At 34.9% G+C, this 144,179-nt stretch overlaps 6 protein-coding genes and 2 long non-coding RNA genes across 29 annotated transcripts; 4 read left to right on the top strand and 4 right to left on the bottom strand.

Moving 5' to 3' along the window:
• The first annotated feature begins 214 nt into the window (after window positions 1–214).
• Window positions 215–1,025, top strand: LOC138911454 (uncharacterized). The gene is made up of 3 exons (XR_011417072.1): window positions 215–371; window positions 472–550; window positions 604–1,025. It is a non-coding gene; the product is annotated as an uncharacterized lncRNA (long non-coding RNA).
• A 1,708-nt stretch (window positions 1,026–2,733) lies between these two features.
• On the top strand, window positions 2,734–4,177 carry Arl4 (ADP ribosylation factor-like 4). Of its 2 annotated transcripts, none has more exons than XM_002059639.4 (5): window positions 2,734–2,859; window positions 2,919–3,038; window positions 3,092–3,189; window positions 3,356–3,458; window positions 3,530–4,177. In XM_002059639.4, exons 1-5 carry the CDS (start codon window positions 2,806–2,808, stop codon window positions 4,076–4,078), a joined length of 924 nt encoding a protein of 307 aa, XP_002059675.1. In that variant the 5' UTR covers window positions 2,734–2,805; the 3' UTR covers window positions 4,079–4,177. The 2 variants fall into 2 exon arrangements, with proteins under 2 accessions (XP_002059675.1, XP_032289064.1); XM_032433173.2 differs by having other exon boundaries at window positions 3,507–3,690.
• Window positions 4,178–5,135: 958 nt separating this feature from the next.
• LOC6636184 (glutamate receptor ionotropic, kainate 2) lies at window positions 5,136–12,504 on the bottom strand. 4 transcript variants are annotated; one of them, XM_032433174.2, is made up of 9 exons: window positions 12,300–12,478; window positions 12,036–12,239; window positions 11,765–11,968; window positions 8,808–8,912; window positions 8,264–8,521; window positions 7,633–8,133; window positions 6,104–6,301; window positions 5,522–5,912; window positions 5,136–5,456 (listed from the first exon to the last, which is right to left on the bottom strand). In XM_032433174.2, exons 1-9 carry the CDS (start codon window positions 12,435–12,437, stop codon window positions 5,176–5,178), a joined length of 2,280 nt encoding a protein of 759 aa, XP_032289065.1. In that variant the 5' UTR covers window positions 12,438–12,478; the 3' UTR covers window positions 5,136–5,175. The 4 variants fall into 4 exon arrangements, 3 of the variants coding, with proteins under 3 accessions (XP_032289065.1, XP_032289066.1, XP_032289067.1); XM_032433175.2 differs by lacking the exon at window positions 8,264–8,521 and having other exon boundaries at window positions 12,300–12,477; XM_032433176.2 differs by lacking the exon at window positions 7,633–8,133 and having other exon boundaries at window positions 12,300–12,475.
• Window positions 12,505–13,531: 1,027 nt separating this feature from the next.
• Window positions 13,532–15,799, bottom strand: pho (pleiohomeotic). 2 transcript variants are annotated; one of them, XM_032434164.2, is made up of 5 exons: window positions 15,375–15,799; window positions 15,143–15,314; window positions 14,720–14,870; window positions 13,939–14,660; window positions 13,532–13,856 (listed from the first exon to the last, which is right to left on the bottom strand). In XM_032434164.2, the coding sequence occupies exons 2-5, from the start codon at window positions 15,255–15,257 to the stop codon at window positions 13,552–13,554; spliced, it is 1,293 nt and encodes a 430-aa protein (XP_032290055.1). In that variant the 5' UTR covers window positions 15,258–15,314; window positions 15,375–15,799; the 3' UTR covers window positions 13,532–13,551. The 2 variants fall into 2 exon arrangements, with proteins under 2 accessions (XP_032290055.1, XP_032290057.1); XM_032434166.2 differs by having other exon boundaries at window positions 13,532–13,853; window positions 15,143–15,798.
• An 866-nt stretch (window positions 15,800–16,665) lies between these two features.
• On the top strand, window positions 16,666–17,720 carry RpS3A (ribosomal protein S3A). Its single transcript, XM_002059635.4, has 2 exons — window positions 16,666–17,035; window positions 17,160–17,720. Exons 1-2 carry the CDS (start codon window positions 16,695–16,697, stop codon window positions 17,623–17,625), a joined length of 807 nt encoding a protein of 268 aa, XP_002059671.1. The 5' UTR covers window positions 16,666–16,694; the 3' UTR covers window positions 17,626–17,720.
• Window positions 17,721–24,203: 6,483 nt separating this feature from the next.
• On the top strand, window positions 24,204–95,731 carry pan (transcription factor pangolin). Of its 11 annotated transcripts, none has more exons than XM_015168660.3 (13): window positions 24,206–24,453; window positions 24,923–25,105; window positions 30,998–31,382; window positions 34,429–34,477; window positions 41,517–41,614; window positions 53,911–54,022; window positions 68,639–68,726; window positions 70,289–70,369; window positions 70,436–70,585; window positions 77,020–77,212; window positions 77,574–77,739; window positions 81,514–81,583; window positions 91,244–95,731. In XM_015168660.3, exons 3-13 carry the CDS (start codon window positions 31,218–31,220, stop codon window positions 92,499–92,501), a joined length of 2,430 nt encoding a protein of 809 aa, XP_015024146.1. In that variant the 5' UTR covers window positions 24,206–24,453; window positions 24,923–25,105; window positions 30,998–31,217; the 3' UTR covers window positions 92,502–95,731. The 11 variants fall into 11 exon arrangements, 9 of the variants coding, with proteins under 9 accessions (XP_070066832.1, XP_015024146.1, XP_070066831.1 ...); XM_070210730.1 differs by having other exon boundaries at window positions 24,206–25,105; window positions 30,998–31,126; window positions 31,193–31,382; XM_070210731.1 differs by lacking the exon at window positions 77,574–77,739 and adding an exon at window positions 79,487–79,646 and having other exon boundaries at window positions 24,204–25,105.
• On the bottom strand, window positions 77,044–77,510 carry LOC116650481 (uncharacterized). Its single transcript, XR_011417080.1, has 3 exons — window positions 77,493–77,510; window positions 77,249–77,435; window positions 77,044–77,170 (listed from the first exon to the last, which is right to left on the bottom strand). It is a non-coding gene; the product is annotated as an uncharacterized lncRNA (long non-coding RNA).
• Window positions 95,732–105,296: 9,565 nt separating the features above from the next.
• Cadps (calcium-dependent secretion activator 1) lies at window positions 105,297–131,906 on the bottom strand. Of its 7 annotated transcripts, none has more exons than XM_015168484.3 (25): window positions 131,500–131,906; window positions 130,075–130,444; window positions 124,895–125,015; window positions 124,434–124,601; window positions 123,703–123,878; window positions 123,400–123,631; window positions 121,775–122,025; window positions 121,645–121,659; window positions 120,833–121,063; window positions 120,624–120,768; window positions 120,454–120,560; window positions 120,200–120,375; window positions 119,886–120,092; window positions 118,649–118,785; window positions 118,393–118,580; window positions 118,037–118,326; window positions 117,858–117,970; window positions 116,240–116,485; window positions 113,251–113,407; window positions 112,947–113,088; window positions 111,566–111,736; window positions 108,936–109,245; window positions 108,437–108,817; window positions 107,042–107,181; window positions 105,297–106,980 (listed from the first exon to the last, which is right to left on the bottom strand). In XM_015168484.3, exons 2-25 carry the CDS (start codon window positions 130,401–130,403, stop codon window positions 106,776–106,778), a joined length of 4,638 nt encoding a protein of 1,545 aa, XP_015023970.1. In that variant the 5' UTR covers window positions 130,404–130,444; window positions 131,500–131,906; the 3' UTR covers window positions 105,297–106,775. The 7 variants fall into 7 exon arrangements, with proteins under 7 accessions (XP_015023970.1, XP_015023972.1, XP_015023974.1 ...); XM_015168486.3 differs by having other exon boundaries at window positions 131,417–131,905; XM_015168488.3 differs by lacking the exon at window positions 121,645–121,659 and having other exon boundaries at window positions 131,417–131,906.
• Between the last annotated feature and the right edge of the window lie 12,273 nt (window positions 131,907–144,179).

Raw genomic sequence — 144,179 nt, 5'->3', positions numbered from 1 at the left:
AACGGACAGACGGACATGGCTATATCGACCTGGCTGTTGATACTGATCAAAAATATATATCTATTATGGGGTCGAATATGTCTCCTTATACCTGGCGTATGCATATTAAAATCATATCTCTATCAATTTTATTGGCGCCACACTTTTGATTTAAAAGTGGAACGTTTTGTGTTGCAGTGTTGCAAATCATCGGAAACTCACAAAAAATGCACAAGTCACTTTGTATGTCAAGCGGAGCTGACTAAATACAGAACGAGGATCTTCCTGATCGCACAACCATGTCGAAAGGGAAAGTAGGTCAACCATAAGTAGATTTTTAGGAATCTTTGATCCGGGCGCCAAATGAAGCGATGCTGGAGCAAAAGAAACAGGTAAGCCAAATGAAAATAATTGAATTAAAAACAAAAATTCTTCAGCGTACTCCGTCTCGTTGCGTCGCCATCCCTGACACTACTGGTCCATTTTGCGCAGCCGCAACCATGTCGAAGACTCCCAAGGATGTGACACGTCTGCAAGCCACCAAGCAGGCTGTCAAACAGAAAATAGAGATGTGAGTTCCCCAAGAATTTTGGAGTGTCAATTCTTGATATTTGCCGAACGTAGCCTTTTGTAGCCCCAAACGCTGGCCCAGAAAGGCGAAGAAAACGGAGCCCACAGCTGTACAACTTTGTCTGGTCGAAGGAAAAGACAATAGTCCCAAACTTATTAAAATGAATGCAGGTTAGGTAAGGGTCATGCCCAAGAAGGAACGAAAACGGATTGAAATATTTACAACATCAGTCGAGCCCTGCATTCCCCTACCTAACTATTCCAGCATCAGCCAAAGCCCGTCACGGTTATAAAGAGATGCCTGCCACCCCAAAAAGTCTTAAAAAGTCGGTGTCTGCACGCACCCCAGCTACGGAGGCTGTATTGGGCTTAAATACACATTGATTGGAAAAGTTATAAATAAGCAAAATTAATATTAGTAATCATTTATTTATATTTTTTCTTTTGTTGTGTTTTTGTTTACTTCAGCAATGGTTATTTGTTATGTAATGTTTTTCTATTTTATACCCTGAACCCATTAAAAATGGGTATAAGGGTATATTGTATTTGTGCAAAACCCAAATGTATGTAACAGGCAGAATGAAGCATCTCCGACCCCATAAAGTACATATATTCTTGATCAGCTCCAATAGCCGAGTCGATCTAGCCATGTCCGTCTGTCTGTCCGTCTGCCCGTACGTATGAACGCAAGGATCTCAGAACCTATTAGAGACTAGAGACTTGAAATTTTAGATGTAGGTGCCTAGTGCCCGCGCAGATCTTGTTGGCTTCCGATAATCGATAACTTACTCCGTTTCCAAGCAATCGATACAAATCGGTATCGATATCATGTTTTTTGGGCAATTTTGGTAAATAATAAGAGCTAGAGTCCCCAAACTTGACATATAGCTACTAAAATAGAATATATATATGCATTTGATGTCGGAAGAAGACGGTTCAGAGAATCTCCTAGTCGGGCGCTCCCGACTAGAACCTCTTACTTGTTTTATATAGTAAAAGATCGAAATGATGCTTATCTTAACATATTTAAATAAATCATTTGTGTTTTTCAACTACAAATCACAATTTATTAACGATTGTGCACTTAAAATTTAATTGTTTATTATTAATTAATGGTAACATACAATTTAATTAAATTTAGTATTCACATTATTTTTCATATATTTTCATTTAATTTAATGCGAATATTCAATTACTAATAAAATGTTCCCCTCAAATGTGTGTACAGATATGTTTAAAAAAAAATAAATTTATATTTAAAAAAAACTAGTTTATAATAAAAATTCAGATATTTTAGTTTTGGGCATTGTCGCTGATTTGGTGCAGCGGCTGTTGCTTAGCAGAATTTTGAAGCACAGGTCATTGTCATGTCCTCTTCTGCATTATGCTGCTACCCTGTTTAACTGATTGGGACCGGGTGGATAGTCATTACCCACTTGCCTGGTAATTTCTTTTGCGATAAATAATTATACCCTGAACCCATTGAATGTCGGTAAAATACAGAATGAAGCATCTCCGATCGCTACATCTCTAGACTATGAAACCACCCAAGCAATCTTGCCACCAACATATTGGACAAAAGCTCAACGAGACGGCTCAAAAGAAAACACCAACTTGATCTCCCCCAAAGAGTTGATGTCTAACTTCAAACCTGCTACTGCTCCGCCTACACTAAGCAGACAAAGATACACGTAATACTTAACTTCCAATGTTTTACCGAAATAATTATTGCCTTAAAAGCTGATTTAAAATAAAAGAAATAGTAATTAATTAAAAAAAAGTTATGTTTTTAAGTTTAAAAATTTTCTGAATAATAAATAAATAATAAAAATAATTTTATTTTTGCATTGAATATTCTGTTACAGCTTATTAACAATTAGTTAGCTATTCTATTTTCCATATTTTATTTTCTATATATTTAAATTTAAATTTAATTTTTTTTTAATTATTCCTACAAGTGTTGTATTGATGCTTTTGCCATTTTTGTTCTGTTATAAATATAGAAAATAAAATGAATGCAGACAGTAAATAATTTAATATTGTACAATTATGCCTTTAAATTTATATGGTTACGTGCTTATAAACATAAATAAATGCATTTTAAAATGACCGATACTTTTTCGATAGCAAGTACCAAAATTCGACGCTAAGTCACCGCCGCTAACTTGACTTACGTATTAAGCCTTTAAATACGATATATCGATAGAGTGTCAGCACCCCTGAACAAAACTGTGGCAATGTAAGAACACAAAAAAAATGGGGGCAACGATGGTGAAAAATGGAAATTTATTGGATGCCTTGCCTTCACAGGTAGCCCATACAGCATGTTTAATGTTTTCATTTATAACCAATGACAATAATTATTGCAGGGAACACTACACGTTGTAATGCTCGGCTTGGATTCTGCTGGCAAAACAACAGTACTGTACAGACTTAAGTTCGATCAGTATTTAAACACAGTACCCACTATTGGATTTAATTGTGAGAAGGTACATAATTCAAAGAGTTGCAAAAGAATGAAGTCATTAATTTGTTCTTATAGGTTCAGGGAACTTTAGGAAAGGCAAGGGGTGTTCAATTTCTCGTTTGGGATGTGGGTGGACAAGAAAAACTTCGGCCGCTCTGGCGAAGCTATACTCGGTACGTAAAACAGAAGTTTTCTAACAACATACACATAGATACATATATATACGTATCTATGTATACATGCATACAAAACTACATTTGAAAGACCGCAAATATATATAAGATAATATTTTGATGTATTGGCCAAATCAATTGATAAACAAAATTGTATATTCAATAGGTGCACAGATGGAATTCTATTTGTTGTGGATTCGGTCGATACGGATCGCATGGAAGAGGCAAAAATGGAGTTAATGCGTACAGCCAAATGTCCAGACAATCAGGTATGTATATTTGATTGAAAAGAAAGCGCACGACCTAAATGATTTAAGACCTCTTCTAAATTTGATTTCAGGGGGTCCCTGTGCTTATTTTAGCCAACAAACAAGATCTACCAAACGCATGTTGTCCCAAGGACCTTGAAAAGCTCTTAGGATTACATGAGCTACACAATCCAACATCGAATATATCGAGTTCCAGCTCAACATCAACAGGAAACATTGTCGGTTTTTCCACTTCAAACCAAAGTTATTCTAATCCGGGCCCAGCAACCCAGATGGCACCTGATGCGGACAAGTGTAATGAAAGACACGTATCGTCCACAAAGGTCACATATCCACAATCGCAAAATTCCCAATTGCACGCGGAGTCCAAGAGTAAAGACTCCAGTTTGCCAAACGAGGCTAAGAGCAACGCACCACATACAACATCACCAACAAAGAACAGCTCCCAGTTTACAGTAAAGCATAATAACATAAACGCATCCACGCAACTAAAGGGCTGGTACATACAGCCCGCTTGTGCTATTACTGGAGAAGGGCTACAAGAGGGATTGGATGCTTTATACGACATGATATTGAAGAGGCGCAAAATTAGCAAGTCTTGTAAAAAGAATAAACGGTAATATTGTTTTTAATATAGAATTTTAGAAATTAAAGTCTGCTTAGCACAATTAACAAAATGTACACGCACTAAAACAATAAATATCGCATATGTACAAATATCCGTAATCTAGATTTTCCGCAGAATAGCAAGCGGCCTCTAGTCGCAGGCTCTAAAAACCCAATTGTGTGTGTGCATACCACTCACAAGGCTATGCCATATGTATATACCAAAGATAACATAATTAATAACATGAAAGAATTGCAGGCTTGGTGATGATTCGAGCAGCGAAGGCAGTCGCCAGCCTACAGCAAAGCTGATCTGCATCGTTTTGTTTGCGAATATTTTGAACGAAAATGTCTAACATGTGAGATACGTTACCTTAGAACAAAGTGCTAAATTTGATTTGCAAATATAATATCAAATATTTGATATGACATAGGACACCCTATTCAATAACTATATTTGCGCAATGGCCCACTGTAATTAGGTTTATTCTGGAGATGTTGTAGCTGTTTGATTCCAAATTATATTTAAATGCTTGGTTTACTGAGTTAGGTCGGAAAACAAGTAAATTGTAAGCAAGCAAATATTAAAATAATCAATTTAAATAATTCGTAGGAGTGACTTAAAATAGATCTATTTATCTAAAATACATCACACGTACCAAAAATTTGTTTCTTATACTGGTTCTTGATATTTTTGAAAAATCAATTTTTTACTAAATTTTTCCCTACTTTCAATTTAAGTTTTATCAACTTACGACAAAATAAAATCAAAATAATTAATAATACAATTTATAATGATTGCCCTCGACTTACCGGTTTGCTACCGACCCAAACTCAGCACACAAATATTCAAATATTCAGTTGGAATTTAATACATGATAATACCCATTCCATGAGTATCGAGACTCCTGGATAGTTTATTGAAAGACTAGAGTCTTATTCGCTTCGCAACAAGTGTGTTTTTATTTTTGAAAGTTGGTACAAAAATAATAGATGTCTGTAAAGCAGATACATATGCATGTACATGCACATATATGAGCATCATTTACTTAATTTTAAAAGCCTTAACCGTTCTTTGAAGTTTTTTGATGTTTTATTTTCGGAATCTGAATCAATTAAAATAGTTATAATGAACGCCCAAGTTTGGCATTGTAACATTAGTTGGTACGTAAGTGGACCCGGGAGCACATTTAATGCAATCACGTTTAAGTGCAGGTCTCTGCTTTGACTTGGAGCCCTGGCAGTGCATGGCGAAACGCAGCTCCTCGGCCATTTCTGAACACAAGGATTGATTGTCTGTGTGCAGATTTTTCTTTGAATTCCAACAAAATTCAAAAATGGCCACAACCACCGCAAGCGCAAGTCCACAAAGTAGAACAACAAATACACCACCTGAAATAAGTAGATTAAGGGTAAGGGTACATCTTTTAACTCGGAAAGCGATTTGTCCTTCTTACCAATATTTTCCACACCCAACGCATTTGCTTTGGATTCTTTGCTTTTGTCATCTCTGTTGCACACATCGCCCGTATTTTTCCACCATTTGTCGTAGAGTATCTGAATAATGCCCTTCTCTTGCAATTCCAATATCGCTAAAGAAATTTTGTCCCTCCAAGGAGATCCTTTAGGTGTTGCAATACCATAACCCTTAGAATCCAACAGGCCGCCAATCTGTGTCAAATTACAATCCCTCTGAACGGCATAGTCCAACATTGTCGATTCCATTAGAAAAGCATAATTGCCTTCCATTACGCGCTTTATTCCATCTTCGTAGCTTTTCACAAACACAGATGCTTTTCGATTTTCCATGTAGCGCCACATTTTCTGATATATCCCAATTTTTGAGTCCTGAAATATTCGATGCATATGCAAGGAATAAATTAAAATAAAAAGCGCAAGTGCTCTACTCGGTAGTACCTGAACCTTCTTCTATCAATACTAAATATAGAAATTATTTCAGGTATCATCACAGGTCGGTTATTAATTTTACTATGCGCCTTATCTTATCTATTATATGTATTTTTTCCTCAAATATTCACCCTAAAAAATGTCATTGTTGATCCGCCTTCCAAAGTGCCGTATGAGATTTCAGTTTGATCTGCCAAATCCGCTGCACTTTCAATGGGGGTTATCATACGTTCGACTGTTAAAAAGGCAGCCAAATTGGCTGTGTATGATGAGATTATAATAAGACAAAAGAAAAACCAGCAGCCGCCAACAATCCGGGTAGATGTTGCCTGGGAAATAAATAAAAAAGGAATATTAATATATATGTCTAACATAAGAGCTAGAAACATTTTAATATTGTGCCATCCAATTTCCCCTGGCCTTATCTTTTATATTTCCTCCTTCTTATCAATAAACGTGCCGTTGAGCTAGCTTTAATGTACCTCTATGTATAAAACTGTCTGTCCTTACAGTCTGTCTGATTTATTGACCTGAACTTACCTATGTAATGGAGGTACACTCTAATGGAGGACTTTAATAAACTTGTTGTTTACCATCCGATCAGCCTCAAAGCCTTAAGGACTTAGAACGGATTTTCGAATTTCATTTCATTTCTAAGGATCCTGATAAAAATTAATTTCAGTCTTGCCGCACACCTTTCGCAAAATCTATGGTCTTTGGCGGGAAATGCCAATCAATGATTTTTTAGGTGCAATTTTAAGTTTTGTCCCATCAGCCTTAAGATTACGTGTGAGCACGTGTTTTAGCTAGTCTGGAAATTCCACACTGAACATTACATTATTTTTGTGAATAAATATTTGATACCTGTTTTACGTTTTTCGCAAAAGTTTATTTGCAAAGATCTTTAAAAAAAACTTTATATTATCCATATTCGACCCGCGAACGTGGAAACTTTTTGAAAATTTACAATTTTTTCTTTAGCATGTGACTCATTTCAAATAACTCTTGAAGGATAATTTGCAATTGAGTTAAAGTGCAAAGAATGAACATAAAATGAAAAAAGTAGAAATGAACAGTATATTTTTCGGTTTCAGGATTTCCCCATCGGCCTAAAAAGACAAAAGACGTTGATGCCACCTATTAATTCATTTAAAAATATCAATATAAAATATAACTGTCGACGTGGAGTTCCACGCTAAGAACTTGGACAATATATATATTGCATATTTCCCAGCCTGCCCGTGTCAAATTTTGTTCCTATCAATTTAGATTAGAACATGTTCACCCAGTTCTTCCTGTACTATCTTGAACTTGGAACTGAGAATGCCTAAAAGTGTGCAACGAGTCCGAAATTATTTTCCACAAACAAATCCTTGACCCCTATTTTCCAAAGTGTAAAACAGCCCCTTAATTAAATTTGAATAAAATTCTTTTAAATTGAGTTTAAGGCCAATCGGATGGTAAGCTGAAAGTTACATACAAACGTTTTTCACGGTTTTTGCACACATGCGGTAGAATTTCCCGAAACCCCATCTAAACGGGCACCCTCATCACATAAGGAACCCTAGATTTTATCACCAATCAGTCAGTCCGTCCATCAGGAAAAACTGTTTTATATGTAGAGAATACCTATTTTTTGTTATATAGCAGATATCCGTACCCTTGGATACAAGTCGGCCCCTTGCTGCATTAGAGCACCAATTGCAAACCAAAAGCTATTTTTCAGTGTAAAGTCATTTTGTACGCTCTCTAACTCCAAGGGGTCATCATCATCTTCCTCATCATCATCCTGAAGAACAGTGGGCTTTATAAAATAGTCGACAGTAGCCGCATTATCATGATTATTAGCTGTGTGTTCATCATTTAGCTTTAAATTATTAATGTGCTCTTTGCAGCACTTGGTATCTGGATCCCGATCATTATCGAAAGATTTGAGTTCCAATTGATCGTAGTCATTGTTAGCTTTTCGAATTTTTCGTAACATATGGTCGCATGCCATGGAACAGGCTGGTTTCGAACGAACCCATTCCATTGGTGATAATCGTGCTACTATCCAGATACAGAATGATACAAGAATGTAGCCGAATGCTATGTAAAACCATATTTCGATGGCGAGTGGGTTCATAAAAGAGAAAAACTTCGTTTGAGCTCGATCTGATATCTGAAAGACAATAAAACTTAAGAAATACAAAGGCTCAGTGCTTATCGAATACTCAAAAACCACGGGGAAATAGGCACACAATATCTAGTAAATTGTCAGTAAATGCGAATAAGCTTAATTCCAAACATACCTTCGGATTCAGACCGGATCCTTGTCGCAAAAATGTGCCCGTTATAAACCAGAAACTGTTGGATATCGAAAACTGATTCTCAACGATATCAGTTTCCTTATAGCACGGATGCGGGTTCTTCCACTCATACGGAGAGAAGCGAGCCATCACAAATAACGCGAAGGATACTAAGATATAAGCAGCTAGCACATACAGCCAGATTTCAATTGCCAATGGGTTCATAAAGGAAAACAGTCGTGTGGGCTGACTTGTCGGCACCTAAAGGATTTATGATTAAGCTTTTTCAAAATTACAGCTGAACATTTAGTTAATTAACATACAACAAATGCATCTAAAAGAAGTCTATCCTAGCTACATACATGCAAGTAAGTAGAGCACGTAATTTTTTTTAAAAATAATTTTGACAGTATTACATGGTTCACTGTCTGACATATGCGAGTCACAAGAGTACCAAAAGTAAGATTAAGTAATTGGATTTTCGAAAGTGTACACTTATTATCTTGTGTGCATTTGAACTACCTTTAGGAGGGTAATAACATTTTACCTTGAAAAGAATGCCAATTCCGAGATTCATAAATGGTTTGGTGAAGTCTATAACACTTTCTCGTGCATAGTTAATAGTCATTGACGCGACAGCTAAATCTGCACGCTGAAATATAATAAAAAGAATTCATTTATTGGCTTGCATAAAAACAAAATATTTAAGAAAAATATATCTGTATATATAAACCTGTGTGTCCTGACCAACTCTGACTGTTTGGTGATCAACGCACAGCCCAAACCTTAAGAGCTTGGAAGCTGAAATTTTCGCTGAAGTTACCTTATGTGATGAAGGTTTTGAATAAATTCAACTCACGATAAACGACCTCAATATTTTTTTAAAGATCTATGTTTAATTTCATTTATTACGAATCATTCTTCAAGATCTTGTTCATATTTATTTTCTACGATATTAGGATCATCTCTTAAATCTCTTGGATAGAAAATGTGAGTCAAAGGTTTAATAAAGGAAAGTATAAGATTCCCATTCACCACCGTTGACTGCAACATTTGATTCTTCATTCTTCTTCAGTTTAAGATTCAAGTTCTTGTAAAGTTATTCCAAATTACATTTATTTTCACATGATATGTTCCCAATGATTGTTCTGGAGTTCAAGCCAAAAAAGCGAAACCAGCCTGTCACCCTTCCAGTCCCTTCAATACTGGGTACCGTTTCTGCCCCAAAAAACGAGATTCGTCTTCCTACCAAATATTTATTCATTATCAGAATATCAGCGGTCTCATTTCCAAGCTTAAAAATCTTTTCATGGCCAGCACTATATAGCATTTTCAGAAACATGGTTTAATTAAATCATATCTGATTTTGAGGTTTTTTCGCAAAGAAATGATTGGCGACTCAGGTGGTGGGGTAAAGCCACTCTCCAGTCATATCTTTTCTGTTTTAGTACGCCTACTGACGCTAAGATTGTCTCAGTGAAGATGTCATTTCCTTCAGGGAATATCTATATAACATGCTCTTATGTCTCTCATTCTTCTGATATTCAACTTTATATGAAACATATTACTTGTATAAAAGTAGTTTCTTTACACGTGCATGATAATGACCTATTTATGGTGTTGGGAGACTTTAATTGGTCGAGCATCTCTTGGTCATTATTCAATGCCGAGAATTATCTAGTGCCCTCAGCACAGCACGATTTTAAAGACTATAAATTCTTCTGCATGCTTGATCTATCGTTGTTTCAAATCAATTCAATTTCTAAGCATTTGAATAGAACACTTAACCTTGTATTTCTTACCTTATTGCTAATGTGTCTAGGTCCCTTCCTTTATCTCTTCCTGAGGTTGTATATTATCATACTTTAGAGGTTGCAATGTTCAATTGTAATCCTCTCATCTCGTGCTCAACAGCCAATAAGCCCAGAAGTTGCTTTCGCAAAGAAAATTATTTATTGCTGAATCAGCTTATTTATGCAACCGATTGGTCTTTCTTATACGACGCGGTTGATATGAATACTACTATTAGTTTTTTTTCAAAAATCTATAAGTCCCTGATATGTGTATCCCCCAAGTCAATTCCACCCTGGTTCACTCCCAGATTTTAAATCCTAAAAAATATAAAATCTAAATATTTTTTAAAGTTTAATAAGCTTGGTTCGAGTACCGACCTGGCTAAATATTCCATAGCTAAGTTGAACTCTTTCTTCTGAATTCTCCATGCTATGAGAATTATCTAACTCGTTGCAAAGAGAAATTTTCCAAAAATCCGAGACAGTTTTACAATTTTGTACACTTAAAGAGTTAATTTTTAATTCAAGTTTGCCATAGTCTTTTTTCTCTCGGGATGGATAAAGCAATGACTCTGATTCTGATATCCCCTTTGCTAACTTTTTCCAATAAACATACTCTTCCGTCTATTCCAATAATAACTCTTACCCTTATGCTATTACTTCCTTTCTCCTTTTAGCTATAAATTCTTTGAAATCTTCTTACTCTCCTGGGCTTGACATTATTCCTAGTTGTCTACTCAAGGAGTGTAGTTCTTCCCTTCTTAATCCATTGCTAAAGCTTTTTAATCTATCCCTTGAAACTTGTATCTTTCCATCACTTTGGAAAGAATCTTATATAATTTCTCTCTACATATAATTTCTCCTTACAAAATTACAGGGGCATTGCACAACTGTCCGCTATTCGTAAATTATTTGAAACAAGTGAGAGGTTCTAGTCGGGAGCTCCCGACTAGGGGATACCCTGAACCGTCTTCTTTTAACATCAAATGCATATATATATTCTATTTTAGAAGGTATTTGTCAAGTTTGGTGACTCTAGTTCTTATTATTTACCAAAATTGCGATTATCGGAAACAAACTCGATCTGCGCATCTGAACACCTACATCTAAAATTTCAAGTCTCTAGCTCTTATAGGTTCTAAGATCCTTGCGTTCATACATACGGACGGACGGACAGACAGACGGATGGCTAGATCGACTCGTCTATTGGTGCTGATCAAGAATATATATACTTTATGGGGTCGGAGATGCTTCCTTCTGCCTGTTACATACATTTGGATTTTGCACAAATACAATATACCCTCATACCCATTTTTAATGGGTTCAGGTTATAAAAAACGAGAAAGAAGATCCTCGGCACGCCGAAGATCTAATACCCTTGCTGACCCAACCTTTTCATAATGCTTATAGTGCTTTGCCCGTATCTAAGAAGCGAAAGGAAAATTGTTAATGCCGAGTTTGGGCAAGATATCTTAAAAAACCTATTGTTTTTTCATACAATTTAATTTTCGACCGATCGTTCCTATGGCAACTATATATATATATATACGTAGCTGAGATTCTTGACCAAACTCAGCATTTATTAGTTTTACTATGCTCCTCATCTATAAGCAAAATCCTATTAAGATCGGATATATATATATATAGCAAAGATTCTTGACCAAACTCATTATATATATATAAATGCTGTAAAACAAATGTATATACTCGCCCTTTCCATTAACTCTTGCACAATTCCATTCCAAGAATTCGTTTCCGGTATGTAAACACCATACATATTATCAGGAACCAATTCAATTTTATATTGGAAGCCAACTTGTTGTGCTATGGCCTTCAGTAGGTCTATGCAAAAGCCCTCAAATTTAGCATTTCCAGTAAGATTTGCGTCTTCCTTAACCATAACATACGGACGTTCCTGGTGGGCCCAAACAAAGTATAAAAAAGATTATAATTAAAAAATAAATATGAATAAGTGGACGAACCTCTCTAGTCATTACGACCAGAGTTATATTTGCAATGTTGGAGTCGTAAAATGCAGTAGGATCAGAAATGTTAACACCCACATCCGGTTGCCAATAGCCGACTTTTTGTATTATTTCCTGTTTCAGTTTTAGTATATCTATTTTAAATTTGTTTCTTCGACCCTCAATAAAATTAACCCTTCCAGTCAAGCCATCAACTGCAGCCTATAACAATAAAAACAATATAATTTAAGATTATCAAAATTATAATTAACATTTTCTCACCGAATTAATATAATTATATAGCGAGAGTCCGTCGCTCCATACTCGGTCAGAGTTACATGACAGATTCCTGAACGTTAAAGTGTGACTACTATCCAAATGTTTTAGCCCATATGCAAATGCATATACCGAATCGAACATGAGAGCAGACTCTGTCTGAAATAGATATAAGTTTTGTTAATTTATTTAATCACAGATTGGTATAACCCGTCCTTCCCGGGTCTAAGTTCTTTCCACCAAACCTTAGACATACATTTTTCACCCATTTTCTGAATGGCTTCATCATCAAACCTTTAAATGTCTGCTTAATCTATTTAAGTTCGGTTTTTGATAATATTGCTTTTACTTAGACTTGTCTAAAACTTATATCACAGACTCTACAAAATCGAATCGTAGTGTCTCGCAATGAAGGGGGGAGTAATCATCGCCTTGGGAAATTCTACCCGCAAGTGTAGAGAATTGGATTCAAAATCATTGTGAAATTTTAACAGTTATAAGTTTCACACTTTTTGCAAAAAACAAATTCTTGGATGGAAAATGTTGTATGAGCGCAGTTTTAAGTTTTACCCAATCAGTTTCAAAAATGTTGTATCTGTTTGGAAGTTATAGGCGCAAATTTGAATTCTAATAAATATATATAGACTTTACCATTTGATTTGCTTCAAAACTACATTTAAAAGATCTTTATAAAAATTGATTTAAGAGTTATAGTTGGGAGCTCCCGACTAGGGAATACCCTGACCCCTCTTATTCCAACACCAAATGCATTTATTGCATTGATGTTTTCGCTAGCTGCCGATCCAATTGCGCAGTTACATATAACTTTGGTTTTTTCATAACCGATCTTAATGAAATTTTCTTCAGTATATCTTATTGTACCATAAAATATTTGTGTATTCTTATAAAAATATAAGTTGGGTTATTAACTTGATTTATAGCTCTAGGGTGTTAGTGGGGGGTGGCGATAGATATAACATTTATTTATTTTTTTTTATTAATGGTCGACAAAACGAGTCTTCCTCATTATTCAATAAATTATATAATAGAACTATATGCTAAGGTAAAGAATACAATTTTCTAAAAAGCATCACCGACCGATGGAGGTGTTTTATTAGCCAGTTCGGCCAGCTGTGCTCCTTCTCACAACTAATTTTATCTGTGACGCTGTTAGAGCCTACATCTAAGCAGAAGGTTGTAAGTATAAAAAAAAACATGTTCTCAAGTAAAATTTCGATATTAAGAAAGGTTTTGAATTTTACCTCAAATTAAAGTCTAGCGAAAATCGTTTCCCGCAGCCTTCAAAAGTACATTGAAATGGCTTTTCGCCCGTGTGTACCAGCTGATGCCTCTTTAGTTTAGAGCTTTCTACAAATGCCTTTCCACATTCTGCACAGACGTGAACACGGGGACCGTGTGTATGCAAGTGCTTACGCATTGCGGACGAGTCCCGAAAGTATTTATGACATCCTTTATGAGGGCAAGCAATCTTTTTATCGTTGGCAAACTGCGAAGGATCGGATGCATCAGTACCATTTGCCACAATGTCAGTTGATGGCGCTGCTATAAATAAATCAAGATTATCGTATTACACGAGTGATTTCATCAAGAGCCTAGATACCAAAACATTGTTTAATAGCGCTACCTTGACGAACCACACTAAAGGGTACCGATCCTGTGGCAGCTACCTCGTTCATTATATCACAATCAATGTCATTTGGCACTAATGATTGATTCTCCGTAGTCAGAAGCGATTCTTCGTTAATAAGCCGACATCCTTGCGACACAACTGTAAATGTCGATGTATGCGTCTCGCAATTTAAACTTCTTTTAGAGTTGCTGTTGGCCTTATCCATTGAGCCAGTTGACCCAGATAATGGAACAATCAAATGAGGCTGAAGTTGAAGGAATTGTTCTTGCTGTTGCTGGAAAAACAACTGTTGCTGATGTAATACTGTGTCATTTTTCTTAACCTGTTCTGGGCTCAATGTCTTGTTTGATGCAGCGTTTTGAAGGGCATTTTCATTTCCATTCAAATAGTCGACGTCCTCTGCATTTTGATCAGAACTGGAATACTCATCGTCCGATGTCCCAGAAGCCCACATAGTTACACTAAACTCCCCCTCCATTGTTTTGATTTGAACTAATTTTTGCTCCCATCGTCTGGACTTTCCATTTGCCGTCATCAATGAAATGTTTTTTCTCTCCATAGCTTCCGAATCATTAGAAGGCTCTTTAGCGCTGTCGTGCTGACGCAACTGCTGCATGCAATTCACCAGGTCTTGTGTAACGTCTTTTTCAGATTCCTCGATAAATTGATTTGTCGTTTGCAGTTCCAAGTTGTTGGCGTTCATGTTTTGAGCTTGCCTGCAAAAGTTTTTGATTAAGTTTTAAAATAAAAGCGGAGTTTCTAAGCTTGTACTTACATTTTAGTTGATAGGCAAATATTTTTTGCCGTCTTCAGCAATGATTTGCCATCAATGTTTATGTTATTATGTGCTTCCACCTGTGCATATGAGTCATTCTGTGAAACAAGCACCATCCTGGCGCTCTGACCAATGTCCTCTGAGCTTAAGACTGACAAAACGCATAATGCAATTATATAAGCCATTTTTATTTGCAATTAATAACCGTGTCCCTTTGTAACATAATTATTAAAAACGTCTGCACGCTGGAGCTTATATATATATATATATATATATATATATATATATATATATCAATGAAATATATATATATATATATATATATATATATATATATATATATATATATATTTATATATAAATATATTGTAACTTTGCCCCTCGTGACATTGTCTATTCAACTATAGATTTATATATACTTACTGTTACTTATATTTTGCACATTTAGAGTGCGAAGCTCATCGGACTTGGGAATTCCTTCCTCATCGTTTTGAACTAATATCCCATAATGTTCATAGGCAAAGTTATTTGGATCCATTACTGTTTTAGTTATTGTACATTGCAGGTTATGCCAAAATATGCTACATACAAAGTTCTGTTTGTTTAAATGTATGCAAATTATTCACATATGTTATGAAGAGGATTATGAAGTTACTTTTTAGGAAACTTTCCGAGAGTTCTGTTGGACTTAGACGCACAGCTAGATTTCAATTAATTTCACGCTTACACTATAATTTCCTAATAAATTTGTACACTTGATTTGCCGTTACATATACATATGTAGTTATTTATTTTGAGATCAAGAGTTAAGCGTAGAATCCATCCATAGGCTATGAAATGGAGTTTTTATGAAGCCCGATGTCCGATGCCAGAGCCGCATCCGTATAACATTAAAGACGTGTGAGCAATGTTCTTTTCTTTTGGAACGGATGCTTAAATTCTATTTTGTGTGCTAGCACTAAATAAAACAAAATGTCGTAAATATTGTTTATGAGAAAAACAAATAGAAGCTTCTTTGATTACAAAAATAATTTAAAAGGAACTAAGCAGAACAAAAATGGATGCGATGAATAACTGACGATGTGACCAAGTGTTGCAAGCAGTAAAATACCAAATTTCATGCAATAAACCGTCTATACACTGCAGACTTAACGAATGACGATGGAAAATACATCGTTTCATTTTATTATAGTAATTAATATATTTTTAATTTATTATTTTGATTTATTTTATTTTAATTTTTATTTGAAAATAAAAAATAAACGATATACATCCATTGACAATATTTATATATATTATAATAATGTTCTTATCGAGTGTTCTAGTTGTTATTCATATGAGTTTATTTAACTACAAATTTTCTAACAAAAAGAAAAAACTTTGAAAAACTTTATGTTGCGCGATATTTGTTTATTATATTTGCTTGTTTGGCTACGCGTAATGCGACTGTAAGCGATGTTTTTGTATTCTCCTCAGCATCATTATAATTTTTTATTATATTATTTTATTATTATTATTTAACATTTAAGCCATTTTTTAACTGTCAAAATTTATAGCATCTACCCGCGGCTTTTCCGCTGTGAACTTATTAAGTCACTTATCCACAACAGAAAATATTTAAGAGAATTTTTCATATTTAATATTCAGTATCTTTGCTTAAGTACATAAATAATATACTTAGATATATTGGTTATGCGAAAGCAAGCTATGTGCCATTCAGCTTCAAACTGGTTTAATTAACGAAACAGCAGTTATAAATTATATAATTCTAATTTATCATATATAAAAACATGTTTTGGTGCTAGCTGTTTATTATTTTAAGCATCCCGTATTAGTATTCTTGCATTTATCGAAAATCGTTTCGATTAAGGCAGCCCTGCGGCAGTTTTCAGGCATTTATCAACACTGCTTACAGTTTCCTTCTTTTGACAGCTTACTCAACGTGATTCGACCTTTTCCGGTTTAGGCGTTTACGATGGCGGTCGGCAAAAATAAGGGTCTCTCGAAAGGCGGCAAAAAAGGTGGCAAAAAGAAGGTGGTCGATCCATTCTCCCGCAAGGATTGGTACGATGTTAAAGCACCGAACATGTTTCAAACCAGGCAGATTGGCAAGACCCTCGTGAACCGCACTCAGGGCCAAAGAATTGCCTCTGACTACCTGAAAGGTCGTGTTTTTGAAGTATCGCTAGCCGACTTGCAAAAAGATATTGACCCAGAGCGCTCATTCCGCAAATTCCGTCTGATTGCTGAAGATGTGCAGGATCGCAACGTGCTCTGCAATTTCCACGGCATGGACTTGACGACAGACAAGTACAGGTGAGTGCGTTAGAATTTTCATTGATGCGGCCATGCGTTTATACATACATACGCACATGTATGTGTATATATGTGTGTGTGGCCTATGTGAGTGGGTTACATCGTGTGCGCTTCTCACAAACAGATCGATGGTCAAGAAATGGCAAACTCTCATCGAGGCGATCGTGGAGGCCAAGACCGTCGATGGATACCTCTTGCGCGTCTTTTGCATTGGATTTACGTCCAAGGACCAGCAATCGCAACGCAAGACATGCTATGCCCAGCAGTCGCAGGTCCGTAAGATACGCGCCCGCATGACGGACATCATCACCAATGAGGTTAGCGGCGCTGATCTGAAGCAGTTGGTTAACAAGCTGGCTTTGGATTCTATTGCCAAGGATATTGAGAAGAGCTGTCAGCGTATCTATCCATTGCACGATGTGTACATTCGCAAGGTGAAAGTACTCAAGAAGCCGCGTTTCGATGTGTCCAAACTTCTGGAGCTCCATGGCGATGGAGGCGGCAAGACCACAGAGGCCGTCGTTTCCGCCGAGGGAGCCGTAATTGATCGTCCCGAGGGCTACGAGCCTCCCGTGCAGGAAGCTGTATAAGCTTGCTTTGGACAAAGTGCGCATATATGGAAAACCAATGCATTCAGAGACTCTGTCTTTCAATATAAACAACAAAATAAATATAAAAATTGTAATATTTTACTTTATACTGGTTTGCTGGGTATTCTCGGGGTATTATGTTTCTTTCTCTTTACAGAAACCATGCACATCTATCAGATCCAAAACGGTGAGTAATATTTTGATATGTTTGCGTTTGACATTCAATGATGTTTTATTTTTCGTCTCTGACAACTTTGTTGAAAAACATCAAGCTGAGTGCCAAATGAACAATTTTGATTTTGTTAATAAAATGCCAATATATATGTTTACATAAATATATATTTTTATTACTCGCAGGAATCCCCGAATTGCAGCAGAAGACAAATAAAAGGGTAAGCTGATATAATATATAAATATTTATACAATTTAATGATGAATTATTATTATTTGCTACTCTTGAACAATGTAATTGATGAAAGTTACACCTTCGCAACTGAACTTATTCAAGCAATGCTAAGGGAGCAAAAATATTTTTTATTTAAATTAATTCATGATTTTCTATAGTTTCAGACTTTGAATGGTTTATTTTCCTGGCTCTGAGCTCCGAAGATGCTTGCCACTTCAATTTTAAAAGGAGCAGGAAGATAAAAAAGTTGTCAGTTTTGCAAAAAAACAAAAAAGAAAAGATGCCTTCCGTATCCGGGAAATTGATTAATGGGCATCCCAGGCCGTTTAACAATTATCCTTGAGGTTCGTTGACATATTCAAAATGTAATATCGATTGTATCGTGATGACAAACTTACCCAGCTCGCTTCGATCTACCATGAAGAGAACTGCTCCTAATCCAACGCAAAATTATTAAATTCTGATATTTGAATTACATTTGTTGTTTACATAAATATGTATTTTTATTACTCGCAGGAATCCCCGAATTGCAGCAGAAGACAAATAAAAGGGTAAGCTGATATAATATATAAATATTTATACAATTGATGAATTATTATTATTTGCTACTCTTCAACAATGTAATTGATGAAAATTACATCTATACAACTGAACTTAATTACTAAAATCGTTGTTTTTTTTTTACCTTATTATATATGTGATATTAATTCTCTATTTTCTTTCATTTCAGACACATTGCGCATTATAGAAAGTAACTCGTAATGCTTCCTTTGCAGTTGCAAGGTTAGTTTTTTTTATTTTACTCAAACACAGTGAAATTTGATTATTGATGAATTTTTATTATTTGCTACTCTTGAACAATGTAATTGATGAAAGTTACACCTTCGCAACTGAACTTATTCAAGCAATGCTAAGGGAGCAAAAATATTTTTTATTTAAATTAATTCATGATTTTCTATAGTTTCAGACTTTGAATGGTTTATTTTCCTGGCTCTACGCTCCGAAGATGCTCGCCACTTCAATTTTAATAGGAGCAGGAAGATAAAAAAGTGGTGAGTTTTGCAAAAAACAAAAAAAAAAAAAAAAAGATGCCTTCCGTATCCGGGAAATTGATTAATGGGCATCCCAGGCCGTTTAACAATTATCCTTGAGGTTCGTTGACATATTCAAAATGTAATATCGATTGTATCGTGATGACAAACTTACCCAGCTCGCTTCGATCTACCATGAAGAGAACTGTTCCTAATCCAACGCAAAATTATTAAATTCTGATATTTGAATTACATTTGTTATTTACAATAGTACTAATGATCCTATTTTAATAATACACTTATCTCTTTGCAGTGTAAGGCCATGTGATTTATTAAGAGGACAACTAATTTTGGCGACGCATATGCTATAAAGGTTCGAAAAACGTATTGCTTATATATGTCAATTTTAATGCCAGAAAATATTTTAAGGTATCTACGGATTCCCCATCGTTTAAATTATAAATGAAACAGCAATCCACTGAAATCAAAATATTTTAAAAGACATTTAAACATTTACTTGTATGTAAGGACTCAAAAACATATATTTTAGATTATTTATTTATTAGAAGATAAATATAAATATATGAGATTCTTTATGATTTACTTACAAAGATATTTAAACTTTTTAAGATAAATATTAAATTAAATGACCTGTTTCCTTAGGCAGATGGTCGCATACGGGATAGATATCCAAAGCCGTTCAACAATTATCCTCAAGGTTCGTTGACATATTTAAAATTTAATATTGATTGAATCGTGATGACAAACTTACCCAGCTCGCTTCGATCTACCATGAAGAGAACTGTTCCTAATCCAACGCAAAATTATTAAATTCTGATATTTGAATTACATTTGTTATTTACAATAGAACTTATGATCCTATTTTAATAATACACTTATCTCTTTGCAGTGTAAGGCCATGTGATTTATTAAGAGGACAACTAATTTTGGCGATGCATATGATACAAAGGTTCGAAAAACCATTTTCTTATATATGTCAATTTTAATGCCAGAAAATATGATGATATATCTACGGATTCCCCAGCATTTAAACTATAAATGATAAAGCAATCCACTGAAATTAAAATATTTTAAAAGACATTTAAACATTTACTTGTATGTAAGGACTCAAAAACATATATTTTAAATTATTTATTTATGAGAAGATAAATATATTAATATTAAATTAAATGACCTGTTTCCTTAGGCAGATGGTCGCATACGGGATAGATATCCAAAGCCGTTCAACAATTATCCTCAAGGTTCGTTGACATATTCAAAATTTAATATTGATTGTATCGTGATGACAAACTTACCCAGCTCGCTTCGATCTACCATGAAGAGAACTGTTCCTAATCCAACGCAAAATTATTAAATTCTGATATTTGAATTACATTTGTTATTTACAATAGAACTTATGATCCTATTTTAATAATACACTTATCTCTTTGCAAGTGTAAGGCCATGTGATTTATTAAGAGGACAACTAATTTTGGCGATGCATATGATACAAAGGTTCGAAAAACCATTTTCTTATATATGTCAATTTTAATGCCAGAAAATATGATGATATATCTACGGATTCCCCAGCATTTAAACTATAAATGATAAAGCAATCCACTGAAATTAAAATATTTTAAAAGACATTTAAACATTTACTTGTATGTAAGGACTCAAAAACATATATTTTAAATTATTTATTTATGAGAAGATAAATATATTAATATTAAATTAAATGACCTGTTTCCTTAGGCAGATGGTCGCATACGGGATAGATATCCAAAGCCGTTCAACAATTATCCTCAAGGTTCGTTGACATATTCAAAATTTAATATTGATTGTATCGTGATGACAAACTTACCCAGCTCGCTTCGATCTACCATGAAGAGAACTGTTCCTAATCCAACGCAAAATTATTAAATTCTGATATTTGAATTACATTTGTTATTTACAATAGAACTTATGATCCTATTTTAATAATACACTTATCTCTTTGCAGTGTAAGGCCATGTGATTTATTAAGAGGACAACTAATTTTGGCGATGCATATGCTACAAAGGTTCGATAAACATATTGCTTATATATTTCAATTTTAATACCAGAAAATATGATGATATATCTACGGATTCCCCAGCATTTAAACTATAAATGAAAAAGCAATCTACTGAAATTAAAATATGAATAAATCCGAATAAGAGTCAATTCAAATTTTTCCTCATAGCTAGTTAATCTCACAATTCTTTTACGTTTAAATTGTAGAAATTCAAACTTATTTACTTCGCTGTTCTATACATGGACTCAAAAACTTTTATTCTTATTTCTTAAGTTAAATCTATTTGTTAAACTCAGCTATATGCCACTTGGCCATTAGAAGAGAGTAGAGAAGTAGAGAAGAGATCTATGAATAATATACGAGGTCTAAACTAAACCAGACATTTAAACTGTTTAAGATCATTATTAAGTGAATTCAAATTTTTGTTCATGCAGATGACCTGACCGTGGACAGGAAATTAATTGATAGATATACCAGGCCGTTAAACATTTATCGTCAAGGTTCGTTTGTATATATAAAAAAAATGTAATATCGATTAAATCGTGATGACAAACTTACCCAGCTCGCTTCGATCTACCATGAAGAGAACTGTTCCTAATCCAACGCAAAATTATTAAATTCTGATATTTGAATTACATTTGTTATTTACAATAGCACTAATGATCCTATTTTAATAATACACTTATCTCTTTGCAGTGTAAGGCCATGTGATTTATTAAGAGGACAACTAATTTTGGCGATGCATATGATACAAAGGTTCGAAAAACCATTTTCTTATATATGTCAATTTTAATGCCAGAAAATATGATGATATATCTACGGATTCCCCAGCATTTAAACTATAAATGATAAAGCAATCCACTGAAATTAATATATTTATATACGCAAAGAATGGAGTCGGTTTGTTTTCCAATATGTACTTAAATCAATACGAGAACTCAAAAAACATTTATTATTCCTTAAGTTAAATGTATTTGTTAAACTTGGTAATGTTCTGCTTGTTTAAACAGAGACGTAAATATCTAAGATTATTTGTAATGAATATACAAGCAAAAAGTTAACTGACATTTAAACATAAGATTTATATTAAATTATTCTACCATTTTCTTCAGGCAGATGTACGTGTACAAGATGGATATTCAAAGCCGTTCAACAAGGTTCGTTGGTATTTATAGTACAATTAAATATCGTTTATATATATATTAGTTAGTTATATACATTTATTATTAAAAATAGTTCCTGTAATTTTATATTAATCATACCATTATATCTTTATAGTATATGGCAATGTGAATGACTAAGAGGACGACTAATTTTGGCGACGCATTTACTTCAAAGTAAGGTTTTTGGAATAATCTAATATGAGCAGTTTGTAAAAGCTGATATTGATATATTTATCCTTACAGGTGTGAAACCTATAGAACCATTTTTCTTTTCTTAATTGGGGTAGAGCTAAATCTAGCAAAGTAAGTTAATAAAAAGTTAATACAAATTTATCTTTTTATGATGAACTTTTATTAATATTGAAATTCCATGTAAACGGTTTGATATAAGATAGTAGAACTGATTATCCCACGCAAATTTAAAAAATCAAATTGATTTACATAAAATAACAGTATTTTTTTGTTTTTCAGAATAATTACCTCTTCCCGATATTGTTTCCCTAATCAAAGTTAAGTTAATTTAAAATATGGGCAGCCTGCGATGTTTGATCTACCAGGAAGGGAAATGTTCCTTCACCTACGCAATATAAAGATTTCCTAGTTATTCTTATACTATATAACTGATTTTTTATTAATACATTTATAGTAACACATGATTTTAAACGGAAAATTAAATAAATAATTCTTTCAAATATTTCTACCGTACTTAATTTCAGCACGATAAAATGTGCAGTTTTAAATATATACTAAACTGTATTTCCTAACTGGCTGATTAGCGGGCCATCCAATACAGATAGAAGTAAGAGAGAAAGCAGTATTTAAATTTTGGCAACATAATTGTTAGTCGCCTGGTTATAATAATGTCTTGCATCCAAAAACTGTTCCGAAAATACGTAAAAGTCTAGTATATGTTATCCGATGGGTTTCAAACGCTTTAAATAAAATGTTAACGGAGACATGTTTCACTTTTCTTATGTATTTGTATCTGTTTTAAGCTGACAAAATATTTTTGCCATAACGCATATTTTATTAAATAGCATGCAACTCTACTTTGGTATGATTCAAGAAAAAACGCGTTTTTATCTAACATGCATATGCGAGCTATGCGTATGTATGTATCGCCTGCAGCTGGCGATATATTTGAGCCTGTGACGAATGTACCCTCTGCCCAAAATAAAAATAAGTACAGATCTAAAAATTATTTGTCGTGACTAAAGAGCAGTACTTTCAAAATGTTAGATTTAACCACTAAATTAGGTAGTCTTATTGATAAGGCCGCTGTGAAGCATCGAATAATATTATTGCGTAGTTTATATACCAAATTAGTATATCGATAACATACATCCAGGCATCAGCTGCTTTTGTATTTGTAACGAGTAATAAACTCGCCGATGTGAGTAATAGTAGTGGGATTCCTGATTTTGATTTCGTCGATCAGCTCAGCAAGAGCAAGGAATTTGTGACCACAGTAAAGATTTAATGAAATCATCTTTGAGGCTGCGCTGACATAGTTTTGCTTGCTTGTGTAACTGTTTTCTTCGGAAAAATAGACGAGATGTTTGTTTACACCTGTTAAAATCTGATTTAGAACAAGGTTTTAAATGGTGAAATTACCGCTATAACAAAAAATTCTGCAACTAAACTAGAAAACTATTTTATTGAGTGTGTCGCACACTCTAATCCAAATCAGTGTTCACAAATCAAAAATAATTTCAGGAATCCCATTACTTATATTAGTACTCGTGTTGGTAAATACATAGAGATAACGAGAAAAAATCGATTTTAATTTTTAACTTATCGATACTTTACTCCAAAGCTACAGCTGTTTTTCATTAACAGTTAAGCTGTTATTGTAACAGTGCCCTTTTGAAATGTGTCTACAGCGGTTTCTGTTAATAACAGTATTCAGTTGTGTTACGGAAGCATCGGAGCTCTGTAAATTATTCAGTTTTTGTTGCGCGAGGTTTGGAGAGCGGTTGTGTGATATTTTCAAGCGTTTTTAATTATAAATTTACAGCATTATAAATACAATTGAAAAAATATATGTTGTAGCAGTAACCCTTTATAGATATTATATTGATAATGTTCAAGAAAAAAAAGTTCTACATGGAAAAGATCGCGCCGTCGGGTCAAATTTATGCTGCTTAACGAAATTTAGATACATATATCACTGGCGTATGTATAAGTATATGTAAATCAACAAATACTGATGCATACATATGACTGTATCTGTATCTGTTCACATATGTGTCTGCCTTTGTATGTGTAACGTGTTGCTTTACGATCGCGATCGTCATCGTCTGCATTCGCTTGTGTATATTTGTGTGTGTTTCTGTGCGTGTGTGTGTGGTAGCGGCAAGTGCGTGTGACGAATAAAAGTTGTCAAGAATAAAAAAAATTAAATAAGTGCAAATGAATCAAATAAAATAAAATAATTAATAATATATAATATATGCAATAAAGTTTTGCATAAATAATGTATATCCAATATTGCTTTAAATATTACAATTAACGTATGCGTGTGCTTTTAAATGTATATATATATATATATATGTATATGAATACATACATACATATCTTTATCAGAGTGCACGTACATGTATGTATATATTTGCAAAGTGTCAAATGAGTGCCAATTTTTTAGTGAGGATTGTCGCCGATTCTAATCTTCTCGGGCCAGTGTCGAATCGTTAAACCGAAAACAAAGCGAAATATTCCAAGAACTTAAATACGGAATAAGTGCAGTTTTTCTGTTTTACCGTCGGCCGAGTGAAAATGCAATATTTTGCGTTCTTTAAAAAAGTACGCATAAACAACCTAAGAAAATGTAAGTAAAACTGTATTACATTTGTATGTGTTCATGTATTTACATATGTACCCTTAGAGATTGGTTTTCAAGTTGACGGCACGAAAATCATAACGTAAATTCGTCGAATTCACGCAAAAACAAATACTTGAACACACACACAGACCCACACACACATGTATATATATAGATTGATGTTTGTTTATATGCGTGTATATACATAAAAAGGTTTATTTGCTGAAAATACGAAACATTTTTCGTATTCTCTTCTTTTTGTTTTGTTACGCTCGTTTTTTTCTACCTGTTGATATCCTACAATCGCGTCTCTAAATAGAAACTCGTTGTGTCATTAGTTTTATGCCGCCACTGTTATTGTTTTCGTCGTCGACGTCGTCGTCGTCGTGGTTTTTGGTTCGCTTGTTACCTTGAACTAATAGTTAGCCCTATTCCCTGCTGCGAGTACACACACATACACACACGTACGCACACACGCTGACAATCACAATCTGTTGCGAGGCCCGCACCTCACCAGGTACATACAAATCTTGTATATATGTATGTATGTACATTATGATGCCCGCTCGAACTTCACATAGCCCTACGCAGAGTCACAAACACACAGAGATACTCTCGGACGTTTTGAAATGCTCAAGTATGCATGCATGTGTGTGTGTGTGTAAATATGTGCTTATGTATGTCTTTCACATGTTTGTTCGTATTCCATTGGCTGCTTTCTGCATGTGAATTTCGTCTCTTCGAAAGAGAGAGTGGCGGCGGGTCGGGTAGAGCAGGGCAGGGCACTCAACAAAACTCTTGTTCTAGGAAGACCTCTTCTCGATCTCGATCGGTCGGTCGGTTGGTCGATAGGTCGGGTGACTGAGACCTTTTATATTAATAGGAAACAATATGACATATCGACTTATCAACATACATACCTTTATAAATATACACGAGTTTTCGATAATCGCACTACCTGCTAGAAGGTTGATATGTTTATTGTGACCCATTAATACATATACTGAGAAGCTGGTTTGTATTCACGCATATCCCTTTAAGAAAGCGGGAATGGCATAATACTCATACATATGTACAGCTGTGAAAAAAGTGCGATTACTGTTCCGGTTTTTTATACCCTGAACCCATTAAAAATGGGTATAAGGGAATATTGTATTTGTGCAAAATCCAAATGTATGTAACTGGCAGAAGGAAGTATCTCCGACCCAATAAAGTGTATATATTCTTGATCAGCATCAATAGCCGAGTCGATCTAGCCATGTTCGTCTGTCTCTTTCTATGCGAACTAGTCTCTTTTAAAGCTATCTTAATGAAACTTTGCAGAAGTCCCTCTTTCTGTTGCACGCAGCACAATTGTCAAAATCAGCTGGATCGGACCACTGTATCATATATCTGCCATCTGTCGAAAACTAGGTTTTTGATTAAAAACCTTTTTGCTTATCAAGATATCTTGCCCAAACTCGGCCTTAACTATTTTCGCTGTGCTTCTAAGATATGGGCAAAGTACTATAAGCATTATAAAAAGGTTGGGTCTGCAAGGGTATTAAATCATCGGCGGGCCGAAGAGAGCCTTTCTATCTCGTTTTAGTTAGTTATAAAACTATTAAAGGTGCCTTGAGAAAAATATAAAAACATATTTTAAATTTGATGTCTTTGTTTTTATACAACCCGGAACAAATGTATTGGGATCGACTGAGCTTGTCGTCCTAATCAATATACATATGTATATTTTGGGATCTGCGTGTCTGTTATGATGATTTTTACACAACTTTCTATGCCTATTTGTATATCCTTGTAGAGGGTATTATAATTTTGTCGTGAAATGTGTAACGCATAGAAGAAGACATTTGCGACCCCTTCAAGTATATATATTCTTCATCAGTATTAACAGCCGAGTCGATATAGATATTTCCATCTGTCTGTTTTTATGCGAACTAGTCTCTCGGTCTTAAAGGTATCTTTATGAAACCTTGCAGAAGTGCCTGTTTCTGTCCGCTTAAATACGGGCAAAGCAGTACAAGCATTATGAAAAGGTTGGGTCTGCAAGGGTATAGTCTTCGGAGTGCCGAAGATAGCCTTTCTTTCTCATTTAACTCCATTTTAGTAGGCACTGGGATTTTGATTTCTCTCACTCTTTCTCCCTCTCCCTCTCTCTCTCTCTCTCTCTCTCTCTCTATCTCTCTATCTCTCTCTCTCTCTCTCTCTCTCTCTCTCTCTCTCTCTCTCTCTCTCTCTCTCTCTCTCTCTCTCTCTTTGATGGGGTCAGCTATCTGATCTTCGACCTTCGCTATGCTAAATCTGCCGAAGTAAAGATCGGTCTAAATATAGCTCTTGTACGAACAGCATTTTGGTTTTTCAAGACATCTTAAGCGTCTAACCAACTGGGAAGTTGCAAGCCGAAAGCCAACTTTCTAAAAGGGTCGAAGAAAGCCGAAAACAATTTCAATGTTGTAAATACCAATTTTCGAAATGCCACAATATTTTGCAGTCTTCGCTTGGTAGCGATCAGAATAGACTGGTGAAATTGATACACATGCAACTGAAAGAAATATCAATGTGGTCAGCTTATGATAAGATTGGTCTCAAGTGTAGTAGTGAAACCAAAAAATTACGAGTTTGCTCGAGATAATTTTCATTTTCGATCGATTATATAGACTGCCTGCAAAAGAAAGACGCACCTAGGAAAAGATTCATTACCATAGCCCTATTAATGAGAGACTACCTTGCATGCTAATGTGGATCATGAACATATATGCTTTAGCTGTCGAAGATATTTCTTTCTATGCGTTATAATTTAGAAGATACAAGTTAAAAGATTTTTCAATCTATTAGGTGATACTAGGACGTATGCAGAATCATAAGTAGATGTCAAACTTAAATTCAACAACAGTGTTTTCATTAAATTTAATTGGTGAGCATAATAAAGTACATACCTAGCTGCTTTTTTCGCCTAAGATCACCTCTACATTAAGAGTAGTTTCCATGGCAATTATAGGATATATTTAGTGTCTGAAGAATTTGGTTATAATATCGTGGGATTTGGCCAACAGGATTTATGTATGTCCCATCTATTCCGCTATAAAAGTGACAGAGCACTTCGATATGGATTCTTTAACTCAGGCCATTGCCCTGACCAGCATTCCAACGGTTCGAGTCTGGACTTCAAAAACATCTCCTAAAATCAGCCGAGTCAGAACCAAACAATATATTTTTCCAAACGATTTTTGACTTTTTGAGTATTTCTGATCAGCATCAACAGCTGAGTCGATCTAGCCATGTCGTCTGTGCGTCTGTCCGTCCGTCTGCCCGTATGTACATATGAACACAAGGATATCAGAACCTTAAAGAGCTACAGACTTGAAATTAGCTGTAGGACCTCCTAGTGCCTGCGCAGATCGAGCTTGTTTCCGATAGTCGATAACTTACTTCGTTTCTAAGCAATCGATAACAAATGATATCGACATCCTGTTTTTTAAGAAAATTGGGTAAACAATAAGAGCTAAAGTCACCAAACATGATATGTTGCTTCTGGAATATTATATATTTGTCAAGTATCTTACATTTTATACCTATCGCCACCTCCCAGCTACTTCCCCAGAGCTATAAATCAAGTTAATAGCCCAACTTTTATTGCCAAACAATTTAAGCACCAATTTAAACGCAATTGGCTTTTTCAGTATACATAAATATTATATGGTACAATAAACTATATCTTAGAAAATTTCATAAAGTACGGTTAAGAAAAAACCAAAGTTATATGCAACTGCGCAATTGAATAGAGCAGCATCGTTTAGAATTTCTGCATACATGTACACACACACATTCAAGCGCGTCTGCTTCGCATTCTAACAGCATGGTAATTGCGATTTTTTCTGTAATGTTATTTAAGTTCCTTTTTTTATCATAAGTACTTAATTGTTGGTGTGGCTGCTGAGAAGAGGCATAGCAAGTGGTGCGGTCTGTCGCGAGTTCGAGCCCTACCGGCGAAAGTATTTTTATTTTATTTTGCTGGTGTAGCTGTTGAGTAGAGTCGACACCTGCAAAGGGAACTTTTTTTTTTAAATTCATTTGGTGTTGGAATAAGAAGGCTTAGGGTATTCCCTAGTCGGGAGCTCCTGACTAGAACTTCTTACTTTGAAACTAAGAATAGATCTGTATTCCGGATCGGACCTCTGTATCTTAATCTGCCTTTTTACTTTAGATATTATGCCAAACTCGTCTTTTATATATAACTAGCGGGTACAAACCGGCATTGCCCAAAGCACGCATTTTATAAAACCTTTGTTCTCAAAAAGCTTTGAAATGAATTTGAAACTGAGTGGACCGTAAATAAACAACGTTCCCACAAATGTTTTCCGCCAATTTACCACTATTGCGAGGGGAATGTCCCACATTGGTAAACACGTATTCATTATATACTTATGTACATTTTTCGAAATAAAATTGATGCAAATTGGACAAAACTTAAAATTATCCAAAAAAAAAAAAAAAAAACTTAAAAATGCACTTTCCACCGAAAGAATTTAGATTTTGCACAAAATGTGTGGAACGCCTTAAATGATTTTTTATGTAGATCGTTGGAAATGTATTTGAGTGCATTGTTAGTTTATAAGTCGACCCTATGAAAGTCTTATCATAAAAATACATCTTATGCAGATAAGAAACACGATATTTTCACAAAACCCAGTTTGTAAAAGCTTCGCTCTTTTGCCAACATACCAGTATACCCGTAAGCCAAATTTCCACAAGGGTATTAGATCTGCGTCGAATAGAAGATTTCTTGTTATTTCTTGTTTGAAGATTGAATAGAATTGAGTGAAAAACGTGAAAACCGATAAGCTTCAAACCCATTTACATATATTTTTGCTTGAATTATTTGACAGGTGTATTACACTTTTCGCAAAATCCATCCGTTGGTGGAAATGTAGTGAAAGGTTTGTGGTTGACATTTCGGATTCAAGGTCATATACAAGGATCTTATAAAAATATTGAAAAAGGCGATTCAAGGATATTCTAGGGGGTTTTATGTTTAAGTTTATGTTTAGTCCCATTATCATTAAGCTTAGCGTAAAAGAACTTTGAAAGATCTTTGTGAAAGTTCAATAGACAAGTTGAATTAACGAATGTTAATTTTTCTGCTTCAATCTTAAGAACACGAAAATTTCAAATAAATTTTTTCACGATCGGGAAATGGAGGAAAAGTGTTCTTACGATCCGATCAAATTGAGAAATAGAGAAAGGTTCAGTGAAAGAACATTTATTTTTCGACTTCACGATTCTCACCGCTCGATAGACTGAACTTTTTAACAAATATTTATGTAAATTATTACTCTTGGCACTGAGTTTAAGATAGTAGAGGTAGACTTACATTTTAAATGGGGGATATAAATGATTAAAAAAGTCTCATTCCTATCCTTTGATAGCTCCCTCCAAATATAATGTCTACATAATATAATGTAGACTTTCCACCTCCGCTGTTAAGTACATTTTACATTTAATGGGAACTTTCTCGTATATTATCTTCGGATAATACGTAAGAATGTAGGTATTTTCGACAAGCCGAAAAGTTAATGCCCTTGTAGACGGCTTGCAGATATGTGCTTAAATCTTCGGCCTGCCAAATATATGAATAATAATATATAAACAATAATAAAATAATATATCGCATAATTTCACTTATAGATAACAAATTAAAAACTTTTATGAGTAAGATAAACCTCTTCCAAAAATAAAGCTTTATTATGGAATACTCTATCATCTAAGATTTTTTCAATATTTCTGTCTATATCATTTTTAAAATTGGTCAAAACCATCATAAAGTTTATCAAAGACTAAAATATCTTATTTTTTACCTTATATGAACATAAAGTAAATTCATGTTTTACGCTTAACTTACAGATTTAATATTGTAAAAAGGACCTTGATGTTTGCGTTTCGGCATTAGCGTATAAAGGAGCTATTCTAATCTGGTTGATTCGCTTGGAGCGACATGGACGGCAAATCTTTCGAACAGGATACCCACATAAGGTTAAATGGAGTGGAGTTAAGAACACGCGAGGCGATATTTAAATAATTTTGGTAACACCCAAGTAGTGCCAACATCCTGAAGAGTTAAACCATGCCGCATACACATACGCGTCATGGATCATCCGGTGATGATTTAGGCAGCACGGACGAAGTAAAAATATTTAAGGATGAAGGCGATCGTGAGGATGAGAAAATATCATCCGAGAACCTTTTAGTCGAAGAAAAATCAAGCCTCATTGATTTAACAGAGAGTGAGGTATGATATGAATGCCCTTATAAAACTCAAACTTTGATCTCCTCAATTAAAGGTGACTGCTTTGAAATTGTCTTCTTTTAACTGAATTTACAAACTATATGTGCCTTTAATATATACGGTCTAAAACTAACTCTGCTATTTGGGATTCCGTAATCTTTACCACAGCTATAATCGCGACTGATTGGAATTTATATATTTTTTTATACCCTTGCATAGGGTATTATAATTTTGTCGTGAAATGTGTAAGAAGAAGGAGACATCTCCGACTCCATAGTATATATATTCTTGATCAGCATCAATAGCCGAGTCGATATAGCCATGTCCGTCTGTCTGTTTCTATGCGAACTAGTCTCTTAGTTTTAAAGCTATCCTACTGAAACTTTGCAGAAGTTACTATTTTTATTGCACGCAGCACATATGTCAATACCAGCTGGGACCGACCACTATATCATATAGTTGCCATAGGAACGATCGGTCGAAAATTCAGTTTTTGTATGAAAAAACATTTTACCAAATTAGAATTTATTAGTTTTACTCTGCTCCTTATACATATGCAAAATCCTATTAAGATCAGACCACTATATCATATAGCTGCCATAGGAACTATCGGTCGAAAATTAAGTTGTATGGAAAACTTTTTTGTCATTCAAGATATTTTGATTAAACACGGAATTTAAAGATTTCACTATGCTCCCTTCATTTTTGCAAAACCTTATTTACATCGGACTACTATATCATATATCTGCCATAGGAACGATGGGTCGAAAACTACGTTTTTTATGAAAAACCTGTTTTGTTTATCATGAAATCTTTCCCAAACTCGTCATTAACTATTTGCTCTGTGCTTCTTAGATACGGGCAAAGCACTATAAGCATTATGAAAAGGTTAATTAAGATAATTAAGATTACCCACAGACTAGTTGTCGGTCGATCCTATATTTATACCCTTGCCGAGGGTATTATAATTTTGTTGTGAAATGTGTAACGCATAGAAGGAGACATCTCCGACCCCAGAAAGTATATATATTCTTAATCAGCATCAACAGCCGAGTCGATATAGCCAAATCCGTCTGTCTGTTTCTATGCGAACTAATCCCTCAGTTTTAAAGCTATCTTAATGAAACTTTACAGAACTCCCTCTTTCTGTTGCACGCAGCTGGATCGGCCCACTATATCATATAGCTGCCATAGGAACGATCGGTCGAAAAATAAGTTTCTGTATGAAAAAACATTTTGTTTTTCAAGATATCTTGACCAAACTCGGCATTTATTAGTTTTACTTTACTCCTCATATATATGCAAAATCCTATTAAGATCGGACCACTATATCATATATCTGCCATAGGAACGATCGGTCGAAAATGAAGTTTTTGTTTGAAAAACATTTTGTTTTTCAAGATTTCTTGACCAAACTCGGCACTTTTTGGTTTACTTTACTCCTCATATATATGCAAAATCCTATTAAGATCGAACCACTTTATCATATAGCTGCCATAGGAATGATCAGTCGAAAATTAAGTTTTTGGATGAAAAAAGATTTTGTTTTTCAAGATATCTTGACCAAACTCGGCATTTATTAGTTTTACTTTACTCCTCATATATGCAAAATCCTATTAAGATCGGACCACTATATCATATAGATGCCATAGGAATGATCGGTCGAAAATTAAGTTTTTGGATGAAAAAACATTTTGTTTTTCAAGATATCTTGACCAAACTCGGCATTTATTAGTTTTACTATGCTCGTCATATATATGCAAAATCTTATTAGGATCGGACCACTCTATCATATAGCTGCCATAGGAACGATCGGTCGAAAATTAAGTCGTATGAAAAAACACTTTGATTATCAAGATATCTTGACCAAACTCGGTATATACTATTTTCCCGGTACTTCTTAGATAGGGGCAAAGCACTATGAGCATTATGAAAAGGTTGGGTCTGCAAGGGTATTAGATCTTTGGCGTGCCGAAGATAGCCCTTCTTTTTCGTTTTTTAAACATAACGGTGTAGTGACCAATATCAAAAATAAAGACTACTAATGAGCTCTTCTAATGATCGATCAAAAAATACTTTGTCGACGCCTTAATATCTTTTATAAAATTTAAAGTTAATGGTTATGTAGAAATGTAAGTTAAAACCAGAAGGAAGTATGTATCTTCAACACCATTAAGTTCATATATTCCTAGTCGGAGCATAACTCTTAAGTTTCCGGCGCTAAAGTCGCCAATTTCATTTTTTAAATGCTGCTCCCTCTCTACGTAATATGCAATAATAAAAAAAAATTCCAATTAGAACAACATACATTTTATGTTACAAATTAAAGGCTGATGAATGTGATGAATATATGTATATATTTTTCGGCAGATCTTAATGCACCGCTGAAAATCCTATCAGGATCGGTAACTTGCAAGATTAGAGACAACGTGGCCAAGGCACGTGGTAGCCGGCGCATAGCTCAAGAACTTCTGTTTACACACGCACACATTCATTCATTCATTCATATGCGTGTCGTATTAGTGTGTGTGTGTGTGTGTGTGTGTGTGCGTATGTGTGGGTGTGTGTACGGCCCTAAGCTAGAGGCGAAAACAAGTGAGGAAAACTTATTTTTTTAGAAAGTTGCTCGCATTGCCAATTGAATGGGTTAAAAAAAGTGCATCTGGTAATGGTGCAGGGTGTTCTCTATTCGGGTACTCTTGATTCCTTAAACTGTTTTTTGGGGCAGCGACTACTGTAAAGTCCATTATAACAATGCAAAAGTTTAGAATTGGCACGCCGAAGATTAAATACCCTTACGGACATTTTGCATGCGGATTAGATATGTGGAGAATAGTGAACATATGTACTGCCTGGATATATCTTGATACTGATCAATAATGTTTGTATTTATTCTATGGGGTCGAAGATATCTCCTTCAACACGAATTTACACATTTATTTGATCACACAATATATTGTAAATAAGTCTTGCGTGCTCGTGTCACGAAAGAAACCATTGTCCATAACTATTAATATAATCAATATATAACAATCTTTTCTTCACCTAGGAAAAGGGCAGCAAGACAGTGACGAGGCCGGATCACAGTCCAGTATTTAGTAAGTAAAACTTTTATCTTCAACTGAAATTTTACGTATATAACCTTAAAAGATAAAAATTCTTTAATTAATAAAAAAAGAAATTTTAACTACTTATTACCTTACAAGTTACATCATGTTGGCCAGTTATAGAAAATAATAATAATAATAAAGTAGATGCGTGTAGTGTATGTAACCAACTATGTAAACTCGCAGCCAAGTGCAGGGCATATCCTCGTTGGACGGACACTCGATTCAAAATTCTCGTGCATGCATGTATATATGAATGTACATATGTATATGCACGGCAGTGCATACATACATATGCCTCTGCGCTTGTGTACGTAAGTATGCATGTATGCGTATGCGTTGCGTGCTGTTTTTTATAAACAAACTAAAAAAGACGGCAAAAAACATGTGCTCACATTTGAAGGCAAAGCCGTAGTTGGCGTGGGGCAGATATGTAAATAACCGGCTGCTGCAGCCGCCGTCGCCGTTGCCGCCGACTGTAACTTTAGCATCCGTTCCATAGTGCTAACAAGGTGATGCAGATCGGCTCGTCGCTACTTCATTTCTTGTTTTTTGTTTTCAGTTTTCTGTTGGCTATATTTTGCTTTCTTTCGGCCGTCAGCGGTTTATGTACCCTGACTGTGTGAGTACATGCACATATGTACGTGTATATATGTATGTTCACATGTGTGTAAGCGTGCGTAACTGTGTGGAAGTTCTCTTAAAACGATCGAGTAAACAAATAAAGCGAGTGTGTTTCGGGTATATGATTTTATGTATGTACTTGCTTGAGTGTATGTTTCTGTATTTCTGAAAGTTTATTTGTGTGTGGGCAGGCACACATAAACACACACACTGTTACATACATATACGCATATCTTCATACAAACGATCGGAATTCAATTTGTTTGCAGTTGATCATCTTTTCAAAATCATATACTAATTATAATTCGTGTTCAAGCCTTCTAGACCTACCACAAACTATCGCCCCGTCCTTCCTACTACGTCCACATCTCACTTTTTGCAATAGAACAGCCTGTACCAAGTGTTCTCTACTCAACTCTCTTCCCGCTATCAAATCTATACTTGCAGTATATGTACCCTTTGGGACTTCACTGATCATGCCCAGGTATGAGTAGGGCATAGCGTACCAGTCACGCGTTTACTATACTCTCTCTGTCTTTTTATACCCTGAACCCATTAAAAATGGGTATAAGGGTAAATTGTATTTGTGCAAAATCCAAATGTATGTAACAGGCTGAAAGAAGCAACTCCGAGCTAGAGACTTGAAATGATGTAGGTGCTCCTAGTGCCCGCGCAGATCGAGTTTGTTTCAGTTAATCGATAACATACTCCGTTTCCAAGCAATCGATAAGAATCGATATCCTGTTTTTAAGCCATGAAGAATATCTTCGTTCTTAAAAGTCAAATATATCGCATATTTTGTTTTTCCCGAGAATTACATTTTTAGGCGTACGCTCATAATTTTGTATATTGTTGCATGTTTTTAAAGATTTTTTAAGTTTAAATGCCGTTTTTTAGCTTTTTGTATGAACCTGCACCAAGGCAGTGTTTGGCCAGCAAATACCGTGAACCAAGCACCGAGATTCCAATTCACACGTCACAAAAAGACCCACGGAAAAACACACCGTTCCTTTTGGGAAAGCGGGTAGCGGGAACACTTTCAAAAAGTTAAATACTCTTAATCTGTGATTTATGCTTCGAAAATCAAGTCTCCTTGCGATATTTATTGATAATATGGAAATGGTAGAATATATTGATCAAAATAATGTAATTGATTTGCGACTCAAGCACGCGGCTCTAGCTTTTAAGGTTTGTATATCGACGGATCCAACAGAACGTAGCTCATCGATCTGATGTAGAATAATCTTTAGAATTTATAATTTATAGGGTCCGATCTTATTTGAACTTGAGGCTGACCTCACAGCTGAAGCAGTAACATTATAAATCTTACTAAGGTTAACTTGAAAGAGTATAGCAAGTCTGATAGACGATTTTATGATTACAATTATTTCTTAACGCTAAAAATATCGCCTGGAGCAATACATTCCCATAATATTTAAAATATTTGTAATTATATGTGTATATGCATATGTATGCCCTTGAAAGTTAGCGTTCGGATTAGCTGGAAATAAATGCGTCCGGTTGGGTTAGCTTTAAGGATGTAATGGGAAAAATATTAGGATTTCCGTTCCGAACCGGCTTATATCCGTGCCTTTACCTAACTAACAAATTTTTTATAATGATCCTGTGTATATGTATGGATATATATATATGTATGTGCATTCGACATACTTATGTTTAGGTAGTAAATGGCGATAAAAAGTAAATATGTAAATTCATATGCACATACATACTTACATATACACGTATGTATATACATATGTATTTTTAGTAGTCTTCGAATACGACGTGCCTGCGTTGTGCTAAACATAACTTGTTAACAACGCGTTGTCGTCTCTGTCTCCGCTTTAAAGCCCATAACAAAACAGTTAACGAGCTTTTTACCTTTACATCTTTGACCATTGAAGGAGATTCTGCGGAACAATGTTCATTTCAAGCTTTAAAAAAGACTACGAGGCATAATCAGCCATGGGCTTAGGCGATCCCAGATTTAAAGGGGTATCTTAAAGGGCGTCTCCCCTGCGGGCGCTCTAATAAAACGTTGGTGTTCTATAAATACATGTACATACGTATGTTCTACGAACATTCATATATCCATGTACAAATATGTATATGTACATAAAAAATCTTAACCCGTATCCTTAATATATGCGATAGCAGTGTAAGATTTTTGGCCTGTATCTCAGTACCGAGTGCATTTAAAACAAAGATTTAATTTAAAAAATGGCCTTTAATGCATAACCCCAATATAAAACAATTTACCGGAATGTTCATAACTTTGAGGTGAAAAACAATAAGTCAATAGTTGTAAATTGAAACAATATTAAGGTAGATTTCCCACTGTGCGGCGATCAGTTTGATTTCTTAAGTATAAAAAATATAAATGTGTGTAAGCATGTATGCATACATGCAACAAACGTACAGAAACATATGTATGTAGGCATATGTGCGTTTGTAAAAAAGTATACATATCCCTTCTTCTGCTTGCATGCATACAAGCAATAATGTTTTTGTTCGTGTGTGCGTATACATACATACATACATACATACATACAAACAAACAAACATACATACATATACCCAAATACGTCTGTGGTAGTATTGTGTATCCTTGGAAATTAATGAGTTTTCGTAGAATCGACGGTCTCGTTCCGTTCGTGCTGCCGAAGCCGATGCTGACGGCGCTGCCCGTGTTGAAATTGTTAGTGTGCTGTTGATATGTTTTGGAGTTCTCGCTAGTTGGCAGACGCTTGTTGTCTCGAGAACGCGTGGATTATTTTGTTACCCATTACTTTTCGTACCTTCTTTGCTGCTTGTGCTCTGCGACTGCCGCTGCTGCCGGTCTGATGGACTGCGGGTTGGCTTACCTAATTCTCATTCCGTGCTTGTGGCTTCCTTCTCCTCCACATTTTGATTTAAGATGTATTTTTTTTGTTTTGTTGTTGTGTACTTCTCGTTTTTATCACCATTTTAGGGTATTTCAGCGAGTCTTTCTTGTGCTTGATTTTCTAACAAGCTGTGAAATATTTAATGATACGACTCGGGTATTCTTCTTCGATGTTAACATCATCTCGTATCTTTATACATACACTTCTATTCGCTTGGCTCTGTGCACCGCACACATACATACATATCCATTCACGTATCCACTCACAAAATAGCAGCTACATAAGTACATTTATAAATATACATATACATACATGGAAATATAATAGGTTAATTGATGCCCTCTAAAAGATATTTGCACATATACATGTGTACCTACTATAAAGTATACATAATCGCAAAATTCGCAAAATTATTAACTTCCGACTATGAGTAATGCAATGATCAAAATCTCAAAGATCGTATCAAATATACAGTAAGTCAAGAAATTGTTTTCACGTTAGAAAAAAAAAATGATTTTTTGACTTTCTCAGCAAAAGTTAATATTTCTAAATACATATATATTATACCCTGAACCCATTTAAAATGGGTATAAGGGTATGTTGTATTTGTGCAAAACCCAAATGTATGTAACAGTCAGAAGGAAGCATCTCCGACCCCATAAAGTGTATATATTCTTGATCAGCACCAATAGACGAGTCGATCTAGCCATGTCCGTCTGTCTGTCCGTCCGTCCGTATGTATGAACGCAAGGATCTCAGAACCTATAAGAGCTAGAGACTTGAAATTTTAGATGTAGGTGCTCCTAGGGCCCGCGCAGATCGAGTTTGTTTCCGATAATCGATAACTTACTCCTGTTTTTTGGGCAATTTTGGTAAATAATAAGAGCTAGAGTCACCAAAGTTGACATATAGCTTTTAAATTAGAATTTATATATGCATTTGATGTTGGAAGAAGAGGATTCACGGTATCCCCTAGTCGGGAGCTCACGACTAGAACCTCTTACTTGTTTTATTTTGGTGATTACTGTACAACATATGTCAAGTTTGGTGACTCTAGCTCTTATTATTTACCAAAATTGCCCAAAAAACATGATATCGATATCGATTTATCGATTGCTTGGAAACGGAGTAAGTTATCGATGATAGGAAACAAACTCGATCTGCGCAGGCACTAGGAGCACCTACATCAAAGATGCTGATCAAGAATATATATACTTTATGGGGTCGGAGATGCTTCTTTCTGCCTGTTACATACATTTGGATTTTGCACAAATACAACATACCCTTACACGCATTTTTAATGGGTTCAGGGTATAATAAAAAATTTTGAATAGTTCCCAGCATCGATAAGAAGCAGACAAATGGACGGAGACGACTATATCACCGTCTTATTCCAAATAAAACATATATTTTGTGGGGTCTGAAATGCTTCCTTAATTTTTAACTTTTTCATACTTTGTATTTATTAACAAAAATAAGTTCTAAAGTTCATATTGGACTTGTAAAGAATCTGTGTGATCAGAACAATCTCAGAGACATTCGAAGTTTAAGCAAGGGTTTGTCCAAATTATTTAATCCCGGTTTTTCTGTTAACAAAAATAAAATAATAATAATAATAAGCTAATCACTAAAAATAATAATAGTGACAGTGAGTTAACCAATGTAGTTGCGCAGTGAACACTACAACAAGAAGCAATAAGCTGCAGTTACAGTGAATTAGCGATCATAATGTCGTGATTTACAAAGGTGCGCTCAAGCGCAGTGTGATTTACATATATTTTTACACCGAAGCCGCTGGAGCTTTTCGGGCAGCGGAGACTGCGGCGAAGGGAGCGACTACGAATAACAAGTGCGTGACTTCGGCGTTGGACCCGCAAACGTGGCTAGTGTAGTGACTAAAATAAATCATAAAAATCATAGCTGAGGAGAAATTCGACCCATCTTTTGAAGGTCGTGGAAGCAGACCTGGGGACCGAGTTCCTCATTAGAGGGAGGGTGGTCCACAAGGACAACCTAAGAACTTCATATTGCGATTGTTTGACAACGTCATAGCCGAATGCGATGGGGAAACCCACATACTGCAGAGTTGCATCGCTTCACCTGGAGCCACATTTTGTCGTCTGGCATTAGAGAATTCATGTGCCAAAGAGCTCCATGCAGGTGGCACGGCACACTGCGAGATCCAGCCGAGCAACCTGGAAATAATCACCCATGTAGATGACGGAATCATCACCATTAACGACGGGTCCGCAAGGATTCAGGTGGAGAACGGCACTGAGATCTAGGTACAAGGCACGCATCTCATCACATTCGGAGACCGAGTCGCAATTAACGGGACTCTGTTTTACAATCACAACAACGTACGCAATAGAGTCCCGGGTATTGCCAATTCTCCCTCGCTGAACATCACTGCCTGCCAAGATGTCGTCAGCCTCCCTTACCTTCATCGTTTGAGTGAACTTAATTTGGAGGTGATACAGCAATTCAAGAAAGACGCCGGAACTGATCAAGCTTATCGTGTGGCATTCATCATTGGAGCCATATGCTGTGCTTTAATTTGCATTGGCCTCACTCTTTGGCGGATCATCGACGCAAAGAAGTCTGCGAAGCAGTTACGAGAAGTCGTCGCCGGGATTGGGTCGGCCGAGGACGGCCTTATACTTGAAGGGGGAGTAGTTAACACATAACACTTAATATAGGATATTTCATAAGTTTATAATCAACCCTCGCTATCGCGTGCTTCATAAGTTAAGGAACAGCCCTCGCAATTGCGACACTGCATACTTTGTATCAGCGCGCTATAGCTGCAATGGTCAGCGGCGGTAACCGGACACTTTTGTTTTGCTGCAAGAGTTACCGTTTTTGCCTAAGATTTTGCTGAGTCGGCTTGCCGACCATGACATTGTGGCGTGATGCGAGTTTTGGCTTAGTTTAACTGAAATATTCTGTGTATTAAGAAATTAGTTTTTAATGCGGCTTTCACTGAGGCACATCGGCCCAGGGACTTCGCGCTTAAATTATCTCACTCACTACGGCGTATCAGCCTAGTGTTTTATAAATAACCAAAATAAAGTCTTATGACGAAAATCCGCGAAGACCTTTTTATTTAAATATTAATTTTCATATGCAGACTTAGTTAATAATTTTTGACAGCTTTCTCTATTTTGAAATATCGATAAGTAGTCGTTATCGATTAATATTGCAAGATAAATATATCAAGTTTGGTTGCACAGATAGGAATATTTCACTATTTTGAAGCCCCGTTTTCCCGTCTTCCCAAAATCATGTATATATTTAACTTTTTGAGGCTTAACTTGGGACACATTTAAAAGTTGTTTAATTTTTGGACATGCATATCAAAATATTACTTATGTAAGGAAGACAATACATTTTTATCGATTTAATATCACATTTTTTGAAATCTATTTATATCTAATTCGAGTCTTGGTTTTAACGGCATCTCTGACGCTATTATTAGTCGTACAATTATTTAATCACTTCATCTTATCTTATTTTAGATAAACTCGAGCCACATACACCAACATTCAATATGGGATATCTCGTGTCACCGTACTCATATGCTAATGGTGCGCCCGGTGGACTGCCGGTAACTATGGTAAGTTATCTTTAAATACATATTTTGTGAACCTATTGTGGCCAGGATACACCTACGTTCAAAATCGAGTCTCTTGCTCTTATTCTGAGATCGACGTGACAGACGGATAGGCTGACGTATATGGCTAGATAGACTCGGCAATTGATACTGATCAGCACAATATACTTATGTATATACTTTATGAGGCCGGAGATGCTTCGTTCTGCCTATTACATACATTTGCACAAGACGATAACACCCTTTTTACCCATTTTCAATGGGTTTAGGGCTTTCAAAGTACTGCATACTAGAACTAAATTTTCGAGAACATAATGATTATTATATATCTCTATATTTAAAATTGTTTGTCCTGACTGACTGACTGATTGGTGATCAACGTACAGCTCAAAACGTAAGAGCTAGGAAGCTCTCACTGTAGTTACCTTATCTGATGAAGGTGCACGTTAAATTAGGGTTTCGAGAAATTCCACCCGCAAGTATGAAAAAATCGCGAATAGCGTTTGTATAATATATATATATTTATATATAATATATATATATATATATATATATATATATATATATATATATATATATATATATATATATATATATATATATATATATATATATATATATATATAATATTTATGATGTAAGAAAATGCTCAATTGTGTTGACCGAAGAATCTTTATTCAACATTTTATGACTCTTGAAAATCGAATAATTTAAATATAAATAAATTTAAAAAAAGTTCACGGAGTACAACTTTACCAGATCGTAATAATGTACAATTTCATTTTACATTAAATTAATCCAAACATTTTTCACTCACCAATTTGATTCCTATACATCCTTTATCAAATCCACACAGATTTTCGGTGTTTACGTAGGTAAAAAGAGGAAGACTTTTCGCTGTAAGAGCATTAAGAAACGCTCTCGTAACTTACACATGAATCCAAACATAAATGCGTGAGACGGGGCTGGGGAGAAAGCAAATCAATTTTCTTAATAAGTATAATCTGACAGGTTCAATAAAATACAATACACTGTATTCTTGTTGCTTTCGTGTTTTGTGCATGCATAAAAGAAGGTTAAGGGTCACTTTATTTTTAGTGGCTTATCCTTATCGATAATAATTTTTTTACTTTTCCGGCTGTTGAAAAAAAAATATATTCTGTGTGCTAAATGGACGACAATTCATACACTTAGTGTAAATGTATGGACGACAGAAATCTACTTGTGAATTTAATTTGAGGCTTGTCGAAATTGTTAACATTTATTAAATAACACTTTTCAGCGCCACTCTCGATAATTACAGGCGTAAGAAAATGCGTGGAAGCCAAGGGAGAGCTGTTTTTTAGGGCGGATCGCTTTATCAGCACGTACTAACCGAATAAAATGTCAAGGGTTGAAAATATACCTCGTACTATCAAATAGACGTGTAGCGCCCTAAATTTAGTGCAACGAAATGGTAATTACTTTTAAGTTTTTTTCGATAGGCTATTAGGGGAGGTTTTTCATACTATGACGATTTATCTTCCTTTTACGTACACACCCAATTTATTGAAATTGGTAAAAAGGGTATAATAATTGTGTGCAAATCTACGTAGCCGGTAGAGTGGAGCATCTCCGACCCATGCAGCACCAGCATCAACGCGTCGATCGCAGAACCTTGTGAGCAAAATACTTGAAATTGAATTGAATATAGGTCCGCGCATTACGAGTTTGTTTTTGCCCCGTTTTCACTATATCGATAATCGATATATAAATCCTGTTTTTTGAGTTAATCTCATAGGTTTTAAGAGTCACAGTCACCAAACTGAACATATAGCTTCTAGTTAGTATTTACGATAAATAACTTATATTTTATAGCTATCAGCAGCTCCGCCTGCACCCTATATCTATAAATCCAATAAATATTCATTTGGAACTACCCACAAATTTAAGGCACAATTTAAACGACTCAGTCTTTTTGAGCACATACGTATTTTCCACAGCGCAAAAAGATCTACTGCTGGAGTGTATCGGTTCAGATCGGTTCAGAAGCAAAGTTATTAAAGAAAACATTATTAAAGCGAACAGTGTCAAACAGTAGCAGCTTATTATCATAGAAACTGAATTCTTGGTATAGATGACACGATGGCAAAGTTGAATGGAATTGCTAGCTCGGTTCTGCTAACGCGAGGTGTATCTGGGTTTCCTCAATATTCTTCGGATAAAAGTTTGATACAATATTTCTGTGGGAACTTGTTGATAGTTGATATCGTCTTGCACAGAACCATCAAAATAGTCATCAAGCGCAAATAATCAAACATTCGTATTACAAAAGGTAATGCCCGACAATAGGCAATACCCTAAATCCTGCGTTGAGTTACATTAAATTTCCTTTAGTAGATACCAATACAAAAATAGATGTTTATAGCCTGATCCTTGTGAAATTTATGGTCATAAATGTATCCCCACTGTGTAAATGATAAAGACTTTCTCTAAAAATCGTTTAAAATTTCGGGGGACAACATGTGAATTCTGGTTTCGTGTATGTTATATCGATTTTTTATGATGAGATAAAATGTAATCACCGACTCTTAAGCATATCTACGTAAAGAATACTAGCGGGTATTCCCCGGTCTTCCCCGTGACAGTCCATCGCATAAGAAACCAAAAGTAGGAATCAACGGCCCATGTCAATCCGCCCATGTTACTCTTGACAATCTTGAAGCGCGTTCGTGCATCTAAAATTTGAAGTCTCTAGCTCTTATAGGTTCTGAGATCCTTGCGCTTATACATACTAACAGACAGACAGACGGACATGGCTAGGTCGACTCGGCTATTGGTGCTGATCAAGAATATATATACTTTATCGGGTCGGAGGAAGGAAGCATTCCTTTTGCCTGTTACATACATTTGGATTTTGCACAAATAGAATATACCCCTTTTACCCATTATTAGTGGGTTCAGGATATAAAAAGCTTGTAGCCAATTGGACAAAAACATAAAACTACGCCCATAAAATCGTTGAACCGCATTTTGTTTGTGAAATTCGGAAAATTTCGGTCAAAGGTTATATAGTTGAACAAGTTCAAAATGAATTTCAAAGCTCTACATTGAATCTCGAGTAAGTGCTTCTGAGATTTTAGAAATTTAAACTGCCACAGTGCAAAACGATTGTTCGAAACTACCATTTTTGCTTACCATCTGATTGGCATTCAACTCATATTTCATGATTTTACACAATCAAACCCGTTTGGTTGGAAAATGCGGGTCAAGGGTTGTAAGAACCAATGTTTATTTTTCGGCTTCAAGATTTTTACTACGCGAAAACGATAATTCCATATTTTAGATCTTTATTCGATTCTCATTTTAAAATATCCATATCAATTATACCTTGACACGTAGAATAAAAGATAGGTGTAGATAATGAGATGGGAAATTAATGTCTTAAATTGGCAGCAAAAAACTTGCACCCCGCAAATGGCGGAAAATACTAAACTTGCTGAGCATTTCCTTAACAGCAACCAAAACCGAACAACAAATAATTCAATTTACTAAATACGGAAAAAACAGTGTTTGCAGGACTATTGACAAAAGCAAACGAAGCGCTCGGATTGGGAACGGATATATTAAGTTAACTGAACAAGCTGATGGGCCAATGCCAATTGAAGCTAGTGTCAATTTAATTTCTGGCATATTTGCACGCCGTATTGTTAAGTAAACCGAATCGCCAAGCAGAATGGAAAAAGTAATACACAGAGCCCAGAAAAATACATGGACTCAGAGGGCCAACTTGCCTAATGCTCCTTTTACCACAGCACGCTTGAGTAATTTTAGCTGACGGGTTGGGCGAGGAGTTTATCAAACATTAGTTTTGTCAGACGTTCTGTCAAGGCCCCATTTCAGACAATGACAACAAAGGAAGGTTAAGTACAATACCTTGAGCAAACATCCTCATACAAAGGGACATTTTTAGCAGTCACTGGTTCACACAAAATGCCTTTCAGCCGCGCCAGACATGACAACTTGTTGTTAAGAAGATGGCGTTTTAAATGGTCAGAAGAATATAGAATATGGATGACATGCGAACCTATCTTTGATTTGAATGCATAACAGATAACATCTGAATATAGATTATTATCTCAGTTGATCTGTCTGCTTTCGAAAAGTTTTATCTATTTAATATCAGTGTCATAAGTCGCTAAGGAACATCAAATTAACGACGTTTTGCTTGCTTTAAATATTAAAACGGGGTTCTATCGAGTTATATTGATCTCACCTTTAAAACTGAGTTTTATAATATGGATCTGTAATATTCATGCCAAACATGCCGAGGAAGGCAGCCCTAAGTGAAATTCTAGAAGGTTTGCGTATGTTTTATACATAATTTACAAAAAACTATTATACGTTTATTTTCTTATTTTTTTAGACGTAGACTATTTCAATATATACAATTTATATAAATAGTTGTATTTACTTATTATTATAGTTATAACTTTTTCTTTTCATACCCTAAACCCATTAAAAATGGGTAAAAAGGCTAATTGTATGCAAAATGCAAATGTATGTAACAGACAGAAGGAAGCATCTCTGACCCCATAAAGTTTATATATTCTAGATCAGCATCAAGTCGAACTAGCCATGTCCGTCTGTCTGTCCGTGCTACACCTATGAGCTAGATTTGAAATTTTAGATGTAGGTTCTCCTAGTGCATGCGCAGATCGAGTTTATTTCCAATAATCGATAACTTACTCCGTTTCCAAGCAATCGATAAAAATTGGTTAAATATTGACATCCTGTTTTTTGAGCAAATTGGGTAAATAATAAGAGCTAGAGTCACCAATCATGATAGGATATGTTCATTTAATACCTATCGCCGCCTCCCCGCTACCACCCAAGAGCTATAAATCAAATGAATAACCCAACTTGTATTGCCAACCAATTAAAACCACAATTTAAATGCAATTGACTCTTTCAGCATATACAAATATTCTATGATTGATATGATAAGATTTACTGTAGAAAATTTCATTGAGAGCGGTTAAACCAAAGTATGTAACTGCGCAATTGGATTGGACAGCTAGCGCATACTTCAAGAATTTCTGTATACATGTACACACACTAATTCATGTGCGTCTGCTTCGCATTCTATTTTAGTATAGTTTAGCTATTTAAGTTATTTTTTTCTCTCTCATAAGTACTTAATTATTGGTGAGGCTGTTGAATAGAGGCATAGCAAGTGGTACGGTTTGCGAGTTCGAACCCTGCCAACCGAACTTTTTGTTTTGAAACTCTGAACCCATTTAAAATGGGTATAAGGGTATATTGTATTTGTGCGAAATCAAAATGTATGTAACAGGCAGAAGGAAGCATCTCCGACCCCATAAAGTATATATATTCTTGATCAGCATTAATAGCCGAGTCGATCTAGCCATGTCCATCTGTCTGTCCGTCCGTCCGTCGGCCCGTCCGTATGTATGAACGCAAGGATCTCAGAACCTTTAAGAGCTAGAGACTTGAAATTATTAGAGTTTACTTCCGATAATCGATAACTTACTCAGTTTCCAAGCAATCGATAAAAATCGATATCGATATCCTGTTTTTTTGGGCAATTTTGGTAAATAATAAGAGCTAGAGTCTCCAAACTTGACATATAGCTTCTAAAATAAAATATATATATATGCATTTGATGTTGAAGGAAGTGGGTTCAGGGTATCCCCTAGTCGGGGGCTCCCGACTAGAAACTCTTACTTGTTTTAAATTTATTTGGTGTTGGAATAAGTGGGTTCATGGTATTCCCTAGTCACGAGCTTCTGGCTACAACCTCTTACTTGTTTCTTTATATCCTGTACACATTAAAAATGGATATAAGGGTATATTGTATGTGTGCAAAATCCAAATGTATGTAACTGACGGAAGGAAGCACCTCCGACCCCATAAAGTATATATATTCTTGATCAGCATCAATAGCCGAGTCTATCTAGCCATGTCCGTCTGTCTGACCGTCCGTCCGTATGTATGAACGCAAGGATCTCAGAACCTATAAAAGATAGAGAACTGAAATTTTAGATGTAGATGCTCCTAGCTAACTTACTCCGTTTCCAAGCAATCGATAAAAATCGATATCGATATCCTGTTTTTTGGTCAATTTTGGTAAATAATAAGAGCTAGAGTCCCAAACTTGACATATAGCTTCTAACATAGAATATATATGCATTCGATGTTGGAAGAAGAGGGTTCAGGGTATCCCCTAGTCGGGAGCTCCCGAATAGAACCTCTTACTTGTTTTATTTTGGTGTTTACTGTACAACATATGTACATTATTTTCACATATTATTGGTTAGGACAAGCTTTGTCGATCTTGCTGCTTGCGTGTGTTTTTATGAGGTTTGGAGACCTTTTTTATTTTTGCTTCGAAAACTCGCATTTGCCCTAAACTCCCATTTTCTATAAATGTTTAACTTTCATGCTTTAAACGCAGAAGGTATTAAAATTTTTTTTTTTAAAACGTAGGACGGAGGCAAGAGGAACAACAGCCGTTCGCGGGACTGCATTTCATTAAGCATCTGCGTAAAATCGATAAGCACTTTGGGCTCGTTGCACCCGACTGCGGAATACACTATTCATAATAATAAAAATAAGAGCTTATATCGATAGTGAAATCTAATTAGAGCTGTGGGAGATATAGGTATAGGATCGTGAACATATTTCGAGTTGGTCATTTCGTGACTCTTTTGTGGTTTGCCTGGACAATAACTAGGATAGAAAAGTTTGAACTGCATGACGTACATTGCACACAGCCGGTACTCCGAACCTTTAATTTTTTCTGGTGCTAAATATGGGACCAAAATGTATGTATGTTCCAAGGGCTAACAGCTTATTTTAAAAAGTCATTTCCAGCTGTATGTTCCTATATATTGAAATAATCTAATTTTCGAGATGTTCTTCCATGTCTCAAAAGCGATAGTTATCGCCACATTGGAAACAGGGAAATGTGTTCGTATGTATGTATGTATGTATATTCTTCGTGATATGGGAGATGTTTTTTTGGCTGTTACATGCTTGATATGGGCTATAGCCAAAGTGTCTGCTATTCAGTATGTTCAAGATAAACTTGTGGACCCCTTCTCGTCACTTGCAGTTCGAATACTTCCGAATACATATAATTTAAATATATAAACTTGTGCTTAAGAAATAATATTTACCAATGTATCAAATACTTATGCACAAATAATCCATGTATTAAACTAAGACGATTTTGCTCGTAAAGAGATTACATAAAAGTTAAAAGGAATTCAAAGTTCTTTAAAAAAAAAAGAAAAGGAAAACATCCCGTACCGATTGCTTTTTTTATACAATTCTTGTACATATTTTTTACTGCATTAAAAATATTTCAATTGAAATCACTTTAATCAACGTCTAGAGCGCAGTGCAACACCCCCAAAGTATGGAACGCATTTTGCTCCACCCTCTTGGGTCGGCAGCTATCGGTTCGCTGTACTTTGGTGGTAGAACTTTCAAGCTTTTTCGTTGTACATACAAACGGACTTTCGTTCTTTCTCTCTCTTTCTGACTAGCGTATGTAAATATAATCAACGCACACACACAGACACACACAGACACACACACACACACACACACAGACTCACACACACACAGACCCTTTCAGTAGTATGCGTGCGGTGTTCCGAATTCAGGAAGCAATCTAAAAAGCGCGCCGACTACCACAACTACAAATCCTAAACAGGAGCAACAAGCAACCCCCCAAAATGCTGAGAGCTCAATGCTGATGTGCCTTTTTAATGAGAGAATAAAAACAACCCCCAAATCTTCCGCTGCAGTTCACTTTTAGACAATGGCGTCCAATTTCATTCTTATAGCATCATCTAAATAAATTCATTTTCTCTGATGAGTCCCATTTTCTGTCTTCGATTTTTGTTTTAAAAAGTGCTATCCAGTATTGTTCCTAGTGGATTGACCTACAAGTAATGTTGCTTATATGTCTCCCATTGCTATTCAAAGGTTAGCTTGATGGTCTACAGCTCCAGTAATTATAACTTAAGTTGGATGCTTATGTCAATACTTTAAAGAATAAAACTTTTTAAGAAAGGCAATTAATTTTTTTTATGAAAATCATTTATATTTATATTGATTTCGGTTTTATTTATGAGAGAATGGTAACGGGAAACATAACGACTTATCTATGGCTTATTATAACATGATCGACGTATCCAATACGAGAACGTAGATTATTTTGATTTTACCGTTGAAGTTGATTACGATTGGAGATACCATCTATTCCCGTTGCTACATAGCTTAGCATGACTTCGATATATTTTATTAGTAATGGAACTGTGCTCCTAGAAATGTTCTGTGTTCGATTATTTGAAATAGCTCAAGAATGTCATGGTAATGTCTGTTGCATGTATCTTAATGCAATTCTGTGGCTCAAGTTACATTCTATACATTGTTTCTATCGAAAATGGGCATATAGCTTACGATGAATTAGTGTAAGTGATTTTGTGCCAGTGTAACAAGCAGAATGTTTATATATGAGACTAGTCAGCCTTGCCCGTTTCACGTATAAAATAAATGTTCTCAAAAAGCTTTGAAAATGATTTTGAAACTGATCGGACGGTAATCAAACAACTTTCATACAGATCACTTTATCATTGTTGCGGGTGGAATTCCCCAAATCATTGAAACACGTTTTCATTAAGTTTGTTTGTAGTGATTTGAAAATAATTTTGAAGCAAATCGAAAAAAATAAAACGTCACCAAAAAAATCTTTAAACTGCACTTTTTAGCGATGATGCTTTGATACTGCAAAAAATGTGAAACACGTCTCAAAAAATTTGTTATATAGTTAATTAAAAATGAATTAAGCCGCGAAACGTCGCCCACCAAATCTTTGACCCACATTTCCACCGAGGATGAATGGATTTTCCAAAAAGTGCGAAGCACCGCTCAAATTCAGACCGATCGGATGCCAAACAAAAAAGTTTTATACAAACGGGTTTTCGACATTTTTCCGCAAAATGTGGGAAACCTCGTGGGCCGAAACCTCGTCTTAATTACAAGATACGTTTTCCGTCTGTCTGCCCGTCGCTTTAATCTGGCAGACATATAACTTATTTGGATCCTCTAGTTAGACGCACAGATCTAGTTCATTTCAAATCAATAAATATCGATTTAAAAATAAGGTGTTTTTGACAACAACATCAACTGCGAGTTTGTGGCGGTTAAAAATACGCTACATAGAATGTTTGTTTTCGTACGGTATTACTCTGATTCATACTACAAAATCCTCAGCAATATAGTTTGGCAGGTGCTTAAATTTATTGTTGAATAACTTTTGTTGTTGTTATTTGATCCTCAAGAAGTTTGAAGGATGATATTCAAATGTGCGCAGCTGTAAAAGGCTCTAGCTTGCCGGGAGATATCCAAAAAGTTAAGTATATGATGGGTACACACTCTAATAATACACCCTATTTTATCCAATTTTAACGGATACAGATTATAGGGCAACACAACCACATTGCAAATGAAAAAAAAAAAAAGAAACGGCAAACAGTCGTTGAATCAACACACACATGCGTTTATCGGCAGCTCCATGGGCGGTGACGGTGGGCAGCAGCGGGAGCGGAATGGACAGGGAGGGAGGTACCGTCGAGCAGGGGGGGACCGCTTGAAACAGTGGAAAAGCGGCGTTGGCGGCACTTTTTATATTCGTTTAGCGGCGGCTACATCAAAGGCATATTTTCGGTTTCGCTGACTCGCTTGCTTTGTAGCCGCTGCTGCTTGTTATTATTATTATTGTTGTTGTTGTTGTTGTTGTTGTTGCTGTTGTTTGCATGATGTTATTGTAGTTTTATTCATCAAGCAACAACAAGTACGACGGCGACAACAACATCAGTGATAATACGAAGCAAACTTACAAATATGCATGCATACATGTATATAGGTATGTATTTATGTGTGTATGTATACGAACACACGAGTATGTTTAACGTACACAGAGGTAGTGTGCGGGGGGAAGCAATGGTTTTTTGTGTTGGCATATGTCTTATAATTATGGAGCATTGAATAACATATAAAACGTTTTAAGAACGCAAAGCTACAGACTATAAAATAATTTAGTTTTCTTATGTATATATATGTATAAGTAATCATTTTTGATCGTTGTCAATGTATGGTCGAGTGTGACAGAAAAGTAGAATACCTATTAGTTTTTAACTCTTCATATGGTTCCTTAACTGTTTTAAAAACGTTCAAATATTAAATCTGACTGCATTTGTCCAAATGTTGATATATTGATGAGCTCGTCGATCTCAGAAAAATGAAATTTGAAATTTAAAACATATGTACATATATTCTCTCATTCCATACGCAAAACAAGTTTATCAGTTTTTGTAACGATTTGCCATTTGCCAAATATATATTAAAGTTGTTTTAGTGAATTGATTTTTTAAGCATATCTGAAAAGCTATAAAATATCGACAATATAAAATATAGAAATATTTCACTTTCTCTGCTTATTCCCTTCACACACACAAATTTTAAGGCCAGAGCCGTGTGATTTGGCATATAGCCACATTTGAATGCCCAACAAGAGTACTAAACTAAACTTGTCTAATATGGTTTAAATAAATAAAGTGCCAGAAAACAATTGGAATATATAATTCGAAGGAAAAGGTCCTCTTTTTAAATTAAAATATATCTTTTCTTTCTTTTTATTCCCTGAACCCGTTAAAAATGGGTATAAGGGTATATTGTATTTGTGCTAAACCCAAATGTATGTAACAGGCAGAAGGAAGCATCTCCGACACCATAAAGTGTATATATTATTGATCAGCATCAATAGCCGAGTGGATCTAGCCATGTCCGTCTGTCTGTCTGTCCGTCCGTCCGTATGTATGAACGCAAGGATCTCAGAACCTATAAGAACTAGAGACATGAAATCTTAGATGTAGGTGCTCCTTGTGCCTGCACATATCGATAACTTACTCCGTTTCCAAGCAATCGATAAAAATCGATATCGATATCCTGTTTCTTGGGCAATTTTGGTAATTAATAAGAGCTAGAGTCACCAAACTTGACATATAGCTTATAAAATAGAATATATATATGCATTTGATGTTAGAAGAAGAGGGTTTAGGGTATCCCCTAGTCGGGAGCTTTCGACTAGAACCCTGTACTTGTTTAGATTTTGGTTTTATTCAAAAAGCTATGAGTACATTTTCATGCCTGCATCAAAAATAATAATAATAATTGTGTGAAGTTAGCAGACAGTTGTTGCACACAAATATGTTGTATTTTTTTTTTGGAGATAGTTGACTTTGTCGAGAACCGAGGAACCGAGTAGATGTTGTGATGTAATGGGCACCCGACTGTTTACCAATTGTCCGCCTCCTTGTTGAAATCACACTCAGTCTTTATTTGCTTGCTGCTGCAGCATTGCTCATGTTGGGAGGTTAGGCACACGAAGGCCATCGAAAGTCCAACGACCTTTCGTCTTTGGATAAAAAGTAAATCTGCAATGCAAAAACTGTATGAGTACGAGCTGAATCGTTCCTGTTAGAGATTCTGATATGATGAGGAATGTTTATTGTATCTGAGTCAGCTCCCATAATAACAGAAGTGGTACGATCCTCCTTTATAAACCCACGTGCTTTGAAAATAACCAATGGATTTTCAAATTGTATAAATTCGGATTATTTCCTAAGAGATTTGGCTTTTCGCTAAGGTTTTTTTTTCGTCCAAATTTAGATGTGTTAAAGTCCTGAAATGTTCATAATGCTGTTGGCAATGGATCAAGGTTATATCCTAACTGGAAATTCCGTCTAGCGCCTTTATATACTCTTGAAGAGGCTATTGTAATTTTTAATAAAATATGTAACTCATAAAGGGAAATATGTCCAATACCAAAAGGTATATATATATATATATTCTAGATTAGATCAACTCATAAAGGGAAACATGTCCAATACCAAAAGGTATATATATATATATATTCTAGATTAGATCAACAGCCGAGCTAATAAAGTCATGGCCGTCTGTCTGACTCTATGCCAACTAGTCCCTCAGTTTTAATGCTATACCTTTGCTAAATATACCCCCCACAAGTCTCAGAAACAGCATCAACATCAGGTCACTATTATTAAATTTTGTTCTTAGATGATTATATAATTCGGTATTTACGTTCTTCTCGTTCTTCGTATTTTTTGTATTTGTAATTTATATAAAACATTGGATGAATAAATATTTATACAGCGCTTTGAATACATGAAATATCATCTGATTAAATTTTTATTTATTTCCAGGCAAATAAAATTGGACTACCTCCTTTCTTCTGTCACAACGGAGACCCACTTTCAACGCCACCGCCTGCACATTGTGGAATACCTCCTTATCAGCTGGATCCTAAAGCAATAGGTAAGCAGCTACTTTCTCACAAGATGGTCCCTCAGATTGAATTAAATAAATATATTCGTGACGAGGACTCGCCCTCTATGGACAAAAACACACAAGATATTCTTAAGCAAAAAAACAAGGAGATTAAATACTCTTCCCGACAAATGAATGTGATTTTGTATACGATAACATTATTTCCAAACGATTGTTCCTAAAGAAGTAATATGATAGAGTACTATGATCAGGTTTTAATTCAGCGGAAAAAGAGTATTTAAGAATGCTCAAATTCTGAATCGAGATTCGTTTATGCTCAAGGGTCCAGGGTATTAAAAGTATCCTTGCTTTTCAAGAGAAAAATCATTTAAGTTTGAAGTCTCTGCCAATAATCCAATTGAACGCTTTTCGCCTATTAAAATGCAAATGTAGTCGAAGTCATGAACCCAAAATGACATGAATATGATAATCATTTGGCAATTGTCTGGAAAATTGCAATCATTGTTTGAAGTATTTTCTTAAATAGGTATATAAAAATGTATTTATTTTGTTTATAATTGTATTCGATTTTTACGAAGATTTAAGGACTTAAACATGTTATTAATACACTTAAACATGTTATTAGTACACTGTCGTAGGGCCATTTCTATCAATAGTTAAATGAGTTTTAATTTTAATTTTGAGGGGATTGCGGAAAGTATCCAACAAGCGGTAAATATAATATAAATTGTTGCAAGGGTCATATTAAAATCCTCTTCTGTGGTTAGAACATCAGTCAGGTGTAGGACATTTTTAATTGTGACGCAAATTGATTGCAATAAAGGTGCAACTTGTGTACCATGTTTTAATACCCTGAAACCACTGAGATTGATCTAGCCATGTCCCGCTGTAGACGGATGGATCCGCAATTTACGAATAAAACAAGTAAGAGGTTCTAGTCGGGGGGTCCCGACTAGGGGATACCCTGAACCCTCTTCTTCCAACGCCAAATGCAAATATGTATAATATTAAGTTTGGGGACTCTAGCTCTTATTATCTACCCAATTTGTCTAAAAAGACACGATTTTGATATCTATTTTTATCGACTGCTTGGAAACGGAGTAAGTTATCAATTATCGGAAACAAACTCGATCTACGCAGGCACTAGGAGGACCTACATCTAAAAATTCTTAAAATTTCTGAGATCTTTGCATTCATACACACGGACAGACGGTCAAGGCTAGATTGACTCGGCTATTGATGCTGATCAAGAATATATATACCTTATTGGGTCCGATATGCTTTTTTCTGCCTGCTATATACATTTGCATTTTGCACAAATACAATATACTCTTAACCCATTTTTAATGGGTTCAGGGTATAACAAGTAAGAGGTTACCTTGAAGAGGAACCCTTAACCTTGATAACCATGCTGTTAGAATGCGAAGCAAACGCGCATGAATGTATGTGTGTACATGTATACAGAAATTCTTGAAGTATTCGCTAGCTGTCCAATCCAATTGCACAGTTACATACTTTGGTTTAACCGCTCTTTATGAAATTTTCTACAGTAAATCTTATTGTACCATTGAATATTTGTGTATTCTGAAAAAGTCAATTGCATTTAAATTGTGGCTTAGATTGGTTGGCAATAAAAGTTGGGTTATTAACTTGATTTATAGCTCTAGGGTGTTAGCGGGGAGGTGGTGATAGGTATAAAATGAAAGATACTTGATATATGTATATATAATATTCTAGAAACAACATATGTTTGGTGACTATAAACAGGATTTCGATATCGATATTTATCGATTGCTTGGAAAGGGAGTAAGTTATCGATTTTGGGAAACAAACTCGATCGACGCAGGCACTAGGAGCACTCACATGTAAGTAGGTTCTTATAGGTTCTGAGATCCTTGCGTTCAATCATACGGACGGACGGACATTCATTCTATGCGAACTAGTCTGTAACTTTTAAAGCTATCGTCATGAAACTTTACAGAAGTCCTTCTTTCTGCTGCACGCAGTACATATGTCGGAACCACTGTATCATAAAGCTGCGAAGGAACGATCGGTCGAAAAGTAGGTTCTTGTATGAAAAACGTTTTTCTTTATCAAGATATCTTGCGATATATGCGAAATCTTATTTTCTTTGGAAAACTATATCAAATAGCTGAAAAACCTTTTGTTCTTCAGAATATCTTAAACATACTCGGCATTAACTATTTTAAAGCACTATGAGCATTATGAAAACGTTGGGTCTGCAAGGGTATTTAATTTTCGGCGTGCCGAAGATAGTCCTTGTTTCTGGTTATATAGTAAAAATAAGTTTAAGGCCGATCGGACAAGGCATTGCTCCGACTATCTCTGACCCGCATTTCTTATCCAAGGGGCACATTTGACGAAAACACGTCTTAGATGAATATTCACAAAGATCTTTGAGAATGAGTTTGAAGGCGACCGGATGGCTAACAAAAAACCTAAATTAAACTTATTCCGCCTGCTTATCACTGTAGCGGGGGAAATTTCCAAATACTTATTTATCAAGTTCTTATGCAGGGCTTTTAAAATAAGTTTGAAATCGGGCCAAACTTTTAACTTCGCTCAAAAAAATCATTGAACTGCATTTTCATCGAAGAAGCTTGGATCCTGCGTGTGAAACACATCTCAAATCAGTTTTCATAAAGAGCTTTGGATATTAATATCACGTTACTTCAGCCACCAAAAAGTTTTCGAATGATAAAAGAACACATTTTTAAATATAATTTCCAATTGTGTAGAGCAAATCAAAGTAAAGCAAAACGAGAAAGAAAGTTTATCTTCGCCACGCCGAACATCTAATTCCCTTAGAGACCCAACCTTTTCATAATGCTCATAGTGCTTTGCCCGTATCTAAGAATCACAGGGAAAATGGTTAATGCTGAGTTTGGTCAAAATATCTTGATAAACAAATAAGGTTTTTAATCAATAATCTAGTTTTAGACCGATCATTTCTATGGCAGATATATGTTGTAGTAGTCCGATTAACATAAGATTTTGCAAATTTGAAGGGAACTTAGTGAAATCCTTAAATGCCGTGCTTAATCAAAATATCTTGAATAACAAAATCGTTCATATGGCGGCTATACGATATAGTGGTCCGATCTTAAAAGGATTTTTCATGTATATGAGGAGCATAGTAAAACTAATAAATGCCGAGTTTGGTCAAGATATCTTGATAAATTACTATTTTCTTATACAATTTTCGACTGATCGTTCTTATGGCAGTTATATGATATAATAGTGGTCCAATCGAGCTGGTTTTAATACTGCAAGTATCAAGACAAGTGCGCATAGAAACAGACAGACGGACATGGCTGTATGGACTCGGCTGTTGATCAAGAATATATATACTTTATGGGGTCGGAGATGTCCCCTTCTACGCGTTACACATTTCACGACAAAATTAAATTACTCTCTGCAAGGGTATAAAAACAGAAGAAGATTAAAAAAGTTTCTTTTAATGTTTTAAACTAGAAACTTGAACTAAGAAATATATTTTCGAAATAGACATAACTTAAATTTGTTTAGCGAAAATAAACTCTTATACAAGACTTTGTAAGTCGAGTACTGATGAAAGATCGAAAGTAATAATTTTTGACACCACAAATAGCGAGCATATTGAAATCCCCTGAAAACATAGTTTGAATGCGACTCTCTGGGAGAACACTCTGTATATTGACAAGCCAATTGTCTTAAACATTTTTTGCTGTTGAAAGTAACGTCCTAACATGTTACTCATTGTTATGTATTTATATTATGTATATCAGTCATGGTTGAATGCGATAAGCACCCTAAATGTGTAAACAAGAAATACAAAAGCGTCCAAGCTGTCTAGAAAATACCCTGTTAAGTATTCTTAACTGCCGTAAAGATGGCATTTCCATGTGTAAATATGTATCAAAACTTAAGTGTATTCCGCTAATAGTTTGTGTTTTTTTTATTTTTTGAGGAGTATTTGGAGGCTTTCATAATTGAAAGGATTTATATATACGAATATATGTAATCCAAATTAAAATTGGATGGCTTTTGTAGCCAAGGTCGTCTTACAGTCATTTATCGAATTGAATTCTTCTCCTATTCTAGAATCTATTTAATTTTTTTGGGCTTTGGGTCCCTCCTTCAACCTGTTACATAAATTTGCATAAGTTCAATATGCCCTTAGCCTATCAACTTTCATTGAACAAAGGGTATAACAATAAGTGGATCACAGTTTTCGGGCGCGCACGGTCCGGTAACAAACAACCGAGCAACAGCCGAGTAACCCAACCGCAAGCTATTGACTTTCTCACCCTTCACCTCAAAAGCGAAATTCAAACAAATTATGAAATAATAATTGCACATGATGCGATTTTTTCGTATGTATGCTCGATTACAGCATCCATTCTTTCTGCCAAATTTCCCTTATCGTTTCATCCTCTGTATGTTTGCTTCTGTGTTCGAACAGGGTTTCGCGGTGGTTGGCCGTTTAAGGGCTCTGCTAATGGTAATGGTCGGCTGGTCGGATCTAATGGGAACCAACAGCGTAAATAAAAGGCATGCACTTAAGAGCTGCTTGCGGATTACATGGCATTATGATCCTTAACAATGGTGCCATACTAATAATTGAATAACACAATGAAATCTCAGCTAGCTGCCTGCCTGCTTGACAGTCTCGCTCGGTCCTGATCAATTTCTGAGGGGGTAGCTACCAAATAATGAAAACCGCTTTCTATAAATAATAATAAATAAATAATTTATTATTTTTTTTTTTTTTATAATCTGTATGTTTATTTTCGAGTTCTTAAGCACAATTTTTATTGCAATTAGTTTACACATATTGGTTTCTTATACAAATAAGTCAAATCTGATCTTAATTTTTTGCAGCTGCATAACATCTAAAAAAATCAAAAGCTTTAATTTTTAATATGTTTGGACTTTCTATTTGTTTTTTGTACTATAAATTACAATACTCTAATCAAGGGTGAAAAAGGTTAGAAATACGATATATAAGCAAAATAACTGGATAGAAATCAATTGGTTGGTTCGTTCTGTGAAAAACAAATCAACCTGAGTAAGGTGAGTTAAGTTTTAAGGTACATATACCTGTCCAATTTGATATCTCTGGGTATTATAGTCCCAGTGATGGGATATATTTCTATATATACTCTACAGCAGACTATTCATTGATTTGGGCAACGGATGCTTATCGGGACATGGAAAAATTGATCAATATAAGCAGAGGGGCAAATGTACAAAAAAAAAAAGTTTTCTTTAGATCTGATTTTTAGTTATTATGCATTTATAACAAGTAAGAGTGCTCTAGTCGAGAGTGCCCGACTAGCAGATACCCTGAGCCTTCCTCTACCAACACTAAATACAGCTGCTAATGTTTGCTTTAGCATCACAGCTATACTATTTTTTGTATTCTCAAGAAGCCAACAGCACTAAAGCTGCGGCTGGAGGGTGTAGATACTTGATTTGTATATAATATTCTATAAGCTACATGTCAAACTTGGTGGTTCATAAAACCTAAGAGATCTGCTCTAATAGCAGAATTTCGATATCGTTGTTATTGATTGCTTGGAAACCAGGCAAAGCTATCGATTACTGGGTACTGAGAGTACTTACGCTCAATTCAATTTTAAGTATCTAGGTCTTATAGGTTTTACGATCGACGCGTTTATACACGCATGGCTAGATCCGCTCGGCTATTGATAATGAACAGTAATATATATACTTTATGGGGTCGAAGAACCTTACTTCTGCCGGTTACATACTATTGCAAAACAGCATTATAGCCTTTACCCATTTTCAATGAGTTCAGGGTGTACAAATTAATGATCTCTTTCGAACTTATTGTCAAAATTCACTTCCTTAGCTTGAAAAGTGGGACCCTAGCTTAAGGGGAAGTTTTATTATCTTCTGTCCGATCGGCATCAATCTGTACTTACACACTGAATGGAAAGGATAGAGATGTTAAGAGTAAAGATAAGAACCACTACAATAATTACGTTGTAATTGCCTTCGAAATTTTGGGTTTGCGAAAGCCAACTTTCGAGTGAGTGAAAAATACTTGATCTGCAATAGGTCAAGACTGTATTTTAACTTTGGAAGCACTCGTTTTTCCAATAATTGAGACCGTCGTGTGCATTTATAGTGACAGACGGGCGGCTAGATCAACGGGTCTATCCGGGATATCTTCTATTACTTCATTTCATTTCTTCTTCATTTTCATTTCACTTAATAGTTAATGATGGGCTTCTTATAGGGGAAGCACGGCAGCATTCGGTAACAAGTTAGCTTGCATACTATATTTCAAAAGGAATACAAATAGCGTAAACTGTATTTTGACATAATCTTTTTGTGTTACAATATAAACGCCTAATTGCTGGACTATTAGTGTGTGTTGAAAAGGGGGCGTTTTTTCTATTCAATACTCGAATGTTGTGACCGCCCCTGCCTGGACGGCACTCTAAAAAAAGGACTACGCGCATAGTGGCGGGTTGTAATCAACCCTGGTGACCCTGAGCCCACAGCTCGTTTCGTTCATCGGGATCGGGATTGAAATCGGAATCGTCATCGGCACATGTCTCTTTAGATGCCCCGGTAATGATATGCGCAGCTTAAGTATTACTCACAGTACAAATGGCCGCATTGACAAAAGGAACTGCACCGAGAATGAGTAAGGGGAATGGGAACGGGAACGGGTATGGGTCTGGGTTTCCTCATTTTAAAGCAATAAGCTTTAATACGACATTTGCAGTGACAAACGGGGTTGACAGTGTGACGCTGGCGAATTGGTGCGGATTAAGTTACATCTCTACTTACAGACTATTAAATACCCTTTACTGATTTTCCTTTCTTTATTTTTTGTAAAAGTTTAAAGTAAAGTAAACGTTAAAAGTTTCAATTCAATGTTCTTAATGCAGCCGAAAAATGTCTCTAATTAAGCGCCAGAACTATTATATCACGTCTATTATTAACGTGCTTGTTAGTTTATTAATTTGATAAAAAAAATACCATATGAAAACAAATACAGTTAAGTATGAGTTAATACAATGAAGCCTGAATTAAATATAATTGTTTTTGTGCAAGAGGTTTAAATAGTTTCATGGGCGTGAATATTCGGTGCTGCTCACAAATGTAAAGTGTATCAATTAAGGGTTGGACATCAGTGAGTAAAAGATATCGGTATCACTAATACGGCCAGACTCATTCAACTTGAAATCTAAAATAAAAAACGCCTAATGAATAAAAACATGTTGCACGACCACATAATAATGACATCCCTTTTCGGTAGATCCGTACCGTGTGTCCCTTGTCTTCTCCCCCTCGCGTTTGATGCGGCACACGCACTCGCCCGCGGGTGATTGCTGTGGCAATGACAGCCCTTCACCGCACCCTACACCCTTTCCTTATGTGCCCGTTTTTTGATACATCTTGGGTTAGTACAATAAAACTTGAAAATGACAACAACGATGAGAAGTTTATTGTTACGGGGAACAACAACAACAAAGACAACTTCAACGGTCCATGAAATAGATGCGACAACAAATTTTCAATTAAAATGAATACAACATAAGAATAGAAATACAAATCACTAAATAATCCCATATTTACGCGTCTACTTCACGGTCTCTCAAAGAACGAAAGGGGCGTGCTGCTCTTCCCGACCATGTGAACCTGCATATTATCGTGGGCATCTATTGAATCTCATAAAACTGATGCAACAAATTTGCAGAGATAAACAAATGTTCACAAATATTTTAAACACATGTAAAGTAGAATGATTTTTCACCTCAACCCACAGGATGAGGGCTGTTTGCAAAATGTCTGCCTGCTAGCTTATCCATATCGACTGGTACAACTTTGAGCAGGGCTCACACATTATGCATATACAATTAATTGCTCTTGGCTCAAAATTATGTTAATGTTCGCAAAATTCACGGTTTTTGGATAATAAAGCTAGTTGAAAGGTTGAATAGGCGAAGTTACGGGTAACACCCGATCACAAAGACTCTTATGAAAATGTATCTGCGATGTATTTTACACCATTTGGAACATTTCTCTAAGCCTTATTTCTATTTATAAGAACTTTTTATTTTTATTTATTTATTTGTTTAATTAATGGTCAACAAAACTAGTGTCTTCTTCTTTATTATTAAATAGATTAACCTACCTAATGAAAATTAAATGCTGAAAGTCTAGTTGGAATAAACAATTTTCTAATAGCATCACCGACCTATGGAGGTGCTTTATTTGCCAGTCCAGCTGTGCCCCTTTTCACAGCTAATTTTGTCAGTGACGCTATTAGAGCCTACATCCTAAATTAAAAATAATCTTGATTTGCTATATTAATTTAGAAAATACAATTAATATTAAAAAAAAAACAAATTTAGAAGGTTGTTAATAAAGTAAAGAAATGTATGCTAGATATACAGAGTATTCAGAGTGTTAAGTAGATAGGACAAAAAGAAAAGTGATGGGAAATAGTAATGGGAATCACCGGGGAAAATGTACAGCCTGATAGCTGGGAATGGTCAGTGACTTTCCGAAGGTATGCAAAAAGCATCGATTTCATTAGAGGTAGAGAAAGCTCGGTAGATTGTGCATAGCGTAGATTCTTGTGCACGTAGATAGAAATAAGGGGCGATAATTCCTGGTTGGTCTAGCCGGAACAGAGAATTGAAGACGCCCTAGCAGAAAAGAAGAATCTATGTTGCCAATAATTATGTAGAAGGATAACACCGAAAATTGTCCTAAGGTTGGTTAACGACGGAAGGTTGACAAGAAGCAGCCTGCTGGAGTAGGACGCAAAAAGCAGAAATTGCTTCTGAACAGATTCAATACGATCGTGGCTATTGTTATACTGCGGAGACCAGATGCAAGAGCAGTATTCAAGGATAGGGCAAACAAGAGAGATGTACAGAAGTTTTGTTATACAAGGATCGTTAAACTCTTTAGACCATCGTTTAATGAATCCAAGTACACCTTTTGCCTCATTTACGATGGTATCTATGTGAAGATTTAAACAGAATTTAGAATCAAAAATAACGCCTAGATCCTTAACTGTTAGTATACGTTGCAAAGGGATATTGTCGATTGTATAACCGACAAGATAAGGTGTAGTACGATTAAATGTCATAAACATACACTTTAAACAATTTAGATGCAATTAATTGGCCGAACACCAAAGTTGCATAGCGTTCAAATCGTCTTGTAGACGAGAATGATGTAGGGGATTAGTGTATGATAGAAAAAGTTTGACATCGTCCGCATACATGAGTACACGGGCATGTGATATAACAGAGGGGAGATCATTTATAAAAAGAGTAAAGAGTAAAGGTCCAAGATGACTACCTTGAGGAACACCAGACTACCTCTGTCTCAGCATTATTCTTTGGGTCCTACCTTTTAAATAAGAATCAATCCAATGTAAAAGAGACGCAGGGAAACCTATTCGGTCAAGTTTAAAAAGTAAAATGTCATGAGGCACAGAGTCAAACGCCTTACTGAAGTCAGTGTAAATGACCAGTTTGCATTTTCGGAAGGAAAGCATTTTCAGCAGTGAACAATGACCAAGAGATGTTCGGCAAATTAAAATCACCCAACACCATTAATAGGTCATTATCACGCACGTGTGAAGAAACTTCTTTAATACAAGTAATATGATTCATATAAACTTGAATATCAGAAGAAGGAGGGACATTAGAGCATGTTATATAGTTATTCCGTGTAGGAAAAGACACCTTAACTGAGACAATCTCAGCATTAGTAGGCGAACTAAAACAGAAGAATTCTGACAGGAGAGTGATTTTAACGGCAATTAACACCCCACCACCTCGAGTCGGCCGATCATTTCTATACAAAATAATGTTATTCGATAAAACCTCAAAATCAGATATGGTTGAGGATCGACGGAAGTGCTGGCCGTGAAAAGATTTTTAATCTTTGAAATAAGATCTCTAACATTCTGATAATGAATAAAGATTTGGTCAGAAGAAGGTTAGTTTTTTGAGGCAGAAATGGTATCCTATATTTTAGGGACTGGAAGGGTGATAGGCTGGTAACGCTTTTTAGGCTTGAACTCGTGAACAATCATGTGTGGAGGCCAAAATTTGGGTTCACAATTGATTGGGAACATATCATGTGAAACATTTATTTTGAATGATGATATTTTACGAGGGGTGGAGAAATTAAATTTGGTTATTGACACGCTAGCAGAAGATTTGCTAGCAAAATAGGCCAATAACTTAGAATGTTGAGACAACTGATTTGCAGAAATGCTGAAAATTTGAAGTGGTTATTTTTTCAATTAATCTAAATTAGTAATAGCGGACAGTTTTGCAACGTGCCTGTAATTTTGTAAATCACACTCTCCACCTTTCCGGTGGAGAGAAATGATAGAAGATTCTTTCCAATGTGATGAAAAGACAGAAGATTTAAGGGGTAGATTAAAAAGCTTTAGCAATGCACGAAGAAGGGAAGAATTACACTCCTTGAGTAGACAACTCGGAATAATGTCAAGCCCAGGAGAGTCAGAAGATTTCAAAAAATTTATAGCTAAAAGGAGAGAGGAATTGCATAAGGGTAAGAATTATTATTGGTATAGATGGAAGAGTATGTTGATTGGAAAAAGTAAGCAAAGAGCATATCAGAATCAGAGTTATTGCTTCATCCATCCCGATAGAAAAAAATATGGCAAACTCGAAGACTTACTCTTTAAGTCTACAAAATTGTAAAACTGTCTCGGATTTTGGGCAAATTGCCCTTAGCGACGAGTTAAATAATTGTCATAGCATGGAGAATTTAGAAGACAGATGCTCGACTTAGCTATGGAATATTTAGCCAGGTCGGAACTCGAACCAGGCTTATTAAACTTTTAAAAATATTTAGATTTTATATTTTTTAGCTTTAAAAATCTGGGAGTGAACCAGGGTGGCTTTAAAGCAATAGTCAAAGGATTTGACTTGTGAAGTCACATATCTAAGAGGGAGTTATTCATCCTGTGTTATTAAACAAAATTAATAACAGAATTCATATCAACCGATTCATATAAGAAAGACCAATAGGTTGCATAAATAGGTTGATTCAGCAATGCATAATTTCCTTTGCGAAATCAAAGCTTATTGGTAGCTGATAGCTTCTTACAAGTAACATATGTATAATGATTATGTGTTCCTAAAGTATTTTCAAAGTACAGTTTAAATTTTAAAGTAATTCTTTTAAATGGTTTAAATTTTGTTTTTTCTCGATCATCGACACATCTCTCCTTTTCACGACCATTCCCTTTCTTTTCTTCGTTATTCTGTGTGGCCGTCTAGTTATATCTTAAATAACTAATTTTATCGATATACGTATGTCTCTCGCTTTTATATAAATGTATTACTTTGTTTGGTCCCACTGATCCTCTCAGCAAATTCAAATTTCAATTTTAAACGTTAAAATCGAAATCTTTACAACACGTTTTCGAAAATAAAAACCAATTGAGCCAGAATACGAAGGTATTGACGACAGTTTAATTCTTGTTCGCCCTTGTAAGCTTCATATTAAGGGTTCTCTTTTCTCCATACCAATACACATACTCAGTAATCGTCATGCCAACTGGCATTATTATGTGCGAGAAAATAAGCTCAATACTGCGGTAAGTTCTTTTTAGAATTTCGTACATAAACAAAAAACCCGGCTTAATAAAGCCGGGTACATCACGGGGGCTTACTATTCCAACTCTCATCTCAGCTGCACAATATCTCTCATATTGAAAACATTCCCACAAGAGCGCAAACTCGAGTTCGACTTGGGATATAAACTTTCAAGCAGACATTGCCTTTATTCAGCTCTTTAGTTAATCCCCCAATGAATAATATATATATTTTTTGTGTGGTGAATATACTTTTTAACCATTTTATATGTTTTTTCAAAAGTAATTAAATATTTAAAACCATTTCATTGATCGATTAGTTACAGAAAGCTGGTGTGTGCTGCTAAATATTATATACATACTAGCGGGTATAGCCCGGCCTTGCCCGTGGCACGTATAAAATAAGATATCCCAAAAAGCTTTAAAAATACATTTGACACTGATCAGACGGTCAACAAACACCTTTTATATAAACATTTTCCGCCAATTTACCACTATTGCGGTTGTAATTTCCCAAATCGCTGAAAAATATATTCTTTAAGTTCTTATGTAGAGCTTTGAAAATAAGTTTGAAGCAATTCTGAAAAAACTTAAAACTTCATCAAAAAATATTAGAATCGCACTTTTCCCCAAGCAATCTTTGATGTTGCGAAAAAGAATTTGAGCGCGAAACTTCACAAGAATTGATTTTCAAACAAGTAAGAGGTTCTAGTCGGGAGCTCCCGACTAGGGCATACCCTGAACCCTCTTATTCCAACACCAAATAAATTAATAAAAAAAGTTCCCTTGGCAGGGCTCGAACTGGCAACTGACCGCATTACTTGCTGTCGACTCTACTCAACAGCCACACCAGCAAAAAAAAAAAAAAATAATAATACTTTCCCCGGTAGGGCTCGAACTCGCGACAGACCGCACCACCTGCTATGCCTCTACCAAAGACAATATAAACACTAAGATGAGTAACGTCCATACATTTGAATGCGACGCAAAATTTCTGGCCTGGCCTTTCATCTGGCCTTTGAGGCTTCGTATGGCATGCCTGCCGACTGGTTGTTCGTTCTCCAAAGACCAGGCGAACGAATGCCGAAGTCGTGGCTTGCTGATGCTGACACGAGCTACGAAGTTAGTCGCCAGCCTGCCTTCAGCAAAGCTGGTCGATGCTGCTTTGCGTCGCTTCGTTTTCGAAGTACATTGAGCGAAAAAGTTTAGAACTTACGATCGACGCGAAGTGCTTGTGATTTATCCATGAAATCCATGCTTTATTTAAATGATCTATTACCCTAGATATTAACGATTAATTTAACAGGAAAGTTTAAGAACTTATATAATTTTTACACAAGGCGCTTCTTGCGCAATAACTATGTTAAGAAAATAGCACACATAGATTGATTTCACTTTTCTTTTTGGACAGTGTATGCTCGAGAAAAGTTCTTGTCTCAGCCAATAGCGTGCGTGCACCTTTCGTTGTATGCGTGAATTATACATGCATAAGATCTTTAAAGTATGTATGTTTGTGTTGTTATTCACTGCTCTGGCTTTAGCTGGCACGAAATTAATTTTGTTAGTTTTCTAGCGCAGATCATGACCTATCCCAAATTTGTGTCGATATATGAATGCATTTTGTGTACTAAGGTTGGCTCCGCAGAAAATACCCGAAGGTCATATTTAGTTATGACCCCATTATAATTATAATAGTCTCCTCGCGGTGTTCCCTGGTTACTTTGTTCTTTATAATTCGAACAACAAAAATAATAAAATAAAATACACAAAATGCATTCATATATCAACAGAAATTTTGGCTAGGTCGTGATCTGCTTTAAAAAACTAAGAAAATTGTTTCTTTTCCAGCCAGAGACTTGCCAAAGCAGTGGATAACAACACATTCAAATATGCTGTTATGTATGTATATTCACACGCATACAAACATAATTGCTTGCACGGCCCTCATAGAGCCGAAGGTGAGAGCAAATTCTATTTTAAGCTTTTTCGTTCTCTCGGCTGTGAGAGCGCAATGCTATTGATTTCGATTTCGTTCTCAATTTTCAAAAAATCAAGCTGCATAGTAGCATTTTGTTGTATGGCGTTACTCATCTTAGTGTTTGTCTTGTCTTTGCCTCTACTTAGCAGCCACACCAACAATTAAGTACTTATGATAAAAAAAGTAACTTAAATAACATTACAAAAAAAAGATGCAATTACCATGCTGTTAGAATGCGAAGCAGACGCGCATGAATGTGTGTGTGTACATGTATGCAGAAATTCTTAAAGCTGCTGCCCCATTCAATTGCGCAGTTACATATAACTTTGGTTTTTTTTAACCGATCTTTATGTTCTTGGGTGGTAGCGGGGAGGTGGCGATAGGTATGAAATGAAAGATACTTGAAATATCTATAACATTCTAGAACCAAAATATCATGTTTGGTGGCTCTAGCTCTTATTATTTACCCAATTTGCTAAAAAAAAAACAGGATGTCGATATCGATGTTTATCGATTGCTTGAAACGAAGTAAGTTATCGATTATCGGTAACAAACTCGATCTGCGCGGGAACTAGGAGCACCTACATCAATTTCATGTCTGTAGCTCTTATAGTTTTTCGCGATTTTTCCATACTTGCGAGTGGAATTTATCGAAACCCGGATTTAACGTGCACCTTCATCACATAAGCTAACTACAGTGAACATTTTAGCTCCCTAGCTTTTGCGGATTGGGCTGTGTGTGATCACCAATCAGTCAGTCAGGACAAACAGTTTAATATATAGATATATAAAATATACATATAATTGCTTCTGTTTCTTTAATCTATGGGGTTTGTTATAGACGTTTTAGCTAACATGCCGAAAATTGTATTTTATATAAATCTTTTTTTTTCTATTTTCTTATACAAACACTTGCGTAACAGCCAAATTGAAAAACTTGTGGTATGAATTTCGGTTGTAATGTTCTCACTTCTTATATTTAAATGATGCTTTTAATTATAGTATTTGTATATATTCTTTTTAGGTCTTACTCGTCCTGCCTTATATCCATTTGCTGCCACCCAATATCCTTATCCGATGCTAAGTCCTGATATGTCTCAAGTAGCTTCATGGTAAGTTGATTAATTAAAACTATTCAAATTTTATTACTGAATGCAAACTAAATTAAATTCCTTTCCCTGAAATTTCTATGGATGATGCAGTAACTCCTTACTTTTCGATATACAAACATTAGTATACATATATATAAAGAGTATATATACAGAAAATCTTGAGCCTTTGTGCCTGGATTGCCGCCTTCGCTAATAACTTCTGTATCTCTTAACCGATCTTGAAAAAATTTTCCCAATTAGATCTTATTGCGTTTAGAATATTCGAATGTTTTTTTTATGTAACCTGAGGAAGACATTGTCAAGATGCATGTATACAATCTTCAAACGGTAGAGACTTTCTCAAAAACGTGATATCGATTGATATTGTTTTTTTTTTTTTTGTCGGAAACGACGCTAGTTATTAACAATTAAAAACAATTTCAACTGCCCATTATACCGAATGTATTGCAAATATGGTAAGGTATGTTGAGACCGAAATTATGTAGGGATGGGTGTCTAGTTCGATTTTAGGTAGCTGGTATTGTTTATATTTATAGTTAAATATAAATAAATATGTTCTCCGGTCTTGCAAGAATCTGGTGAGAATCTTGAGGCCGACAAATGAATTTACGTTCATTAAACCTTTGACAATTATTTTCCATTAGGGAACGGTGAATTTCGTATCAAACAAATTTTCCTAAAGATCTCAGAAAATTGTTTTAAAGGCGATAGCAGGGGAAAACAAAAAAACTTTCATAGTTTCATTTTTCACCAATTTACCACTCATGCTGGTGAAAGAAACACCACTGAAGCACGTGTTCTTTAAGTTCTTATGAACAATATTGAAATTAAGCAAATCGGAAGCCTGAATTCTGCATTCCTTCCCCCAAGGAGGGATAGATTTTTCAAAAGTTTGAACTTAAGCCGAGATTATTTAAACTGAGCTTCATGCGGATCGTATGGTAAGCAAAAAAGATGTATACATAAATTTTTCATGATTTTGCCACACTTGTATAAATTTCCAAAACCCAATCTTGGCATGCACTTTCATCACATGAGTTAACTACGGAGAACTTCCTTTCGGTTTTGGGCCAATCTGTCGGTAAATAAGTTAGGAAAAACAGTTTTATATATAGAGATGATCAGCATTCAAACTAACAACGTAGATTCCGATTGGTTGAACACATGAAAACAAAGATTACGTTTAAAAACGGTTCCTAAGGGAATAACCAACAAATTGTGACGTTTTCTCTTGATACAGAAACTACATTAAGTTGGCATATTGCACATAACATTTAAAATAGGGCATTAAAATATTTTTGTTATGAATGCAATTGGCTGCAGCTGTCTATGGGGGCAGAGCAGTTGGGGGGAGTAATGCATGGTATCAACCTGAGTCCAAGATTGGAAGCTCCACTAGATAAAAACGCTTCAGACCTCAAGCAGATTTATAGTTGTTTAGTTTAATGTCTCTTCTTCTGAACAACAACCTATCAAATCTAACTGTGCAGCTGTTTTAATATGTTTTTGTCTTGGTTTTGAATTTGATAATTATTGTTATATTTAACGTTAATTCTTTTCAGGCACACGCCGTCGGTTTACTCAGCATCTAGTTTTAGAACACCCTATCCCTCCTCATTACCAATTAATACAACGCTACCGAGGTGATTATGAAATGCCTAAAAACGCAATGGTTGCAACAATTAATACATTATTTATTTAAATTGCAGCGACTTCCCATTTCGATTCTCACCGAGTCTGTTGCCTTCCGTACATGCGACATCTCACCACGTTTTAAATTCCCATCCATCGATTGTGACGTCTAATTCCAAACAGGATTGCGGCGTACAGGATTCCACAACGAACAATCGATATTCAAGGTAACATGCGTAGAAAAATTATAGAAAAGTTTCGCTCTTTCCTTGACGATTCCGACATTTCAAATTCAGAGAAAACTTGTTTAATTGTCTGTAAACAGGTATTTTTGGTTGGATAAGCTTTGATTTTCAATCTCCTTTTTAAGGCATTATCATATTTAAACGTTCTTCAACGTTTTTAATAGCTAATACTATGTGTATGTAATATATATGTTTATGCAACTGACTTAGAAACTTTAGTTCGAAAATTGAATTTTTATATAAATAGTTTGATGCTGAATATATCTTAGCTAGAACAATAAGTCATTATTTGAGCTTAGCAACAGCGATACTATTTGATCGCCCGACCTATTCTAGCTAGATTTTTTACTGACGATAAGTATACCAATATTATTTTGTTGTATTTTGTGATCTCCTTTCGAATGTTTTCACACTTGTTCATTAAGACTTCTATACCGCTAGACCAATGTTTCATTGGGTGGGCCCTTTCAAGACGCCATATTTAATTTACCCACAACCCACTTGGGTACACATACTAACGTATACAACACACACATATATATAGATATATATATATATATATATCACAGAAATGTACACATTCCTATTGGCCCACTTCAAAGTACGCGTCTGCGCATTAGAAACCATCCCCTAAGGGGCTTTGCCCTGCAACTAATATTGAAAGAGAAGTCGGAATAAAACGAAGCGATTGTAAAATTTCCCCACTATATTGGCCTAATCCTATTTTATTTAAATTCTGTGTCAAATTCACATCTTCTAATTCATCATCAAATTCGTAAGCCTATTCCCTATTTAAATCGGAAAACTTTTTGCTAATAATGTTGGAGTATGCATAGGATATGTAATTAGATGCCTGATAAGAACTAACAAAATCATTCTAATCATGTCCGTCCTGTTGTAAGCTAAACTAAAAAAAAAATTAATTGTTTTAATTTTAGTATAAAAAGTCGCTACTCTTGTTATGAATATGTTTAAATATTTACTTACATATAAAATTAATAATATTAGTGGGAAATTTTTTTTCTTTAAGCACAAAAAATCCTTTTAATAGAGGGCGCCACTGGCAACAGCTGCGCAACAGCTCACAGTAGCGAACACCAATTTTGTACTCTGATGAAGCTTATCGATAATACTTCATTGCGATAGTTTGCCAAATAACTCCCAATTTGATACTAACATCTGTTTACTTATTCATGCTGAAGCCGCTCAAAATGTGAATTATTTCAAGTTTCGTACTCTGTGTCCATTCCAAATGAGCAAACACAAATCGTACAATTATTAACCAATTTATAAAAAAGGACATGTCAACCTATTAAGGTAATATATGATTTAGACGATGATCTCCAAAACATTAAGAACTAGAATGTATGCTCGATAAATATCGATTTTTGGGCTAGTTCCAGAGCATCATTTGAAGGACCTATATCTTAAATACTTTTTGATCAAGAAGGCCACCCGACGTTTAAATTTGACATCTTGTTGGATACAGGGTGACGACAAGAATATTCTTTATTGTTAAAAAAAATTTATTGACGGCATACATACCCGTATGTTGATTGTTTTTAAATATAGTGTTAATTAATGTCGTTTATAATAGGGTCTATAGCCGAATTATTATATTATTGTTAAGAAAAATCAACTGTTCAACTAGCCGACGTATTGCGTTTTACTAGTCCCAACGAACTAATAAGTTGCATTTGGAAATTTTGCCAAGAGAACATTTGATGGGTTTTTTCTCACCGCGCAATCGTTCTCTGCATTGGCCCACGCCGGCCTCTCTCGGGGAGAGAGAGACGATGAAAAACGCGATAGAGTCGAATACCACTGTAAATTGTTAGCTTAAAAGCCCCCAAAGTCGGAAGTAATTCGTCAAATTGCTGGGCAGACAGTTTAGTGAAATCAAAGAAATCTGAAAACTCATATACCTGATGTCCGAAACTCGCTTTATTCCGTTTAAATCTGTGAAATTTGTATATGGTTAAGGAGTGTGCCCTTCCACAACTCATATTTGGGACTACTACGACTACAATTCATACAAATAACTGTGCTTAACCTGCATTTGATGTATATCCCATTAATAAAATTTCTATATAAAATGGAGTGCGATAATGTGCCAAAATCATTAATAATACAAAATTCAAAATTGAATTTTCAATTTGGACAGCTGTATCATTTTGTATATTGGTGAAAATAGTTTGAAAATAATGCTCGGCCATATTAAGAGAAAATGTATCTATATAAAATGCCATACTTATATACATCTAAATTGCGTTAAAAGCATCAGCCATAAATCAACTCAGCAATACAAACAGACAACAAGGGGATACTTGCGAACCCACTCACTCGGCGGCAAGAGAACTGTCTGTATTATAATGCCATCAAAACAATTAAATTTATTTCAGTCGAATTGGAGCATTTGTGGATGTGCCTACCTATTATGAAAATAAAAACAAAAGCAAGAGAGAAACCCGTTAAGCGTGTGATAATCGGTGAAATTTTGGACCAGGCATAATATGAAATGCTATTGAAATACATAAATTGTTAAATTTTGATGGAGATACTCGCATGTGTACATACACATATCAAATGTGTGCATATTCTCTTATTCAAATCTGCAACAGGCAGGCAACAGGGTTATCGTTGTTATGGTTAGTGCGCCTGTCTGTTGCCTCAATGACGAGAGCCGGAGTCTAAGAACGACGTTGCCTTGCCGTCAGTGGCAACCGAGTGCGCCATACCCTGTTGACAATGTGCAGTATAAAGCCTGTCAAATAATCCCACCAAAATATAAACACTACCTAAGTTGCGAATACACGAGTACACTAAAACTTATCGACTCTTTATATCTTGTAAACAGTGTGTAGTAAAAGCTAATGTTTCTGTGCTCGTGAGAGGGCTTTATTTAAAAAAAAATCCACACGAGAAGAATATAGATTTACTAACAACTCAGTCAAGGAAATTACTTCAGTAAATCTCAATTGTGGCAGAGGGTGGTGTAGGTCAAGAATAAAAATTCATCATAGCAGGTCAAAGTGGAATCTATACAAATACAAATTTGGCTCTCCCATAGATTTATTTTTATTTGTTGTGCCAAAACCCAAAGAATCAAAATAGAATATGGCAGCACATACTCTGTATTTATGATTCGAGTTGTGAACGGGTCAGCTAGGATATATTATTACATTTTACTGAGCTACATACAGTATAGTTTTCAAAACATTTCCAGCTCTTTCAATGTACCCATTTTTAGGGCACTGAATGCTTAATGGTATTAGAATACGGCAAAACGCTTACTATTTTTACAAGTTTAGTTTTGTGAACTCTAGAAACGTATAAAACTTTGATATTGTTTAAAGCATCTTTTTCCGATTGTCTTCTAATCGAAATAAAAACATTAAATATATTTGAAATAGAGTGGAGTATCAAACAAAATTTAAATGTCTCGACCATGGGTGGAGTTATTAAACTCTGAAGTGAATGTAAACGTATTTAAAATCATTTAACGGCATCGACAGCAGCGCGAGAAAGGCTATGACCTCCGGATAATTCGAATACCTGCATTGCTATGGATAATAAAATTGCCAAGAATACCAAGAGCAACAGTAAAAGCGGCAGATTAGATGATACTTCAGAAGCGCTATCCCCTAGAAGAGAGTCAAATAGTTATAGACAAATGCACCTAAATGGAAATGAAAGCGCCGAAGAGAATAAGGAGCCGAAGGACTTTTCCATTCCCGTTGGCAATATAATGGAAACGATCTCGCAATCGTCATCATCATCATCGACAACAACAACTGTCCCGAATGCACAATTCTTTGATCATCAACAGACCACGAATGAGGCAGTTACCAAGGTCAACTCGGATGTGATGGAGCACATATTTAATACACCCACAAGCAATGCGGTGGTGCCGACTACAACATCCACAATAATGTCGGAAATTCTATTGCGGCAGCAGCACGACATGCTCCAGCACTGGCCAAAGCTGGAGGACCCTCAGCGCAAATGGAATCGGGAGCAATTGGATACAAGCTGTAATCGTGATGCATTACTGGCGCGCATATACAACAATAAAGTGCTCTCCCAGCACAAGAGCACACAACGCCAGCAACAGCAGCAACAGCAGCAGCAGCAGCAGCAAAGACAGTTTTTAGCAACACAATTGCTTTATGCACAGTTTCTACATCAGCCCCATTTGTCATTGGAGGTCGATCAGGAGCGAGAACGTAGGCTACATATATTGGAGTTTTCTGGTTTGCGAAAATCTTCCGTTAGCAATGAGCCAAAAGCAACACCATTATTGTCAACATCATCACTATCAATTGGCTTATCACACGATAACAACAATAATCGAACACAAAGCGATATCGAACAGAGTGTTCGATATGATCACGACCACATCCGGAGAGATGGAACAGATGCACACAACTCGAATTCGAACTCATCGACTAAAGACAAATGCAAGTTAAGCAAACGCACAATAGCTCAATGCGCTTCAAGCTCGAAGGGCTTCTTTTTGCGCGAGCAGAAGAACGTATTGTTTGATATAAAAAAGGGCCTAGAGCAATTGACATTACTTTGCAGTCAATTTCAGGATAGTCTAAGTATGCCAGATGAAAGGGCAGACAGACCTGATGATGACAATACAAACACCTCGACCTCGACCTCGACCCTTGAAGTTACCGTACAACGCGAATTGGAAAACAATCGATTGAAAATCGAAGGCATGTTGGTCCAAGTGAGAAGTCTTTATCGTCAGTGGAGCAGTGCTGAACTCTATTATCTACGGAGCTTGCAGAGACTAGGCCTTACTCCTGGCAGCAAGCCCGATTCTCCCACTCATGATGTTATGGCCCTTGCTGCGATTGCCTTGTCTGCCGAATGCGATTCAGGGTTAAGAAACAAAACTGATGCCGCCGAAGTTAGCCCAAAAAACTGCTATAGGCAAGAGAACAACTGCTCAAGTAAACCCGAAGTACATTCATCGCCAGAGAAACTGCGTACACTGCAAGATATTGAAAATATTATACTGCAGCAAGCAGCAGCCGCTGCTGCTAGTCAACAGAAACAATCTGACCCAGGTTTCGTGAATGGCCACAGCGAAAGTGCAGCGAGCAGTGATAGCGACGAAGAAAAAGAGTCATCATCACCCGCTTGTATTTGGCATCCAAAGAACAATGTTCATCCAGCCGATGACGGTGACACCTGCAGCACTGCCGCCGAAATTCTTTTGGAATATACTTCGTTATCGTCGGTGCAGGCGAAAATTAATGCATTGATGGGCAGTGGCAACAGCTTGCCTCTGCCTGGCTCTGGTTCAAGTACTAACAAAATCGCCGAGAACTGTTCGGTCTTGAATCTATCACCAGGGACGCAGAGAGCACCGTTTAATCGAGAGTCGGCCACTTCGGATCCCTTATACTTGGCCGATATTCCGTTCCCTCCAACGCCAGCCACACCACCAACAAGTAGCAACAGCAGCTGTTCGACAGTTACGGGCCCGCTTGGCTGCACATCGTATTCTTTGAGCACGAGTAAATATAACCACCGGCGAAAATCTAGATATGCGCGACGCATCGAAACTCCCACATCCTCATCATCGGCCAGCACCTGCCAGCCGGAGTACTCGGCCAAGGAACTCAACGGGGACGCATATAAGGTTGTCGCTATTGCCAGTATGCCAATGTGCCCATCCTCGGTATCATCGACAACCGCGTCAGCCTCCGGCTCCGCCTCAGCCGCAGCGGCCCCCATTCAAGATTCACCCTCAGCCGTTGCGGCGGTAGCCGCATTCCAGGAACGTGCCATTACGGACATGTTTAAGGCCCAGTTTAGCGCTTTGACAGTGGCGGCTGGAATTGCAACTGGATGTGGAAGCGAATCAGGACTTGGAGCTGGATCTGACACTCCCTACGACTTAAGCATTGGAACGAGGCTAAAAAAAATGTAAATTTAAAATTAGTTTTGTTACACAAAATAAAAAGTGTAAGAGCTTTAGTCTGCGACTTTGGTCAAGATATTTATTTAAAAAAGTTTTTCTTATTTTTCCATCATTTCTTGGAAGATATTTATTAATAATCTTTAAAAACATCCAGAAGAAGATAGCTATATCTACTCGGTTGTTGTTACTGGTCGGAGGTGTGTCCTTTCGTGCCAACAGAGAAATAAGACATTCCTAAGGTTGTCAAGACGTAATTTGCACTTAAATAATTTGCAATATTGATTGATTCTTGTCCGATATTTGGCTTCAAAAAAAATATTTGAAATATATGTAATATGTGAAAACACACATGCCAATTTTTATATCTGCTGCAAGAATATTTGAATTATAGTTTTTATTTGTTATCAATAAATTGTACATTATTTTTGTTTGTGAATGGAGAATGATTATACTTCTGCTTGTTGATTAATTTCAGAAACTTGGATACCAAAAGCTCATCAAATTCGCAAGCAAACGACTGTAAAGATAGTTCAAATGATAAAAAGAAGCCACATATCAAGAAACCTCTGAACGCATTTATGCTGTACATGAAAGAGATGAGAGCCAAAGTTGTAGCTGAATGCACCCTGAAAGAGTCAGCGGCGATTAATCAAATACTGGGGCGACGGGTAAGCTACATAGTCCATCGTAATGCTGTCCTTTACCTTTAACATGGCTGCCAAGTCATGTTTTCTGGTTAATCCGGTTAAGTTTTATGATGGGGGTTCATTTTATAAACAAGCCTCGATTACCGGAACAGTTTTTAATGCTGCGAATGCTTCTTTAGCGCAAATAATCTTCGATTATTAAAGGACAGACGGACGGACACACGGACACATATGTATATAAGTACTATTGGAATTCGCACAAAGAAATTAACTATATATAAAATATGCATATTGAACTCACCTTGACATTATTCTCAATGCAAAAACACTCGTTTTATAAGTTAATGCTAACTGATTCCCAACATTAATAATACTTTTGTAGTGGCACGAACTTTCCCGCGAAGAGCAAAGCAAATATTACGAAAAAGCGCGACAAGAGCGCCAATTGCATATGGAGTTGTATCCGGGGTGGAGCGCACGAGATAACTACGGTTACGTGTCAAAAAAGAAAAAGCGTAAAAAAGACAGATCGACAGCGGATTCGGGAGGTATTGCACAAAATTGTCAAATTTGTAACACTCTTATTCTTCTCTAACCGCATTCAAACATATTTATTTTTTTTTGTTTTTGTTTTCGTTTTCGATTAAAAATTTCATTAAAAACATGCATAACGTACAAACACAAACACAATTACAATAACAATAACATTAACAATGACATTAACAATATCAATATCAATAACACAAGCACACATTTAAAATCAGCTGCTACTAACACAAAAATTAGAACTAACAAATTAAATTAAACATGTACCTACTATTAATGTAATTTGTGTAAATACTTAGAATAAATTTAACTCGTACCACGCATCAAAATAACTGAAAGAAAAAACCCGACATTATTTACAACAAATCTAAAAGAAAATCACATATTTGAAACTAGACAGAATCTTAGATGTTTTCGTAGTTAGCTTTAGATTTGTACTAAGCAGATATCAATTTTAAAGTGTACTTTAAAAAGTGTACCTGAAATAGAAAGTAATTAAACATAACATGTTAGTACGTATAGAGTACCTTTTACTCTCTCTTCGGTAACCCGTAGCTTTGCTTGTATACATTTCTGGCATTTTTATTTTCAGAGTAACATTTATCTATTTTGAAACTGTGAAAAAAGTGAAAACTGTGGCTAGATTTCAACTATTTGAATGTTCGCTATCGTCTTTTCAAATCCTATTGACCTGACCCAACTGACTGTGACCTTTGTTTGCTATTTTGGTAATAATTTCGATTTGATTTAATTGCTTCCTTCCCAGTAAAAATTCAAATTCCTCTATTCGTGATCAAATTCAGAATTGAAAACTGAAAGCTTATTGTTTTAATAATACAAAAAGAATACGAAAATGCTGATAAAATTCAATCGATTATTTAGTACCACTATGAAAAGATATTTCAAAAACTTAGAGAGTTTGAACAAATCGGAAGAAGAGACTCAACAAAATGAGGTGAAAGTTTTGTTTCTTCAACACAATAATTTGTACACAAATATCTGTTAATCAGAGTAGTTTTGTAGAGTTACTCATGTTTCGATGTGCAGGACGTTCAATTAGGGCTAATGCTTTCCATACTTATGTGGTTCAATTGGCAAAATAATACACTCACACGAACACAATATACTTTTGTATTGAATTGGCAATCAGAGTGCAGAGAACAGGAAAATTTGTAGAAACAAAAAAAAAACATTTCATTTTATTTAATGCTTTCATTTCCATAGATTCTTGAACACAAGAATCATATATAAACAACCCGAATAATCTGTATGTGAGGACTTGAAATTGAAATTGGCGAATGCATGCACCCGAAACCGTATACAAGATCGATCCGTCAAAGCTTTTGAACAATTTGCGCCCGCTGCATATACTAAGATTCTCGCTGACACCAACAAAACAGGCTGGTGTCGGCTTTTGTCCACTGTGTTTAGATTGGCGGGTGCCCGATAGCTGATAATTAGCGTTTAAAAAAACCACCTGACTGACTAATGTATAATTGCATATTATCTCTCTTTATTTTTCATAATTTTGATTTGCGCATATCGCAACCAAATCTAACAAAACCAATACAAAAAAAAAAAAAAAAAACAATTCGATTGATCGCCTCGAACCAAACAAAATACGAAAATCGAAAATACGAAAATCCGGGTATTCGATTTTTTGAAATATGTCTAAATTCGCAACGATTGCACACAACAATTATTACACACTGTTTTTTTCGCGACACCTCGCATATATCCCACTCCCAGTGGCATGCCTTGGGGCGTGAGGAGCAGGCCAAATATTACGAGTTGGCACGACGGGAACGCCAGCTGCACATGCAGATGTATCCCGATTGGAGCTCACGCACGAACGCGTCACGCGGCAAGAAGCGGAAACGGAAGCAAGATGCGAGCAGCGACGGAGGAGGTTAGATACATTTTCTTAAACTTTTGTACGATACATATGTACTATGTCATACCAATACCAAACCAATATCTAAGCCAAAATTAAACAGCCAGACATACGTTAAATGATTATCAAACGATTTAATCAGACAATTACATCTTAATATAATAAATTTGTTTGTTTAATAAACGAAAACACACATTTGTGTAAGTACCAAAAAAAAAAAATACTTGTTGTTGCGATTGGAACGAAGTTTAAAAATAATGAAAACATGGATCAAAATGATTGTTTAATAAACGCAAAATTTCCTCAACTTATTTATGACAATAAGTAGATTTAGGAAATCCGTAGAAAACTCACCCTAGTAAATAATTTGCCCTGTAAATAATTTGCATCCTACTTGCTTAACTCCAAATTGCTTATAGGCAGTTTTCTCTCTCGGCATTACCGAAACTTTTTTGTAATAATTAATTTAACCAAACATTCATTCATCAATCATTATCGTATGTATGTATCTATATATTTATGTATGTCTGATTGTCAATAAGTGATTATGATTAAAAATTACAATTACCTAGTCTTATAATCCAATTGCTTGCATGATATAATTTTCTATTGAAATGAGTCTTATGTGTGTATGCAGTATCAGCATACAGTATAATTATAACTACTCACTCAGTATAAGTACTTATACTGCATACTCCCATATACCATTATACGTATAAATTGGAGGCACTTATACTACACAGTCGCATATGTAGAAAGTAATTTACATGTGTGTATACAGTATGCAGTAAAAGTTGAAGTAATTATAAGTAAAATGGCTTAGAATACGTATAAGTAAACTTGTTACTTATGTTATGCGAGACTGAACTGTACTTATACTGCTTACTTATACGCACTATAATGTAGTATAAGTATATAGATAGGTACACAGTTTACTTATACTACATATGTACTCGCATACATCTAGTTATTAGTGCATGCGCAATTGAAACTATTTGTATATGAATATTGTGTGTAAAATCATACTGAATCAGTTATGCTGTCCAAACACAATTAAAGCAATCAACTATTATTTATGTGTTAGCCAATGTGAGTTATATTAGCCAGATGCTAATGGTAAAACCTTGCCATTATTTGGCGAATGGCGTATGGGTCGGTTATTTCCTTATTAACATTCACATTTCAGTATTATCGTGACAACAAATTAACATCATGAGCAGATCGCATTCAAAACATCATTTGCGCCCCTTCTAGGTGACATTTAATTCCAAAGATATTAGAAAGGACAAATGCATAAATATATATATATGTATGTATTCACATGTACTGTGTGAAATAATGGAACAAGTTTTCTTCGGTAGCTTGCTTACATAAATTTTTAAAGTAATTCAAATAATTTTAGAAAAACTGAAACGCAAGTTTAATTTATATTTTGGTTAGGTTAGCTTTAAAGTAATTCAAATAATTTTAGAAAAACTGAAACGCAAGTTTAATTTATATTTTGGTTAGGCTCGCGTTTTCGAACTTCGATCATTTTTCAAAGCTCGTTTTAACTTAGACGTTCATGTTCGTTGGTTAAAATTATTTAAACGTCGTTATATAGAATCAGCCCATTTCGCAGCGGAAGTTACATGAAATGTAAATAAATGGAACTGCCAAGTTGTAAATCTATATCTAGTTTAAGGGTTAACTATACATTATTAATTTATTGTTTGTTCGTATCATGCTGTCATTGTAGTGTCTATATGTTCTTATTTAGTCCATAATTGTAATGAATGCTTAAACTACCTTTCTGTTGCTCAACTAACAACTCGATCATGTTAAATTATGGTGCCTTTAAATTGCAACAACTCCAAAACCAATCTTAAATTCTTTTCCGTAGGTAACAACATGAAAAAGTGTCGAGCGCGATTTGGACTGGACCAGCAGAATCAATGGTGCAAGCCCTGCAGGTAGGTTATATATTGAATGTATCTTTTAAGTTGACAGCTTGTTCAAGATATAACATACTGCGTTTATGATAAGAAATCCATCAGTTATTCACATTGCGAATTTCAAATTGTCACAGCGTGTCCAAACTTACAAAATAAGTTCCCAGACTTGTATAAAAAGAAAAAAGAAAAAACCTAAAATAATCTAGGCTACGCTTCATCAATTCATTATTTGGCGTTTAAGCACGCCTCTCTCTGAGTTTGTTTCACTAAATGGCTCCAAATAAAGTACTTAAACATAAGCGCAGTAGCATGATTGTACATAAGTGGCTAAAACATGGAAGACATGCATACGTACACGCATATTAGAGTTGTAATAAGCTTATGATTAAGGAAAAAGTGAAGTGAAGTCCAAATTTGATGGCCAGCATTCAAATCGAATAACTGATTGATGCCCATTTTTTTTTAAATATCTTATATAATAGCTATTTAAATTTAAATAAGTATGTGACATACAGAATCAAAGTATACAGCGTACTGTCGTGTGTATGCAGATAATTAGTCCAGTTCAAACATTCGTTCGTTCATTGTCCATTTTGCAATAATTCTCTTGTCCCAATTCGATTGCTCAAATGGTATGAACGAACTTATCTATTATTATTATAATTTGTACTTAATATATTAGCCTAAGACTGATAGTACTGACAAAAAATTGCATTCAGCAATATAATCTAACAGCTAACGTTCAAGGAAATAGTTCGCAGTGGCAATGTAATACAACTCTAATATAAATGTACATATGTTTGTTTATGTACAGTAGACGAAGGTATAACAAATATTGTCTCATCAATTTAATTATGTACACATGAATCAACATAAGTACTATCTATCTATCACACATTATTCTACACTCACCTCACACCTAAATACACATATTATTCGATACCTGCTCTAGATAATAATTAACAGTAATGACTATTAAGTAACAAAGGGCATTGTGGCCACAATCTAAATATATGGCCGATACTATTTAATGTATTTGCATGCAACTTAATGCTGTTTCCTACCTACAATGCCCCCTTCTTGCCTGCACCCTGCACAGGACCAACAAATTTATTATTTACAAATTTGAATGTTGATCTATTGAAAGTGGATATCTCTCAGCGATAACAAATCTACTTAAATAATTTGAAAACAAACTCTGTTCTTCATTCGAAGCTCTAGTCACTTATCAATGCTTACCCAAATTGCAATGACTTTTGAATAAGCTTTTGTCGATTTTCGAAACCTTATATGTTGTATTTTCCCATTGAATATAAGTATATGCATCAATTAAAAAAATTGATTTGGTTGTTTGAGGAAACAGCACTTGCTTAGGAAAAATCAAAACTAGGGATTAGCTTTCCTTTGTAAATTAGATGGTCACGCTTAACACCTTTTTACCTACATATATAATGGGTAAAGGAATATACGAGTATTAACAAAAATATATTTAAAAAAAATATTAGTTCATTGCTTTGTGCACTTGGGTGCATTTCGTTTTATTTTATTTTTATTTATTTTCCCTAAAATTTAAACCTCTCTTGAACTCTACGTCTATTTTAAAACATATTTAATGACCATCGAATAACAAACGAAAAGTAGGAATTAACAGTGTCCACTCACGTAAGTCTTGTGGATAGAAGCTTGAAGCCGAAAAGTAGGCTTTCGAATGTTGCTAAGCATGTATCAAACCATTTCTCACAATTATGTTTAAAACTGATAATAAACAAAAAATATCTAAATTTCTCTGCCACATTTCCACAGTTGCGAGTGGGAGCTTCGAAAATTGCTGAAACTCATAATCATTTAATTTTCGTAGGGCTTGGAAAATAAGTTTGAAGCCGATCGGACAGAGATTGAAACTACGGTCATGCAATCTTTGTTCCGCGTTTATCAAGAAGGGTGGATTTGGCAAAAGTGTTATAAGATTAACTTCCTAAAAGATTTTTGAAAATTATTTTGAATCTCTGAAGCGATCAAATAACCGTTTATCAATAGTTTACCACAGTTGCGGGTGGAATTTCTAATATTGCTAAAAGACGCATACAATAAGTTCTTTATATCGCATTTTCCCCCAAATTATATTGGTTTTTACAAAAAGTGTTTAACACGTCTCAAATATTTTTTTTGTAAAGAGCGTTGGAAATGAACAAACAAAATATTCAAAATCATAGTCATAATTAAATGCTTTTTCAAGAAAAATCGTGACAAACTGTTTTTGTTCACAATCGGGTCGGTTTAGAATCATTTTCATACATTTTTGTGAGAATTAATTGACCGACTATTAACCGCAGAAAAGGTTGACTCCAACTTATTGATCATTTTTGATATCCGCTAACATTTTTTTTTATCGATGCCTGGGGCTCAAGATAGTAAGTGAAGTTTTTAATTTTCCGAGTGGTTAATCTGGAAAAAAAGCTTATATCTAAAATTATAAGCATAAAATGTGCACGGACAAGATCTGGTAATACTCGGTAGTCTATGCATAAAAAATTGTTTGCCCTGACTGACTAACTGACTGATTGGGAATCAAGCTGAAATTTGTACTGCAGTTCCCGTATGGGATGGAGGGGCACGCTAATGCGATATTTCGCAAAGTTCACCTGGAAGTATGGGAAAAAGCTAATATCCGGACATGAAAATATTCCCTTTACCATTCAATCGACATCAAACTCATTTAAAAATAGTTTTTTCACGCATTAAAACTACGGGTCAATCGTTGAATGAACGAGATTTTGTTTGGTTGAAAAATTTGTAGCAAAAAACTTCGATTCAGTCAGTCTGGGAAATATCGCAAGTCTCTTTACTTGGGAGAGCCCGACTTGGGGATACTCTGAACCTTCGTTCACCAACACTAACTTTGGGTCGAATGTATTGAAAATGGGTGAAAAGTATATTATGGTTTTGTGCAAATATGTGTAACAGGCAGAAGAAAGCATTTTCGTCCCCGTAAAGTACATACATTCTTGATCAGCATTAACAACCGAGTCGATCTAGCCATATCCGACTGTCTGCAAGGATCTCAGAACCTATAAGAGCTAGAGACTTGCAATTGAATTAAACGTGGGTCCTCCTAGTACCCGCGCTGTACAAGTTTGTTTCCGCTAATCGATAAATTGTCCCATTTACAAAAATTAATATCAAAATCCTGTTCTGTTAGGTGCTAAGATATAGTATCACCAAATTCCACAGTAAGAGAACCTTTGTTTAAATTTTCTAGCCTCTAGCTCATATTTTTGATGCTGACTAAGAATATGTAAACCATTTGGAGATACTTCGTTCTATCTGCTTGTTATATACATTTGTTCTGGGCGTATACCCTAAATATGGATTTGGTTTTTACCACATTTATACTTTTATTCCTAAGAACAACAAGTTTTCCCGAGAATGAGAGTATGTTTTTGTGTATGTTTTCTATAAAAGGATAATGGATAAAGGATAAATGGTATCTGCTCGACTGGACCTCTTTGTGTTTAGATCAGTTCAACTTTTACGTTCGCTCGTGGTTTTTATACCCTTGAAGACGGCGATTTAATTAGAAGACACTCCCGACTCTATAAGATATATACATATATATATTATTGATATCAATTACGGAGTCGATATCCATCTGCCCGCCTCTCTGTTCCTATGCAAGCTAGTCTCTTAGTTTCCGTATATCTGTCGGATCGGACCGCTGTATGTAGCTGCTGTAGAAACGATTAGTGGAAAATAAGGTTCTTGTAAGAAAACTTCTCTTGACCCGACCCGAGTGCTTAGAAAAATGGCAATACTATAACATACAGCTGAATAGGAAGAAACGGCCAACAATTTATTTTGGGTGAAGCAAAATATTATGTTTTTCAAAATATTTTCACCAAACTCGGCAACTACGTACTTCAATGCTCTTATCATATATTTTCCAAATGGCAAGATTATATCTAAAAGATTATTTATATATAAGGACCCTCTTATAGAGACCTTATTACAAAACCATGCCGATCCATAAAGATTTTGAGCATGCAAAACTCTTGCCCACCTCTAGCGCCCACCCCGCAATTTTTTGTCGCGATCCCCTCCAGATTCCATCTTTACTTTGAAGAGTAGAAACAGTTACGAAAATTGATATTTTTTTATTATTTCCTAGTATATGACAACAGTGAGCAGTAACACATAAACCTAAAGCTAAAAGCAAATGTAGGGTTTAAAAATACATCGTTTATTTTGAAACCTAAAGTTTTGCCATCTAAAGTAAACTTAACTTTGAAGAAATACTATTGCAGAATCAGAAACTTTGAAGATAAACTTCCAATCTGACCAATCGCTTTAAATTATTTATATATATATATATATATATATATATATATATATATATATATATATATATATATATATATATATATATATATATATATATATATATATATATATATATATATATATTCCAAAAATAGTGTTTTTAAAAATCGTACAAAATTTTCTATTTTCTTTTTTATGTCCCAATATACGTTTATTAATGAGAAATTTATTAAACTGGCAATCGATTTTTATACCCTGAACCCATTAAAAATGGGTATAAGGGTATATTGAATTTGTGCAAAATCAAAATGTATGTAACAGGTAGAAGGAAGCATCTCCGACCCCATAAAGTATATATATTCTTGATCAGCACCAATAGTCGAGTCGATCTAGCCATGTCCGTCTGTCTGTCCGTCCGTCCGTCCGTACGTATGAACGCAAGGATTTTAGAACCTATAAGAGCTAGAAGAAATTTTAGATGTAGATGCTCCTAGTTCCCGCGCAGATTGAGTTTGTTTCCGATAATCGATAACTTACTTCGTTTCCAAGCAATCGATAAAAATCGATATCGATATCCTGTTTTTGGCAATTTTGGTAAATAATAAGAGCTGGAGTCACCAAACTTGACATATAGCTTCTTAAATAAAATATATATATGCATTTGATGTTGGAAGAAGAGGGTAGAGGGTAGCACCTAGTCGGGAGCTCCCGACTAGAACCTTTTGTTGAGTATTTACTATCTTTGTTGATGGTAATACAATTTTATCATAGATCGAAGGACGCATTTCCGCCCCTCATTAAGTATATATACGCTAGATCACATTAACAGCCGAGGTCTGGATCTATGTGAACTAGTCTCTCATTCTATCTTACTGTTGCGGGCAGTACATGTGTCGGAACCGGCCGAAAAGTTTCACCTGGTATGCTCCTTTCGTATATACCCAAAATATTGTCAAAATCGGACTGCTATATCATATAGCTACCATATGAAACATCGGTTCAATATATTCTCATTAAAACTCAGCACTTACTACCTTCAACAAAGGTTTCGAATCCTTACTTTCATGATTGTTTTTAATTTTTTGTAATATAAATTGATTATTTCCCAAGCTATTTTATTTTTAACTGTGTCTAAAGGACATAATTAATGCTTTATCTATTTTTTTCCATTTCATTAGAAAGGTCACAAAATAGTAAAAAAAATATCGGCTTACCACCAGAATTATATTATACTTGTTTTTCACTACTTTCTTATTTTACTCTGGATTTTCTAGTTTTTATGCGTCTCATCTTAAATTCTTGCGAGCTATTATTTTTATAAAAAGAAAGCCGAATATCGTTATAGGACTTAAAATAATATATAATAGAGCTTTGCGTGTTAGGTGATCGTTCAATTATGGTTCTGGCATTAGAACTAAATGATCCTTAATAAACAAATTCAAAATACACACACGTACAAACAAGCACACATACAAACAATATGCCTTTTTTTATGAGTAAACGAAATGTTGACGAATATAATTACCGTTATTTTCTTATTGCTTAACCAAATAACATTTTGGAATTTCTAATTCAGTCCCAGTGTGGGTTTGGGCGTCATTTCTTCGGCTAGCAACAGTACCGTTGGCGGAATTGTCAGTGGCCCGGGTGTCAATAGCATAAGTGTCGGCATGCTGACGCCTGGCATGGTGGGGGCTACTGTCATGCTGCCAAACTCGTCATCAAGTTCCTCATCGTCATCTACATCGTCTTCGCACACGCACACACACTTGCAAATGATGCCCAGCAATACCGGAAACGGATCGGCAGCACCTCCCAATGGTGGCGCCTGTACACAACCTGGTGGTGGCGGCGGCGGTGGTGGAGGGGGTGGTGTTGGAGGCGGTGCGACTGGCGGTGCCGCGAGCACACAGCAACTGTCACCGCAAGCACCCCCGACCTATGTAAATTTGTAAAAACGATGGCAGACCGCGGCGAAAATAAGCAGGCAACCTCCCGGACAACAACCTGCATCCTAAACTCCATTGCAGCCCAAACAAGAGGCAGGCGTACGACTCAGCATAAATGCCAGTAAATAACGTACATTTACATATACATTATTGTAAATAATTCTGTGAATTCTAATTTGCATTACAATTAACCAAACAACATATTCAAATAATTATAGTCTTTGCAAAAAGCTAGCATTAAGCCGCATTAGCAATAATTTGTAATAACAAATGACATTTTTATTATTACATTTTTTTAGAGTACCCAAAAAAATACACTTAGAGCCCGAAAACAGCTTTCTAAATCCCAGCAAAAATCGTCAAGATATAAAAATACTAACAAATGTTAATTTACTTTCCAAGCGGATTTTTATTTTGTTTTATAATTTTGATAACACGTGCAATGATTCGAGAGAAGAATCAAATCAAATGGTCCTTTATATCACAACCATATATTGATAATAAATATGTGAGAGAACAATTGTTTGTCCAAGCGAATCGTGTTGGATCACGTTGAATCAGATGATTCAGTCAGATAGTTTTCAAATTTATAAATAACTTTTATATATTCCATCTTTCGCCAAAGACTCTTAGTGTTATTATTAGTACATAAATGAATTATAACAATTGCATTTTAAAAATATGAAATTTGCCTTAAATGAGCATTAAATGGATATTATTCTATTATTTTATTTTTTTTCTCTTATCTTATTGTATCGTTTCCATTTCCTTTCCATTGGACGTTGAGTAAAGAGTTGTTGATCTAGTCAATTTTTATTTTTAAAGTAGGTTAATAATATTGTGCACAACAAATTGGAAAGAATAATGCGACTTGTTAAGTCAACTGTAACTGTGCTAATGCGGCATGCAATGGTGCTAAGGACTAGGAAATCATATTAAATATAAAAATATTTCATATGTATATAAATGAAACTGAGTTAATTCTGTGTATGAACATTGCTTACCTGTGTAAGCGCTTAATAATAAAATTAAATGTAAATATATTGATTTTGATCATATACGAATATAATTTTCGGCACTTGTGGCCTTTGATAAAATTTGGATATTGATTGTAGGGAATATTATTTGATGTGCATGTACATATACATGCGCTTATATGTACATGTATATGTATATGTATATGTATATGTATATGTATATATGCAATGTATCTTTGATAATTTAAATGTGTTGTACTTAAACCGAGCTCAATTTAAAATTTTTGCTAGAGCTGTTTGTTATTGTTGTCGTTGCTGTTGTTGCTGTTGTTGTTGTTGTTTTTGAAGTTTGTTGTCTTTTTTATTTGACTTTGTGAACATGGTCCTTTTAACGGCGACACTGGCTTTTCTTTTAAATGTTGTATCATTGTTATGTTTATTGAACCACAATCGTTTATGCCCTTTAACCATTATTTAATGTAACTGATGATTTATTACGTATTATTGACTGCGATGAACACGTTTAAGTGTATTGATTGCTAATTCTACCATTTCAGTTACCCGTTTAAACCTATTATTTGTTTTTTGTTAGTACATTACGAAATGTCTGCAGATAAATTATTACTATGCATGCCTTACTGGAACGTGCATTATCGGAAATGCTGATGCTTTAATTTATATGCTTATACCATACGTCTTGAAATATAGTTTATTTACTTATTTTTACGGTCATTCAAATATGCGTCAGATTATCAGTATAACTTTACCATTGCCCATATCGATTTTGTAAATTACAAGCGTAATCAAAATCGTAAGGCAGATTGATTTCGGATTTCAATTAGTTTTGTTAAATTGAAAAAGTCAATCGCCTGGCAATTAGTATTTATAAGTACCCAAATAATAAATAGAATGACCTCTAAATTTATTTGAATCTATTAACTTCCATACTTTAAAAAATTTTTTTTGGTGTGCTTTTTATATATTGTGTACTAAATATTATATACATATATAATAATGTATATCATGATATATTATATTATATAAGTATTATATACTAGATACCTTTTTATACCTTTATACCTTGAACCCATTAAAAATGGGTATAAGGGTATATTGTATTTGTGCAAAAACCAAATGTTTGTAACAGACATAAGGAAGCATCTCAAACCCCATAAAGTATATATATTCTTGATCAGCACCAATCAGCACGATCTAGCCATGTCCGTCTGTCTGTCTGTCCGTCTGTCCGTATGTATGAACGCAAGGATCTCAGAATCTATAAGAGCTAGAGACTTGAAATTTTAGATGTGGGTGCTCCTAGTGCCGCAGATCGAATTTATTTCCGATAATTGATAACTTATTCCGTTTCCAAGCAATCAATAAAAATCGATATCGATATCCAGTTTTATGGGCAATTCTGGTAAATAATAAGAGCTCGAGTCACCAAACTTGACATATAGCTTCTAAAATTGAATATATATATATGCATTTCATGTTGGATGAAGAGGGTTCAGGGTATCCCCTAGTCGGGAGCTCCCGACTAGAACCCCTCGTGATATATATATATATTCTGTTTAATATTTATGTTTAAATAATTCGAAGTTTCTGATTTTGTTATGATTCGTGCATGCAGCAATAATCCATTATTAATGTATCATCAATTTGAGGAGTTAAGTATAAATGGTCAGTTACAGCCAACATATGACTATTTTATAATTCAAAATTTATGTTGTATAGCTTGAGGTATTGTGGAGAGTTCTGGAACGTTTATTTTTTTGGTTTGACCTATCTGAAAAATTAAAAGATTTTGATTTATTGTAATGTTATTCCCCTTTATATTATATTTACAAAAAATCAAGAACAATTTGAGTTAAATCAAATAATTAGTACAGAATTAATTGGTAAATTTTAATTATTTATCAATAAACAAATAAATAAACTAACAAAAGCTTATTATTACTATCATTATTATAATTATGATTGTGTAGGTTTTTTATAACCGAATCAAAAAATAGTTAAATTTGTTAAATATAATAAATTCATCAATAAAAACGATATATGATAAAATTGACATTTGAATGCCAATCGCCAGGTTGAAAAGAAAATAGAGATATTGGCGCCGTTTTGACCTTCAAATCTACTCTCAGTCCTGCTTAATTAACAGTGGCCCGCTCTCTTAATTTGAAGTTCTATGCACTTGATTCGTTTAATATGTAATATCTTCAGTTCAAATATGTTTTTGCACGATCATTAGCTTATTCAATGATACTTAAGGCCCGGTCGCACCGTGTGCATGCACTTATTAAGTAAATGGTCTTTTCTGCATATGTTGTGGAATGCCTTCATATTTGCCAATACCACATTTACCAATGCTTCAATTCCCATTTTTATGTAACTAATAATGTATATTATATACGTCTCTTTTAATCCCGCAGACGCAAAAAGAAATGCATTCGCTACATGGAGGCATTACATGGAAACGGCGCGCTGGCGAACGGTAGCGGCATGGATGATGCTGGCAATATGAGCCAGTTGAGTGATGATGACGACGATGACGAGGAATTGGGTGGTGCCAGCTGTGGCAGCGGGGATGAGACCGAGACAAATAAAATGGCCGACAACGACGACACAGAGTCAATGAGCCAGTCGCTGTCGAGCCCCGGGTGCCTGAGCGGACTGTCCAGTGTGCAAAGTCCCTCGACAACGACGAGCCTGGCCAGTCCACTAAATATGAACATGCTAACTAGTCCAGCAACGCCCGCTCTACCTTCTGCAACCAGCAATATAGGCCCTCTCCCTGTTAACAACAGCAATGAGCAGGCAGCGTCGAGCAGTCAATCACGATCAGCGCCTGGGTCTGGGACTGGGTCCAGCAGCGGATCAACATGTAGCATTAGTAACACACCTAATACCTCTAGCACAGCGTCGCCAGTGACGTCTGCGACCGGAACAGCGCCGACCTCTGTCAGTGAGCGCGCCATGATGCTTGGCACCCGCTTTAGCCATCTAGGCATGGGGCTTACTCTACCCGTATGTGGCAGTAATCCAGAGCAACTATTCCAATCGCACACCCACCTGGCTGCTGTAAGCCTCGCTGGAAGCAGTGGCAGCGGCAGCAGCAGCAGCAGCACTCCAACATCTTTGGCAACAAATGGCTTCAACAGTTATACGGGCTCTGTAACAGCGGGTGGCAGCATAAAGACAATAGTACCAAATGCTGCAGCATCTGTATCAGCGCCGGCGCCGGCTACTGGACCAGCAACAAGCTTACATCGCAACCCGATTGGCGCTAACCCACGTGACATTAACAATCCGTTGAGTATCAATCAGTTGACCAAGCGGCGAGAGGATAATAACATTGTGATACTCGGCAGCTGCGACCCGCAATCAGCTTCAGTTATTTTGCGCCATAACGCGGCCCATAATCCATACACGCACACTCACCCGCATCCGCATCCTCATCCGCATCATGCGCTCTTCAGCAGCAGCTTTAGTCAACACTTCCAGCAACAGTTGAACAACCATTTGTCAGCCACAAGCAGCAGCGGCAGCAGCATCGGGTCAGTCGTGCAACCGATTGACACGCCCGCCCTGAATAGTATGAAACGCCGCAATACATCCGATTCCCCAGCAGCGACCGGAAATAGCGCAACTCCCAACGCAACCGAAACTGGAGCCATTAGTGTTTCGTAGCAGTCTGGCAATCCAGTATATGTGAATAAAGTAACAATTAATAGAGCCTCGTCCCGCCCTGATGTCCATGCCTTAGTCATTAAGATATGGAGCAGCCAACTACCTAATAAAGCTAAAGCTAAAGTTGGCCCAACGTGCAATAAGAACCATCTCGATCGCCATTTAGCGCTCATCACCATCGCCATAGTTGTAACAAGAAACATGTGGCCATTATTGGATTAGTGCCAAAAGTCCTTACTTCATATATACATACATATATAACATACTTATCAACAAACAATTATCGAAAAGCATTTGAATTTAACGTATACAAGTTCTTAGTTCGAGTGTGCCACGAGATCTGGTGATGGTGAAATGTCATGTCAAGACAACCCCACAAAGTTTAGTTGAGCTTTCGTAGCTATCAAAATATACATATACATTGAGTGTAAATGTGCATACATACATAATACACACATACATACAAGCATAAATATATTTCGGATAATCCATTAGAAATTACAGGCCAATTGCAAAACTAAACTTTTAGGTTTCAGCGCAAGTAAGAGTACTGCGGCTGATTTTCCGACGCGGGGAGTTATCCAGCACCCAATTGAAATTTATGTTATCTCTATAGAAAAAAGTGTTTTCCCCGACACTAAGATCTTGAGAGCTAGACTTAACTTACGTAATGGAATGTACGTTTCGGTAAATTCCAACTTTTTCGTTTGCCCTTCGAACGGACTCAAGCCCATTTTCAAAGATCTTTGTTCAAATTCATTAGAGGGGTGGTCAAAGAAAAAGCCATTATAACGCAGCTTAATGTTATGCAAATCATACTTTTATTTAAATAATTCAAAAGGCAGAAGTATAAAATACGTAGTATTTGGAAAATAGTTTTAAAAGAACTTACATTTCCATACCATTTTACCAATAGAAAAACAACCAACTAAAAAACAAGTAAGAGGTTCTAGTCGGGAGCTCCTGACTAGGGGATACCCTGAACAATCTTCTTCCAACATCAAATGCATATATATATTCTATTTTAGAAGCTATATGTCAAGTGTGGTGACTCCAGCTCTTATTATGTACCAAAATTGCCCAAAAAACAGAATATCGATATCGATTTGTATCGATTGCTTGGAAACGGAGTAAGTTATCGATTATCGGAAACAAACTTGATCTGCGCGGGCACTAGGAGCACCTACATCTAAATTTCAAGTCTCTAGCTCTAATAGGTTATGAGATCCCTGCGTTCATACATACGGACGGACGGACAGACAGACAGACGGACATGGCTAGATCGAATTGGCTATTGGTGCTGATCAAGAATATATATACTTTATGGGGTCGGAGATACTTCATTCTGCCTGTTACATACATTTAGATTTTGCACAAATACAATATACCCTTATACACATTTTTAATGGGTTCAGGGTATAAAAATAGTTTAATTTCCAATAATTTAAAATAACGGACATTTTGATTTCTATGAATAACTACGTAGTCAATCCTTATGCATCATGGATATTCACAATGCTAGAGAACAAATATAAAATATAAAATAGAGAAAAGAAAATGATAAGAACATAGGGTTGATTTATACAAATCAATCATGAGGAGTATCAGAGTTTGTTTTCAATACAAAATTCGCATAAAACACAGTATTATTTTATGATTGTTAAAGAATATAATCTATTCATGTATGTATGTATGTATATCTGGCAGTGTGTATGTGTGTACAAAGAAGAAACTTAAGACAAAACGTACGAATTTATTAAAAATTGGACCTGATAGCTATACTGTATGTATGTATATGTATATATATGCATAGTGTATAGTAATCTTCTTACTTACATATATGACTATATACTGCATACTATACTGCATGTCTACTATATTTATAAAATTAAATGGGCAGAAATATTAATTTTCGATTCTTTAACAAAACAAGTTCTGGTTTGGTAATTCAAAAATATTAAAACAGCATTTAATATGATTATTAAAATAGCCAAGAATAAATGAAGACATGAGTAACTGACACTTGCTAACAAAAAAAATGTACCTCGAATTTGTACCAATTTGTTCCCGCCAAGAAAGTCAAAAGTATTCAACACAGATTATCTCTAAAATATGCGAGAACACTTAAGTTGATCGGGGTACACCCGAAGGTCAAGAAACTTGTAAGCCCATTTCAATAGAATTTGAAAGATATTTTTTATTTGATTTATAGGGTAATCATCATTAAACTGCATTATGTAGCAGAGATTTCATATTTGTCTTATATATGTAATTCGCCTATATGTATGAGCGTGTTCAGATAGATATTTGGGTGCTTAAGAATCGGTATGATAACAATATTCAGACATTAAATTAATAGTTATCAATATCAGGTTCAACTTGAATATTGCTTTATATAAATGATATGTACGAAATATGAGCATAAACCTTCATACACAGTTAAATCAATATGTAAATATATATATATATTCAACATGCACGTGTACAAACAGTGTTGATTTAAATATATAGTGTGGAGGACGATCAAGCCAAACATTTAGTACAGAAGTATAAATAATAATGTGAATTAAATAATGCGATATTAAGGAAATGTGTATGTACATATATATATATATATATATATGTATATGTAAGTGTAAGCACAACAATGTGTAAGCCATTGCCAATTATAAAAAGACTGTTAATACATATTTAAATTAATAACATATGTACATAGAATACATACGTGCGCACGCATACATATATATGCACTTATGTGTATGTGCATATGTAAGCACACGTGTTTTAAGTCAATACGAGTATATATGTATGTATGTACTTGGCACGAATTACTTACAGACATACAACACTATGTACATAGGCAGACACGCAAAAGGAACCTAACATATTTATGTAAACATGTGTAAATGTAATTATTAACTGGCAAACATTATGATGACACAGGTCAAAGGTAATAAAACGTGTATGCAGTCGAAAGGATCGCAATCACGCAGACATTGAAAAATGGTTTGAGGTATAGTTCTACTTATGTACACACCTATCTATAAATGTCTGTATTTATATATATATTTGCAAAGTGAACGCTAGCTTTAGTAATTATTCTAATCAACAAAAAATTCTAAAAACAAAAATCAATATTATATTTAATTTACGTTAACTATGCTTCCAGTTTTCTGTGTTTTTATTTAAATGTTTACCTAGTAAATAGTGCATATGAAACCGTTTTGCAATATTTACAGTTTTATTTATTGACTTATATTCTTTATGTTAACATTAATTTGCACTTCAACATGTGCGCGCATTTCTTATTTGGCGTTTCCGCATAATTAAGTTATTATTTAAATGCTAATTTACATTCAACACAATTTTTATACAATATAATATTATTATAAGTCCACGCTCAAATCCACAAATGCCTTTACTTTTCAATGTGCAACGATGTACATACATACAACTCACTAACCTGAATGTGCATAGGCGTATATACTGTGTATCTCTGGAGAACAGACACTTTAAACAAATATGTTGTGAGACTATCAAATCAAAGCCTGCTAAGCGATACCATGTATGTATGTCGGAATGGCCCCCACATGCACACTCACATACCTTTGTACATTCGCTTCTCTGTAGGACAGTTTCTTCGTTTACATATAAGTGCAAAATTTTCAAAAGCTGCATGTATGTACAATACATGTACATATTCCTATGTAACTTCACACATCAGAAATAGATATTCTACTGTGCAATTCTGATTTGAAGCTAAAATGCATATGTGCTTCGTGGATTACCTATTGACGCTTGTTATCTGTCGACAAATAGTGAGTTCGCTATATTCTATATTCTTTCCCTATTAGCTTTCGAGCCACTCAGTACTCAAATACAGATTAGTGAATGGCATTCAATATGTATATCAATAATTTCTCTTATAGACAACATTTAATTATAATATAATAATATCAGGACAATGTGCATCTCTGTTGAAAATTGTGAAAATGAAAACACATTAAGAAGTACACATACATACATATTTATGTATGAATAACTCACTGAAATTATAAATATAAAAGAACAAATTCATTTCAATTTATATTATGCATTGCTGGATGAGATACTTGTTAGTTGGCTGCCTTGATTTGTTTGTATGTACATTTGTATTTTTAAAATGCACGAAAGAGAAGTATGAAATAAGTACGAATAAATGATTTGCATTCAAAGTAAGCTAAGTCAATATTAATATCACAGATTGGTTAATTGTTCCGTTTGTTTTTAGTAGCTCTTTTACTGTAAGTAGGCATAAATAGTAGAGGTTAATATTAATAATATACACATATCTAGATTTTAAAGTATTTATATATACTTATATACGTACATATTAAATGTTATATACACACACACTTAACCTAAACAAGTAGTTACATTATCTATAAATCAAAACGGAGCAACACAAAATAAAGTAAAGATTTACATATGAAGAAAAAGCAACCATAAGCCTAGTAAATAATTTGATGTATTGAAAAAAATAAATTACAAAAAAACCAATAAGGTTTAATAAAAACAAAAACATGTTGACAAGAGAAAGAACCATGTGTACTTTAATTTGTGGGCGTTGTGGCTTAGAAACATTAACATAAATTTTGGCAAGCCCCTGCATCTGGAGGTCAAGTGACTGATCACCAAAATTATTAAAACTATAAATATATAATCGTTCCTTTTTTATATTTGGTATATTCTAATATTTTAAAGATTTTTATTTTTACACAAATTTCATTCATCAAAATCATAAAAAAGAGAAGCGTGCCCATAATGATATTTTCTTTGCGCCCATGATCCGTCCATTCGCAAACATTTGTATGTGTGTGTCTATGTGTAGAGGTCGAAAATAAGAAATCCCAAAATTTTGTTATATTTGCATCGGGGACAGGCAAGCAACAGGCACACAAGCGCATAAATGCTTCTATTCATATACAAAATATACAAGTATGCGTGAATAGCGAGTCCAAAATATTTTAAATGCACACATGCCAACGCTTGGGTACCCTTACCAACGATAGCAAACTAAAATGCCAGCATTTCGCATCGACGTAGCAAACCCTTTCTCTATTTCATACTTAGAAAGGGTAGAAATGCCTCAGCATTTGAGAAAAATTGAATTTGTGCGCAGTTTTGCTCGTCGGACAAATACACACACACACACATTTAAACGATCCTTAAACATAAAGAGAGAGCATTGTTGGCTGAGAGTAAATGCGAGCGAGATAAAAGTTAACAGCGTTGCCGTTCTATCGCACAAATCATATGGAAGAGAGTGCGCCAAGTACTTTCCTGTAGAGTAAGCGGTTCAAAAATACATCATATGTATATTTTACTCCCTTACTCTCGATTTTGGACCAGATGCCTCCGATACTTTTTGTGACAACGCTATTCGTATGGGATGTCCAGTCTATATGTTGTTTGGTTAGTGGCTGTATGTATGTGATGTCCAGTCTATACGTTGTTTGGTTAGTGCTTCTGCTTAGATGTAGGCTCCAACAGCGTCACTGATAAAATTAGTTGTGAAAAGGGGCACAGCTGGCCAGACTGGCAAATAAAACACCTCCATCGGTCGGTGATGCTATTTAGAAAATTGTATTATTTAACTAGGCTTTTAGCATATAATTCTATTATCTTTTATATAATCTTTTGAATAATGAGGAATAATAAATAAATAAATAAATAATCATAAAAAACACGAAATATTCGGGGAGAATTTACACATTTTTCAAAAATATGCCTTGTTAAAGATGCGTGAAATATGTTTTTTTTTCTTATGGGGAAACGCACAGGCTGCATTTCATACATTTTGCAAAAATTTCACATTTTCAGAAATGTGTTTATGCGTCCGCCTATGTTCCTCCTTCTTGTGACATTCAAATTTTTATGAAGATTTTAGTTGTATTAAAGAAATTTTTCACCTATTTAAAGTGTTAGGAAATTTTAATTTACCGAACATCTCTTGGTCATTATTCACTGCCTAAAATTATCTAGTACCCTCAATTTCAAATCGTTTGATCTTGATCTTGTACCTTATTGCTAATGTGTCTCGGTCCCCTCCTTTATCTCTTCCTGACGACCTACTTAAGAGGTTGCAATGTTCAATTTTAATCCTCTCATTTTGTGCTCATCAACCAATGAGCTCGCAGTTGCTTTCGCAAAGGAAACTTTTCCTTGCTTAATCAACGTACCCCTGCAACCAATTGGTCTTTTTACATTACTCGATTTATATAAATACTAGCGGATATAGCCTGGCCTTGCTCGTGGCACTTATGTAATAAAATCAATGTTCTTGAATAGCTTTAAAAATGATTTTGAAACTGAGCGGACAGTAAACAAACTACTCTCATACAAACGTTTTCCGTTTTTCATTTTTTCATTTTCATTTTATTTTACCACTGTTTCGAGTGGAATTTCCCAAACGCTAAAAACACTTTTTCATTATATTCTTATATAGAATTTGGAAAATAAGTTTGATGATCTCAAAAAATTACTTTAAAATGCACTTTTCACCGAACGAGCTTAGATTTTGCAAAAAATCTGAAACATGTCTCAAATGATTTTTTATGTAGATCTATGCAAATGAATTTGAAGGCAAAAGGCCACCCACCAAATCGTTGACTCCCATTTCCACCAAGGAGGAATGGATTTTTCGAAAAGTGTGAAACACCCCTTTAATGAATTTTAGCAATGATCTTTGAAAATAACTTTGAGGCCGATCCGATGGTTAACAAAAAAATTTCATACCAACGTTTTTCGCTAATTACCCGCTGTTGGGTAGAATTTTCCAAATTGCTGAAACACGTATTAATTATGTTCTTATGTAGAGCTTTAAGAATAAGTTTAAAGCAAATCGGACAGAACTTAAAACTGCACCAAAAAAAATCGTAGAATCGCATTTCTACCGAGGATGTTTTGATTCTGCGACAAATGGGAAACACGTTTCAAATGATTTCTTATGTAGATCCTTAAAAATGAATTTGAGCCCGAAACGTCACCCACCAAATCTTTGACCCCCATTTCGACCAAGGAGGAATACATTTTTGGAAAAGTGTAAAACACCCCTAAAATAATTTGAACAAAAAACATTTAAATTAAGTTTGAGGCCGAACAGATGGTAAACAAAAATTTTTCATACAAACGTTTTTCGCGATTTTCCATACTTGCGGGTGGAATTTCCCGAATCCCTGTCTTATCTTAGCTGTTACGGTTTGGGCTGTGCGTTGATCACCAATCAGTCAGTCAGTCAGTCAGGACAAACAGTTGTTGCTCCTAGCTACTTGGAGGTATCTCCAATGTTGTCTTTATCGCCTTCTCCAAGCTCCCAGATTGTTAAAAACAATCATTGTGCCTCGTTAGTTCCTCCAACTCCTGTATTACCTACAGCCCCATCAGCGCCTACTTTAACGGTAGTTGCCCCTCGTAGGCAAGTTTTTGTGTCTCGACTTTCGTCGGACACCACTTCTGAGTCATTGGCAGCCTATATTGCTAGCAAATCTTCTGCTAGCGTGTCAATAACTAAATTTAATTTCTCCACCCCTCGTGAAATATCATCATTCAAAATAAATGTTTCACATGATATGTTCCCAATCATTTGTGATCCCAAATTTTGGCCACCACACATGATTGTTCATGAGTTCAAGTCTAAAAAGCGTAACCAGCCTGTCACCCTTCCAGTCCCTTCAATACAGGGTACCATTTCTGCCCCAAAAAACTAGCTTCATCTTCTGACCAAATTTTTATTCATTATCAGAATGTCAGAGGTCTCACTTCAAAGCTAAAAAATCTTTTTATTGCCAGCACTTCCTTCGATTCGGACATAATAGCATTTTCAGAAACATGGTTAAGCTCAACCATATCTGATTTTGAGATATTACCGAATAACTTTATTTTGTTTAGAAATAATCGGCCGACTCGAAGTGGTGGGGTGTTAATTGCCGTTAAAGCCACTCTCCAGTCTGAACTATTCTGTTTTAGTACGCCTACTGACGCTGAGATTGTCTCAGTTAAGGTGTCTTTTCCTACACGGAATATCTATGTATCATGCTCTTATGTCCCACCTTCTTCTGATATTCAAGTTTATATGAATCATATTACTTGTATTAAAGAAGTTTCTTCACACGTGCGGGATAATGACCTATTATTGGTGTTGGGTGATTTTAATTTGCCGAACATCTCTTGGTCATTATTCACTGCTGAAAATTATCTAGTGCCCTCAGCACAGCACGATTTTTTAGACTGCATGCTTGATCTTTCGTTGTTTCAAATCAATTCAATTTCTAATCATATGAATAGAACACTTGACCTTGTATTTGTTAACGACTACCTTATTTCTAATGTGTCTAGGTCCCCTCCTTTATCTCTTCCTGAGGATGTCTATCACCCAACTTTAGAGATTGCAATGCTAAATTGTAATCCTTTCATTTCGTGCTCATCAGCCAATAAGCCCCGCTATTGCTTTCGCAAAGGAAATTATTTTTTGCTGAATCAGCTTATTTATTCAACCGATTGGTCTTTCTTATATGACTCAGTTGATATGAATACAGCCATTAATTCTTTGTATATCACCCTAAACTCCCTGTTAGATGTGTGTATTCCCAAGTCAATTCCTTCGACTACTTTTTCAAAACCACCCTGGTTTACTCCCAGATTATCACAACTAAAAAATGTAAAATCCAAATATTTTAAAAAGTTTAAAAAGTCTGGTTCGTGTACAGACTTGGCTAAATATTCCATAGCCAAGTCGAACTTCTTTCTTCTTAATTCTCAATGCTATGAGAATTATCTAATTCGTTGTAAAAGGCAATTCGCCCGAAATCCGAGACAGTTTTATAATTTTGTAAACTTGAAGCGTAAATCTTCAAGTTTGCCATCTTCTTTTTTTTTTGGGATGGATAAAGATAGCAATGACACTGATTCTGCTAACCTCTTTGCTAATTTTTTCCAATCAACTTACTCTTCAGTCTGTCCTAATACTAATTCTTACCGTTATACTATTTCCTCCGCTAGTTCTATACCTCCCCCCATTATTTCACACTCCTCTCCTATTAGCTATAAACTCTCTAAAATCTTCTTACTCTCCTGGGCCGGACAATATTCCTAGTTGTCTACTCAAGGAGTGTAGTTCTTCCCTTTTCTATCCATTGCTAAAGCTTTTTAATCTATCCCTTGAAACTTCTGTCTTTCCATCTCTTTGGAAAGAATCTTATATCATTCCTCTTCACAAGAAAGGTGGGAAGTCTGATATACAAAATTACAGGGGCATTGCAAAACTGTCTGCTATTCCTAAATTATTTGAAAAAATAATCACTTCGAATTTGCAGCATTTCTGCAAATCAGTTGTTTTCCCTGTTCAACATGGATTCGTAAAGAATCGGTCAACTACGACCAATCTGCTTGAGTTTACTTCCTTGGTAAATGATGCTTTCCTTTCGAAAATGCAAACTGATGTCATTTACACTGACTTCAGTAAGGCGTTTGACTCTGTGCACCATGACATTTTACTTTTTAAACTTGACCGAATAGGATTCCCTCTGTCCCTTTTACTTTGGATTAATTCTTATTTAAAAGGTAGGACCCAAAGAGTAATACTGAGGTTGACTACCTCTAAAAGGGTTCACGTTACTTCTGGTGTTCCTCAAGGTAGTCATCTTGGACCTTTACTCTTTACACTTTTTATAAATGATCTTCCCTCTGTTATATCACATGCCCGTGCACTCATGTATGCGGACGATGTCAAACTTTTTCTATCATACACTAACCCCCTACATCATTCTCGTCTACAAGACGATTTAAACGCTATGCAACTTTGGTGCTCGGCCAATCAATTGCATCTAAATTGTTCAAAGTGTATGTTTATGACTTTTAATCGTACTACACCTTATCTTGTCAGTTATACAATCGACAATATCCCTTTGCAACGTATACTAACAGTTAAGGATCTAGGCGTTATTTTTGATTCTAAACTCTGTTTCAATCTTCATATAGATACCATTGTTAATGAGGCAAAAGGTGTACTTGGATTCATTAAACGATGGTCTAAAGAGTTTAACGATCCTTTTATAACAAAACTTCTGTACATCTCTCTTGTTCGCCCTATCCTTGAATACTGTTCTTGCATCTGGTCTCCACAGTATAACAACAGCCAGGATCGTATTGAATCTGTTCGGAAGCAATTTCTGCTTTTTGCCTTACGAGGTTTAAATTGGGACCCTAATCTTCGGTTGCCGTCCTACTCCAGCAGACTGCTTCATCTCAACCTTCCGTCGTTAATCAACCGTAGGACAATTCTCGGTGTTGTCCTTCTACATAAGTTGATTATTGGCGACATAGATTCTCCTTTTCTGGTAGGGCGTCTTCAATTCTCTGTTCCGGCTAGACCAACCAGAAATTATCGCCCCTTATTACTATCTACGTGCACAACAGATTACGCTATGCACAATTCTTTTCGCGTGCTATGTAAAAATTATAATAGTTTGCATCACGTTTTCTCTACTGAACTGTCTCTACCCCTAATAAAATCGTTGCTTTCAGGATACCTTCGGGAAGTCGCTGACCATTCCCAGCTATGAGCATGGGCATAGCTAGCCGGACTGAAAAAATTTTCCCCCACCGTGTCGGTGATTTCCCATTACTTTTCTCTTTGTCCTATCCACTTAACACTCTTTATCTAACTTACATTGCTTTACTTTATTAACAATTTTCTTACTTTCTTTTTTCCTATTTATTGTATTTTCTTTATTAATATAGCAAATTAAGATTATTTTTAATTTCACTTGAGATCACTTTTTTCCTACTTACAACCTTCTGCTTAGATGTAGGCTCTAATAGCGTCACTGACAAAATTAGCTGTGAAAAGGGGCACAGCTGGCCGGACTGGCAAATAAAACACCTCCATCGGTCGGTGATGCTATTTAGAAAATTGTATCCTTCAACTAGGCTTTTAGCATATAATTATATTGTACAATCTTTTGAATAATGAGGAAGACACTCGTTTTGTCGACCATTAATAAATAAATAAAATAAAAAATAAAAAAAAAAAATAAAATAAAATATAAAGAGATTGCTACTAATGGTTTTTTATTACACCCTGAACTCCCTCTTAGATGTTTTGATTCCTAATTCCATTCCTTCAACTGCTTCTTTAAAGCCACCCTGATTAAGTCCCCGACTACCTGCAAAGCATTAAGTTTTAATATTTTAAAAAGCTTAATAGGCCTGGTTCAAGAATTGACGTGGCTAAATATTCCATATTCCAAGTCGAACATCTTTCTTCTAAATTCTCAATGCTATGAAAATTATTATCTTTCACGTTACGCCATTTACTTTTTCTCTCAAAATGGATAAAGACAGCAATGATCTGAATATGCTAAACTCTTTGCAGACTTTTTCCAATCAACTTACTTTCGCCTGTTATAATAATAGTTCTTACCATTGGACTATCACTTCCTCTAGTTATGTAGCTCTTCCTATTATTTTACACTCCTCTCTCCTTTTAGCTATAAATTCCATTGAATCTTCTGTTTTTCCATCGATTTGCAAAGAAGTAAGGTGGAAGTAAGGTGGAAAGTCTGATATACAAAATTACGGGGGCATTGCAAAACTGTTAGCTACCCCTAAATTATTTGAAATAAGTAAGAGGTTCTAGTCGGGAGCTCCCGACTAGGGGATACCCTAAACCCACGTCTTCCAGCATCAAATGCATATATATATTCTATTTTAGGAGCTATATGTCAAGTTTGCTGACTCTAGCTCTTATTATTTACCAAAATTGCCCATAAAACTGGAATCGATATCGATTTTTATTGATTGCTTGGAAACGGAGTAAGTTATCGATTATCGGAAACAAACTCGATCTGCGCGGGCACTAGGATCACCTACATCTAAAATTTAAAGTCTCTAGCTCTTAAAGGTTCTGAGATCCTTGCGTTCATACAGACGGATAAACAGACAGACGGACATGGCTAGATCGACTCGGCTATTGGTGCTGATCAAGAATATATATACTTTATGGGGTCGGAGATGCGTCCTTCTGCCTGTTACATACATTTGGTTTTTGCACAAATACAATATACCCTTATACCCATTTTTAATGGGTTCAGGGTATAAAAATAATCACTTCGAATGTGCAGCATTTTTACAATTGAGTTGTCTGATTCGTAAAGAATTTACTTCTTTGGTTAAATGAAATTAACGTCATTTACACTGACATCAGTAAGGCATTTGACTCTGTGCACCATGATCTTTTACTCTTTAAGATTGTTTTTAATACTTACTTAACAACACAACACAACAAAATTAAGTAGCTGCGCAAAAGGGACATAAATGGCCCGGCGGGCAAATAAAACACGTCTATCGTTTAGGTGATGCTATCAGAAAATTGTAAATGCACAGACAACCCGCATTAACAAAAATAGATCCAAATAATAAGCCAAAATGACTCGCCACATTTAGGCGATGGTTCCTAGAAAATTATCCTCTCAATCAAAGTTCTTATACTTGGAAAGATTCAACGACAAGGAATTTTTAGAGAGGTTTCCCAACTCTAATCTAATCAACTCAAAGTCAAGCATTATTTTTATATGTTGTTGTTGTTGAGTTTTCCAAGCAACAATTTTCTTTTTTACTTCGCGTTAACTATACAAAATAATTATGCTGGTGCTTTTCAGAATAAACGTTAATTTTAATTTGCATATAAATATGTATATACATTTCATGTATGCATTTGAATATAATATATATTCCATGTGTATATTTTTATATATGTGCATAAAGTTGGTTTATTGAACAAAAGTAATCATAGCTACAACGCATAAATATTTAGTATTGGAATATAAATTCATCTATATTATTATACTCATTCTTATATGATTAAACACGCTTGTTTTAAGATAAGGTAATAGAGATTAATATTTGTACATACTAAATACGTTATTTTCATTACTGAAACGTAAGCGCAATATAAATTGAAGTCGATTCATCTGATAGATAAGGAGCCTATTGTATCGTGAGCCATATCTTGCACTTAGTAAGAGAACAATTTCCAATTGCAAAAAAAAAATTGTTCAATTAAATGTTGTGGTAAAGGCCAACTTAGTATGTAATTAAGTACGTATGAACATTGATTATGTTTCTATAGATTAGGGTCTAAGCTATTAAGTTAAACGTAATTCTCTTACAAATTTTATAAAGAAAAGAATATATTTTTAAATTCACTATAACGGTCTTTTGGTAGTTTCGGAGCTCCGACTATTTGATACCCTGACAAACATGTGTTTATACAATAATAGCTTTGTACTTATTTGTATTAAACAGTTGTCTGAATCTGATTAGTACTTACTCATATATTACGAGCTTAGTTAGGTTTGGAGTTGGTTTATTTCGCTAAAATACCTTGAAAATAACAAAGTTTTTTGGCAGTTATATGAAATAGTAGTCCGATTCGGTCTACTTTAACATATTTATTTATTATCTGCAGCAAAAAAAGGTTTTATTAAATAGCTTCAAAATTAAGAGACTTGTTTTAATGTATGGTTGTTCGGTTTGCTAATTTAAATAAAATATAAACATCTACAAATTGTGACTACCTTCGCAAGCATAAAACAAATATTCTGATGAACAAATAAAATACACTTTGAGATATTTCTTAAGGCCTTAATCTAAACATTGCACATAATAAGCTTTTATTAATTGGAAGAGTGGAAAATATATTTTAAAGTGTACAATTTATTGATTGGTTTATTTTTACGTACTCCTTGTACATACCAGCAACGCGTCTGATGAAGAAATATGCATGTACCAATAATTAATAATTAATAATAGTTTTCATTAATTATCGTGTAATATTATTAAAGAGGTAATTATGTTTTGCAAATGTAAGTATTGATTTTTAACTCGATTAAGATCAAATTATTTTAGATAATGATAGTGCTTATAATTCTTACCAGAAAGAACTGTCCTTTCAAATCGAAATTATTGATTTTTTATATAAAATAATTAAATATGTCCGCTACAACGCTCTCCATAATCGAGTTTTTTTTTAATAATATTTGTATTTAAAAGCTAGTGTTTAAAGATCTTCTTTACATTCACGGACTATTGTATTATTGATATCTATTATTATTGTTGTCGAAGAATTATTGATACGACAGTGGACTTGGCTCAGAATAGCTACGAAGCTGCCATCAGAAGTTGGACGTCAATATGTGATTTCATCCTGGATGGCCACTTTGTTTCCTTTAAAATTCAAAACCAACCGCCGCTTCCCAGCTTTGAGCTAAGTCCGCCAATGCCTTTACCAAGTAAATTACCAACCCGACCAGCGACTACGTTGGTGACAGCCGCAGCTTGGGCAGCTCCCGTCTTTGGCTTTGGGAGGCTCCGCGCTGCGTGAGCGCCAGAATCATCTCCACCATCCTCTTCGTCACCGTTGCGGATATCGTCACAATTTCTTTGTTGATTAATAGAGCAATAATTAGCAAAGTACTTTTATGTCCATCGACCCTACTTACTCATCACCATCGGTGCCTTCTGGCATGCTCAGCGCACAGGTTGCCTCTTCAGCAGTCATTCGTTGTATAACTGTCTGATATGCTTTAGAATTTAGCTTGTCCTCGAGAACACCTTGAAGCTCAAAGTCTGAATAAATTTTCTGTTGATACAATGTAAACAATATTTGTAGCAACTATTTTATTAGATAAAGTTCTCATTAACAGAACTAAATTGGATATTGGATTTCTGATGCAACATAACTTTTGCAAAGTATTGGGAAAGCCAAATATTGAATTTTTTTAAATCAAATTAAAAAAATATAGCTATAAAGAATCCTGAAAAACATGTAATGGATGAAAAAAGCTTATATACGTTTTCTGCATATCTGATTATACAGCAGGCAGCAGGAGGCATTTTCTTTATGCCCACAAACAATTAAATTATTTTACTTATTTATGACTGACTACCATATTCCATTGAACTATAAAGGCTTATTACGACTCTGTGAATCGGGGCATAGCTGGCTTAGCGGACAAATAAGATTTCCTTCGCGTATAGCAGGTATCGTTATTAAAAAACAGTATAATATATTATGATTGGGCTTTTTTACATTTAGCTCATACGCCTGTTAATGAATCTGGTTACAAAATCCCAAATTTTTTTTATACCCTGAACCCATTAAAAATGGGTAAAAAGGGTATATTTTATTTGTGCAAAATGTAAATGTGTGTAACAGGTAGAAGGAGCTCCCGACTAGAACCATTTACTTGTTTAAATTGTAAATACAAAGTAGGTATTTACCAAAATGGGGCGTAAGCTTTTTATACTTATTGAGCAAAAAATTGGTTTCGATTGAGATTTTATTAAAAGTTACAAAAAAATTATGTATATTTGAATTGGTTTGTAGCCTTAATTTAAAAAAATATCGACAGCATTAAAAGAGATTTTGCATATTGAAGTCTACTGACGGTAATTATTTTTAAGGAATAAAGCTCGGAAATTTGGCTGACTATGGATGACTTATTATTGAACAGTATAATATGATTATATTAGTTAAATATAACTAAAAAGCTGGATTTTTGGGTTGCTGCCAGATTGTAAGCTTTCATTACAAAATGCTGCTACTCTTCAGCTTCAAAAGCGACAGGCAACATTTTGTTTATATCGAGGAAACTGCAAAAATAAATGTAATAGTTTTGAATACTTACAAATTAAACTACTTCAAATATTAACAATTTAGAAAGAACTAAAGTGTAAAGGGCTAGTGTTAAATTGATACGCATTTGAATAAAATGAGACAGATTCCACTTTGTTCAAATTATTTTCGTCATTTGGGCCCCTAATGAGTCGACCAGAAATGAGTAAGGTTGCAGTCTTATCTTGTTTTGTACGAAGTAGTAGCGTTTTAGTATTACCTTTATAATATGAGAGATAGACGTGACCTGTGCATAGTGTAGGGCGTGGTCCAAACGTTCTGATAGCCAGCTGGAGAGCATACTTATTTGCTGAGAGTACCACTGCTCAAAGAAGTTCAGTGTCCATAGGTCATCACCTATCTTGCCGCGTATTTGATCCATATTGTTACGAAAAAAATTCACATAGCCTTGTCCCAGATCTTTTCCTGAGCTGGACACGTTTGTAAAACTAAGAATCGAGCCAATGAGGCTACCTTCATCGTAACGCGCCAACTTCGACAAAGTCGACTCTAGCACTGACATAAGTTTGCCACTTAATCCTTGTGTCATCGCTACATTCGCTTTGTCGATTTGATCATCGATTTTTGCGTGGAATTTGTACTGTTTTTTTATTTTGATATAATAATCATTAATTTAGTGTATAAGTAGGTTAGTCGTTATTGAGTAGTAGTTTATATTTAAGAACATACATCATACAACATCATAAAAATTTACTTACCAGATCGATACCATCGATGGTGGTTAATTTAAAGCTTTGGTTTTTAGCATCTAATATCACATTTACCATAGCGCACATCTCTGATGGTATAATATAATCGGTCGATATAAAGGCAACATTTTTTTTTAACCAAGACTGAAAGGAAGAGTCTGTGCGCTGTATGCACTGCTCAATCATATCAACAGCCATCATCTTCAGTCTCTGCTCCAAATGCTGACGAAACTCGGCATCTGGCCAATGCAGATCTCTAATAAAGGATTGCAGTGCGTCTAGTTTCCAGAAAAGGTCTTCGGAAGTTGCACAACCATTTCTGTGCGTATAAAAAATGGGGAAGACAATCAAATTATTTATAATCTATTATTAATATTTACTATTAGATTTCATGTAACGATATATTTTACTTGAGCAATCTCTCTATACACTATACATATTTATATACGTACATAATCATATAAATTATTATTAATTTTATTATCAGAAAGCTAGGTTACAATTGCGACCATATGCACAATCACGTCCGAAATAAAGTCGACAGATTATGTCAACATTTTGGATGGAGTTTTGGTTGAGTTTTTAGAAAACGAACTTGGTTCGCAACCTATTTTTCAAGAAGCCAACGGTATAAGACATGTATCTTAAGATGCATCGCAAAAAAAAAAACGCGAATAAAAGGACGTTTGTCTTTCAATACATAAGCTCAGCATGATAATTGGGAAGACATGTTCACAAATATCGACCCTCCTCGAGAAATTCCTGTTGATTCAGGGGAAATTTATAAAAAAGAATGGAAGAACTTCAAATAACATTCAGTGAGGTCAAAGCCCTTTAAACTATTGTATTAATAAAGGGATTTTCATCTTTACTTTAAATAATTTAGTATTATTTATAAAGTTAAAAGTATCGGTATACGAAAATAATTCTTTAAAGATTTGCCCAAAATAAGTGAATAATATACGGTCTTTAATATAACTACCCTCGAAAAGTACAAGGAATGGTTATTTGGAAAAATATTTGCAATGCTTATAAAAAGATAAGGGAGCTTGACTATTAAGATTATAAAAAAATTGAATTCCATATATTTTGCTTGGAAATATAATTTAATTAGCGATTCAATTCGCCCATCCATTAACGCTCACATAATATCCATCGAAATTGAATTCTCAGCATCTATTTTATTTGAGCATAATGCAACCAATAGAATAATAATATAATTACAAATATCGGCGATTAACTTCAAGCAAGCAATGCAACTACAAAAATTTGAAAGGGATGCTTTTCTACATAATTGCTAATACTGATTAAAGGTGTAGTATTGCCATTGTGGTGATTTTTATATTGACAAAGATTATAGGTAATAAGCGCACGCACAATGTGAAGAATATAAATAGCTAATATTTATTTACTGAAATTTATAGTGCCACATTCTGTTATGAACTTATATTTTATATTAATTAAAGCGTATATAAATCAAATATCATTTAAGCTTATAGGCTTATAATAATATCGTTGTAAACACAAATGCAGATGTCCCAAGGAAACCCCGAATTCATAAAAAAAGGCACCACCGCCAGTCTCTACCTGCGTGTGATATCTATAACTATAAGATGCTCGAATACCGTACGTAAATTTTTTTGTTTTTCGATAACTCCTTTTATCCTCAAATCAATGTATCGAATCTTGGTCGCACTTTTATAATCATATCTCTGTGATTAAAAGAGCTAAAGGCAATAAAAAGTAAAATATAAGATCTAGGTTCTAGTATAAAAAAAAAATGCAGATTATATATATTCCACATGTTGGATATCTCCTTCCGCTTCATGAAAAGAAAACAGCAAAATAGTCTTAGCAAATGTATTTAATGGAATATAGCTTATTAGACAATAAACGTAGTTGATATATTGGACCTAGAGTAGTTAGTATAAGGGGGCAAACCTTTCGTGTTAGTACGGCTGTTTTTGTGTGTCTAAGTTAATGCAAATGAATAATATGCACAGGGAAATTGCTAGTCAGGCAATAAGCTTGCACCATATGAAGCCGAAAATTTTTATTGTAATTGCACTAAGTACATGCATATCTGCCATATTACTGGAACTCACGATAAAGAATTTCAAGGGAACTCCAAATTTGTATAATTAATATAAATCCCATTTTTCCGGAACAAGGAATATATAAATTTAGTGTTTCGCTCTCGAACGACACATAATGTGGCTAAACAGAAAATAAAAAGAACCATAAAATATATACATATATATGTTTGTATGTCAGTTCGGATATGCGCATATGTATGTATGTATGTATATGGTACTATTAAGGAAGCAACTCTTCATCGGTAGTCGTGGTGGTGATAGTTGTGGAGGTGGCAGTAATTATAAGTAGTATTATTAAAGCTATAATTATTAAATTTCTAATCGTTAGCATTACATATAAAATGAACATTAATTTACATTTGCATGTATTTCAATTTTATAGTGAAATGCATAAATATGAATTATGCTTGCTAAAGCTCTAGATAAATCAACTCTTGGGTAATGCAATGCATGATAATTGGCAGAAAACAACAAAATGCAAAGAGAACATATTTTCAGGGTGTGGCTACGTAAGTTTCTTAGGTAGGTGCATCATTTAAAAACCTCATTTCATCAGCGGCTGCCGCAGGTGCAGCTGTGCGCCTTGGTAGCTTCGGTACATAAAAATTGACTTGATCTTTCTTGCCGCTCAGCAGCCCCGCTGGGTTGAGAGCTGCCGTGTTTAGCGCCTGGGCGGCATTGTTTAATGCGGCTGGATTCAAAGCAGCGTTTATCCTAAATTTTCACAGAAATATGGAAATAGAAAATATGAGCGGCATATTGAATTTTAAAATATGAAATGAGTCAAGGAACAGAGGATGAACCTACGTACCAAGCCTAATTACGCTTATCAATTCGTAAGCCCATTTCAACATCGAATAACATAAATTACGAGAAACTCACCCACACATAGACACATCAATATTATATATAACAAACTATTATAAATAATTATTAAATAAAGTTTTGCATGAGTGATATATATTAGTGGGTATAACACAGCTGTGTCTGGTGCATGTAAATGTACACGTACTTCCTTTAATTCCAGAATTAGTCGATTTCGAAAATAAGTTTAGAGCCGATCGGATAATTAACAAACAATTTGTACACGTTTTTCATGAATTTACCATACATGTCGGTAAAATTTCCATGACCTCATCATATAAATTACTTAAAGTTCAAGTGTCAGCTTTCTAACTCTGTGCGTTTATTAACCAATCAGTCAGCCAGTTAGGACAGTTTAGAGGAAAATATATCATTTTAAAAATTTGTTTTCTTGCAATGAAGGCAATTCCATGTATATTTTATTTGCATTTATAAATACCCAGCGGATCAACATAAAAGCCTTTTGCGAGCGTCTCATAAAATGCCCTGAAATGTGCTCGTATATGCGCTGGGAACGGGTGGGATATTTTGTATCGCAAAACACTCGTACATATTGAAATAAGAATTTATATATTATATAAATAATATGTAAAAATATGTAGTGTAATATATTGAATTGTCAACGTGTCACAGGACAGCTTTTCACCAAAGGCTCGCTAGCCCTTGCGATTATCGTTAATGAAACCTTCGCTTTCACCAAAAACTGAACGAAATATACATCATAGTGCTATTGTTTTCCGATTTCATTGCGAGAGTCTTGTCTGGGTTAGGCTTGGCATTTTGCCAATATGCGATATTATTTGCGAAAGTTAGGTCCGCTGGATAAATACATTGCTATTTGTACATATTTGTTTTATCGATCGGTATATTTTCAAAAACAAAATGCTGCTTGGTTTTTTTAGTTTTGAAACAATTTTGACGTTTTAGTATGTTCTTGTCAACTGTGTTGTAGATTTAATGATGTATCTATGCATTTACAATCGACTCTTTAATTTGATTATGTGAGACCTTGAATGCGATTTTGGTAATTTTAATTGTGGAATGTGATGGGACCGCTTACCCTTTGCTTTCCCAACGTTCCTTCTCAAAGCCCTTATGAATCGATTGAGCTATTGAGGATTCCATTAGATCCACGTATCGCACCACCAACGGTGCAAAGGTATCACGCAGGTGCTGGTGAAACCGTCCATTTCGCAAGTTATCTGTTTGATAAGGTTCATTATGTCATATTAATAAATAAATATTCTAAATTAGCCTATATTAAATGAAAAACAAAACATTTTACATATGCATGTAGCTCATAGGACTATTATGAAACATATGTATGTTTAGTTCTAGAAAAAATAAATCTATTCAAAACTTACCATCAGACCTTAAGTAATCATTAAGAATTTGGAATAGTGGGAATGAGTCCCATGTATCTGGTGCTTGCTCGGACAAAACTCGGTCCATGTCAACTGCAAAAAGAGACCAGAATATTTCCGCATGCTCAACCAGTAGATCGCTGAACCAAGCAAACGCCTATAGATAAAAACAATAAAGTCAATATAAAAAACAAATGCACTTCAAGTTGTAAAGTTACTGGACAATGTAAGCTCTTTCTTATTTTAAATATATTTTAATAACGAAAAGCGGTTAATATTGTTGTTTTGACGATTATTATATATATATTGGATTGTTATATTATGAAATATATCTATTTAAAATGAATATTGCACATGAAAAAAAAAGAAGCAAGGTCTATGAAGCCAGACAATAATAATTATCTTCGCAGTCATGACCACTTTAACTTGATACAAATTTATAACTATTTCTACGTATTTTCGGTAAGCCGAAATACTTACACACTTGCAGACATTTTTTTATTTATCTAATAAATGGTTAACATAAAAATATAGTATTAAGCTTATTTTCTAATGAAACCCGATTAAATTTCTGGAGAGAACATTTTCAGGTGTTTGTATGAAAAAAAAGTTATACATATTAACTGAACTGCTGAAAAAATTAAAGATACGGAAAATATTTATATATTTATACCCAGTAATCAACGGATAAATGAAGTGTAGTGGTAATGAAAATAAACCGAACACGCAGTCGAGGACAACTTCTTAAAATGTTAAAAAGGTTGATGGTTCGGTTTACGTTTCGAACCAACTCCCTGCGGTAAGTAAACCATATTTCAGACAGCCTTAAATACAGGTATATATAGATCATCACCTTGCACTAAAACGCATTTAAGTAATTGAGCCGACAGTCAAACACAAACAGAAACATTTTCTGCAAGTGTTTCCTCTTTGATAATGGATTTTGTTTTTGTGCTCAAAAGGAATGAGTGCGTGCATTTGGTTCACATGTAAGTATTTAAATGTATTGATGTGACTTTAAAGAAAATAGAATTGGTTATTGAAACATATTTATTAAATATTATTCATTTTTCATAGGTACTATACCTAGGAGGTAAGCGTAATCACCATAAGAGAAATTTAGGATCCTAAGTACGACACACATGCAGTTTTGGAAACCACTATCGTCAATATTATCATTAAGTATCTGCTTTTGAAAAGTTGTTAAATTGAGGTGAAAGCTCTTTATATTATTGGCTCATGAAAAATGACTGAAAACTAAATTTCACAATCGTCTTCCAGCTTATATTATGTTTTTAAATTTCTTTCTTTTGTCTGCCCGCTGACTACACTGACTTGTAATAAGGGTAAAGAACGTATCAGTCGAATATTAATGAATCCTTGTCAAGGATATTTTTACGAAACACACTAATTCCTTTGTTTTCCTTGTATGTCTGCAATGGTATTCAAAAATTGGTAGTATAATAGTTTGGAATCGGGAAAAGTTGTTGTACCACCCCAATTGCTGCCATTTCGAAGATCGCGGAAAAATCAAAATGTATATAATGTAATGCAAACAGTTTTGGGCATTTGTTCAAGATGTAAACATCGAATATGTAACACTTTAAGGCCTTCATTGGGGAGACATTGTTTATATATATTTTTTCTATTTTTGTAACCTCAAAACAATGTTGCGTTCGATCTATTATCTAATGATTTTTCTCTAGTCAAGGACCCAGACTTTGGAAAACTTGGCAAATGTGTTCTGTAGTATGGATGCGAAATTTGTTACTTAAGTAAAAGCCTCAAATCCGAAGTGCCCAGTGAAATATAGACAAAGAAGATACAAAGAGAGAGACAAAGAGTCAGAGAGAGAAAGAGGATATTTAAAAGTATTGAGTATTAACCTATTAAATGGATAACAGCAACTGAAGTAAATACTTCTGTACGATGTGTCGGTTAACAAGCCATATACATTTCTGAGTCATGCTCTGCCATTTTTGGCTGGCATTGTTACATGCATTTAGATAATGTAAGTCGATCACAATAAGATCAAGCAAATATTACGAAATATATACAGTGTATGTACATCAACATAATGTTACAAATAATAATTGGGAAACCGGAATTTGAATCATAAACTTAAATTATGATCATGTTTAGAATACCAGGCCCTATCTTTCTAGTTACTACTGGTACTCTTTTTACAAGCTTTAACATTTTATTATATTATTATACTTATCGACTCTCTCTTTGAAATATTATTGTATGTATATATGCAAAGAAATTTAACTCACAAAGCTGAAAACATCGCCAACACCACTTAGAATCTACATTTTAGAGAAAACCATAAGTAATATTAATACTATCGACTACTTATGCAATGTAGCTTCTGAAAATTTGTTTCTTAAAAAAACAACTTTCAGTTTGCATCATCGTTCTGCAGTATCATAAATTGTATGCAAATTTTGCTTAATATAGAAATATATAGAAAATTAATATTATATCATTATATAGCAAGTGCAATTATTAATTTCAATAATATCATTATATAGCAATAGCAATTTTTGGCAGTTCCATGGCAGATGTTCGTTGCTGTTTTCACTACTCTAGATATGATTTGATAAAATCCATTTGTCGTAATAATGTTCTTTTTTGTATCCAATATTTTTCTTAGAGAGTCGATTTATTGTGAAATATGATATAGTTTTTAATATTTTTCCATTTGAGATAAACAATTCATTGTTTTCATAATATTTTATAGGCTGATGTCGCAGTGCAAATATGTAAAAATGCCGAAATTTCTGTATGATTTGTTATTGGTGTAAGATGCTGAGATATACGCAATTAAAATAAGCATATGTGTATGCGTCAATATGTATTTTTATGAAAGTTGATGTTTGTATGTAAATATTTGTGTTCATATATGGGATTGTTATGTTGTCTATCTTACGAGGTTCTTGTGAGAAAAAAAATCTTGATTTGTACAGGTATTAAGAGGAGTACGTGCCGTTGGTACTGGCGATGTGTATACCGCATGTGTGGGCATACAGTAACGAAATGGGGGCGGTCCGTCAGAGATACCGGCAGCGACATCCAATGTGCCTTTCGATGATGCCTGGTCCATGTTTGAAGTGGCGGAAGCAACAGTGGAAGCAGCATCGACCCGACCGTCTATGGTTCCTGTGCCTGTGCCTGTGCCATCGCCGCCTTCCTTTATTGTTTTAAGTTTTTCCTTTTTGTCGTGTTTGCGAAGCTATATGTGTAAATCGAGTATATACAAATACAAATGTACTACATACGAGTTATAGCTACATACTACTCAAGAATATTAATCCAAGATGGTTCGAAATCCTCATCTTGATAACGTTAGTAAAGTACAATGCATTTCGTTTTTGCTAAATTACGAAAATTCATTTAGAATTGCATTTGCGAATTATAATTGTACAATATTATAACATAGAGACAAGTACACATTTCCTTTAGACGATGTACTTCGACCCTTGTTAATATTGGCGGACAAGAATTAAATCGGTATCAATGGCATGTGCACGCATCTGTATTTGAATAGTTTTTTTTTAATCAAACAAATGTTATATAACGTACTGAAATCTTCCGCAATTTAAATACATGCATGTATTTTTTTATTAATATATAAATGAATTAGTGGCTATTGTAGTATTAAAGCAAATGTTGATATTAATATTGCTCTTAATTATAATAAGTGCTTTAGGTAAGTCTGCAGTCTGAAAGCCATTTTCGATCTTAGTAGAACTGAAACACATTACGCCAACATTGAGGATTCGGGTCTGAATACGAATGTTGGGTAAAAATGTATGTTGCGACCATATAATTCAAATAATAATACATTTTAAATTTAAAAGCTAACAGTCTATTAATTTGCAATGTAATAATGAATTAAATAAACATTACAATGTCTGAACAGATTTGTAATTCACGTCTCGCCGAATGTAAACAAAGATATCCAATCTATTATTCCTGTCTTATATGTATATGAATATGCATGTAAGCCCCTCTTAGAGAGTTATGATCAACAAAGAATAAATAGTACAAATAAATTGATATGTGGATATAGATAAATTGATGTGAAAACAGGGTAATGCATGTTTACACGAAGTATAATCAATGGATGCTGGGGTTTAGGAAGGGGAAAAACATAAATACATACGAAGACACAAAGTAAACTCGAATAGTACACACATGTGTTATAAAGATATAGAACAGGTCAAAATATAAAAGTAATTTTAGTTAATACGAATAGTACATAGGCTAATTAATACAGTATTATACAATGCATAAGGAGGAGTGCTGCGAGATCTGAGTGAGCATTCCAATAGACAGAAACATTTATTGCCACATATTCATAACATTGTTTGCTCATTACAATGTAGATACATATTTGCCTACAGACATTTAAACAACACCTAAAAAAAAAACAGTTGAGTCGTAGCAGGATTGTGGACGGAGTATATACTCCGACATTTGTGTAAATGTGAAAGAATACAGAATGAAGTTTTGCATTATACTTACATTGACTAAGACTATCGTGTAACCCATACATATTGATTTTTTATTTCTAATCTTATTTCATGCTGACGATAACTTACTTCACCATAGTGCTCTTCATTTTGCTGCAACAAATCAACACATAGCTCAGCCAAGTGTATTAAATCCTCTAATTTTTTTGGTGGCGGTACAATAAGTTCACCCCGCAGATCCTCTGCGAAAATAATAAATATGGTATTATTAATGGACTGAACAATGCCAATTTCAATCTATAGGTTACCTTCGATTCTTGCTTCCGCCGAAAGCCGTGTGTAGTTTACAAGAGCAGCGGTCTCCAAGCTTTTTTTAATCATTTGACGCACTTCTTCCGGTGGTACTGGGGTAACGATATCTTTCATTAGAACCCTTTCAAGTAAAGACAGCGTAGCTTTTAATGCTCCTTCAGGGCGACCGAAAGGAAAACAATATCGAAAATTTGTTATTTGAAACTCAAGAAGCTGGCGCAGACGTTCTTTTATTTCAGAAAACTTCTCTTTCTCTTCATGGGTTATGCTGCCTACTCCATCAGGCCTACAAAATTGTTATTAGTCAATGGAGTCCTATTTTTAAAAACACAAATAAGCATTTATACATTACCTGTTGCCATGCACATGACTAGCGCAGAATGCAAACGAATAATGAATCAATGTGGGATCAATCATGTGCTGTTTCTCAGCACGATCCAAAAGGTCGGAAAGATAACATAAGTGTCTGTAGCACCCTCGTACACCGTATCGAGCGCAATACTCGTCCAAAACAAAGACTTGTCCCGGACTAAACCATCCCTATAAAATATGAAGTAACATACACATATAAACGAAATATAAATTTTATTTGAAATTAAATAGCTTACCAGAGATGCGTATGGATCATTTAGTCGATATTCGAGTGTTAAGTTTTGTAACGTCTTAAATAAACTAGCATGATCGAAAGTACATGGATCCGCACTTATATAGTCCTCCATTCCATGTTTGCGTGCTTTATCCGCATCTAAATTATGTGTACACAATATATTATTGACCATAGAATGCAAACTATCACAGCAAACAATTCTATCAATTGGGCGAAACGCGAACCCTGTTTGTATACGAACTGAAATGTAGATATGGATAGCCTCAAAAAGTCGCATTTATTTATACCTCCATATATAAAACTTTGTCCTGACTGACTGACTGATTGGTGATCAACGCACAGCCCAAACCGTAAGAGCTAAAGAGCTGAAATTTTCACTGTAGTTACCTAACGTGCACCTTAGAGCACGTTAAGACGGATTTTCGGAAATCCCACCCGCAGATATGGAAAAATCACGAAAAACGTTTGTACGAAACTTTTTTGTTTACCATCTGATCGGTCTCAAACTTAATTTAAAAGTTCTTTGTTCAAATTCATTTCAGGGGTGTTTCACACTTTTACAAATATGTGATCCTCCTTAGTGGAAATGGGGTTCAAAGATTTGGTGGATGACGTTTCGCCCTCAAATTTATTTTCAAGGATCTATATGGAAAATAATTTGAGACGTGTTTTACATTTTTCCCAGAATCAAAGCATCCTCGGTGTAAAGTGAAATTCATGGATTTTTTTGGTGATGTTTTAATTTTTTCCGATTTCCTTCACAAATATTTTTAAAGCTATACATACAAATTTAATGAATATGTGTTTTAACGATTCCACTCGGAACAGTGGTAAATTGACGGAAAACGTTTGTATGAAAGTTGTTTGTTTACCGTCCGATTAGTTTTAAAATTGTTTTCAAAGCTTTTTGAGAACATTTATTTTATACGTGCCACGGGCAAGGCCGGGCTATACCCGCTAGTATATACATAAAATGTGTTATTAACCAAAGAATTATACTATGACAGCATAAAATGTAATAAGAGCAAAAACTAATGGACTGAGTATGGCTAGTTTTAAGAACCGGCGAAAAATCGGATTTAATCAAACAAGTTACAAATGCTTTTTTCACCCTCTTTGGAAAGTCAACCCTGATCAATAATGTTATACATATTTTAATAAGGAGGAAAGTAAGGCTGAACTCCTAGATGTAAACCTTCGAGTAGAGCTATATTACATTTTTTAATCTGGTAACTTACCACCTTGAATTTTAGACATAGCCGAATTTTTATCCTGTGTAATAGGTGGCGTGGGCTTGTGTGACTGACCAGTTGCTCTATACATTGCCATCACCCAGAGGCTACACTCATTTTCATCGTCACATGCAAATGCAATACTGTCTCCTTCCCGCACAGCATTGAAGAAAAATCGGCCACCATTCAAATCGATACCAAACATGAGATTGGCTATGAAATACAAAAAAAAAAAACAAATTTTTGAAAACATTGATACATGTTTCAAAATATGAGAAAACATCAGCAAGATGATAATAATACGATTCTTTTGCATATACCACTAGCAGCTTCAATGTAATCGACTGTATATCCATCAAGCTGCATCATCTCGGACGGCTCTGATTTTTTTTCCTTATAGCTACACATTGCAAATGTGTATTGAGAGACTTGAACTAAAACAAAGTAACGACGCTTCCATTTTTTCCATACAGATTTTCCAATTGCGAAAAGATGCCTACGGTTGTATTGTATACGCCAAGTTATTTATATTTAGTTATATACCATATTAATATAGTCGTATTCCTCTACATACCCACAATGCTTCATATTTAATGGCTTGTCGAGTCTGCATGCTATTTTGATCCGTACATCCTGGTCTGGCAGATTTTTGGGAACGATCATACGGTGCCATTCAGGTGACTTTAGAGACACAAAATATTAATTGAAATCCAGTAACGTGTACTTTCTTAGAATATAGCTCACTTTGGAAGAAAGTGGTGTAGGCTTAATGGTAACTTTTCCTAACTCTTTGTCCTCCAGCGCCAACATTCCAGGGTTTTCTGTGTACAGCTTTACTTTTACAACAGGCAGAGGATGAGTAGTAGTAAAGTCTCCCTGAGTATCCCACCTGTATACGAAAATAAAGATAATCTAGCGAAATTGCCACCAATTGCACAAGGAATTTTTCTCACATAGGCTTTGAAGCCTCGGCTTGATCAGTTTGAAGCTTTTCCCCATTTTCAACTTCCATTGTACAGTACACAATCCGATTCGGGGCTAAAGATTTAAGGCCTTTTACTTCCATTACAATTACTTCCAATTGAAAAGTAAGTACAACATCCAATTTGGTTAACTGTGTAGTACCATCTTCTGAGTCACCTTCTAGCTTGGAAAGGGATCCATGGGAACGCAGAATCATTTTTCTTATTATAAAATATAAATGACCAACAAAATTAATTCCATACATTTTTGTAAACATATTAATGGTCGAATATATACATATGAAAATTAAGCTGCTTATTTTTAGCTTATTAATTCAATAGTCTCACGTTACTACTACTGAAATACAAATAAATTCTCTCCTGTTTCTATTCATTGATTCTTTAACAGAATTATTTAAGAAACTAGGGTTTGAATGTTTTTTATTTTTTTTATTTGGCGTGAATGATCCGACGAAAACTTTATGCTATACATATTTAGACCCCAACTTTTCAGTCAGGGAGTGTAAAATCCGATAGTTGATTCATTTGTTTGTTTATTCAAAACCTCCTAGGTATCCACCTTTGTACATCACATATAACAACCAATATAAAAAACTCAGATTTCTAACACCTTATATATGTTTATGCATCTTTCATAACTATGCATCTTTATGAATTTTTCTAAGCATACATAAAGTTATGAAAAAAGACACGAATTGAAGATAATGACGACGTTTTAACCCTGAACTACTGGCAACTTTTTTAACCTACTTATCTTAAGCTGCAAAATAAAAAGAACTTACAAAAAGGATGGTGTGCTGCAATTGTTTTATCAAAACGAGGAAGAGAGAGAGATATATATATAAATATATAAAGACACACTATTAAATTCGTACTTGTTTAAAGGTCGATATTGTGGATTGATCGCCCTACCTGTGGTTATAACGTTTCAATTTTTGTAGCCCATATTTACTGTCCATATTCCCTTTTGATACCGGAAGTGATTCTAAATTCGCCATCAGTAGATTAATAGAAGATTTTAATTCCTCGATGTAAAGGGATTCCATTTCTTTAAGCACGAACTTTGGCATAAGTTTTCGGTTTTTCTCCATTTCTCCCACACGCTGCATACGGCCATCCAATTCTCGTCTGATGGCCGCAGCTTGCTCATCAGCAGAATCGAGCTAGTAAAGTTGTACAAAAAAAAATAATTACCTTTAAATATATGCAGACTTATGAATAAAAGGAATATAATTCTACAGTTGAATCCCTGAGCATACAATTTCTCCAATCTTACTAACAAGATATATATATATATAAATGAGTGCTCTAGTCGGGAGTGTCCTAAACCTTATCTACCAACACAAAATGCACTTGCAATAGTAAAGTTAGTTCCCTGTATCGGCTCCAATTTTGCAATTCCATTCAACCACAGTCATACCAAGATTTTCCTTTCAATGAAAAAATAACTTTACTGAATTATTAGCAAATACACAGAGCACGGCATACGATATAATTGCAATTGATATTCTATTTGTTTTTATCTCCATTTTTAAGCAACTAATTTATCAATGGCCGCACTCCTTCTAATGGTGACATCGTCAAGTTTCTTAGCCATCGTCACAAGATGTCAGAATGTCATCGGCGAACCCAATGATCATATTGTCCTCCGGTAGGCAAGGCTCAGACTCGAACCAATTTCTTTAATTTCCTAAGTATTGCCCTTGATCTTGTTGGACAGTGTACTCCGTAGCTTGTTGGCACTCCAGCTCATGTAGCCAGGGAATTTTAGCAACGCGAGAACTTATAGCCAAGGAGTCACCCTCACGTACTTTTTCTTCACCTTATTTAACTAATTGATTGGAATATGGGTTGTTTTGGGTAATTTTTAATTGGGTCTCAACTTGAAACCACTTTTGACGTTGGCCAGTGGTTTGACAAAATAAAACCAAAATCCTAAAAGCATGCAATAGTCGGATCCATTTTATACCCTGAACCTATTAAAAATGGGTATAAGGCTTTATTGTATATGGTATGGTGAAGTTGTCAGTTACGCAAACCAAGTATAATTGCATTAAATTGTGGCTTAATTTGGTGTGTAGTTTCAATAAATTAATTTATTTAATTTAAAGCTATCGCACCAGGTTAGTGGTAAAAGCTACATATCAGATTTGATGACTTGCTATTAAAACCAATCGATTCCTGTCGATTGCTGAAAAACGGGGCCAGTTATCGATCACGAGAAATAAAGTCAAACGGCGCGGGCATTGACAGGATCTACGTCTAAAAATATTTAAACATATGTTTTGGTCAGTAATGGTTGACGCATGTAAAATAATTATATAATTTTTTGGTAGCGACTGCAGTGAAGAACAGCACAATCGAATTCTGATGTATGCATATACACACTATACGAACAAAAATGGCACATTTCATTTTACGTTCTTTTAGTTATCGAGAGGGCACAAGATTTTCGGTTTCGTTTTTGTTTCATAATAAGTACATAATGGGGTTGGTACATACGCCTAATGCTCCATAAAACGATAAGTTATGCTTACCATCAAGGCATTGAAGAGGATTTGATGTTCGAACTTTTTCACAGATAAAATCTGTTGAAACATATCATAAAGTTGCTCTTTGGAGAGAATCAGCTCACTATTCAAAGATTGTTGCATGCGCGAAGGGCGTTTTGTATCTTCCTCGCCACTACCCTTGAGGATTATGTCGAATTTTGCCATCCAAGATGTCAATACAGTTTCCTTACTTAGTCCGTCAATCTCTGGTAAGGATCTTTAAGGAATAGTATTACATAAAGTACGAACTTCAATAAATTCTTATGGTGTGTTGTGCTAAGTACTTACCTTACACGTTTCTCAATATTATTGCGAAAAACTTCGCGAAAATCATGTTGCGAACATGCTCCAGACTGAACCATTTTCATAACTCGTTCCGATTTTAGAAATACGTCATGGTAGCTTTGTACGGCATTTTGAAAGGCTTCATCAGCCATTATTTGCGTTTCACCCTTCAAAAACGCCTTGAAAACATAAATCAGTTATATTTTAAATTATTCCATTTCAATTTAATTACTATTCAAGCGAATGTGCGTAAGAGAAACGAGAATACATATTTTATATTTCTAATCCCTAAACCCAGAGTTTTCGATCTGCTCAAGAAAAAAAACGGTCAGAATTCCAATTTAGAATGTAGACTCTCCCATCATCCACGCTCATTTTTTGTGGGGTACATCTTAGTCGGTTCGACTTAAGCAATCTTTTTTCAATTTTACCAAGTTTCAATTTTTAAAAGCAGGCTGGACAGTTTATACGGATCTAGCATTTTACAGCGGACAATCACTTCTTCACCATGTAAACTAATCAACATTGACTTGTGAAATAGCCCGCTTTAGTGTGCTTCTGACCATTGAGCTACTCTATCATCCAACAAAAAAGGGCAGCAGAAAATGTATTAAATTGCCATGATCTCTAATATGCAGCACCTGAAGCTGAGTGTTCTTTCTTGCGATCATATCTCTTAGCTATTAGACCATTATGCTAGTTATAGTTATCTGAAGATTGTTTAATAGGTTTACCTGAAATCGTTGTGTTATTATCTCTAGCTGTTGTTTTGTTATTTTCGGTTGCCTTTTAGTCATATCCGTAGGTTGTTTTGCATTGAATGGATATGATATGCAACGCGATATAAACACATATAACTGAATACGGCGTTTGCGTTCCTCCTCCTCGCGCTCGTGTTTCTCCTATTACAAAAATATAGATGTTTGAGAAGTTCAGTTCTTATGGGCATATTAATGAAAAACACAAGATTTTTTATTAACTTCTAATCAAAAAAATACTCTAACTTAACTCTGCCGGATGGTTCCGACATTAACACATTTCATTCGATACTTAGTAAGCCTAGTATGTAAACGCTAATATGAAAGATAAGTTTGAAAGATATAACGAAAGCAAATGTAAAGCCTGCCTGAAGTAATGATATACTATAATAAATAAAATATAAAATAATAAAAATTGATTTTATCATCCTACTTACATGTGGATCGCCTCCATCATGTTTATCGCTTGCAGTAGATGGTGATGGCGAAAGAGGGCGTGGCAGCGAGTTAGCTCGCGATGATCCGACACTTTGGCTCAGTGTTTCTTGCGAAATACCACTAGACGATGATAGCAACGTTTGATTATTATTTTTTTGAGTTACCTTCTGAAAGGGGCCCTCTAACTGCGAGCGCCCACTGCTGCTGTTAGTGCTCAAAAGGTGCGAAGGAGCTTTAATTCTTGACACATTGAATGCACTTGCACTACTAGCTACACCGCCAGCAGCAGCCTTTTGACCGTGGAAATTTGGGTGCGGGGATGATATTTCAGTTTGATAGTTGTAATGGTGATGTTGATTTTCATAATGGTGTTGACTTTGCTGATGACTTGACTTTGTTGCCGGGCACAATTGCTGAATTATAATTTTACTACCGCCGTGCCCTTTATGGGTTGGCCTCGCTCTATGCGCCAAAATTAAACCGAACAACCACAGACCATGTGATTTGTATTCGTGTTCAGATGTTAAAATATGTATTGGCAATGATGATGAAATCGATGGTCGTTATGGATGTTTTGGTTCAGATTATATAGGTAGTAGTTGTCGGGAATGGCCAATTCAGGTGCAAATACAAACCATCGACTCAACAATCGATGGAATTTATATTAAATGCGTCACATGAATTTTTATGTACTCCAATATATATTCACATACATATATATATATATATATATATATAGTAAACATAAAAAAAATTATGTTTTTAAACAAATTTTTTATTTTTGATGCATGTGTGAGTTATAGATGCAATCCATTTTGGAATTGTTGTATTTTATTATTGTTTTTCAGATAAACGATGTGCCAATTAGTTTGATTGTATTTATTTTTGTTGATATGTACATACATGTGCATGTGTTTAAGATTTGGACGAACGTAGAGCCGAAAAAATATTAAAAGGAGTTAATTTTTGCAATTAAAATAATTTTGATGTGGAACATAAATGTAAGGTGAAAATAAAGTCTAATTTCATTTTATCTTAATAAATGAGTTAAGCTCAAGTAAGAGTGTTCTAGGCGAGTGTGTTTGATTATAAAATCGCCCTGACGATCTGTCGTAACATGATTTTGAACTTTAACTGGCAAACTAATGGTCTAACAAAAATGCAAAGTTCCTCAAATAAATTTCAATCCTCTCTTTAACCCTGGCAGAGGGTATTATTATTTATTCCATCAACCAAAGACAATATAAACACTAAGTTGAGTAACGCCCATACATTTGAATGCGACGCAAAATTTCTAGCCTGGCCTTTCATCTGGCCTTTGAGGCTTCGTACGGCATGCCTGCCGACTGGTTGTTCGTTCTCCAAAGACCAGACGAACGAATGCCGAAGTCGCGGCTTGCTGATGCTGACACGAGCTACGAAGTTAGTCGCCAGCCTGCCTTCAGCAAAGCTGGTCGATGATGCTTTGCGTCGCTTCGTTTTCGAAGTACATTGAGCAAAAAAGTTTAGAACTTACGATCGACGCAAAGTGCTTGTGCTTTATCCATGAAATGCATGCTTTATTTAAATGATATTTTAACCTATATATTAACGATTAATTTTACACGAAAATTTAAGAACTTATATAATTTTTACACAAGGCGCTTCTTGCGCAATAACTATGTTAAGAAAATAGCACACATAGATTGATTTCACTTTTCTTTCTGGACAGTGTATGCTCGACAAAAGTTCTTGTCTCAGCCAATAGCGTGCGTGCACCTTTCGTTTTATGCGTGAATTATACATGCATAATAACTTTAAAGTATGTATGTATGTGTTGTTATTCACTGCTCTGGCTTCAGCTGGCAAGAAATTAATTTTGTTAGTTTTCTAGCGCAGATCATGACCTATCCCAAATTTGTGTTGATATATGAATGCATTTTGTGTACTGAGGTTGACTCCGAAATATGTATTTCTAAGTCGATGCAAATATTTACATATATTCTTTAAATTAAATTAATATTATTTTCATTCTCCAATAAAGAAATAAAAGAGTGCTAAAAAATACAATTACATTTTAAGTATACTCGAAGGTCATATTTAGTTTTGACCCCATTATAATTATAATGGCCTCCTCGCGGTGTTTATAATTCGAACAAAAAAAAATAAAATAAAAATTAATTAAATGTATCTTTGAAAACAACAAATTTGCACTTTTATTTCCTTAATTTATTTTGTATTTCGTTTTCGTTCTCAATTTTCAAAAAATCAAGCTGCATAGTAGCATTTTGTTGTATGGCGTTACTCATCTTAGTGTTTATATTGTCTTTGCATCAACTGTGTTATGCCTCGATGGAAACATATACAGTTGGACTTTAAGTCTGTATACTATAATATACATAAGTGGTTGACACAATTTCTGTTGCAAATGAACCCCCTTGAGTGCTTGCGTCCATTTTGTTATGCCCAGAGAGAATAATACTGCTCAGAGTGTCAGCCGAGCCGAGCCGAGTCCCGAATGATCAGTGCCAAGCCGTAACTCGATCAATGCACAATTCCCGTATATGTATATGTATGTTTGTTTTGGTTTCCTTACAGCCCAGAGACACATGTGTTAACGGTATGCAGTGTTCCTCGCCCTGGCTTGTTGCTTTGTGATCTTGCGTGCATTTCGTTCTCACTGCACTCGAGATCTACATACAAACATACATCTGCATGTATTGTGTGGATGTGCGCACAGGTCGATTTATGCATTTGACGCGAGCATGTTCTTCAATGGCGCTAACTTCGGTTTTTAGTAGCCCTTTTTGTGTCCGCAACATCTTAAGGCACACAATATTTCATAATATAATTTTATGTTGAAAATGTGTTAGCGATTTTAAAAGTTCCAATCGCAACAGTGGTAAATTGGCGGAAAAGGTGGTAAAATGTTTTTTTAACCATCCGTGCAGAAAATTAATTAGATACGTGTATCACACTTATGGAATATTAATTTGATTCGTTTTTTACGTTGAGGAAAATATAAATACATACCCAAAAGGCGAAGTTTCAGGTTTCGTCCAATCACCCTTAAACTTAAAGCGCTACATAGACCTAATTTAAACGGTTTTTGTTGTTTTTTTTTTTATCATCCGATCGGCTTCAAAACCAGAGATGTTCGTAAAAATTTAGACGTGTTTTACTTACAGTATCCGCTCCTCTTGGATGATCAGCAGATCTTATTGTGCGATAGAATATGTAGTTGTGCAAATGTATGTAACAGGCAGAAAGTAGCATCTACGACACAATAATGTACATATATATTCTTGATCAGCATCAATAGCTAAGTTGATCTTCCCGAGTCCGTACGAATGTATGAACGCGAAGATCTCAAAACATGCGCATCTTTATTACACCCTGAACCCATTGAAACTAGGTTAGAAGCACATGTATGTAACAGGCAAAAGGAAGCATTTCCGCAATTGGATGGGGCAGCTGGCGCAAATTCAGAGAATACTGCATACATGTACACACACACATTCATGCGCAACCGCTTTGAATTCTATCAACAGCATAGCAATTTGCTGCTATATCGATGTCTCTTACAAGAATGTCTCTTATTGAAGAATCTATTTTTTTTTAATTTTATTTTTATTACTGCCAAAGCAAACGAGCTCGTATCGCTAGCTGCATTTGGTGTTGAATGAAGAGGGTTCAGGGTATCCCCTGGTCGGCAACTTCCGACTAGAGTCTCCTACTTTTTTTCTTTGGGATCTTTGCGAATTACTTACAACCGATACAGCCATGAGAACGCCACATTTATCATCAGAGATGGATAGGTTTTGCGAAAGGTTTTAAACATGTCTTAAATGAATATTCACAAAGATCTCTGAATATTGTTTTGAAACCAATCGGATAAAAAACAAAAAAACTTTCATAAAACCGCATTTAATTTATAACCAATACCATAGTTGCGAAAGGAATTTTTAAAATCAAAGAGTGTAAGACCCGTTTCAAATAAAATGTCTGAATGAAAATGAATTCGATCTCGAAACTTTACAGAGTAAAGAGTAACAAGTAAGGGCTTCTAGTCGGGACCTCCTGACTAGGGGATACTCTGATTCCCCTTCTTCCAACATCAAATGTATATATATATATATATAAAACAGGATATCGATATCGATTTTTATCGACTGCTTGGAAACGGAGTAAGTTATCGATTATCGGAATAACTCGATCTGCGCAGGCATTAGGATCACCAACATCTAATTTCAAGTCCCTAGCTCTTATAGGTTCTGAAATCTTTGCGTTCATACATACGGACAGACGGGTATGGCTAGACCGACTCGTCTATTGGTGCTGATCAAGAATATATATACTTTATGGGGTCGGAGATGCTTCCTTCTGCCTGTTACATACATTTGGATTTTGCACAAATACAATATACCCTTTTACCCATTTTTAATGGGTTCAGGGTATAAAAATCCTAAGATAACCAGATTTGACTGGCAAAAATCTTGGCAACACTGTCAACAAGCCGCGACTTCGGCATTCGTTCGTCTGCCTTTTAGAGACGAAGAGCCAGTCGGCTGGCGAATGCGGGAAAGCCGGGCTAGAAATTTTGCGACGCACTCAAATGTATGGGCATTACTCATCTTAGTTCTTATATTGTCTTTGATATTACTAACATATTCATATTTTACTATTACATCCTGCTATGCGGACAAGTAATCAATTTGTATATTATATATTATGCTTGTTGTCTCACTTTATGAAGAGCCTATAGTAAATGATTACCCTTTTCCTTGCGTGTCCAAATAAAAAAAAAAGACAGTGATTAAATAATTTGTTTAAAAATCGCTTACCTAAACTTACAAAAAACATAGCGTATTGTAGAAATAGAAGAAGATGATATTATTGAAACACGCTCATTAAGTAAAGAAAATACGGAAGAGATTGTGAAATCAAAATTTGCTTCGAATAGCTTTGGATTGTTTAAACTAAGGAACTGATATAGGTGTGTTTTTTTTTCTGAATGCTACTGCAGTGCGGACTGGAGCACTCTTACTTGTTTATATATACTTGTATGTATGTAAATAAATAAATCAGTGCACCATAAAATTGCAAGCCAAAAATACATTTACCGATAACAGTGCACTGAGTTTTCTACAGGCATGGTTTTCATTATTGTACACAAGTTTGTTTTGAGTTTTCACACTACCTTGGAATTACATTGTTGGGAACTTCAAGGCTGCCTCCTTCAGTCCCAAATTGGTGTTGATCATTTTTTGTTGATCCTACTCCTCCTTCGTTGCCATCAAATCGACTTTTTCCGCCAGAAGTATTTGATGGTCTTTGGTTTGATTGAAAATCGCCATTATGGGTATTAGGACCGGATGTAGTAATAGGTATGGTTGCAACTGCTGTTGATGTTGATGGTGCGGCTACAGGTACGACCGTTTTCTGTGGAGCTCCAATACGTCCTTTATTTGGCAAATTTGCGACGGTTTCTTCGTCTCCCTCTTCTTCACTAGAGCTTGGGTCTATCATGGCCAAGTAAATGGTTGATCACTTAAATGTTTTGACGGGCCCTAAAAAATATTCACGGTGAATCTTTTTGCTAAAATATTCACACTTTAACTAGAATACATATGTAGTAGTTGTATATTACACATTTTATGTGCAGCCTTTGCATTTCTAATTGTAACCATCAAAACTATTTACAAATTAACTTTTTCGCTATCTAAACTTTAAGACGGTTTAAAGGACTTATTAATCTGCGAATAAACAACGAGATTTTAAATGCCAAATTGGATGCAAAAATAAACTAAATCCTCCTCGTTCGGCGGGTTCATATATCATTATAGATCAGAATTTATACATATCGTTTTAAAAATCAGATATCTAAAAAAATTCTCTTGGCAAAATAGTTACGGTTTTTTCAAATATCATCTTCAATACATATACATACTTATGCATATATAGCTACATATGCATATACATGTATATATATATATACATATGCATATATACATATAAATATAAATAAACATGTATATATACAATGTACACATACATATGTACATATGCATAAATATATACTGTACAAGAAGTGGCCGTCATGTCGGTATGCCACGACATGTTTACAATGTATGCTGGGTGTAGGGGACTAAAAGTGCGTTCGCACTGAATAGCCAAAACCCGAGGAACCCCAACCCGCCTTGAACCAGTTTTAGCCATGTGTTACTAATAAGGGTGGAAAACGAAATAGCTCGGGGACTGTATGCTTCAATGCGAAAAAACTTAGTTACTGACTTCCCCTATTGTCAATAATGAAAGTATACTAAAGCCCTCAACATATTTTTAACTAAAATTTGCTATCTACGGCATTTAAGCATAACACACACACACACACAACCTAGTGGGTGGAGAGTGAACACCCTATACACATATACATATATATACGAATTTGTGCCACTTTTGCTAATACCAAAAAACAAGACATTGTCACATGTATGTGTATTTGTTTTCACTGATTCGATTTTTTAAATCACTACACTTACACTTTAAAAAAGATTTGTTTAGAATATCGCATATTTTTTAAACTAGTTTATTTTCCATTATTGATATTTAAATTTCACAGTACCAACTAAACAGATTTGTATGAATATTTCCGTATTGGTTTGGGGTGGTTTTTCGTTGTCATCAACAGTAATGTTAAAACCATTTGAACATGGTTGCCCAAGTCCTATTTACTTGAAACCTTAATATCATTTTTTATTTTACTACTTAACTATGATTTTGCCAAAAGATTAAACAATTTGTGCAAATACTGGTTGAAATATTTGTACATATTTTCGATAGTTCGTGGTGGTTTGCCGATGCATGTTTGGAAATTAGCTGTGTAAGTATGATAGTTATTGAACGTGCAAATGAGTCAGAATGGTTTATATTCCACTTAGTTTTTCACAAGTATTCCATTCCCGGCGTAAATCTTAATTTTATGGTATCTTTTGCCAAGAATACGAAATTTGATAGTTCCGATAACCCCGCCACCGGGTTGCTGAATGTTGTCACTAACCATACAATGTATAGACATACCAAATGGCCCTTTTTATCGAAACAAAAAAATCGAAAAGAAGCGAACCCAATGGTACCTGCGAACCATTTAAGTGTGCCCAGACAGGGTAAGAGTGCTGAGAGTGGCAGCCGAACGCCGGCGTCAAAAGCCGAACGTTCATTATGAAGCCGCATCTCGCTCAGCGCACAGCGTCGCGGATAATGATGCGTTTTCTTAATATATGTATGTATGCCATTTTTAAATCCTTACAGCCCAAAAATATATGTGTATGCATGTGCCCCGCTCTCGCTCATTGCTTCGTGCATTTGCATCCATCTCTTTCTCCCTGTATAGCTTCCTACAAAACCCCGAGATCTACAAACATTCATATGTACGTTTGTGTTGTGTGGACGTGCGTACAAGTAGATCGCGGCGTTTGTCGCGAGCCAGAGGTTCTTTCTTCAATTGTGTGCCTACTCTGCCTGTGGGGTAGCAATAGGCACTCACATTTAAATGCTCTATCTTTTATATTTATTTTATGTTTACTGTAGGGACCCATTTTGCTTAAAATACAAAAATATCTAAGTCGTATTTCTGCAAGGGTAATTCATCGTCGGCTTGTCGAAGAATTTAAGAAAAGACTAAAAATTGACGCACACTCTTTCAAGTAAGCAGTTGTGTGAAATTATTAAAGGGTTTGGCCTGTTCATGTGCAAAATTGCTATTTTCCATGCTTGTTGTAGGGGTAAGGGTACCTGATCGCTGGCATGTGTGGATGATAACTTTTTGTGTCGGCCAACCACGCACACCAACACACTTTTCTATATGGATGGAAGCATTAATGCGTTTGTGTGCGTGCCTGCCTGCCTGCCCGATGCAAATTTTATCAAATTTGAAGTTTTTGGCATTTGTGAATTTCGAGCTCTACACACAGACACATATCCACACCCACTTATGTGTGCGAATGAGCTGATCAAGGGTTTGTCGTGAGGCAGAGATATGTATTTTTATCAATGGGTGCGTAAATTTGGGTGGATCGCACTTGTCGCTCGCTTGCACTTTGATAATTTGATTGCACTTTGGAAAACATGCAAGTAATTCTTTTATGAATTTATTGACATTATTAGAATGTCTAGCATGCGTCTGGATTCATACCATTCTCATTGCCTTTTTATACATTTGTGCCTTTTGCGGCTGCAAGCCCACGGCAGGCATGCCACAAAAACAAAGACCGTGCCAATCGCCCACATTTACGCACCAATTGATAAAAATATCTCTGCCTCACGACAAAACCCTTGATCAGCTCATTCGCACACATTCGTGTGTGCGCAATGGCTGTTGCATCTGCGGCATCTGTTGCATTCTCGACGGCTTCGTCACATGCTGCCACAATTTCGCCACTTCTTTTTCCAAAAATTTCATCTTCTTTTGTTGCGCCCTTAACAAAAGTTGTTGCTGCTCTACTTTATTTTTGAGCGCAGCACAGTGCTAGGGCTGGCGGTGCTTAATTATTATTATTTTTTTCTGTGGCACATCAGCCATCATAAAGTCACACACGTACATTGTTAAATTTAAATAATAAATTAAAATATTGCCACCATTTCGAATATGTTGAAATATTGCCAGCATGTTTTTTTGCATTAACATAGGATGTTATGAGAAAAATAGAAAAATGAGAATTTCTCAAAATCTGTACCGATGATTTTAATGAAATAAATAGAAAAATGATTGATAAATCGTGCTCTATATGCACAACTACCGTGCGAGTCCTTTCCGTTTTTTCATGATTTCATATAATTCAAATTGAATTGGTTCCCGCCCTTTCTGTACAAAATTGTTCAACACTAATGCCACGCAGTGATTCAGTTCACGTAGGAACTAGTAGTTCGATAGACTATGCATGAACTATATAAGGTTGGCTTACAATTAATTAATTTTCTTAAAATCTGTACCGTCCATTTACTTAAAATAAGTGCCCAAAGCTTCTTAAAATATGTATCTACAAGAGGGTATAGCGTGCATTGAGGGCCTAGTCTCTGAGTTAAGAAATAAGGGCTCCAAAAGAAGGTTGCCAACCCCTTGGTTACCCATTCAAAATTCAAAATCAAATGAATGTAGGCAGTAAATAATTTAATTTTGTACAATTCTGCATTTAAATTAATTAGGTTCTGTGCTTAAAAACATAAATAAATTCATTTAAAGGGGACCGATTCCTTTTCCGATACCAAGTACCAAAAATCGACGCTAAGTCACCGCATGTGCGTCAAATTAGCGGCGGTGAGTTAGCGTCGAATTTTGGTACTTGGTATCGGAAAAAGAATCGGTTTAATCAAAGCCTATAGTTTCTCCTACCCAACTGTGAAAATTTGATTAAAATCGTCGGTACCATTTTTAAGATATTTGGAAAAGAGTGCAACAACCCCCAAGTCAGCCCCATATAAAATGACCGCAAAAAATCAACCTTGTTTTCGAGCCCTTATTTCTTAGCTCAGAGACAATGGCCCTCAATGCACGGTATACCCTATTGTAGATACATATTTTAAGAAGCTTTAGGCACTAATTTTAAGTAAATGGACGGTACAGATTTTGAGAAAATTAATTAATTGTAAGCCAACCTCATATAGTTAATTAAAAAAGTCTATCGAACTGCTAGTTCCTACGTGAACTGAATCACTGCCTGGCATCAGTGTTGAACAATTTTGTACAGAACTGAGCGGGAACCAACTCAATTTGAATTATATGTAATCATGAAAAAATGGGAAGGACTCAAAGTAAATTAAATTAAAAAGTCAAAAAAAATTATATGAGAAGTATTAAGTAATACTTAATAGCGCAGTTTATGAAAAAAATGCAGTTTTCCAATTTTTTCTTTACATCCTATGTTAATGCAAAATTGTTAATGAAGAAATCATTCTGTTAAATGGCAGCCATATTTTAAACTTTATTATTTAATTTCTGCGAACGCGGCCCCAAATGCACGGTAGTTGTGCATATAGAGCACGATTTATCAATCATTTTGCTATTTATTTCATTAAAATCATCGGTACAGATTTTGAGAAATTCTCATTTTTCTATTTCTCTCATAACATCCTATGTTAATGCAAAAAAACAACCTGGCAATATTATATATCATACTGTTAAATGGCAGCCATATTTTAAACTTTATTATTTAATTTCTGCGAACGCGGCCCCAAATGCACGGTAGTTGTGCATATAGAGCACGATTTATCAATCATTTTGCTATTTATTTCATTAAAATCATCGGTACAGATTTTGAGAAATTCTCATTTTTCTATTTCTCTCATAACATCCTATGTTAATGCAAAAAAACAACCTGGCAATATTATATATCATACTGTTAAATGGCAGCCATATTTTAAACTTTATTATTTAATTTCTGCGAACGCGGCCCCAAATGCACGGTAGTTGTGCATATAGAGCACGATTTATCAATCATTTTGCTATTTATTTCATTAAAATCATCGGTACAGATTTTGAGAAATTCTCATTTTTCTATTTCTCTCATAACATCCTATGTTAATGCAAAAAAACAACCTGGCAATATTATATATCATACTGTTAAATGGCAGCCATATTTTAAACTTTATTATTTAATTTCTGCGAACGCGGACCCAAATGCACGGTAGTTGTGCATATAGAGCACGATTTATCAATCATTTTGCTATTTATTTCATTAAAATCATCGGTACAGATTTTGAGAAATTCTCATTTTTCTATTTCTCTCATAACATCCTATGTTAATGCAGAAAAACAACCTGGCAATATTATATATCATACTGTTAAATGGCACCCATATTTTAAACTTTATTATTTTATTTCTGCGAACGCGGCCCCAAATGCACGGTAGTTGTGCATATAGAGCACGATTTATCAATCATTTTGCTATTTATTTCATTAAAATCATCGGTACAGATTTTGAGAAATTCTCATTTTTCTATTTCTCTCATAACATCCTATGTTAATGCAAAAAAACAACCTGGCAATATTATATATCATACTGTTAAATGGCAGCCATATTTTAAACTTTATTATTTAATTTCTGCGAACGCGGCCCCAAATGCACGGTAGTTGTGCATATAGAGCACGATTTATCAATCATTTTGCTATTTATTTCATTAAAATCATCGGTACAGATTTTGAGAAATTCTCATTTTTCTATTTCTCTCATAACATCCTATGTTAATGCAAAAAAACAACCTGGCAATATTATATATCATACTGTTAAATGGCAGCCATATTTTAAACTTTATTATTTAATTTCTGCGAACGCGGCCCCAAATGCACGGTAGTTGTGCATATAGAGCACGATTTATCAATCATTTTGCTATTTATTTCATTAAAATCATCGGTACAGATTTTGAGAAATTCTCATTTTTCTATTTCTCTCATAACATCCTATGTTAATGCAAAAAAACAACCTGGCAATATTATATATCATACTGTTAAATGGAAGCCATATTTTAAACTTTATTATTTAATTTCTGCGAACGCGGCCCCAAATGCACGGTAGTTGTGCATATAGAGCACGATTTATCAATCATTTTGCTATTTATTTCATTAAAATCATCGGTACAGATTTTGAGAAATTCTGATTCTTCTATTTCTCTCATAACATCCTATGTTAATGCAAAAAAACAACCTGGCAATATTATATATAATACTGTTAAATGGCAGCCATATTTTAAACTTTATTATTTAATTTCTGCGAACGCGGCCCCAAATGCACGGTAGTTGTGCATATAGAGCACGATTTATCAATCATTTTGCTATTTATTTCATTAAAATCATCGGTACAGATTTTGAGAAATTCTCATTTTTCTATTTCTCTCATAACATCCTATGTTAATGCAAAAAAAACAACCTGGCAATATTATATATCATACTGTTAAATGGCAGCCATATTTTAAACTTTATTATTTAATTTCTGCGAACGCGGCCCCAAATGCACGGTAGTTGTGCATATAGAGCACGATTTATCAATCATTTTGCTATTTATTTCATTAAAATCATCGGTACAGATTTTGAGAAATTCTCATTTTTCTATTTCTCTCATAACATCCTATGTTAATGCAAAAAAAACAACCTGGCAATATTATATATCATACTGTTAAATGGCAGCCATATTTTAAACTTTATTATTTAATTTCTGCGAACGCGGCCCCAAATGCACGGTAGTTGTGCATATAGAGCACGATTTATCAATCATTTTGCTATTTATTTCATTAAAATCATCGGTACAGATTTTGAGAAATTCTCATTTTTCTATTTCTCTCATAACATCCTATGTTAATGCAAAAAACAACCTGGCAATATTATATATCATACTGTTAAATGGCAGCCATATTTTAAACTTTATTATTTAATTTCTGCGAACGCGGCCCCAAATGCACGGTAGTTGTGCATATAGAGCACGATTTATCAATCATTTTGCTATTTATTTCATTAAAATCATCGGTACAGATTTTGAGAAATTCTCATTTTTCTATTTCTCTCATAACATCCTATGTTAATGCAAAAAAACAACCTGGCAATATTATATATCATACTGTTAAATGGCAGCCATATTTTAAACTTTATTATTTAATTTCTGCGAACGCGGCCCCAAATGCACGGTAGTTGTGCATATAGAGCACGATTTATCAATCATTTTGCTATTTATTTCATTAAAATCATCGGTACAGATTTTGAGAAATTCTCATTTTTCTATTTCTCTCATAACATCCTATGTTAATGCAAAAAAACAACCTGGCAATATTATATATCATACTGTTAAATGGCAGCCATATTTTAAACTTTATTATTTAATTTCTGCGAACGCGGACCCAAATGCACGGTAGTTGTGCATATAGAGCACGATTTATCAATCATTTTGCTATTTATTTCATTAAAATCATCGGTACAGATTTTGAGAAATTCTCATTTTTCTATTTCTCTCAAAACATCCTATGTTAATGCAGAAAAACAACCTGGCAATATTATATATCATACTGTTAAATGGCACCCATATTTTAAACTTTATTATTTAATTTCTGCGAACGCGGCCCCAAATGCACGGTAGTTGTGCATATAGAGCACGATTTATCAATCATTTTGCTATTTATTTCATTAAAATCATCGGTACAGATTTTGAGAAATTCTCATTTTTCTATTTCTCTCATAACATCCTATGTTAATGCAAAAAAACAACCTGGCAATATTATATATCATACTGTTAAATGGCAGCCATATTTTAAACTTTATTATTTAATTTCTGCGAACGCGGCCCCAAATGCACGGTAGTTGTGCATATAGAGCACGATTTATCAATCATTTTGCTATTTATTTCATTAAAATCATCGGTACAGATTTTGAGAAATTCTCATTTTTCTATTTCTCTCATAACATCCTATGTTAATGCAAAAAAACAACCTGGCAATATTATATATCATACTGTTAAATGGCAGCCATATTTTAAACTTTATTATTTAATTTCTGCGAACGCGGCCCCAAATGCACGGTAGTTGTGCATATAGAGCACGATTTATCAATCATTTTGCTATTTATTTCATTAAAATCATCGGTACAGATTTTGAGAAATTCTCATTTTTCTATTTCTCTCATAACATCCTATGTTAATGCAAAAAAACAACCTGGCAATATTATATATCATACTGTTAAATGGCAGCCATATTTTAAACTTTATTATTTAATTTCTGCGAACGCGGCCCCAAATGCACGGTAGTTGTGCATATAGAGCACGATTTATCAATCATTTTGCTATTTATTTCATTAAAATCATCGGTACAGATTTTGAGAAATTCTCATTTTTCTATTTCTCTCATAACATCCTATGTTAATGCAAAAAAACAACCTGGCAATATTATATATCATACTGTTAAATGGAAGCCATATTTTAAACTTTATTATTTAATTTCTGCGAACGCGGCCCCAAATGCACGGTAGTTGTGCATATAGAGCACGATTTATCAATCATTTTGCTATTTATTTCATTAAAATCATCGGTACAGATTTTGAGAAATTCTGATTCTTCTATTTCTCTCATAACATCCTATGTTAATGCAAAAAAACAACCTGGCAATATTATATATAATACTGTTAAATGGCAGCCATATTTTAAACTTTATTATTTAATTTCTGCGAACGCGGCCCCAAATGCACGGTAGTTGTGCAGATAGAGCACGATTTATCAATCATTTTGCTATTTATTTCATTAAAATCATCGGTACAGATTTTGAGAAATTCTCATTTTTCTATTTCTCTCATAACATCCTATGTTAATGCAAAAAAACAACCTGGCAATATTATATATCATACTGTTAAATGGCAGCCATATTTTAAACTTTATTATTTAATTTCTGCGAACGCGGCCCCAAATGCACGGTAGTTGTGCATATAGAGCACGATTATCAATCATTTTGCTATTTATTTCATTAAAATCATCGGTACAGATTTTGAGAAATTCTCATTTTTCTATTTCTCTCATAACATCCTATGTTAATGCAAAAAACAACCTGGCAATATTATATATCATACTGTTAAATGGCAGCCATATTTTAAACTTTATTATTTAATTTCTGCGAACGCGGCCCCAAATGCACGGTAGTTGTGCATATAGAGCACGATTTATCAATCATTTTGCTATTTATTTCATTAAAATCATCGGTACAGATTTTGAGAAATTCTCATTTTTCTATTTCTCTCATAACATCCTATGTAATGCAAAGCGGCCCCAAATGCACGGTAGTTGTGCATATAGAGCACGATTTATCAATCATTTTGCTATTTATTTCATTAAAATCATCGGTACAGATTTTGAGAAATTCTCATTTTTCTATTTCTCTCATAACATCCTATGTTAATGCAAAAAAACAACCTGGCAATATTATATATCATACTGTTAAATGGCAGCCATATTTTAAACTTTATTATTTAATTTCTGCGAACGCGGCCCCAAATGCACGGTAGTTGTGCATATAGAGCACGATTTATCAATCATTTTGCTATTTATTTCATTAAAATCATCGGTACAGATTTTGAGAAATTCTCATTTTTCTATTTCTCTCATAACATCCTATGTTAATGCAAAAAAACAACCTGGCAATATTATATATCATACTGTTAAATGGCAGCCATATTTTAAACTTTATTATTTAATTTCTGCGAACGCGGCCCCAAATGCACGGTAGTTGTGCATATAGAGCACGATTTATCAATCATTTTGCTATTTATTTCATTAAAATCATCGGTACAGATTTTGAGAAATTCTCATTTTTATATTTCTCTCATAACATCCTATGTTAATGCAAAAAAACAACCTGGCAATATTATATATCATACTGTTAAATGGCAGCCATATTTTAAACTTTATTATTTAATTTCTGCGAACGCGGACCCAAATGCACGGTAGTTGTGCATATAGAGCACGATTTATCAATCATTTTGCTATTTATTTCATTAAAATCATCGGTACAGATTTTGCGAAATTCTCATTTTTCTATTTCTCTCATAACATCCTATGTTAATGCAAAAAAACAACCTGGCAATATTATATATCATACTGTTAAATGGCAGCCATATTTTAAACTTTATTATTTAATTTCTGCGAACGCGGCCCCAAATGCACGGTAGTTGTGCATATAGAGCACGATTTATCAATCATGTTGCTATTCATTTCATTAAAATCATCGGTACAGATTTTGAGAAATTCTGATTTTTCTATTTCTCTCATAACATCCTATGTTAATGCAAAAAAACAACCTGGCAATATTATATATCATACTGTTAAATGGCAGCCATATTTTAAACTTTATTATTTAATTTCTGCGAACGCGGCCCCAAATGCACGGTAGTTGTCCATATAGAGCACGATTTATCAATCATTTTGCTATTTATTTCATTAAAATCATCGGTACAGATTTTGAGAAATTCTAATTTTTCTATGTCTCTCATAACATCCTATGTTAATGCAAAAAAACAACCTGGCAATATTATATATCATACTGTTAATTGGCAGCCATATTTAAAACTTTATTATTTAATTTCTGCGAACGCGGACCCAAATGCACGGTAGTTGTGCATATAGAGCACGATTTATCAATCATTTTGCTATTTATTTCATTAAAATCATCGGTACAGATGTTGAGAAATTCTCATTTTTCTATTTCTCTCATAACATCCTATGTTAATGCAAAAAAACAACCTGGCAATATTATATATCATACTGTTAAATGGCAGCCATATTTTAAACTTTATTATTTAATTTCTGCGAACGCGGCCCCAAATGCACGGTAGTTGTGCATATAGAGCACGATTTATCAATCATTTTGCTATTTATTTCATTAAAATCATCGGTACAGATTTTGAGAAATTCTCATTTTTCTATTTCTCTCATAACATCCTATGTTAATGCAAAAAAACAACCTGGCAATATTATATATCATACTGTTAAATGGCAGCCATATTTTAAACTTTATTATTTAATTTCTGCGAACGCGGCCCCAAATGCACGGTAGTTGTGCATATAGAGCACGATTTATCAATCATTTTGCTATTTATTTCATTAAAATCATCGGTACAGATTTTGAGAAATTCTCATTTTTCTATTTCTCTCATAACATCCTATGTTAATGCAAAAAAACAATCTGGCAATATTATATATCATACTGTTAAATGGCAGCCATATTTTAAACTTTATTATTTAATTTCTGCGAACGCGGACCCAAATGCACGGTAGTTGTGCATATAGAGCACGATTTATCAATCATTTTGCTATTTATTTCATTAAAATCATCGGTACAGATTTTGAGAAATTCTCATTTTTCTATTTCTCTCATAACATCCTATGTTAATGCAAAAAAACAACCTGGCAATATTATATATCATACTGTTAAATGGCAGCCATATTTTAAACTTTATTATTTAATTTCTGCGAACGCGGACCCAAATGCACGGTAGTTGTGCATATAGAGCACGATTTATCAATCATTTTGCTATTTATTTCATTAAAATCATCGGTACAGATTTTGAGAAATTCTCATTTTTCTATTTCTCTCATAACATCCTATGTTAATGCAAAAAAACAACCTGGCAATATTATATATCATACTGTTAAATGGCAGCCATATTTTAAACTTTATTATTTAATTTCTGCGAACGCGGACCCAAATGCACGGTAGTTGTGCATATAGAGCACGATTTATCAATCATTTTGCTATTTATTTCATTAAAATCATCGGTACAGATTTTGAGAAATTCTCATTTTTCTATTTCTCTCATAACATCCTATGTTAATGCAAAAAAACAACCTGGCAATATTATATATCATACTGTTAAATGGCACCCATATTTTAAACTTTATTATTTAATTTCTGCGAACGCGGCCCCAAATGCACGGTAGTTGTGCATATAGAGCACGATTTATCAATCATTTTGCTATTTATTTCATTAAAATCATCGGTACAGATTTTGAGAAATTCTCATTTTTCTATTTCTCTCATAACATCCTATGTTAATGCAAAAAAACAACCTGGCAATATTATATATCATACTGTTAAATGGCAGTCATATTTTAAACTTTATTATTTAATTTCTGCGAACGCGGCCCCAAATGCACGGTAGTTGTGCATATAGAGCACGATTTATCAATCATTTTGCTATTTATTTCATTAAAATCATCGGTACAGATTTTGAGAAATTCTCATTTTTCTATTTCTCTCATAACATCCTATGTTAATGCAAAAAAACAACCTGGCAATATTATATATCATACTGTTAAATGGCAGCCATATTTTAAACTTTATTATTTAATTTCTGCGAACGCGGCCCCAAATGCACGGTAGTTGTGCATATAGAGCACGATTTATCAATCATTTTGCTATATATTTCATTAAAATCATCGGTACAGATTTTGAGAAATTCTCATTTTTCTATTTCTCTCATAACATCCTATGTTAATGCAAAAAAACAACCTGGCAATATTATATATCATACTGTTAAATGGCAGCCATATTTTAAACTTTATTATTTAATTTCTGCGAACGCGGCCCCAAATGCACGGTAGTTGTGCATATAGAGCACGATTTATCAATCATTTTGCTATTTATTTCATTAAAATCATCGGTACAGATTTTGAGAAATTCTCATTTTTCTATTTCTCTCATAACATCCTATGTTAATGCAAAAAAACAACCTGGCAATATTATATATCATACTGTTAAATGGCAGCCATATTTTAAACTTTATTATTTAATTTCTGCGAACGCGGCCCCAAATGCACGGTAGTTGTGCATATAGAGCACGATTTATCAATCATTTTGCTATTTATTTCATTAAAATCATCGGTACAGATTTTGAGAAATTCTCATTTTTCTATTTCTCTCATAACATCCTATGTTAATGCAAAAAAACAACCTGGCAATATTATATATCATACTGTTAAATGGCAGCCATATTTTAAACTTTATTATTTAATTTCTGCGAACGCGGACCCAAATGCACGGTAGTTGTGCATATAGAGCACGATTTATCAATCATTTTGCTATTTATTTCATTAAAATCATCGGTACAGATTTTGAGAAATTCTCATTTTTCTATTTCTCTCATAACATCCTATGTTAATGCAAAAAAACAACCTGGCAATATTATATATCATACTGTTAAATGGCAGCCATATTTTAAACTTTATTATTTAATTTCTGCGAACGCGGCCCCAAATGCACGGTAGTTGTGCATATAGAGCACGATTTATCAATCATTTTGCTATTTATTTCATTAAAATCATCGGTACAGATTTTGAGAAATTCTCATTTTTCTATTTCTCTCATAACATCCTATGTTAATGCAAAAAAACAATCTGGCAATATTATATATCATACTGTTAAATGGCAGCCATATTTTAAACTTTATTATTTAATTTCTGCGAACGCGGACCCAAATGCACGGTAGTTGTGCATATAGAGCACGATTTATCAATCATTTTGCTATTTATTTCATTAAAATCATCGGTACAGATTTTGAGAAATTCTCATTTTTCTATTTCTCTCATAACATCCTATGTTAATGCAAAAAAACAACCTGGCAATATTATATATCATACTGTTAAATGGCAGCCATATTTTAAACTTTATTATTTAATTTCTGCGAACGCGGACCCAAATGCACGGTAGTTGTGCATATAGAGCACGATTTATCAATCATTTTGCTATTTATTTCATTAAAATCATCGGTACAGATTTTGAGAAATTCTC

The sequence above is a fragment of the Drosophila virilis genome, chromosome 6, assembly GCF_030788295.1.
Source record: "Drosophila virilis strain 15010-1051.87 chromosome 6, Dvir_AGI_RSII-ME, whole genome shotgun sequence".
In the NCBI taxonomy this organism is placed as follows: Eukaryota; Metazoa; Arthropoda; class Insecta; order Diptera; family Drosophilidae; genus Drosophila; species Drosophila virilis.
Note: the sequence above shows the minus strand (reverse complement) of the source record. Positions and strands in the feature narration are given on the sequence as shown.

Bases quoted from the DNA above. Each gene is read 5' to 3' on its own strand.
- Arl4 (XM_002059639.4), top strand. From the start codon at position 2,806: ATGGGGGCAACGATGGTGAAAAATGGAAATTTATTGGATGCCTTGCCT. The intron at 2,860-2,918 runs GTAGCCCATACA...TAATTATTGCAG, and splicing joins TGGATGCCTTGCCTTCACAG to GGAACACTACACGTTGTAAT. The intron at 3,190-3,355 runs GTACGTAAAACA...TATATTCAATAG, and splicing joins CTCTGGCGAAGCTATACTCG to GTGCACAGATGGAATTCTAT.
- pan (XM_032434167.2), top strand. From the start codon at position 74,169: ATGGATAATAAAATTGCCAAGAATACCAAGAGCAACAGTAAAAGCGGC. The intron at 77,213-77,573 runs GTAAGCTACATA...ATACTTTTGTAG, and splicing joins ATCAAATACTGGGGCGACGG to TGGCACGAACTTTCCCGCGA. The intron at 81,584-91,243 runs GTAGGTTATATA...TTAATCCCGCAG, and splicing joins CAATGGTGCAAGCCCTGCAG to ACGCAAAAAGAAATGCATTC.
- pho (XM_032434164.2), bottom strand. From the start codon at position 15,257: ATGGATCCAAATAACTTTGCCTATGAACATTATGGGATATTAGTTCAA. The intron at 14,871-15,142 runs GTAAGTATATAT...GCGTTTTGTCAG, and splicing joins TGTGCAAAATATAAGTAACA to TCTTAAGCTCAGAGGACATT. The intron at 14,661-14,719 runs GTAAGTACAAGC...AAACTTTTGCAG, and splicing joins ATTTGCCTATCAACTAAAAT to GCAAGCTCAAAACATGAACG.
- RpS3A (XM_002059635.4), top strand. From the start codon at position 16,695: ATGGCGGTCGGCAAAAATAAGGGTCTCTCGAAAGGCGGCAAAAAAGGT. The intron at 17,036-17,159 runs GTGAGTGCGTTA...TCTCACAAACAG, and splicing joins TTGACGACAGACAAGTACAG to ATCGATGGTCAAGAAATGGC.
- LOC6636184 (XM_032433174.2), bottom strand. From the start codon at position 12,437: ATGTTCGATTCGGTATATGCATTTGCATATGGGCTAAAACATTTGGAT. The intron at 8,913-11,764 runs GCGAGTATATAC...ATTATATTTCAG, and splicing joins TGCAAGAGTTAATGGAAAGG to CGTGCAGATTTAGCTGTCGC. The intron at 5,457-5,521 runs GTAAGAAGGACA...TACTTATTTCAG, and splicing joins GTTGGGTGTGGAAAATATTG to GTGGTGTATTTGTTGTTCTA.
- Cadps (XM_015168484.3), bottom strand. From the start codon at position 130,403: ATGATAGACCCAAGCTCTAGTGAAGAAGAGGGAGACGAAGAAACCGTC. The intron at 120,376-120,453 runs GTATGTAGAGGA...ATACAACCGTAG, and splicing joins TTAAATATGAAGCATTGTGG to GCATCTTTTCGCAATTGGAA. The intron at 118,581-118,648 runs GTAAGCTATTTA...CATATTTTATAG, and splicing joins ATGATCCATACGCATCTCTG to GGATGGTTTAGTCCGGGACA.